The following is a 132,921-nucleotide window of genomic DNA, read 5'->3' as shown; positions in this document are numbered from 1 at the left end:
ATACCTCTCCAATACCTTATGGTGCTGATTGTAGGCAGTCTATGACTTGGAAGCTTAACAGGAAGGCAGGGATCACTGCTGCCCATAGACAGTGAATTTTGTGTTGGATTTAAGATCTTGGTCTTCAAAGGCTCTTTCCCTCAAATGGCCATGATCTGCAATGGCGCACTGAAGGTAATGATGAATTTCAACACTGCCATCTGCCTTCATTGAGATGTGGCTCCTGAGATATGGAAACAGGCTACATCATGGACCCTTATGGAGGGCGGTGTTGCAGAGCAGGGGCAGGTTGGTAGAGGACATAGAACATAGAACGGTACAGGACCTTTGGCCCAAGATGTTGTGCTGACATTTTATCCTGCTCTAAGATCTATCTAACCCTTCCCCCCCTTCCCTCCCACATAGCCCTCCATTTTTCTATAATTCATGTGGCTATCTAAGAGTCTCTTAAATGTCCCTAATGTATCTGCTCCCACAACCTCTGCCGGCAGTGTGCTCCACGCACCCACCACTCTCTGTGTAAAAAACTTACCTCTGACATCCCCCTTATTCCTTCCTCCAATCACCTTAAAATTATGTCCCCTCGTGTTAGCCATTGTCGCCCTGGGAAAAAGTCTCTGCCTGTCCACTCGATCTATGCCTCATCATCTTGTACACCTCTATCAAGTCACCGCTCATCCTCCTTCTCTCCAAAAAGAAAAGCCCTAGCTCACTCAACCTATCCATATAAGACATGTTCTCCAATCCAGGCAGCATTCTGTTAAATCTGCTCTGCACCCTCTCTAAAGCTTCCACATCCTTCCTCTAATGAGGTGACCAGAACTGAACACAATACTCCAAGTGTGGTCTAACCAGAGTTCTATAGAGCTGCAACATCACCTTGCAGCTCTTGAACTCAATACCCCAACTAATGAAGGCCAACACACCATACACCTTCTTAACAACCCTATCGACCTGCGCAGCAACCCTGAGGGATATATAGATGTGGACCCCAAGTTTCCTCTGTTCCTCCACACTGTTAGCAGTCCTGCCATTAACCTTATATTCTGCCTTCAAATTTGATCTTCCAAGGTGTATCACTTCACACTTTTCCAGGGTGAACTTGCAGATGTTAGGTTTAAGGTCCATTCCTCATATGCTTCAGTGAAGGAGTTGAAATTAACACAGTACAGGCCTTGTTATTTGACTGCATCATTAATGCAATCTGATTTACAGTCTAGTATTATTGTGAGAAGCCAGTATTTACCTGACAATTTAGTTTTTCCATAAAAGACACTGTACAAATACAAGTTATTCCAGACTGAGGTGGGTGAGATCCACCTCAGTGGCCCAGTTACATTTCAACAGTGGGAAGGTAAGAAATAGGACAGGTGTAAGCCATCCATCATTCACTAAGATCTACTACCTCAGCTCCGTTTTCCAGTAACATCACCATATCCCTTAATCCAATTAATGTCCAGAAATCTATCAATCTCTGTTTTGAATGCAGCCACATTCAACCTACATTGTGCAGGTTCATGTCCCACAAGCAGTCTCACTAGAACTATGCATTCCTCAATCTCTTTTTTATTATTTCTAGAGGACAGTTTCATTGACATTGTTTTTGAAATGGCATTAATCTAAACATTGGTTATCACAGTATGCAGTGAGATTGCAGGCTGGTCTCATGGAGCACAACAACTCTACACAGATCTTTCTGAAAACTGAACATTCAAATGTGCTGTTATTTTTGGAGATGCTGCAAAGGATACTTTAACCTTTGAAAGGTTATAATAATAAACAAGGCCCAGCTTTATTTGAGTGGGTTTTCTTCTAACAATAATGCATTCCTCAGTAATCCTCCATAACAAATAAACATATTTCCTGTAGCTCAAACAGTAGCTTCCTACTTCATTTATACAACAAGTTGGTGGGTGGTCACTGAATTTTCCAGAGATCACAGGCACTTCCTGTCCAGTTCTGAGCAGCATTGTATTCTGGCACATTGGTGCGACATGGTGATTAAAATCATTGTAGCTTCCTTATGCCGTGAATAGGTACAAAATCAGTAGTGGCACGGTAGTGTAGCGGTTAGCGTAATACTATTACCGTGCCAGCAACCTGGGTTCAATTCCGTCCATTTCTGTAAGAAGTTTGTACATTCTCCCCGTGATTGCATGGGTTTCCTCTGGGAGCTCCAGTTTCTTCCCACATTCCAAAGACGTACGGATTAGGAAGTTGTGGGCATGCTATGTTGGCATTGGAAGCGTGGCGACACTTGCGGGCTGCCCCCCAGAACACTCTACACAAAAGAGGGATTTCACTGTGTGTTTCAATGTACATGTGACTAATAAAGATATCTTATCTTATCAAAGATAATTAAAGTCCATTTCTCCCTCTGTCAGTGAGAAACTTAAAGTGATTATCTACTGAGAAACAAGTGGAACAGAGAAACTTATTTGGTTAAGAAACAACCAAGTAAGTAAAACTATTGTGGATTCTATAACATCAGATTAAAGGTGAAAATTACTTCAGGACCCATCTTTAGGAAGTGTCTTTGTTCTCTATGATGCTGCAGGAAATCAGCAGGCCAGGCAGCATCCGTGGAGAAAAGCAGGCAATCAACACTTCGGGTCAGGACCTGAGGAAGGATCCTGATCCGAAGCATTGACCGCCTTCTTTTCTCCACAGATGCTGCCTGGCCTGCTGAGTTCTTCCAGTATCGTAGTGTTTTTCATCTAGATTCCAGCATCTGCAGTTCTTTGTTTCTCTTTGTTCTGTATGTTAAGGAAGCCATTATGTGTGGATTAATGCTTTTTTGTTAAATTGTGAACAGAAAAAAATGGTACTAAGATGCTGATGGATTTTTTTCCCAATCTGTTTTCAATCATTGGTTACTTAATTTACTCCCACAGTCCCTAAAGTGTACTTATCCTGTATTAGTGAATTTAACGAAAATTAGTTCACATAAAAATCATGCCGCCAATGAAATTCCTGAAGAACTGTTCTGTACTCTCTCTCGTCTGACATTCACAGAAAAGGATGGTGGAAGGGAAAACCTCATCACCTTGCTTTAAGAAATGAATTTTATGATTGTGAATAGTAATTGCCTCTCATGTATATTTAAAAATGTGATGTATTTTAACAAAATTGATCTATTTTCTAAAAAAAATGTTAATGATATTTTAACTGGGTTCCAATATCTTTATTCAACACTCTGCATCATCTTTAAAGTATTAACTAGTGCTTTATCTTTCCTGGCTTGTTTTCTTGGAGAATGCTTTGGCTGCTCATCCAGTTTGATGACTGGTGGCCAAGGATCTTCTTAAACTGGCACCTGATATCAGGCAGCGGCAGGAGCAGGGAGCTCAGATCACGGAGACTGCTGGATCTTTGTCAGCAGATCTCTTTGTAGTCAGCTGTCACCTCACTGCGAAACCCAGGACACTGCAAAACTCCATCTAGTTTTCCCTTTTGCTCTCCTCTTCCAGACAATTAAGTTTGGTGTAGTTTTATTTTTTTAACGACTTCTGCTAATTTGTTTGCATACTTTTGTCTCCACCAGCTTTTCTCTATTAAATGGTCGACTGATAATCTGTGTTGGAGTGCTGGGTCCTTTAATGACCAGATCATGCTGGATCTGGGCCGCACCTTACGTTGACACTACACCTGATCCCAGCAGCTGCACAAACCCTTTGCAGCAATGTATGAGAAAAATTCATTCTACAGCCATCTCACAGGAGAGAGCAAGCTGAGAGTAATGACTAGGACCTCGTTGAAAGTGATGGTGGCTCCCAGCTGACAAAGGCATTTTCACTGTCATTGAATGTTTCTGAAAATCAGAAACAAATAAAGACAGTCTAAATGGAATTAAGTAATTGAAAATAAGTAGCATGTATAAGTAATTACAGGGTAGGTATATTACTGTAAGAATCTGTCCTCTGTACGCATTGAAAACATGTTATAAAAGTGAAATAAAGATAAGTAAACAGAAAATTTAGTCTGTATTTATCTTTCTACAAATGAGAACACAACTTGTACACCAGCTGTGGTGGGGTAAGGTTGCAGAGCTGGGATGTAGGCTCATCTGACCCCTCAGCTCAGTACAGTTCGGAACCAGGATTGGCCTCGGACGTGACTCCAGAAGGAGGTCAGGATCTGACCATGACAGTGTCTCCAACATCCCCATGACAGAAGACACAGTCACTGAACATCAGAGGGCCGATTGCCTCCCATTGAGCTGGATCCAACCTATTATTTATCTGTACCTATATCTTTTGTTGAACGTCGTATCACTTTGTTCTACTGCTATTAAATCACCTGCTCCACCTCCCTTTCTTTCTCTATCATTTGAATCTTCTCTATCATATATATGCTCAGCAATATTTATTCTCCAGGCCCAATAGTTCTGCAACTATATTGGTATTGGTATTGGTTTATTATTGTCACTTGCACCGAGGTACAGTGAAAAACTTGTCTTGCGTACTGATCGTACAGGTTAATTCATTACACAGTGCAGTTACATTGAGTTAGTACAGAGTCTATTAATGTAGTACAGGTAAAAGCAATAACAGTACAGAGTAAAGTATCACAGCTACAAAGAAAGTGCAGTGCAATAAGGTGCAAGGTCACAACGAGGTAGATCGTGAGGTAATCGATATCTCAGTAATCTCCACTCTGTCTGGTTCTCCACAATAGATTTAACCTCCAGTTCCTTGGTTTTATTCGAGACACAGTTTGTCTTGCTTTTCAATCAGTTTAACACAGATCAAATTTGACCCAGCCCGCACAACACATCGATCTTCCAAAGGATCTTTGCAGATGCACATGTATTTTGCTACCGCATGGCTCACAATACCTTCAACTCCTTAGTGTCGTGGCTGTGTTACAAGGGAAAAGCAGTCGGCAGCAGTGACCAGACCTCAGGCAGCACAACCTAAGCCCCTGCCCTGATGACCTCCTGACAGCTTGTCCTGTCTGACAATTTTTTTCACTGTCTCTACATGGCTCGAGTGATTTAGAATGACCTGAAATACATTCAAGTAATCTTAAAACATTGAGAATTGTTTTAAAAGAAAATAAATAAAAAATATGCATTAACTTGTGAGGTTAGCGTAGAATAGGCAAATGTGTTGGGGCATGCCAAGGTTAAGAAAGAAGCGGTGTTGGAGCTACTGAAAAGAATTAGGATAGATAAGTCCCTGGGGTCAGACAGGATATACCCCAGGTTACTATGGGAAGTGAGGGAAGAGATTGCTGGAGGATTTTTGAGTCCTCCCTGGCCACAAGAGTGGTACTGGATGATTGGAGGATGGCAAACATTGTTCCATTGTTCAAGAAAGGTAAAAGGGATAATCCTGGGAATTATGGACCAGTGAGTCTTACATCAGTGGTGGGCAATCTATTGGAGAGTATTCTTATGGACAGGATTTATGAGCATTTGGAGAAGCATAGTCTTAGTAGGGATAGTCAACATGGCTTTGTGAAGGGCAGGTCATGCCTCACAAGGCTAATAGAACTTTTTGAGGAAGTGACAAGACGAATTGATGAAGGTAGTGCGGTGGATGTGGTGTATATGGATTTTAGCAAGGCATTTGACAAGGTTCCCCGTGGTAGGCTCATCCAGAAAGTCATGAGACATGGGATCCGTGGAAAATTGGCTGTGTGGATTCGGAATTGGCTTGCCCACATAAGGCAGAGGATGGTTTTAGAAGGAGAGTATTGGAGCTGGAGGTCGGTGACCAGTGGTGTTCTGTAGGGATCTGTTCTGGGACCCCCGGTCTTAGTGATTTTTATGTGAGTTGGATGAGGAAGTGGATGGTGAAGAAGGTTGTCATAGGTTGCAACAGGATTTAGACAGGATGCAGAATGGCAAAGTGGCAGGTCGATTTCAATCCAGAGAAGTGTGAACTGATACACTTTGGAAGAACTAACTTGAAGGCAGAGTACATGGTTCATGGCAGGATTCTTTGCAGTGTGGAGGAACAGAGAGATCTTGGGGTCCATGTACATAGATCCCTCAAAGCTGCTGCACAAGTGGATAGGGTGGTTAAGAAGGCATATGGTGTGCTGGCCTTCATTAGCCGTCTACTTTGTCTATGCCTTTCATAATCTTATACACCTCTATCAAGTTTCCTCTCATCCTCCGTTGCTCCCAGAAGAAAAGCCCTAACTTGCTCAACCTCTCCTCATGAGACATGCTGTCCCATCCAGGCAGCATCCAGGTAAATCTCCCTCTGCAACCTCTCCAAAGCATCCACAAACTTCCTATAATGTGGTGACCAGAACTGAACACAATACTTCAAGTGCAGTCTAACCAGAGTCTTATAGAGCTGCCACATTAACTCCTGGCTGCCAGGAACAGTGGTTGAGGCAGGCACATAAGTAACACTTAAAAGCCATGGATAGGAGGGGTTTAGAGGGCTATGGGGTTAGCTTGCTGGGCAACATAGTAAGCATGGATGAGTTGGGACAAAGGGCCTTTTTCCATGCTGTGTGACTCTATGACTCTATGATTCTAAAATGAATCGAAAACGAGAGACAAGTAAAATCATGTACCCTCAGAGTTAACAGTGAAGTGGAAATCTGTACAATTTCTTGAAGGACTACTTCTTCACAAGGAGGGTGGTACGTACATGGAACGAGCTGCTCGAGAAAGTTCTTGAGTAAGATACAATAATAGCATTTAACAGATGCTTAGACAGGTATGTGGATAGGAAAGGTTTAGAGGGATATGGATCAAATGTGGGCGACTGGGATTAGCTTGGATGGGTAATTTAGCATGGATGAGTTGGGCTGGTTTCTGTGCTGGATTGCTATGACTCTATGACTCTAAATAAAACAATCAATTAAAGCCTATTTTAAAGATCTTCAGGCACATTTAATAATTGTGTAATATTCTGACAACTTCTTGCGGACTTTGCACTACTCAAAGTTGCAGCTGAATGGAGTGAAAATGTAATGTCAATGTAATGTTTGGAATTAACACTTTAAAACTAATGAGTCTGTGTATTAAACTTAAAATCCTATTCGTGTTTTTGGGCCAGTGAGATAAAATCAACCAAGCCAACTTAACTATTTTAATGCTCTTTAATCTGATAGCAGAGAAATTTTGTCCACATTTATGCCTGTGATTTGCGAATGTCAAACTCCCACGATATGTGGGTAAGATTAAGAATGAATTGTGAGATTCTATGTAGTGTGGAGTCACAAAGGAGAGATAGGTACATGCTTTTGAAAAGAAGGGGAAAAGATCCAATTAAAGAGTTACTTCAGGCTGTTTCTGATTCAGTACAATTTATTAAAGTGTCTGGCCATCCATTTCATAGGGGAATGTTGCATAGTGCTGGACAAATTTTATAAATAATTTAGCGCATAGGGCATGAAACAAAAATGTAATTGTATTGAAATAATCCAGAATAATGTGAATATAATTGCAAGTCTTAACCATGAACAATGAGAGTACAGAGCACTGTTGCAGAAAACATAATCTCAGTTTATGTCTGTTAATTAATAAGGGTGCTAATGATGTTCTGGTTTAAGTATGGTATTCTAGTAATTGACAAATACTGTAGCTGTCAACTCATATTGCCCCCAAATGGAATTCTTCAAAAGTGAACTAGACAAAAGACCAACAAGGGAACCCTGTGATGCAAGCTTTCCTGACACAGTATCTTAGATATAGATGGAAGGCCATCGCAGTGAATTTTCAGTGGAACTTCTCTTTGTTTTACTTTATGCCTTGAAGTAACCAACAGTAGATGCAGAAAATCTGAAACAAAAACCAGTAAGTGACAGAAACACTGAGCTGATTGGGCAACATCTGTGGAAAGAAAAATGGGGTTAATCACTACTCTGAACAACTAGAAGAGTGAGCGAACAAGTTTCTTTGTAAACTGCAATGATGGGGAGAGGTGGAGAGAACCGAAGGGATGTCTGTGAAAGGATGGAGACCATAATTGTTGATGTAACATGATCAGTTTTGGTGTCACCTAGTCAGTAGATGAATGAAGGCATTTAGAGAGCGAAAAGGAACAAAAGAACACATTGAAACTGTAGCATTGACTTGGGTTTTCTCCCTCCACAGTTACCACCTGACCTGCTGGGTGTTTCCAGCATTTCTTTTGTTTCTGCTTTCCAGCATCTGCTGTGCTCAGCATCTCATGGTCCAACTATGTTGAACAATCTGCAATGTCATGGTCAGAAGCATCCTTCACAACACAGGAGACAGGTGAAACATCTGCACATGGTGTTACTTGGTGTTTATATGTCCAGGGTCTATGCATAGCTTGATGGAGCCACACACAAAGGTAACTTCAGTTTGAGCGCTACATTGGGTATATTTTACTCTCTTTCTCTAGACACTAGTTCATTATATCTCTGAGAGTACAATCCATTATCAGCCTCCAGATAAAATGGAAGATGTCTTGGGTGTCTGCCACCACACAAGAGCTGGATGTAGGTCACACCTGTGCCACCTACAGCAACTCCAAGAGCACCTTATACCTGAATATTGGGTTCTTTTCTACAATGGAGATGGAGCGCAGTTGTCAGGATCCTCTCTGCTGCTTCACCTTGGCTGTATGCTTTAACCAGTTCTTGGTGCAAGTCCTGACTCTGCTGAACTATATTCCCAGGTGAAGGGAACAAAGAATCAGTTACCAAAGAACAGACCCTTGCTTCTACTGCATTCCGCTGGTCCCCAAGGCCAGTTTGAACTGGTTGCAGATGCTCATCAGTTTGTGGACTGACAGTGGGCTGAGCTGAAGATGGTGACATCATCCATGTACAGGAAGGTTTGGACCTGAGTTCCTCTGTTACCTGAGCTCATCAGCCCTGTTATCTCTACATCCATCCTGATGAATTCAGCATGGGGCTCAATACAACACAAAAATATGAGAGAGGAAAGAGAGCAGCCTTGCTAAACGAGACTTAATTGGGAAGAATTCCATTTCCCACCCATTGCTACTTATGTCTGTGTAAAGCAGTAATATCCAATAGCACATTCCCTCCCCAAAACCCAATTTAGAGAGCACATGCATCATGTATATGTGAGATACTGATATGTAATCCACTTTAAGCAGTGAGATGGATCACCAATTTCCGATCTGTTTTGCTACCGAAGACTGCTGGACCTCCTTCTCAACGTTCCCATGTCCTCACTACTCAATCATCACACCCACCCTTTCCTGAATATGTGCTCTCCTCTGCAGTGTAATTGTGTACTAGGTAAAACTATCCAGTGATGTTTCCACTCCATTATGTTTCCAAGCATCTCTAGCACACAATCCAGTTCAATAACTTTATATCACCTCCTGTGGGAACCACGTTTTTGTTGGCAAGTTCTGGTAACATCAGGTCTCACATTCTGGTATGATTAAATTAATTTGTGTTGAGAAAATATAAACATTGCTACTTGCTACACAATTATTTATAGACTCATTTGAAAGATTGGATCAAATCTACTGGAGACTTTCACCAATTAAGGGACACAAGCCATGATTTTCCACTGGTAAGGGATTCATTGCTCGGTCTGCCAGTATGGATACTGCTCACACTGAAAAAGCAACGATAGATGCCTCTGGGGAAGAGATAAGGCAAATGAAGCTTAGTCATTTAGCTGACCTGACATTTTGTCAACTGCCTGTATCCTTCCTTGGAACCACATACTAATTGTTTAAGAAGAAGGCTCAAGTCCAAGGGGGTGGAGAATCAAAATCCTGAAGACAGGCTCTTTTTATGGATATCATTCAATGAAAACCAATACTGTCACTACAAGCATCGCTGAAGGAAACTTCAACCCCTTGGTGCATAAGTGTGAGGGCATTAATTTCCACAATCTCACTAATAGCAGTGACTATGACATATATGTCTGGAACTTATCTCTAAAGTGACAGTCAGGAGTAGTATTTTTTTCTGCCTCATTGGAAGGCAGAGGCGTATATGCGACAGAGATTGAAGCTGTCTCGTGCTCGGATACTCCATCACTCGGGAGTATTCCTGACCCTTCCTGCTGAATGAGCCAAAGATCCACAGCTGGATGAGCCACCTGACACCAGCAATGGTGCTACCACAGGAAAGCCTTAGGCACGCATTCACAAAGTAAAAAATAAACATTGTGCTGGCTAGAATACCAGAACAGATGCATGTACCAGACTTAAGAAAAATTCACAGCTATGGGTTGCATGTACACAAACTCTATTACATATATTTCTCATAATGGAGTGGAACAATAAGCATGTAGGGGACAGACAACCTTCAGTTGTAACATGCATGTCCAAAAATGTTGGGTTATTTTGATGAGTGAGTATGTGCGACCAGCTGTCAGTTGGACTGGACTTGACACTGCTTGCCTTGACATGTGAGATTTACTTAACCAGCATTTTTGTAATCAGTTTTTCCTGAAACTGCACTTTGTACAGCACTGACTCCTGAAGGTCACTGGTGGTGACTTCCAGATGACAAACTTCAGCATTACTGAACTGTTTCTGGGACAGACCAAGGATTTATATCCTTTGTACAATAGTGGACAACAGGCCTGCGTCACTCTAAAATACAGAACCAGCTATGTTATACTTTTAATAACAACCTTAATTTATTACCAACATTAGGGTTAACATCAGCAATCCATTCCAGATAATCCATGCAGTTAAGGTGTACTTGCAACATCCAGTTAATGATATTGCTCAGATGGGCCATATCTGGGATTAAATAAGACCCATATTAATGATCACTCAACTGCTAAATTTCATTGTCTGTCAAAGGATTGTATTATCTGTTGACCGCAAACACAATGTACATGTCCATCATCATCTTATTTCAGGAGTACCCTACTGTAAGAATCTGTGTTAAGTGGAGGTAAAAGCAAAGAATAAAAGAAGCCACCATTTAAAGGACAGCTCCTGGCTTCACTTATTCCCACTATCTCTACGCACCTTTGGTGGCAACATTTGGAGACACAAGAGACTGCAGATGCTGGAAATCTGGAGCAACACAAAAAGCGCTGGAGGAAGTCGGCGGGTCAGTCAGCATCTATAGCGGGAAATGGATAGTCGATGTTTCGGGTCGAGACCCTTCATCAGGAAGAAAGAGGGGAGATAGCCAATATAAAATGGTGGGGGGAAGGGGTGGAGCAAGAGCTGGCAGGTGATGGGTGGATTCAGGTGAGGGGCAGGTGATAGGCAGGTGAGGGATATTTTGATCGTGACCTCTTTGAAAGTTGTCAAGTGGTCTGATATCTGGTAGCCTTCTTCCCCCATGCGAGTTCTAGCTTCTGTTATACCTGCATGCACTGAAAACAATGAGTGAGGTCTACTTCAATCAATTTTCCCACTACAGAAATAAATTACAAAGGCTGCTTGTAATATGTTAACTGCAACAGTTATATTGGGAAATTCAAAAAGCCTTTCACACCTCATTAAAGTGAAATTGCTTGAATTCCTTAAACAACTGTATTTAGCATTTTAAAAGCTCTCCTTATATCAGCTGAGGGGCTGGGTGCCTTAGTCCTAGAATGTGAATACTTAGGTTAAGAGTGTAGTAAAGCAATGTCCTGGTGATAGTATTACACAGGTGAACATTCAAGTAGCAAGATTTCAGTCTTTCAAAGCAGTATGTACTGCTCTTCATCAAGCTTGTGATGAATCCCACATGAATGGTAAATTAGTCATTAATACCGTTTTCTTTGCAATTTTACTGTATGTCACTTAAAGTGAGCAAAGTATTAACTTCAAAATGGCTCACTGCATTGTACCACCAGGCTCAAGGGCAATTTCTATCCCACAGTGATAAGACTAATGAACAGTTCTCTTATATGATGAGATGGACTCTTGACCTCACAATCTACCTTGTTATGACCTTGCACATTATTGTCTACCCGCAATGGACTTCCCTGTAGCTGTGACACTTTGTATTCTGCTATTGTTTTACCCTGTACTACCTCAATGCACTGTGTAATAAATTGATCTGTACGAAAGGAATCCAAGACATTGGTTGAAACACCGAAGACAAGTCCAGAAGATGAGTACAGTAGATTTTCTGCAATGATGAAGATCTGTCTTTGCATGCATTGATATTGGTATTGGTATTGGTTTATTATTGTCACTTGTACCAAGGTACAGTGAAAAACTTGTCTTGCATACCGATCATACAGATCAATTCATTACACAGTGCATTGAGGTAGTACAGGGTAATACAATAACAGAATACAGAGTAAAGTGTCACAGCTACAGGGAAGTGCATTGCAGGTAGACAATAAGGTGCAAGGTCATAACAAGGTAGATTGTGAGGTCAAGAGTCCATCTCATCGTATAAGCTCGATGCCATTCAATTGTCTTATCACAGTGGGACAGAAGCTGTCCTTGAGCCTAGTGGTACATGCCCTCAGGCTCCTGTATCTTCTGCCTGATGGGAAAGAGAAGAGAGAATGACTCAGGCGGGTGGGGTCTTTGATTATGCTGGCTGCTTCACCAAGGCAGCGAGAAGTATAGACAGAGTCCATGGAGGGGAGGCTGGTTTCCATGATGTGCTGGTCTGTATCCACAACTCTCTGCAGTTTCTTGTGGTCCTGGGCAGAGCAGTTGCCATACCAAGCCGTGATGCATCCAGATAGGATGCTTTCAATAGTGCATTGATAAAAGTTGGTGAGTGTCAAAGGGGACATGCCGAATTTCTTTAGCCTCCTGAGGAAGCAGAGGCGCTGGTGAGCTTTCTTGGCCGTGGCATCTACGTGGTTGGACCAGGACAGAAATGAATATGCAGTAGGTAGGATTTTTTTGGAAGATTGTTTGCATAAAGTATTTTGTAAATGTTACTGTGTCAAAAGTTGCAATCATAATTTATAGATGGAGCATGTAATCTATGCTAGTTGAAGTAGTGCAAAGTACAGCAGGCTATAATAAACTTGTAAATCTTAGAATTCTATACATTTCCAGCTGGAAAGTGCATTACTTTCTTCCTTCTGCCCTACAGGATTTTGTGATTCCAAGTTGCAGTTTACAGAGGTATCTATACAGATGTTGGAAATACATTCTGGAGTCATTGGGTAATTTGTACAGCCTCAAGTCAGTGCATTCCCTTGGTATTTTATAGAAATACAGGCTGACATTATGTGCTCAGTCTTCTGCGTGATCTGACAATATTTTTGGCACAAGTAAGTTTCCTGACCATTTTCTTTAAGTTATCCAGTTTATAGGTTATCAGTTACCATTGCTTTATTCTTTTCCGATGCAAATGTTTCTGTCGTTTCTTATAAGTCACGTGTTCTTCCTGGGCACTTGTCTCCCTTTTACACTCCTCCACCTACCTACCTACACCCATCTCACCCGGACTCATCTATCACCTGCCAGCTCGTGCTCCTCCCCCTCCCCTACCCTTTTATTCTGGATTCTGCCCTCTTCCTTACCAGTCCTGATGGAGGGTCTCACCCTGAAACATCGACTGTTTATTTCCCTCCATGGATGCTGCCTGATCTGCTGAGTTCCTCCAGCACTTTTTGTGTACTGCTCCAGACTCCAGCATCTGCAGTCTCTCTTGTGTCTCCGTTTTGCTGCTCCACTGTGAAGTCTCTTCCAGGAATTCCGACCCTGAAGAAGTTATCCTCCTCTCTTCAACAGGAGTTCTGTGAGACCCTCTCTCATTGCTCTCCCTCTGTGATCTCTGCTGCTCTCCAGCTTTTCAACCAAGTGCTCACCCAGACTTGATTCCACAGCCACACGTCCTTCTTGGTGCTTGTCTCCCTTTTAACCCACCCCCTCCTCCACCTACCTATCTTCCCGGTCTCACCAGGACTCACATCACCTGCCAGCTCATGCTCCTCCCCCTCCCCCGACCTTCTTATTCTGGCTTCTGCCCTCTTCCTTTCCAATCCTGATGATGGGTCTTGACCCGAAATGTCAACCGTTCATTTCCCTCCATAGATGCTGCCTGACCTGCTGAGTTCCTCCAGCATTTTGCATTTTGTTCCTCCAGATTTCCAACATCTACAGTCTCTCTTGTGTCTCTTATAAGTCATTGTTATGTTCATCAAATTTCTCCCTCAATAACATCAGAAGTAGGAGCAGGAGAAGGCCATCTGGCCCATCAAGCCTGCTCCGCCATTCAATAAGATCATGGCTGATGTCTTCTAAGAAAATTAACTTGCAATTCTAGGGAAAGATTGGCTTCTTCTCTAAAAACTCTGAAACAAAGTAATTGGACAGGCTGTTGTAATTCAGTTTGGTCCAAATGTATACCCGAACCAGAGACATGCACTTTTCATCCAGTAGTCCCAGAGTGTGATTTTCATGCACATAGTGTATGTCACTGTGCAACTACATGGCATGATTTTTGGATCTTGCATGCACTCTTGCACATTAGCTACCTCATTTCAGGAGTTGCACATGAAACTCAAACTAACCTGCCAGTGTTCTACCTTAAAAAACAAACTGCTGGAGGGACTCAGTGGGTCAAGCAGCATTTGTGGGGGGAGATCCTACATCAGTCCAATATATCACATGCAAATGCTCAAAGATCTTATCCATTATGAAATCTGAGCTAGATCGATTTCTTTTCTGCACTGGAATGCCCAAACCAATGCAAAGGTCAGCCACTTTAAAGAGTAGACTTCCTTTCAAGAGTTAAGGCTTGCTTTCCAGTTCATAGCCCATGTTGTTTGTTTGTCATGTACCCATGCAGCAACAACATCAAACGTGCATCACATGTTGACTGACCTCACTGCTGTTTGTTCAATAGCATTCGTTAGTCCATGATTCCCACTCACAGAAACTTAAGCACTGGGGAGTTCTGATCACATTCAGCCATCAATTTCACACCTTAATTCAATAGTGTAGTCAGTAACAATCTAGACCTACTGTATATACAGTTACTGAATTTCTAGGTCAGTAAACCTTCACTTTGTATACTTCCTGAAATCCATTAACTCCTATCCAGAGGTTTAACTTCAATAGAACCAAAAGACAGATGAAAGTTCAATATCCTATAGACTGATGACATAGACTATCTTATGCTTTACTATCTTACATGAACTAAGCCTTTGATTTTCAGTCAATTAGATCTAATGCATTCATTTCCAGCCCTTTTGATTTCCACAATAACCTTTGTTGTGGCATGTTATCAAATGACTTCTGGAAATCTAAGCATAGTTCATCCATAGGCTTCCCTTTTATCAACTGCACATTTTACTCCTTCAAAGACCGCCAATAAAGTGATCGAATTTGACTTCCCTTTCACAAATCCATGTTGACTTTGCCTAATTACCTTGAATTTTTCTAAGTGGCCAGTTGAAACATGATTAATAATAGCTCATAACATTTTCCCCCATGACAGAAGCTATATTAATTGCCCTGCAGTTTCCTGCTTTTTGATTCACCTTTTTTGACGAATTGAGTTACATTCAGTATTTTCCAGTCTATTGGAACCTTGTCCCAACCTGGAGAACTTTGGAAAATTTCATCCAACTCAGCAACCATTTCTTTCAAAACCCTGGGAACAAGTGCAGTAGGACCCAGGAAATTGTCAGCCTGCAGGAAGCTCCAACAATTTACTCAGTGTCACTTCTCTGGTGTTCATAATTTTCCTGAGTTCCTCCTGATTTACCACTGTTTCTGGGATGTTAATTACATCCCCTAAGGTGAAGACTGATGCAAAATACCTGCCGAGTTCATCTGCCTTCTCCTTGTTTTTCATTATTAATTCTCCAGACTTACTTTCGGTAGGATCAACACTCACTTTGCTGACTTTTTTTTTGAAAAGCTATAAGAAATCTGTACTTCTGGCTAGCCTTATCACATATTCTTTTTCCTTCTTTATGTTAATCCTTTAGTCAATTATTTTATGTGTGACTCTGCTTCCAATTGAGATGTTGGCTTACAACCCGTACATTTGTATCAAATATTGGCCAGTTTTCATATGATAGAACATCATTACACTTTTTCTGCTTCTTCAACTTGCTGTTGCTCAGCAAACTATTCAATTGTTTCAACTGTCACTGAAGGGAAACTCAGAAAGATGAGAGAGTTTGCCAGTAATGTTCACCTCCCAAAAATGAAACAAAAATCAAAAAATGATTTATTTCCAATTGTCTGTTACTTCATTTAATTAACATTATTGAATTTTTTGCCATGTTGTGACTCAAGCTATTTATATGGATATTTTTTGCATGGACATTTATGATGTGATGAGAAATATAGTAGACAAAATTATAAAGCCTGATTGATGCTAGCATTGCAACTGAACACTATTATCAGGCCATATAACAGACCAGACCAAATTGATGAAAATCGAAGACTTGTTTATGGGAAATTTACTGAGAAACAAAATTTTTTAAAAAAGCAAGATTTGCTAAAATGCTGGCATTAGAACTTCAGTGCTAGAAGCTATTTTGTTTCCATTGGTGAATGGTGAATTGAAAAACAGAAGTATATTCTTATCACGGACAAGGTCCCCAAAGCAGCTAAGAAAATTAAGTAAAACAGAAAATAGTCTATATGATTGCTCTATAGCACGTTAAATCTTCATCCATCTTCGGTGCTATTAAAGTTGGCCCCCCAGATTGAAGGCAATGGATTCCAAGGAGTACACAAAATGGATGCTCCATTGGTAGGGAGGTAACATATTTGGAGCAACAAAAATTCTGCTGAAGGAACTCAGTGGGTCGGGCAGCATCTGTAGGGGGAAGTGAATTGTTGATGTTTCATTTTGAGACCCTGCATCAGGACTGGTGCAGGGTATCAACCCAAAATTTTGATAATTTGATAATGAAATTCAGCATGTCCCCTTTGATACTCACCAACTTTTATCAATGCACCATTGAAAGCATCCTGTCTGGATGAATCACAGCTTGGTATGGCAACTGCTCTGCCCAGGACCACAAGAAACTGCAGGGAGTTGTGGATACAGCCCAGCACATCACGGAAACCAGCCTCCCTTCCATAGTCTCTGTCTATACTTCTCAGTGCCTTGGTGAAGCAGCCAACATAATCAAAGACCCCACCCACCCGGGTAATTCTCTCTTTTCCCCTCTCCCGTCAGGCAGAAGATACAGGAGCCTGAGGGCACGTACCACCAGGCTCAAGGACAGCTTCTAACCCGCTGTTATATGACAATTGAATGGTTCCCTTATACGATGAGATGGACTCTTGACCTCACAATCTACCTTGTTATGACCTTGCACTGCACTTCCTCTGTAGTTGTGACACTTTACTCTGTATTCTGTTATTGTTTTAAACCTGTACTACCTCAATGCACTGTGTAATGAATTGATCTGTACTAACAGTATGCAAGACAAGTTTTTCACTGTACCTCAGAACAAGTGACAATACCAATACCAATACCAATAAACCAATACCAATACCAATAATTCCTCTCCTCCCACAGATGCTGCTCAACCTGCTGAGTTCGTCCAGCACATTGTTTGTTGTTCCAGATTCCAGCACCTGCAGTCTCTTGTGTCTCCAGAGAACATATTTGCAATGATAGAAGAATGGCCAGCTAACCAGAAAAAAGAGCCAGCATAAATGGTTTTCTAGTCAGGAAGATGTAACAAGTAGTGTACCATAGGGATTGGTGTGTGAAGGGATCTCAACTTTTTACAATTTACAATGCTTGGATGAAGGAACTGAGGACATGATTGCCAACTTTGTTGTTGATACAAAGATAGGTAGGAAAGTAAGTTGTGAAAAGGACATAACAAGATTCCTAGAGAACATACGTAAGTTAAGAGAGTGGACAAAAATCTAGCAAATGGAGTATATAACATGGGTAAATGTGAAATTGTCCATTTTGACAGGAAAAATAAAAAAAGAAGCATATTACATAAATGGTGAGAGATTGCAGAGTTCTGAGGTGCAATGGGATCTGTGTGCTTGAATGCACAGTTCACAAAAGGCTAGTGTGCAGGGAGAGCAAGTAATTAAGAAAGCTAACTGGATGTTATAGTTTATTGCTAGAGGAAATGAATACAGAAGTATGGATGGTAAGCTTTGTTTGCATAGGATATTATAAGACCATATCTGGAATAATATGTACAGTATTGGTCTGTTTATTTAAGGAAGGATGTTAATCTGATGGAAACAATTCATAGTAGGTTAACAATTTTAATACTTGGAATGGGTAGGTACTCTCATGAGGCCAAAGCAAGTGAATCCTAGGACATTGTGGGAAGCTAGGGAAGGAATTGCAGGGTCCCGTTGCAGAGATATTTATATCATCGATAGCCATGGGTGAGGTGCTGGAAAACTGGAGGTTGGCTAATGTTGTGCTTGTATTTAAGAAAGGTTGCAAGGAAAAGCCTGGGAACTACAGACTGGTGAGCCTAACATCAGTGGTGGGTAAGTTGCTGGAGGGGATTCTAAAAGACAGGACCTACATGCATTTGGAAAGGGATAGCATGGCTTTGTGTGTGGGAAATGGTGTCTTAGGAATTTGGTTGAGTTTTTTTGAAGAGGTGACCTAGATGAGGGAAGTGCAGTCGCGGTTGTCTACTTTAGCAAGGTCTTTACAAAGTGTTGCGTGGTAGGCTAGTCCGCTAAGTTACATCACTGGGATCCAGGGCAAGCTAGCCAATTGGATACAAAATTGGCTTGATGGTAGGAGACAGAGGGTTGTTTTCAGACTGGAGTCCTGAGACCAGCAGTGCACCGTAGGGTTTGGTGTTGGTTCCACTGTTGTTTGTCATTTATATTAATGGTTTGGAGGATAATGTAGGTGGTGTAGTTTGTAAGTTTGCGGATGACACTAACATTGGTGGTATAGTGGGCAGTAAAGAAGATTATCTAACATTACAACAGGATCTTGAACAACTGGGCCAGTGGGCTGATGAATGGCAGATGGAGTTCAATTAAGATAAATGCAAGGTGTTACAAACCAGGGCAGGACTTACGCAGTAAATGGTAGGGCCCTGGTGAGTGTTTTGGAACAGAGAGACCTAGCAGTGCAGGTACATAGTTTCTTGAAAATGCCAGCACAGGTAGAAAGGGTCATGAAGAAGACATCTTCCACGCTTGCCTTCTTTGGTCAGAATATTGAGTACAGGAGTTGTGACATCATGTTACAGCTGTACAAGATGCTGGTAAGGCCACACTTGGAGTACTCTGTACAGTTCTGATTGCACTGCTACAGAAAAGATGCCATTAAATTGGAGAGAGTGGAAAAAAGATCGACGAAGATGTTAATGAGACTTGGAGGACTTGGGTTATAAGGAGATACTGGATAGGCTAGGACTTTCTTCCATGGAGTGTAGGAGGCTGAGGGATGGCCTTATAGAGAATTATAAAATCATGAGGGGTGTTGTGACTGCTGAACTGAGTCACCTGAGAGAAACTGAAGCTGGTGATATAGAAGTCTTTATTCATCACGACAAGCAAGCATTCTCTTGGAGACCATCTCGGTAGAGTCTCCCTAACTCAAAGTACATCACGCTTTTATACTCTTAAGGACAAAGGCAACAGCAGGTGGTTTAATACAATTTCAATAGCTACAATGGCATAATTTACTTCAATATTTTAAGTCTGATTATGCTTCCATTGAGTTACCTTGGGAGACACCTTTGCATGTTCAAACTGGGGCAAAGTAATTCACATGGATGGTCTAAAAGCTTCTGAGGACAGAGAACCAGACACCCAAAACTAATGTTGTGAGGGTTGACTCTATGATAACACAAATATTTGAACTATTGATAGATCAAGTATGCCTGTGACCATGCTTGATGTGCAAAGTGACAATATCAGTCTGGTCTGCAAGTTTCCTTGAACTCAGTCACAATGGTGCAAAATAACTTAGCCAGTGTGATCTGTTTTACATACCCCCATTGTCTTACATTTGGCTGATGCACACAAGAATGTCTCATGGTCACTTCACTTTGCAAACCATATCTCTTGAGCAGCCAGCCCCCTACTATGGGCCAGTAGCCTGTGCTCTGTAGACAGTGCTGTTTATTTATAAAGCTGCCCTTTAGTTTTAAACTGCTTTCAATTTACATTAACAACTGGTTTGGTTCTCATTTGAATTAATATCTGCTATATTCACATAATTCCGTAACTCCTGAATCCCTTACAAGGGGCATAGATAAATTGAATAGCCACGGTCTTTTTCCCAGGGTAGGGGAGTCCAAAACTAAAGGGCGTAAGTTTAAAGTGAGAGGGGAAAGATTTAGAAGGGACCTGAGGGGCAACCTTTTCACACAGAGCATGGTGAGTGTATGGAACGAACTGCCGGAGGAAGTGGTAGAGGTGAATACAACTACAATATTTAAAAAGGCATTTGGACAGTTACATGGATAGGAAAGGTTCAGAGGGATATGGGCCAGATGCCCATATCTGTTAGGAACCTCAGTTAGGGACCTTGGTCGGCATTGATGTGTTTGGCCAAAAGGCCTGTTTCTGTGCTGTACAGTTCTATGACTATGACTCTATGAGGAAAGATTGGATAGAATAGGCCTATACCCTTTAGACTTCAACAGAGTGAAAGGGGGTGATTGAAACATATATCCTGAGGGGTATTGACAGGGTGGATGTGGAGAAGATGCTTTCCCTTCTGGGACAATCTAGAACTAAGGGTTCACCTTAAAAAAAAACAAAGGGTAGCACATTTAAGGCAAGGATGAAGCATTTTATTTTTCTCTCTCAGAGGGCTGTGAGTCTTTGGAACTCTCCTCCTCAAAGGGTGGTGGAAGCAGAGTCTTTGAGGTGGATAGACACTTGATAAGCAAGGGATGAAAGACTACTGCAGGTCGATGGGATTGCGGAGTGGAGGTTGCAATCAGATCAGCCGTAACCTCATTAGATTGTGGAGCTGGCTTGTAGAGATGAGTGGTCGATTCCTGCTTCTAATTCATATGTTCATACAATTGTATAGCTTCCTTTACCAAAGGAATTAATGAATGGATAGGCAATTGTAGCAAGACCAGTAGGAAGAGTGGCTAACTGTACTTAGTTTAATGGGGCTGGATGGCAGTAGAGACAGTTGTACAGGCAGCTGTACTGTAAGGGGATTTTGTGCCCAACAATTGACAAAAGTGCAGTATCCAAGCATGCTGTGGGAAAACCAACGCTTGCTGAATAACGTCATCAAGCCATGCAGCGCAGAAACATCCCTCCAGTCTGTCGTGACCTACACTAATCCATTTACCCAGGTCAGGTCCATAGCCTTCTATGCCTTGGCAATTTAGGTACTTGTCTACATACTTCTTAAATGCCATGAGAGTATTTACCCCCAGCACCTCTTTGGGCAGCGTATTCCAGACTCCAACCACCTTCTGTATGAAAGAAATACCCTCTCAAATCCCCTCTAAATCTCTTACCTCTCACCTTAAACCCATGCCCTCCTGCCTTAGACAGCCCACCACGGGAAAAAGATTTTTATTATTTACCCTTACATCCCTCATAATTTTATATACCGCTAGCAGGTCACTCCTCAGTCTCCTCCACTTCAGCGGAAACAAACCCAGCCTGTCCAGTCTCTCCTCATAACTGAAATGATCCAATCTGGGCAACATCCTAGTGCATCTCCTCTGTACCCTTTCCAACACAATCACATCCTTCCTATAATGTGGAGACCAGAACTGCACACACTACTCCAGGTCTGGCGTAACCAATGATTTTTTAAAATTGTAACATGATGTCCCATCTCTTATATTCTATGCCCTGACAAATGAAGGCAAGCTTCTTCACCACGTTATCCACTAGTGCTGCCACTTTCAGGGATCTATGGACCTGTACCTCTAGGTCCCTCTACTTATCAACAGTCATTAGGGCCTTGTTATTTACTTTGTACGTCCTATCCTTGTTTGCCTTCCCAAAATGCATCACCTCATATTTGTCAGGATTAAATTCCACATACTATTTCTCCACCCAACTTTCCATCCGATCTATTTCATGTTGTAGCCTTAGACAACCTTGTGAAAAACATGACCTAGCCACAGGGACAGATTGAATATACTTTGGAGATGTTAGCCTGTGAGAGGATGCTGACATTGGTTTGCTTATCTTGACAATAGATTTGGAGGGCTTTGTAAAAGAATTATTAGAGGTATCTTTCCAGTGCTTTGAGGCGCCACTCATAAATACAGTAAAACTTGGATAATCGTCTACCCAACTATTTGGAAAAACTGATGGTTTGACACTTGGCTGATCATGTGATGTTGGCCGGATTCCCTTCTGACTCTCCGGGGCCCTGCTTCCTGTGCTTCCTTCCAACTCTCCAAGGCTCAGGTTACCATGTTCGCTTCCGGCTCTCCAATCCATTTCAAAGGAGATCCACAGGCTAATTGACTAGGCCTATCACTAACCTATTAAATCTATATTCTTCCCAACACCTATGTTTTCTCAATATTAGGCATGTCCCGTTTGACCCTCACCAATTTTTATCGATGCAGCATAGAAAGCATCCTATCTAGATGCATCACGGCTTGGTAAGGCAATTGCTCTGCCCATGACTGCAAGAAACTGCAGAGAGCTGTGGACACAAATCAGCACATCACGGAGACCAGCATCCCCTCCATAGACTCTATACTTCTCAATGCCTTGGTAAGGCAGCCAGCATAATCAAAGGCCCCACCTACCCGGGACATTCTCTCTTCTCCCCTTTCCCATCGGGCAAAAGATACCAAAGCCTGAAAGCATGTACTGTCAGGTTCAAGGACAGCTTCTATCCCACTGTTATAAGACTATCCCTAAGATAAGACAAGATAAGATAAGATATCTTTATTAGTCACACGTACATCGAAACACACAGTGAAATACATCTTTTGCATAGAGTGTTCTCGGGGCAGCCTGCAAATGTCACCATGCTTCCAGCGCCAACATAGCATGCCCACAAACTTCCTAACCCATACATCTTTTTTGGAACGTGGGAGGAAACCGGAGCACCCAGAGGAAACCCATGCAGACACAGGGAGAACATACAAACTCCTTACAGACAGCAGCCGGAATTGAACCCAGCTCGCTGGCGGTGTAATGATGTTACCCTAACCACTAAACTAGGATAAGATGGACTCTTGACCTCACAATCTGCCTTATTATGACCTTGCTCCTTATTGTCTACCTGCACTTTCTCTGTAGCTGTGACACTTTATTCTGCATTTTGTTATTGTTTTACATTGTACTACCTCAATGCACTGTGTAATGAATTGATCTGCATGAACAGTATGCAAGATAAGTTTTTCACTGTAACTCAGTACAAGTGACAATAATAAACCAATTCCAAGTCCAATTCCCATTCCAAACTAAGCTGATCCTTTATAGACATGAAATATCATTTGTAAGCAAACAAGCCTTCAGTACCCTTACTACCTTAAATAAACATTTGATTATTAGCATTTCTAAAAGCACCGGGACAGAATGTCAGACATGGAAGTTCTATTTTTGGAAAGTATTGTCGATGTTAATGTTCTATGGATAGACAAAAACCCCAGATACATAATGTACATAAAGAACATAAGGAGTTTGGAGCAGGAGTAGACCACCTGGTCCTTCAAGCCTGACCCGCCATTCAATATGATCATGGTTGATCTTCCCCAGGCATCATTTCTTTTTCTGTGCCAGTTCCCCAAATTCCTCACTTACCTAAGCTTTTAGAAGTTTATCCACTTTCTCTTTAAATAACTCCAAAGATTGAGTCTCTACAACCCTCCGGGGTAGAGAATTCCAGAGATTCACCAACATCTGTGAGAAGAAATGCCTCCCCCTCTCTGTGTGCACTCACTGAATTACAGTGAGTTGTTGTTGTAGAAAGTGAGGAAGGTGGAGAATTCTAGAGATACACTACCACTCTCCATTGGTAGAGGACCTTTGATTTTTTTTCAGAAGTTAATCCTTAAGGCTTATTCTCAGGTATGATCCAGTTAATGAGTCAATGATGACATGGAACTTGTTCTCTGAAAGTGTGCATCCGCAAGTGTAGTCTGTGAAGTGCAGTTTGAAGACTGAAGTTAGAGTGACCTTGGAGATAACATAAGTTGGGTGGGTTTCCCATTTGTTCTGTAGATTCACTCCACTCCAGCAGGAAGCTTGTTAGAGTCAAGGTGCAGCACTGCAACAAATATTTTAAAAAATGTGTCGGGTTGATGATGTAGCCCTGCCTGACACCAGTCTGCCCTGAGATTGGATCTGTTGTGGACTTGGTTAATATCATGGCTTGTATTAGTGTTAGGGTTAGGGTTAGGGTTAGGGCCATCACAGAGCAGACACAAGATGGAGATGTATTCTACAGGCAGCCAACTTTGAGTAAGATTCTCCACAGTCCTTCTTGATTGTTGCAGTTTGTAAATTAATAAGAATGACAGAATGAACGTTAACAAATAGATTTAATACAAAGGTTTACATGTGTTGTAGAAATGTGAAGAATTGGCCTTAACATTTTCCCCAGAAAATGATGGTATTGATCTGTGTTTATTTGGATGCATGAAGTCTATGATCTGGGGAAGCACTATTATTGGTTCATATATATCCATTAACATGGAAATAATTCATCTATAAATCAGAATCTGTGGAGAGAGGAATAGAGTTAATGCCTCTGGTTCATGTGTTATCAGAAATAGGGAAAAATAGAGATAAACTGGTCTCAAGATGCAGAAAAAGTGGATGGAGAGGTTGGGGAATGACAACCAAAGGGAAAGTCTGTGACATGGTAAGAGGCAGGAGGGGGTTCATGGCATAAAGGATAATAGGGCAAGGTAAAAGAGATGGTAACGGGACAAGGAAGGGAAAAAAATGTTGGTCTGGAAAGAGCATAAATGGGATTGAAGAATACATTTTGAAATTACCAGAAGAAACTGTGAGCTAGAAATGTGAAAAGAAAATGCTTAGATATCCTCATTATCTGAAATTGGTTGTAGGGTGCAGTTCCTTAAACTTAACAAGGACACACACAGGAAATAGGAGCAGGAATAGATATCCTGGCCCCACAGATCTAACCCACCATTCAATATGATCTTGGCTGATCTGCCCCAAGCTTCAACTCCCCTTCAGTGTCAGTTGCACATACCCCTCAAAAAAGTATGTACCTCCTCTTTATATCCTTCCAGTGATCCAGCCTCCACAATGTTGTGGAGTCGAGAATTCCAGAGGTTCACCACCCTCTGCGTGAAGTTGTTCCCTTGCACCTTGGTTTTAAATGACTGACCCCATATCTTGAAATCATGTCCAAGACTCTCCCACTAATGGAAACTTCTCAATGCCTACCTTGTCATGCTCCCTTAGGATCTTCTGTTCCAACAAGATCAACTTTCCAAACTCCAAAGACCTAACCTTTTAGCCATTGGTGATAGGACAGCACTTTCCTTCTTGGTATTAATCCAGTGAATCTCTTCTAGACTGTCTCCAATGTGAGTACATCCTTTCTTAAATAAGGGGATCAGAACTGTACACAGTTCTCCAGGTACAGCCATATCAGCACCCTGTAAATTATAACAATATTTCCCTATTTTTAAATTCCAACAGCAATAAAGGCCAATATGCCATTTTGCCAACTTAATTACTTGTTGCACTTCCATTCTAGCTTTTTGTGTTTCATGCACAAGGACACCTAGATCCCTCTGTTCTCCACTCACTTGCAGTCCGCCTTTTGATTCCACCCACTGAAGTGCATGACCTTTCTGTTTCCTACATTAAACTCCATTTGTCAAGTTTTCACCCACTCACTCAGCCTAGCTGATACCTGTTGGGAAGGTCCACATGTCCTCATCGCAGCATGCCCTCCCACTTAGCATCAGCAAACGTGGATACCTTACACTCTGCGCCCTCATCCTCCAAATCATTAATACAGATAGAAAGTAACTGAGGGCAAAGGACTGACCCTTGGGGCACTCCACTAGTTATGTCCGTCCAACCTGAAAAAGACCCAATTATTCTGACTCTTTGTCTTCCACATGATAACCAGTCTTCAATTATATTTACAATTTATATCAATTAACTGGAGGAGGATGCAGAATGTAAGTTTGCCAATAGCATGAAAATAGGTGGGAGGGCATGCTGCGATGAAAATACTTGAACTCTGCAAAAGATAAGATAGGTTAAGTGAGCGGGTGAAAACTTGGCAAATGGAGTTTAATGTGAGAAGGTGTGAGGTCATGCATTTTTTTGAGAGGAATCTAAAGGCAGACAATTATCTAAATGGAGAAAGTTTGCAAATGAATAAAGTACAAAGGTGTCCTTGTAAGTTAGCAGGCAGGTGCAGCAAGTAGTGAGGAGGGCAAATGACATATTGGCCTTTATTGCAAGAGGGTTGGAGTTTAGAAATAGGGAGGTGTTGTTGCAATTGTACAAGGGACTGGCAATGCCACGTCTGCAATACTGTGTACATTTTATTCCCCTTATTGAGAACGTACATAGAACAAAGAACAGTACAGTTCAGGAACAGGCCCTTCAGCCCACAATATCTGTGCCAAACACAAAGCCAAATTAAACTAAATCTCTTGTCATCACATGATCCATATCCTTCCATTCCCTGCATATCCATGTGTCTAACAGCCTCTCTAACGCCACTACTGTATCTGCTTCCACCACTATCCCTGGCAGCCTGTTTCAGGCACTCTCTGCATAAAAAACTTGCCGTGTACATGTCCTTTTGAACTCCCCCCCCCCCCCCCCCCTCACCTTAGATGCATGTTCTCTAGTATTTAACATTTGAGACTGGATATGCTGGCCATACTGTTCACATGCCTGACACCAGACTCCTGACACAGACACTCTATTCACAGCTCTGTCACAAGAGATTACCAGGTCCGCAGAGAAAAAGATTCATGGATATTCTCCAGGCAGATTTAAGAATGTGTAACATCCCCACCAACTCATCAAAATCCCAGGCCCATGACTGCTCAAAATGGTGAAGGGCCATTTGGGACGGCATTTAGGACCATGAGTCCACAGGTGTAAATAACAGAAGGAGCACCTGCTACATGGAGCATCTCCTGCCCACCTCTGGCAGAGTCTGCAGGTTCCTCATTGCCCTTGTCAGTCACGTTAAAACCCATAGTAAATGAAAATAAAGAAAAACTTCTGAAGCTGGAAAAATGAAACAAAATTAGAAAAACCCCGAGAGTCTTTGACCAGAAATAAAGTCATAACGTCACAAAGCCCGGAAACAACCTCTTTAGCCCAACTGGTCCATACTGACCAAGGTTCCTACCTAAGTGAGTCCCATTTGCTCGCATTTGGCCCATATCCCTCTAAACCTTTCCTACCCATGTACCTGTCCAAGTGCCTTTTAAATGTTAATTCATCTTTTCTTTCTGCAGATGCTGACCTGCTGAGTGTTTCCAACATTTACTGTTTTTGTTTAAAACTCAAAGAATTGTAGTGGAAGCAAATTATCCTCAGCTCAGAGGGACTGCCTAAGAGGATTCACTCTGTTTTTACTTATTTACAAACTGCTGAATTTTATGTGTCTTGTGCATTCCAGTGTTGGAAACATTTTCAGACCCATAAGGAGAATGATTCCTCTTAAAAGATAAATGGGACATGCATGATCACACTTTACAGTGTGTGAGCTCAGTGCAGAGTGCTGGAACTGCCAACTTTATTGACAAAAGCCTCTCTTTTTCACAAGCTTAATTCACTTGTTCTTCAACCTCATTACTTATTGAGCATCTAAAATCAGCGTAGAACAAGTCTGCAGAGATCTGCGACAGATGTGTTCATACCTGAGCAATTCCCAGGCGGATGTGGCGGGATGGCCCTCCGATCAGCAGAACGCTGGTCTCTGGACATCTTTGTCACCTGGTTGGAAAACTCATTGCAGCATATTTAATGCTGGTTGTGAACAAAAGAATTGGTACTCTCTGCTGCTGTCATCTGATTGCTCCCTGGGTTGAAGCAGCCTTTTGTAGAAGGTTCCAGCGAGCTGTCCAGGAAAAGCCCTTGGACTAACATACACACCTTTTGTGAGCTCTGGGTGTTGCATGTGCATCAATCTGTTACGCTCCACAGTAGATGTTGTCACACAGTTTACATAATTTGTACTTCTAGAGCCTGAAAGAACAGTGGTGGCATTCACAGATTTCCCACCTCTCCAGCTGGTAATTCCAGTTGAGCCATGCTGCCTCAGTGGGAGAGATTAGCTGCCAGGAGGAAAGCTAGTAAAGAATTTTATTTGATTTACTTTAGCTGAAATGTTTTAATTGAGTGTTTTAAATGTGTGCGTTTCATTTATTTTAACCTTATTTAACTTTGTTGACATTATTTTGATTCTTTGGCAGGTCTTGAGTGATTGTGACAGTCCAAGACACTCACAAAAGTTTGAGTTAAGTAGCAGATTTAACAGAGCAGTGGGGGGATGGGGGTGTGTGTGGGTATGGTGGTGGGGAGTGGGTCAGAACATCACATCACTGCTCTCAGTGCCCATCTTCTCTCTGCAACTGTCTAATTACATCAGGCAACCCTGTAATGGCCTGTACTTCACTGCTGTGCTGAGAGCTGGGCTCCTGGCAATAGATTGCATCCTAGAGCGTACTGGAAGGAAGAACATGGTCCTGGCAGAAGACAAATGGCAAAGTCTCCGTGGATGCATGAGATCCCCTCATACCCTACCATGCAGATCCACCTGCATTGAATATAACACATCAGTAAGCGGACCCCTGGTGAATTATCTGTGAGTGTATAAAATCCCCTTATACTCTACCACATAAGATAAGATATCTTTATTAGTCACATGTACATTGAAGCACACAGTGAAGTGCATTTTTTTGCGTAGAGTGTTCTGGGGGCAGCCCACAAGTGTCGCCACGCTTCCGACACCAACATAGCTTGCCCACAACTTCCTAACCCGTACGTCTTTGGAATGTGGGAGGAAACTGGAGCACCTGGAGGAAACTGGGACAACATACAAACTCCTTACAGACAGTGGCTAGAATTGAACCCTGGTCGCTGGCGCTGTAATAGCATTACGCTAACCGCTACACTTGAACTGTATGTAACACATCAGTAAATGATACCTTGACTCTGGGATATAGATGGTTTCCTACAATACCTATTTATTTCTTGGTGAGTGGCACTTTGCTTAAACAAGTATGACCTCCGCACAAAATATATTTTCCTTAGAAGTCTTCCACTCAACAGGTCTAAGCTCGTTGTGATTTTGAATGCTTTGCATGGCTGCTCAGCACTAATGGTGGCAAGACAGCATTGTAGCTGCAGCAGCTGGGGCTGATGTACATCACAACACGCTGATCAGACAAGAACACAAGAAATAGGGGCAAGAGTAGGCCATCAAAGGCTTGACCTCTGTGTAGGAGCGGAGGGGTAGAACAACGTTAGTGGGTTGAAATGGGTACATGGATAGGAAAAGTGGTATATGGACACAAAAGGTTTAGAGAGATATGGGCCAAATGCAGGCAAATGGGACTAGCATTAAATGGGCATCTCAGTCGGCATGGATGAGTTGGGCTGAAGGGCCTATTTCTGTGCTGTATGACTCTATGACTCTATGGGGGTGGTGGTGCTGGAGAGTATGGGTCATGTGGTGGTTGTGGATGGAATAACGGTCTTTGTAGTTAACCATTCATCTGAGTGAGGAATTGCATTTGTGTGAGTGTGTCTGGACAATTGTGTAAGGCTGCAGTATTTTTTGTGTGCTGTGCAGTTCTCCATTAGTGCTGGAGTTCTGTAATGGTGGTGTGAGCGGGTCTGCTGCCTCACTGGGTGCACGTCCTCCCTCCTGGCATATGCTTCATGCACCCAGTCTTCTCAGACCCTTTCTGAACATCTCTCTACCCCAAAGTGGCCACAAGGAGTCTTGCAGCTGTCTGGCTGCCGTGGGCAGTGTGCCTTTAAGGGCTGATGCATTTCCCTAAGTAAAGTGTGGGTAGCTGTGGTCAGTTGAACCTGGTACCCTCTGAAGCTGTGAAGGTCCTGATGTTAGTGCTTCTTTCTGAATGTGAACCACCCCAACACAGTTTCAAACTTTTTTTGGTCTAATTTTGTGTTTTTTTTTAACAGGGAACCCTATTTAACATTAGCGCAGCACAAAAGGATGTTTCAGTGAAAACAGATGAACAAAAACAGGTGAAATCTAAGTGCATATGCAGGTGAGCTGGATTTCTTCAGGACATAGGGAGGCTGGAAGTTTCAACCCAGTGTGGGATCATGGGCTGTTTTGCGTTTGGAAATTTGAATGCAATGCCATAAGAAATCTTCCCCCTCTCCCTCAATAACAAGAAAGCTGACAGAAGACAATGGCTTGGAACCAGATTGCAGGGCCTTAGATCTGTGGCAAGGGACTCATTCAGGAGCAGAGTTAATTTGGAAATGGATATGGAATTGGTTTATTGTTGTCACATGCACCGAGGTACAGTGAAAAACTTGTTTTGCATACTGTTCGTACAGATCATTTCATTACACAATGCATCGAGGTAGTACAAGGTAAAACAATAACAGAATACAGAATAAAGTGTAACAACTACAGAGAAAGTGCAGTGCAGGTAGACAATAAGGTGCAAGGTCATAAGCAGGTAGATTGTGAGGTCAAGAGTCCATCTTATTGTACTAGGGAACCATTCAATAGCCTTATAGTAGAGGGATAGAAGCTGTCCTTGAACCTGGTGGTACCTGCTTTCAGGCTTTTGTATCTTCTGCCCTATGGGAGAGGGGAGAAGAGAGAATGTCCAGGCTGGGTGGTGTCTTTGATTATGCTGGCTGCTTTACCAAGGCAGTGAGAAGTACAGACAGAGTCTGTGGAGGGGAGGCTGGTTTCCCTGATGTGCTGAGCTGCGCCCACAACTCTCTGCAGCTTCTTGCAGTCAAGGGCAGAGCAGTTTCCATACCAAGCTGTGATGTCTCAGGATCGGATGTTTTCTATGGTGCATCGATAATAAGCTCGCGGTAAGACCCCATGTAGTTTAGTCCAAACTCCAACTAACTACAAATCCTCGTTTCTGCCCAGATTCCACATATCTGGATTCAAATCATATCACAAATAGAGCTCCCCTCAGTTAGAGATTGTTCACCTCACTACAGTAAAGGGTTTTATTTAATTTAATTTGTCACTTAACGAAGATTTCGTTCACTGCAGTGGAGAGTAGGAAACACATTCGGAGACTTTTTCAGACGCAAGTCCGTAAAAACAGGTGATACTTAACAATCTCTCGAGGAGTCAATGGGAAGGAGTTTGTTAAATAAGCATGCTATGTAAAATGGAAACAAATTTCTCTTGAGCACCTGTACTCTTCAATCTGACAGTGATGGCCACTCGATGAATGTATGTTACAGTTTGTCAAAACAGCTGCAGTTTGCCTTTGATTTGCTGCCTCCTGACCGCGAGGAAATTAACCAGCTTCTGATTTCTCACCACCACGGTAATTGGTATCCTCTGCAAAAGTTAAGGATTCACTGTACCTCCGCCATACGAATTTTCGCATAAAGAAGGGAGCTTGAAGGACCTAACCCATTCATTGTAGGGGGAAAGGTGTACACGCGTCACAGGTCGAAAAAAAGGATTTATCATCAGTCTGATCTCTGGTCTTCTATCATTTCGTAAGTCTTATGAAATAAACAGAGGACTTAACGAAGTGACCCGTACACAGAAATCTCCCGAGCAACAGCCGCGAAGCCGTTTAATTGTTGTTTGCCTTTCCCGGGCGGAAACAAACTATTTATTTTTGGATATTTTTTATTCAGTGACTCCAGTTACAAATGGGACCCTCACCAAAATAAATCTGCAAAGCATGAAATGACAACTTGTTCAAAATAAACGCAGGTCTGACTGAATAGTCGAATAAAGTAAATAAATGTCTTAAATGGACAGATATCAATGGACAAGATTAAACGAGCTGCAATGGAACAAACACACATGTATGAATGCTTGCATGCTTCAATGTATATGTATGAATGGATGAACAGCCAAGTGAAATGAATGAATGAATAAAGAAGGCTACAGGCTGGGGAAATGCTGGGCTGTGAGCTGTGAATCGTGCCATGTGACAATGAATCAAAGCCCCGAGCCGCTCCTTCTCTCCACCACCAAGGGGCGGTCTTTCACACGGCTCCGCAGCAAGAACCGCGTCACATGATGAAAGAGGGGCAGCAAACCCGAAAATGCCACAAACTAACATTGTGATGGGGAGACCGAGTGATATAAAAGTCCTGCGTCTGACAGATTAGTAGCTTCAACTAAAAAAAGTTAGCTCGCTCCAGTTTTTCATATAAACATTTTATTTTTAAAAAGTTGAATCATAATGGAAAGAGATGGAGGTTACCTTGGTCAATTTCATTGCTGGTGACCAGTTGTAAATCTGAGCCGGACTGGTTTTGGATTAAATGGTTGACCATTTTCCTCTTTGAATCTGAAATTGCTGTGCCAAGCCAAAATCCAACCAAAATGAATCGGAGCATAAGCCGTTTAAACAGTTCTAGCCCGAGACCCGAGTTGTTCAATTTCGATCGCCCAGCCTGGGTGGCAAACACTCTAGCCGGACTGCTCATATTTACCATTGTGATCGATATCTTGGGAAACCTACTCGTCATTTTGTCAGTTTACAGGAACAAAAAACTGAGGAACGCCGGTGAGTCGGAAAGTCATGCCTTCTTTATTAACGTGTTTCCTATTTTAAGTGTTAAATATTTAAAATGAGTCCTGTATCTTGTTTGATCAAAGCCATGCAGCCAATGTTTAGTTTTTTTTGGGGGGGGGGGGTGGTGGTGTTTGGTTAAACATCGTGTGTTTCCCAGGTCTCTGTCAGGGAAGGGCAGCTATGTTTATATATACTTAAGTACCACCTGTCAGCCCCGGACTATTACTGAAATGTTAGCAGCCAACAGACATCACGGCGGTGGGCGGATCATCCCGCTAACCCACTCGGACACCGGGGTCATGTAGTCTCGGAGTGGAGGCAGGCAGTGATACATTCGGCTCATAGTGCCTGCGCGCCAATTAACCTCACTCCCCTCTAATTCCTCCCTCGCCCTCCCCATCTATTTATCCAAACCCTCGTTGAGAGTTATGAATGAGTCGATTTTCACCACCTTTTCGGGCGGGATATTTCAAATGGTTTCCGTTTCTAAAGTGAACCTTTCCGGTATCTAATTTCATTCCAAATTTCATGTGCGAGGGACTGCTGAATCTGGTCTGTGTGGTGTGTGTGTTCGGGTAGTGAATGCTTCAACATCAGGTTGTAAATCTGAAGCCGTTTTGCCTGTGATTTTGCCCCACAACGACTGTTCCGCTTTTAGAGGCGATGAGATCGATTTTAAAGTTGGTTGCACCTGAGCTTGACTTTGCACCTCCATCAAGGCGCAGTAACTCAGAATTTTAGCGAAACACAATTCATTGCCCATGAAATGATAATTTAGCGAGATTTGTCCTTTCACCGTGTTAACCACAGAACAATACACTGGAGGTGGTGTGTGGGAATTGTGCCGTGCCGCGGTCCGGCTCCAGGGTAAGCATCTGTTGATGTTGAATGTAACAGTTGATTTCAGATTATCCCATTCTGGGACTGAGACGGAAGTGGTTGCATTGATGGACCAGGCAGCAGATATCAATAGCAGAGGGTAGTGTTTATGCCCATACTTCCAGCATCAAGGTGCGTGGCCGCGTTTGAGGGGGTGTGGTGGGATGTCCGAGATGATATTAGTGATGTCCAGGTGCCCTTTCTGTCCAACAATACTTTGGAAGGTTGGGTTTGAATTGATGCTCATATCTCTTCCACTATCCCATCCATCAAACTGTTATAGAGTTACCACGGTCAGCTTTGGATCCAGTTACAAAAAATGCAAAGACCTTTCCCTCCTCGTGTAATCACTTTCATTAGGATAATTTGTGGCGAATCTAAAGAAAATCAGCGCACACGTGCTGTGGCGGTAAAGTTTAATGACCCGTTCCCCTCTGGATCCACAGACTGATAGAGCTACCGTGTTCGCTAAAGGAGCATTGCAATTAGCATGTCTTCCCACAGCCTTGTCATGTTTCTGCGTAGTTATCTATTTCCATAACTGTTCAGTTTTTGTTCATAGATAATGAATGTTGATGGTACTATTTTTACTTTTTCAGTGCAGCTATAAATATTTCTTGAATAAAATTGTTCCCTGTGGTGATGCTAATCTCTAGTGAAGTTTGTGAAGAATTCATTGGTTAAAGAAAAACAATACTGCTGTTAAGGAGCACTCCCTCTGGCATACGTTAGATGACCGTGCCTTGTAAATGCTGGAGTGTGCATCCAATTCTGTCCTTAATTCGTTCTTGGTACAATTAGTATCTAAGTACCCCTGTCAGATGTTAAGCTGTATAGTATATGGACGTGCAATATTTCAGGATTAACCTTGACATTTCAAATTTTATCCAATTATGCTTTTTGGGGGGGGGGGGGGGGGGGAAGAATCTCTGCAAATTATCCAATAAAAAAGTAATCACATGAAGGACACCAGAAGGGGGTAAGAAAACTCTTCAGAGCTTGACCAGGATGAATCAATAAGCTCCTTGGAGGCATCTCCACATATATTAGTATAATTAAAAATTGCATTTCACAATCTTTCCTTCTTCGTAGGTATGAATATATTGATGGACAAAGTATGATGTCAGGAAATTATTCAGCAGCCCCAGAATGATAGTGTATTCTGTTAATCTAATATTTTTGTATTTACCTGGCAAAACAGAAACAGAACTGATGAATTTTCCTGAATCCCTGATATATCTACATATTGCTTGGATCAAGAATGTGGCTTACCACTGCTTTCTCTAAGCAACTTATGAATGAGCAATAAACACAGGCTTTGGAAGTGGAGTCTAAATGTTATAAATTAATAATTTAAAAAAGCAATGTTTTGTGAAATTATAGATTTCCTTTGGAGAAAACTTACAGTAAAGGTAATTGATTGAAAATGAAATTGACAGACATTTTAAAAAGCTACGAATGCATATTTCATCTTTATTTTCCCATGGGTATTTCCAGGTATAAAATAGAAATACAGATACACATTTTTAACAATGCAGGGAATAACAATCCATAGAGTGGACACTAACATTTAATGAGATGTGAGTTTAAAAGGAGCATTTAAAATTTCCCCATGAGTGTGAAAGAAGCATAAGATACAATGAGCAAACAAGTGTTTGGTTTAATCAAAGACCCAGGGAACTGAAAAGTTCCTTTGGGCTTGGTAAGGTAGTAAGTAATCTAATAATATTATTTCAAGTATATTCTATCTCTCGGTTGAGCTTATCTAATAATCAGAGGCATAGCAGAGCACATCATACCCAGGGAATGCCTGTCCTGATGTATTCGGTGTTCTGGACAACTACAAGTGCAGGAAGTGTCAGCGTCTGGAGGAGTTCAAGCTCCAGATGTCATCAGCACAGTCCACCTTTGATGCTGGATGTTTCATGGATAGCACATTTTAGGAGTTGATCCTCCCACAGTTCAAGTGAATGCAGGCAGAGAAGTAATGGGTAACTCCCAGAAGGATAAAAAAGGGCAGGCAGGTAGTGCTGGAGACTCCTGGGGACATTGTAGATTAATTCCTTGACACTAATGGGGAATACAGCATAGTACTGGGTGTGACACAAATGTGCAGGAAGGGAGGAGCAATGTCAAGAGAGTGATGGATATAGGGGTACTACAGTTAGTGGAATAAATCACTGTTTCTGCGATTGCAGAAGTGATTCTAGCATGGTACTTTCCTTCCCCAGTACCATGGTTAAGGATATCACTGAGTGACTACAGAAGATCTTGGAGGGGGGTGGCGAGAAAGGATGAACAACCAGAAATCATGGTACACATCATCACAAATGACCAAAGTAGAAAAAACAAATGTGGCCCTGCAAGTATATATTAAGGAGTTATGAAAGTGATTAAAAATCAGGATCTCAAAGATGGCAATCTCCAGATGACTCGTTGTGCCAAGCACCAGTAAGTTTAGAGATAGGATTGCTGAGGGTAAGGTTTGCTAGTGCAATGGAAGGAGATTTAGGCTAATTTGGCAGGGAAATGGGCATAAGAAAGTAGAACTGAAAAGGAGAAAAAAGCTGCAAACAATAATTGAGAGAGATAAATAGCAGCAGAAGAAGAAACAAAGTTTTCAGACAAGGACAGAACTGACAGAGATTACAAGACAGTATAAGGTAGGTTTACAGTGCATGCACATAAATGTGAGAAACATACTAAACCAGGTTGGTGAGCTGCACATGGAATTAGCCAAATGGGATTGCAATGTTGCAAATAATAGAAACCTGGCTAAAAAATGGAGATGAGAGTTTGTTGGTATTGGTATTGGTACTGGTATTGGTTAATGAGTAGATCTGTAGAGAGGCAGCTTGCAACATGTTGCCACGCTCTGGCGCCATCTTGCTGGATGCAAGTTGTTCAGGAAGGCTAGGGAAGGGGAGAAAGGAGGGGGATTGGCAGTGTGGATTAAGGAGAATGTTGCAGTACTAGAACAAAAGGATGTCCCGGAACAATCAAGGGCAGAATCTATCTGTTTAGAATTAATAAATGAAAGAGATATGATTATAATATTGGACTATTCTATAGGCTGACTACTAGTGGGGTGGCTGGCGAGGAGCAAATTTAGTGAAATTAGCTGAGAAGTGCAAAGGCTACAGAGAAGAGGAGACTTAATTATCCAAACATAAAACTGGGATAGCAATAATATAAGGGCCAAAGAGGGGTAAGTGTTTCTGAAGTGTAGGGCGGCACGGTAGCGTGGCGGTTAGCGTAACGCTATTACAGTGCTAGCGATCGGGGTTCAATTCCTGTTGCTCTCTGTAAGGAGTTTGTACGTTCTCCCCATGACTGCATGGTTTCCTCCAGGTGCTCCGGTTTCCTCCCACATTCCAAAGATGTACAGGTCCGTAGGTTAACATGGGTGTATGTGGGTGGTGCAGGCTTGTTAGGCCAGAAGGGCCTGTTACCATGCTGTATAAATAAAGTTTAAAGTATTCTGGGGAATTTTCTTCAACATTATGTTTCTGGGCCAAGAAGAAAGGCAGCTTTACTGGACTTGGTTCAGGGAAATGTGCCAGATCAATTATACCCAGCATTTCTGTGAAAATATCTAGGAAATGGCGATCATAATACCATAAAGTTTAGAATAGAATTGAGATTCTGCCATAAAGAGGAGGTGTTCAGAGAGATAGTTGCACTATAAAGTGGATAAGTCATCTGGTCCAGATGAAATGCATCCTAGGTTGCTGAGGGAAATAAGGGAGGAAGTTGCAGAGGTCATGGCCATTATCTTCCAAACATCTATAGATTCAGGAGTGCTTCCTCAAGGCTGAAAAATTGCTAATGTTACGTCCTTGTTCAAAAAAAGGTCAAGAGGTAAACCCAATAACTAAAGATCAGCCAATTTAATTGTAGTGGTAGGGAATGTTTTAGAAACGATAATCAAGTGCAGAATTAGCTGTCACTTGGATAAGTGTAGATTAATTGAAGAAGGCCAACAAGAATTGTTAAAGATAAATCATATCTAAATGATCTAACAGAATTTGTTGATGAAATAACAGAGTATCAATAAGGGAACTGTTGTGATGAATATGGCCTTCCAAAAGGCATTTGTTAAGATGCTACATTTTAGGCTTGCCGACAAGATCAAAGGGATACAATACAAATAAAAAATTGGATAAGTTACAAGAAACAGAAAGTGGTCACAAAAATTGTTTATCAGCATGAAGGGAAGTATACAGTGGATTTACCCCAGGGCCAGTTACAAGGATCACTGTCTCTCTTAATATATACTAATGATTTTGACTTGGCCAGACAGGACACAGTATCCAAATTTGTAGATGACTTAAAACAATGAACTGTTATGAGGACAGTAATAGACCTCAAGGAGATATAGACAGGCTGCGGGAATGAGTGGGTAAGTGTCAGATTCAATGCTGAGAAAAGTGAAGTGTTACATTTTTGTGGAAGCATGAGAAGATCCAATATAAACTAGAGGGCACAATTCTAAAATGGGTACAAAAACAGAGAGATTTGGGGGTATATGTGCATGATTCATTGATTACGGTGAGGCAGGTTGAGAAAGTGGTAAAAAAGCATAAAGGAATTTGGGTTTAAGAGCAAGGAAGTCATGATGAAACTTTATAAAACATTGGTTCATCCACTACTGGATTATTGAGTGAAGGTCTGAGCACCACAGTTTAGCAAAGATGTGAAGGTTTGAAAAAGGCACAGCAAAGATTTACCAATATGATTCTAGAGATAAGGAAATGAATTGGAGAAGCTGGGGCTTTGTCTCCTTGGAATAGAAAAGGTTGCAAAGAGATGTATTTAAAATAATCAGCAGTATGGACAGAGAGAAAATATGTTCACATTGAAGGAGGAGTCAAGAACTAAGGGAGACAGAATGGAGATGGATGGCAAAAGAATCAAAAATGACATGAAGAAAGTATTATTTTATGCAGTGAATTTTAGGATTTGGAATGTCTTACTTGGGGTACTAGTGGAGGCAAATTTAAGTGTAGCATTTAAAGGGAGTTTGCTAAGTAAGGAATTTGCAGGGCTCTGGGAGAGGATGTTATTGGGTAGATTACTCTTATATAGAGCTGATATGGACTTGGTGGCTTGAATAGCCTCCTTCCATGTTTTAATCATCTGTGATTCTGTACTTAGGGTACAATAAGTACCATTTCCTTTGTAATTCCACACCACTTGCTCAATCACTCATAATATTCAGTCCAGTAGTTTGAACACTTCACATAAATCACCTCTCAAAGTACAAACATCTTGAAAGTAATGTGGCAACAGGAACAAGGACAGGAAGAAACATTGTAAGAAGCGTGGCAAGGCAAGGAATTGTGAATTATATGTAGAACATAAGCAGGCACTTCAGTGAAGCTGAAATAAAATGCATCCTGTGAGGATATAACAGAAGGTCAAGGAATTTTTTTGATCCATGTTCTTTGCACTGTCTCGAGATTTCTAGCTTCTAAGATGCTCTTTATATTATAACATTATAATAACAAACACCTTGTTCCAGAAGGCTAATAACCAATACTTATTTTGAAATTACCTTTCACTGAATTAGTACATCTTGGTTACTTCAGATTTTATAGAACTAAGTGTCTTCTCTTTCAGATGGATTGGTGAAAAAGGTTCCAATTTCCCGGCTGTTTTCACTTGTTTTCCAAGTTGGTTAACATTTGCCATGTCACATGAGTGACTCAAAGTAAAAGAAGAGACTTTTAATTTTGTATCTTCATCTTTTGATGAATCGGCTTAAATTTCAACAATCAGTATAATTGTTTTAGTTATTCCTGGCAACAGGATGGGCAGATGGGATTTTAAATAAGCAAAGGATAAAAAGTATCTGTAAGTCTTCCTGCAGAGCAGCTTCTTACTATGTTGTGCTTTTTCAAGTAATTAATTGATAAAAACCCCTCAGAAATGAATGTGACCCTTTTAGAGAGTAAAAAATAAAACATATTTGTACCATAAGGTTATTCAACACAGGAACATATTAAGGGCAGTAGGACTAAACTCATTGAAGATCTCATTCTTTAGTTATTGCAAATATGAATATTGATACTGATCTACATCTAAGAAACTTGCATCTTTAAAATAATATTTATTCTTCAGATGTCTTTAGGTTTCAGTTAATAGGATTAAGGTGGGATGTGGTCAAGCACTTTAGTTGTGTTTAGTTGTGTTTACTAACGTAATAACATTGTAATAATACTACATAGCTGCCATGCAATTAATGGTTTCATAGCTGTTAAAATCATAGTTCCATCTGTACCCTGGTCATTAGGTGAGAGCACATTTATGACATGTTTAGACACAGGCAAATAACTCTTCTTGACAAGTGACTATGTTTTAATGTTAGCAGATCACGAAAGGCAGTGTTAGTTTCTTTTCCGTAATTTTAAGAGGCTCACTACTAAGCTAAGAAAGTATCCAGGAAATCCAACAGATGCAGTGAGATCTCTGAATTTAATTTCATGGTTTTTATGTATTGATGTGCAGCCAAAATTACTTGCAGCTCCAAAATAATGGTGTAACTGTAGTCAAATAACAGATTTAATATACAAAATTCAGTGTTGTCTTTGGAAAAATTCATAAAAGAATAAAGAGGTTAATATAAGCAGCCAGTGTAAAATAAACAATGTAAGATCAAATTCCTGATTGCTTTGCAGACTTTCTTTAACAATGCAGTCAATGGCATTTCAAAAAAGTTTGTTAAATGTAAATCTTGTTAATTAACACATTTAACAGATTGTTTTGCTATAATTATAGAACCTTATTTTTGAAAACAAGTTCAGTTTAACTTTCCTTTCTTGCACATATTGCATTGACAATCAAAATAACAGTTCTAATTCCGTTTATTTTACAAAATCAAATTCATCCAAAATGTATCAGTGTTTATATCGAGCAGTTTGTTAAACAGAAGTGTAACTGTAATGGTTCACACTTTTCCTTTCTGCTTTCTTTGACATATTGTACTGAGAAGAAGAATTTCAAAGAATATTTCATGTTCTTAATTTTTATGTTTTTTATTCACTAAACCGATTAGCTGGCTTTCATTGTCATTCCCTAATTTCTTTTGAACCGAGTGATTTGCTGGGCCAGAAGGCAGTTAAGCAGCATCCACATTGTTGGATAAGGTTGTCAGGTCTCCTTAATAATTTACTATTTTCACAGTCATCATTGTAGGCGTTAGTTCTGCATTCCACATTTAATGAATTCCCAACATCCTGTGGTGGGATATAAACCCATGTCTCTGGATTATTATTCCAGGATTCTGCATTAATATTTCCATTAATTTCACACACAGTATGGTTTATGTCAATCACTTTTCTGAACTGTTGGGAGGTGACATAATTTGGTGAAGATATTAAACAAAGACTCCATCTACTTTGTCAGTAGGGTGTAAAAGAGTCATAGCACTATTTTAATGAATAACGGGAGTTCTTTTCAGTGTCCTCTCCAATATTTAACCCCCCCAACAACATTATTAAAAATAAATAGGATAACAGGTTATTATCTCCCTGCTGTTTGTGGGACTTTGCTGTGTGAAATTTTGGTTCTATGTTCCTACATTGCCACATCAAAAAGCATTTCTTCAGTTATAGAACACCTTAGAATATCTTGAGAATATGAAAACTAAAATGAAATCCATTTTTTCCCTTTTAGTACGTATTCTCTCACTGTGCCTGTTATAATCCACGAAATCAAATATGATGTGTTGCAGTACATTAAAATGGTATGTTCTAATGCATTAACAATGGTTTAAAAACTCCTTAGAGTAAGGCACCTTGTTTTTTTGTAGTTGTAAAATAGTTTATAGATTAGATTCCTTCAGACCGACCTGTTGTGTATGTGCATCAGATGTAAATTTTAGCTATGTCTTATTCAACACATCTTTTGAAATCTTATGTAAACATTATGTACACAATATATATCAATATAATTTTTGAACAAATTAGATCTGGTGAACAAGACATAGCAAAAATGTTGTTACCCATCCACATTTATTCTTGGACACGTGCTGATTGGATAATGAAGTCAAGTATTTATTTTGTACTTTGCTTTCCAACATAATTTCCACTGATTTCACTATATTAGGCACTTTTGGTACTTCCATCCAAGGATGAACATCTACCAAATAAGAGATGAACTTTGGAATATTTAATTCAATGTAGAGAGCAAATTAAGAAGCATGTTTATGAGAGAGAGACTGAAAGAGATAGAAAGAAATATAGGAAGAAATTGTATGGTCTTAACTTATTTAAATTCATCTACAATAATAGTTAAACCACATTTGTAATCTTTAATCAAAGTAACTTGACAGTACTAAAGATAAAAAGGTTAAAAATATCACTTATACCAGATGAACCAGATCCTAACATTTACTGACTTAATAAGTGGATAATTAGTGGGTCAGTACTGTAACTCAATGCTGTTACATGGATTACAATGACAAGACTATTAGAGGGGCTCAGTTATACCATAGCCTGTTCAGATGAAAGGTCTGAAACTTTAGATTTTACACATTCGACTGTGTGCGCATGGATTTCCATAGTTGCCCCCCAAAAAAATGATGACCACAGATGTTCGCAAGTTGTTCCTATTGTAAAATTTAGTTCCATTTTGGTCATTTATTAGGATATTCAAAGCTTTATAATAGTTTGTTATATCTTAACATTTCAAATGAGTTGGATGTATACTCCAGTAATTATGTATGTAATGGGGATATAATTTATTGTCAGTGTTCATTTGGTTATTTCTTTGTATTCAACCATACCACACATGATTAGATTGCCACTGCCTTGACAACTAGTGTCTTTAATATATATTTCTTTGCATCCACAAACTCTAATGGAAATGTGTTAGTCATTTTTCCTTTATATTATCCTTTCATCATGTCATTTAGAATTGTGAAAGGGCTGGATGGCTTGGAATTTGTCACATGCGTTCAGGAAATTTTTCTAAGTCGATATGTAGAGGTTCCAACGAGAGAGAATGCAATACTTGATCTCCTATTAGGGAACCAGACAGGTCAGGTGACAGAAGTATGTGTAGGTGAGCATTTTGGGTCCAGCGACCACAATGTCATTAGTTTCAAGTTAATTATGGATAAGGACAGGTCTGGTCCTTGGGTTAAGGTTCTAAATTGGAGAAAGGCCAATTTTGTGGAAATGAGAAAGGATCTAGGAAGAGTGGATTGGGATAAGTTGTTTTCTGGCAAGGATGTGCTCAGTAAGTGGAAGGCCTTCAAAGGCAAAATTTTGAGAGTGCAGAGTTTGCATGTTCCTGCCAGGATTAAAGGCAAAGTTAACAAGCATAGGGAACCTTGGTTTTCAAGGGATATTGGCGATCTGGTTAAGAAAAAGAGAGAGGTGTATAGCAGGTATAGGCAACTAGGAACAAATGAGGTACTTGAAGAGTATACGAAAAAGTAAGAAAAATACTAAAAAGGAAATCAGGAAGGCAAAAAGAAGACATGAGGTTGCTTTGGCAGATAATGTGAAGGTAAACCCAAAGGGTTTCTACAAGTATATGAAGAGTAGAAGGATAGTAAGGGACAAAATTGGTGCCCTAGAAGATCAGAGTGGTCGTCTATGTGTGGAGCCTCAGGAGATGAGGGAGATCTTAAACAGTTTTTTTGCATCAGTATTTACTCAGAAAACTGGCATAGTGGATATGGAAGGAAGGGAAACGGGCAATAATGTCATGGAACATATAGAGATTAAAGAGGAGGAGGTGCTTGCTGCTTTACAGCGAATAAAGGTAGATAAATCCCCTGGGCCTGATAAGATATTTCCTCGGACATTGAGAGAGACTAGTGTAGAAATTGCAGGGGCCCTGGCAGATATATTTAAAATGTCCTTAGCTACGGGTGCGGTGCTGGAGGACTGGAGGGTAGCTCATGTAGTTCCGTTGTTTAAAAAAGGATCTAAAAGTAAACCAGGTAATTACAGGCCAGTGAGCCTGACATCAGTAGTGGGTAAATTATTGGAAGGTGTTCTGAGAGATCGGATATACAAGTATTTGGATAGCCAAGGGCTGATTAGGGATAGTCAGCATGGCTTTGTGCATGGTAGGTCGTGTTTAACAAATCTTGTAGAGTTTTTCGAGGAGGTTACCAAGATAGTAGATGAAGGAAAGGCTGTGGATGTTGTCTACATGGACTTTAGTAAGGCCTTTGACAAGGTCCCACATGGGAGGTTAGTTCAGAAGGTTCAGACACTAGGTATCCATGGAAAGGTTGTAAACTGGATTCGAAATTGGTTGTGTGGGAGAAGACAGAGATTGGTAGTGGATGATTGTTTCTCAGACTGGAGGCCTGTGACTAGTGGTGTGCCTCAGGGACCTGTGCTGGGTCCATTGTTGTTTGTTGTCTATATCAATAATCTAGATGATAATGTGGTAAATTGGATCAGCAAGTTTGCTGATGACACTAAGATTGGAGGTGTAGTGGACAGCAAGGAAGGCTTTCAAAAGCTTGCAGAGGGATTCTGAACCAACTGGAAGAATGGTCCAGAAAATGGCAGATGGAATTAATTCAGACAAGTGTGAGGTGTTGCATTTTGGAAGGACAAATCAAGGTAGGACATACACAGTAAATGGTAGGGCACTGAGGAGTGCAGAGGAACAAAGGGATCTGCTAGTTCAGATACATAATTCCCTGAAAGTGGCGTCGCAGATAGACAGGGTTGTAAAGAAGGCTTTTGGCATCCTGGCATTCTTAAATCAAAGTATTGAGTATAGGAGTTGGGATGTTATGGTGAGGTTGTATAAGACATTGGTGAGGCCAAATTTGGAGTATTGTGTACAGTCCTGTTCACCTAACTATAGGAAGGATATTTGTAAGATTGAAAGAGTGCAGAGCAGTTCTAGAATGTTTCTGGGTCTTCAGGAGTTGAGTTACAGGGAAAGACTGAACAGGTTAGGACTTCATTCCTTGGAGCGCAGAAGAATGAGGAGAGATTTGATAGATGTTTACAAAATTATGAAGGGTATAGACAGAGTTAATGCGAGTAGGCTCTTTCCACCTAGATTAGGAGAGATAAGTACAAGAGGACATGGCTTTAGGGTGAAAGGGGAAAAGTTTAGGGGGAACATTAGGGGGAACTTCTTCACTCAAAGAGTGGTGGGAGTATGGAATGGGCTGCCATCTGATGTAGTAAATGTGGGCTCAGTCTTGAGTTTTAAGAATAAATTGGATAGATACATGGACGGGAGAGGTCTGGAGGGTTATGGACTAGGTGCAGGTAAATGGGATTAGCGGAATACCGTTTCGGCACAGACTAGAAGGGCCGAATGGCCTGTTTCCTGTGCTGTAATGTTCTATGGTTCTAATCACAAAAACTGATCACTTTGTTAAACTTGATGCAGTAAATTCAATCTAACATGAAACAAGACCAATTTTATTCAGTCCTTGACTTTGTGTACATACTTCCTGCAGGTTCCTTTCGATGGAAGTACCGAAGTCTCTATAACAAAGAGAGTTCCAAAGAAATGTCAATGACCCTGATCCATTGACTCTTACTCTCTTCACAGGTGTTGCCTGACCTGTTGGGAATTCACTGCATTTTCTGTTTTTATTTTACATTTTCAGCATCCACCGTACTTTGCTTTTGTAAAGTATGTTGCCAATTTACCAACTGGAAAGTGCTAGGAATGGGAGATCTGTTATATTACCAGATTTGTGTTGGTCTATGAGAGTACTAAAATAAGAGTTTTCATTTCTCTAACTCTCAACACTGATCATGTTGCAATTCATGAGAAATTTTAGAACATAGAACAGTACAGCACAGGAACAGGCCCTTTGGCCCACAATGTTGTGCCAAACCAATTACATTAGTAATAAAATGCCCAGCTAGACTAATCCCTTCTGCCTACACAATGTCCCTATCCTACCGTTTCCCTCACATTCATGTGCCTATCTAATAGCTTCTTGAATGCCCTTGTCGTATTTGCCTCCACCACCACCCCAGGCAGCGCATTCCGGGCACCCACCACTCTCTGTGCAAAATACTTGCTCCGCACATCTCCTTTGAACTTTCCCCTATCACCTTAAGTACATGCCCTCTGGTATTAGACATTTCAATCCTCAGGAGAAGACACTGGCTGTTTACTCTATCTATGCCTCTCATAATCTTATAAACCTCTGTCATATCTCCCTCAGTCTTTGCCACTCCAGAGAAAACAACCCAAGTTTGTCCAACCTATCCTCATAGCACATGCTCTCTAATCCAGGCAGCATCTTGGTAAACCTCATCTGCACCCTCTCCAAAGCCTTGACATCCTTCCTATAATGGGATGACCAGAACTGAATGTAATACTCCAGATGCGGCCTTACTAAAGTTTTATAAAGCTGCAGCATAACTTCCTGACTTTTGAATTCAATGCCTCAACTAATGAAGGCAAGCATGCCATATGCCTTCTTTACCACCCTATCAACCTGTGTAGCTACTTCCAGGGAGCTATGAACTTGTACCCCAAGATCCCTCTGTTCATCAACAATGTCTTGCTATTAACAGTGTACTGTCTCTTTGCATTTGATCTCCCAAGGTGCAATACTTCATATTTGGCCAGGTTGAACTCCATCTGCCATTTCTCCGCCCATATCTGCAACTGATCTGTATCCCGCTGTACCCTTTGCCAGTCTTCTACGCTATCCACAACACCACCAATCTTCGTATCATCTGCAGACTTACTAACCCACCTGTGCACATTCTCATCCAGGTCATTTATATACATCACAAACAGCAGAAATCCCAGTACAGATCCCTGAGGAACGCCACTAGTCACAGAATAAGTCCCATCGACCACTACCCTCTATTATCTATGGGCAAGCCAGTTCTGAATCCAAATGGCCAATTGAATCCCATGGATCCCATGCACCTTAATCTTCTGGGTGAGCCTCCCATGAGGGACCTTGTCAAATGCCTAACTAAAATCCATGTAGACAACATCCACAGCTCTACCTTCATCAATCACCCTCGAACTCATCAAAAAACTCAATCAAGTTAGTAAGACACGACTTGCCCTGCACAAAGCCATGCTGACTGTCCCTAATAAGGCTATGGTTTTACAAATGCTCATAAATCCTATCCCTAAGTATCCTCTACAGTGACTTCCCTGCCACTGATGTGAGACTCACCAGTCTATAGTTACCAAGATAATCCCTGTCTCCCTTCCTGAATAATGGAACAGCATTAGCTACTCGCCGGTCCTCTGGGACCTCACCTGTGGCTAGAGAGGACACGAAGATATTGGTCAATATATTTCTATTCTCTGTGTATTAAAGATATTTAAAGACTGCTACACTCCATCACAGCTTTGGCAGAAGGCAGAGTGGCCACCTCAGTTTTGCTTTCAGTTGAAGCCTGACAGGAGTGCTACACTACAATTGGTCCTGAGCAGCAGCATGAAGCCATCACATCTGAAGCAAGAGACATTTACTTGGACTCAAAAGTGAAAAAGAACAGCCTTCTAACAGCCGGACAGCAACTGCACAGAGAACCCCAAAACCTAGTGCTAGAACATCAAATGCACCAGTGTGTAAAATTTTAGGGGCATGAGTTTCACTTAATGTATCATTTCATGTTGCTTTGTTATGAACAATTCTCAATTACCAGCATTTTTCAAGTGCGTTCTCCTTTAGGGCAAATCCTTCATTGTGCAGAGATAAGTTACACCAGTGTGTGGCAGATGCTGTCATTGCTGCAGACTCTACCAAGTCTTGCCTAGAATGGTTGCAAGTGTCATGTACGTCAGGCCAATGTGATTGAACAAACCCTCATTGCCACTAAACTGAATGATGCTTTCTCCATAAATAATACTCCCCAGGGACCACAATTGTGAACTAATTTGACTAACTCCTTTGCTGCTATATTATTCTTGCCCTGATTGTGATCTCCTTTGTGAAGTTCATTACGTTCTCCAGTTCTAATCCCCTGGATGCTCTGCTCTTGCAGTATTTATCGTGGCCTCTTACCATGGTACTCCTACAAGGGGTAAGGAATATGAAGCAGGTTGCAGAATGAGATAAGGCATTTGCTCTATGTTGCCTTTTCTCTCAGAGCGCCTTTTATACAGGAGGCTGAAAGCGACAGGAATAGGGAAAGATCATTGCTTCTGAAAGAATGTTTAATGCTGCATTGACCAGATCTATGTGTTGTAGGCTGAGTGAAACATGGAACTTCTACTTTTGAGCCTTCATCAGTTATGCCCTATTGAGTACCTTGAAATGGTCAATTGCTGCAATGGCTTAAAATGAATCTCAATAACGGTCTCATGAGGAATTTTACATGGTTGAATGATTATGAACTTCATTTCCTTAACGTTAGCCCCTCAAGGCATCTTTGTCCATTTAATGACAATCCAAAAAATATATTTTATTATATGTATTCCTGTCTGCTGCTGTGGTTGAAACATTGACTGGTTATCATTGATATTGAGCAGCAGTCCGAGCTATTCAAAGTCTTTTGACTAACCAGAGTGGAGCTGAAATGAGAAAGGTGGCAGTCAGAGTCCTGCAACTAGTTGCTACTCGTTAGGGAAGGCAGGGATCTTGTGGAAAGCCATTTAAGTTAAAGGACCAGAGAATCATTCATTGATGTGTTATATTCTGTATTGATGGAGCGCACAGCAAAATGCCAAGGAATTTCTATTTTTTTCTGGGATACTCTGATTACCTGTGTATGCTGCTGATAGGATGATTTAGCAGGTTCCTTATGAAAATCGCTGCTCTCTGAGCGAGTCCCCTGTAGCCCTTGTGGACATTGCCTCCCTCCTCCACTTTGCGGGGAGGTGAGTCTGTGGATGTTCTGCTGGGCCTTGTTCTGATGGTATCCCTCATCATTCTGCTCCTGAGGTCCAGGCTGTGCTATGTAACCCTCGGGCTCAGGGTCTGCATGTTGTTCTTGCTTGGCACTGGCTGCTGTCAGTGATTGGCTGGATATTGCCACATGCAGCAAACATTGGTGAAGTCTCCTCACCAGCCAGGCATGCACTGAAGGGCACCTCCAGATTTATGCAGGTAATGGAGTCTTATTTTAAGATGACTAATGACATTTTCTAACATGGTTGGTGTGCTTGGTCTCATTGTATTTGCCCTTGGCAGCTGTGGTGAATTGGTGTAAGACAAGGAAGTCAAAGCCAGGATCCATCCCTTCAAACTGTGCTGGCTGGTGAAAAATGTCTACCAGTGCGGACTTCTTGAGAATGAAGGGGTCATGTCTTTGTTCCTGGCCACAACCCACCCTGCATAGCCAGCTCCTATAGCAAGTCCACATCATTTCCAGTAATGCAGTGAGCCAGCAATGTCATTACTGAGGTGTTCATAGAAGGAGTATCTCAGCAGCTAAGTGTTGGAGAAAATAGTTGTTAGTTGTAACATGCTGTGCATACTTTGGAAGGTATTTGAGCAGATGTGGGTGAGTGAATTGCTGTGAGCATCCACAGATATTGTGAAGCTCCCCCATCAGTCTCCAGATATCAGTAGATTGTGCTTTTAAATAGTGAGAGAAGCAACAGGCTAGAATAATGTGCTCAGTACAGTACGGCATGGTAGTGTAGTGGTTAGTGTAATGCTATTACAGCGCCAGCGACCTGGGTTCGATTCCGGCCGCTGTCTGTAAGGAGTTTGTACGTTCTCCCCGTATCTGCGTGGGTTTCCCTACAGGTGCTCTAGTTTCCTCCCACATTCCAAAGACGTACGGGTTAGGAAATTGTGGGCACGCTATGTTGGCGCCAGAAGCATGGCGACACTTGCGGGCTGCCCCCAGAGCACTCTACACAAAAGATGCATTTCACTGTGTGTTTCGATGTACATGTGACTAATGAAGAAATCTTATAAAAGGTGTAAGCATATTTGGTGACAGTCATAGTGGGGAATATAGACTCCAGTTTATGATGTATATGGCAAGGGTGTGCTGACTCGTGATATCACGCCAGAAACAGGTCAGGTGCACTCACGTGGATCAAAGTGGAAGTGTCTGGTACAATTTTGAGATCGGTATGATTTAAATGGAAATGATTCCCAGTATTTACTCTGGGTGAAATTGAATTTTGTACCACTAAAAAGTAAAAAAAAAATGGATATGCAATCCAATATTTTGACTAATGTATTAATTATAATTTTAAGTCTCCTGTTCAAGGCTGCTTAAAATTTTTCCAAACAGCAGGACACCAGAGCAAATATGTCACAAGGCTCTGAAATATATGACCGCCTTTTTTGATTGAAGTTTGTTAAACATTAAAAACAATGATTTAAGGCAGATAGCTGAAAGCAAGGGAAGTAAAAATATTTGGAAACAGAATAACACTTGCAGTCAGGTTATTGGATGGGGGATAAGCATCAACCACTAATCATGATGGTGTGTTCAAATGATTTGTTTCCATGTTGCAATTTCTCTGTAATCCCTTTAATCTGCCTTCCCCGTAACCTTAGAAAAACATCCTGTAGAATATTAGTATCCCATTTCCTACACTAGTCTTCCTGAGCTAGTTAGTACTGTACTAGACTTCATGTCAGAAAAAAAAGTGCATTCACATTTCACTTTGGACTCCAGCAGACATTCAGCTCATTGAAGTCAAGCTACGTCTAGGTCCCAGCTACACATGACCAGTATTTCTGCTTGCTTTTCCACGCAATCTTTCCCTACTTCCACATAAATTATTATGATAAGGTATTTTATAGAAGCAACTCATTTTAATATTAAGCATGCTTAAACATTAGTGAGAGCAGCCTTGTATGGAAGTTATCCTGATCTCCTGAAATTCCAAAGGATCATGAGAATCCCAGCAGTAATTCTTCTGAATCAGAACCCAAATCTTCAGTTTTTTGCAACATCATTTTAAAAGCTAATTTATTTTTAATAAAAAGTATACCACCATACACTTATTGACCTTGAATTTTGCCAGTCAGTCTTCTTATTGCTATCCCATCATGGACCTCTTTGGTCCTATTTTTTTGAGCCCTATTTGAGTATCACGTGGAACTTAGATACCCCATGCCACTAGTGTATATCTTCAATTAACTTCAATGTCTTTGGTGTTTACAGGCGGCCTTCTATTCTCCAGGACAACAACCCCTCACTATAATCTCAAAATTCATGCAATAAAATCATGTCATTTTCCTTACTGTGTGCCAAACCTAATCATTGTTCCTAACACACTATATCTCCTGCAGATGTTTTCAAGATGTTATTCCGTAATACTTAAATCTGTGCAGAATCAGGAAGTTGGAAGGAGAAGTATATGTAATTTAAAAAATGTAATATTCTGTTCAACATGGAACTGAGTAAAGGTATTTTAGGATAAAATTGTTATGAAATTTACTTCTATGTGTATGGCCAGGGCAAAGCTGCTTGATTCTATTATAGCCCATGATGTCTGATTACATAAAATGAACATTCTGAAAATGACTTGGGGAATGAAAGCTTATAAGGAAAAGTTGGTTAGGATATCTTCCTTTCACTTCTGGCTCTTGGGAGTAAGTGCAGGCTGGAAGGACTAGATAAAATATTTTCTTGCAATGGTAGAAATTCACAAAATTAATCCAGTCCTAAAATATGTCCACAGCATGAACTGTTAAGCTCCAGTAGATAACTTGACATTTATTGGCAATAATTGGGCAAAAAAACAGATTGAAAAGGTTGTTGGTGTGAGAACTGTTTAAGGAAATACCCCAGGGAAGGCACACAAAAATTATATTTGTGCAAGGCAGTGAATTCTGAGTTTCTGCACTCATTTGGAGACCATGGCAGTATCCTGAAGTGATGCACTGTGACTTGAGCCCACTACTGCTGCAGTACAAAATCCTTTATTCTGGAAACAAAAGTAGACAATCTTGAAAATGATTGTCAGTTCAGACAGCATCTGTGGAGGCAACAGGCAATGTATCAGTCGGTGCCCTGCTTCAAAACTAAAAGAAAAATAATCTTAAGATACAAACAGCATCTCAGAGGTAGGACATTTTTTAAAGGTAGAACATTTTCCTTCACGGAAAAAGACAAACAAAAGGCAAGTAAAGAACAGAATGTTCATAACATGCTTGAGTACGGTATTAAAGAACAGACTATGAGCCAACAGTACGCATAGAGAGAAGAAAAGTTATGGACCAGAATGTTCAAACAACTTAAGTATTTGGAAATAATTAAGTTGAAGGGGAGTGTAAAAGCTGGACAAAGCAGAGGAGGAACCCCAAAGGGGAAAAGAGGGCTTGACTGCAACAAGCAGGTTAATACATCATCAAGGTGTTCCAATGCAAGTTCCCCCATTCCAAGCACCAACCCAGCCCATCCCTGGAAATGTCAGTACACCCATTCCACATTTCAAAACCTACTTCTGGAGAGAAAGTAGGATCTTTGATTCAGGCCAGTTAGTCATTAGTGCTAGAGGGCACCAAAATGTTCCAGTAGAAAGTTAAGGGACTGTTTCTGAAGCTTGAATTGCACACCATTGATTAACAGTGAAGGCCAAACGTGGGCAGATCAGATTCAGAGTGGGACAGGGAATCAAAATGTCTGAAGCTCAGTAGCATATTTGCAGATAGAAAAGAGCTGCTCCATAATACAGTCACCTGATCTGTGCTTGACCTCCCCATTAAAAAGGACATCACCCCAAGGGTTGTGGATTCTGTACGGTACATTAGAGAAAGAGTGTTTGTAGCTGTAGAAGAATCACACTTCTTGTGCTCACATCAGAAAATGCTAGAGGGTAGAGACTAGATAGGAGGGTTGATAGAAGGCTGAATCATCTTAAAATTAAGGTTGCTTTGGAAACCTGATGAGGGAGGGGAAAATATATTTGGTGCCTGGTGGGATGGAAAATATTGGGAAGACAAACCTTATCAAGATTCTGAGTGGGAAAGTATGAGGGAGGAAGCATGGGACATGGGAGTGACTCAGTTGAGGGCCTTGTCTGCTATAAAGCTGTGAATTCCTGACTCCAGGAACAATGAGGACACTTTGAAAGCTGTGGTGCAGATGATGTTTTTTTTAATTTATTTATGAGATGCAGACATTGCTGGTAAGACCAGCATTTCTTGCCCATCCCTAGCTGTTCGTAGTCAAGTGATGAACTTTCTTCTTGAACCACTGCATTCTTTTGGTTCGGCAGTTCCAGGATTGACAACAGCGCCAATGAAGGAACAGTAATATATTTTGATATCAGTATGGTAACTTAGAGGGTAACCTGCAGGTGGTGGTATCCTATGTGCCTGCTGTCCTCCTCGGTGGTAGAGATCATGGCTTGGGATGTGCAGTCAGAATAAGTAAGGGGAGTAACTAGAGTGTATTTTGCAGATAGCATCTGCAATGGAGCTGTGCCACTCTTGAAGGCTAGAGGCCCTCTGTACTATTGTGCAGGGAATCTTTCACTGAAGGAAGGGAGAAATACTTTGGAAGTGCTAGTGCAGGTATTGGTATCCTCAGAGCTTCCATGGGGGAAATGTTAGAAAGATGAATTTAACTAAAAAGAACAAAAATTTGCATATCTATGATACCTTTCATTACCTTAGGTTATTTCAATGCAATATACAGCCAATGAAGATATTTTGAAGTGTAATTACTGTTGCAACGGAAAACCAATAGCCACATTGCACAATGCAGATTCCTGTAAAGGCTCTGATGGTAATGAACAGTTAAAATATCTGTGTGATGTTGAATGAGGAATAAATATTTGCCAGACACTGTGGATAGCTCTCCTGGTCTTCTTTGAATTAGTGCCATGGGATCACTTGCATCCACCTGAGAAAGCGGACAGATTAAGGTCACAAATGAAAGACACCATTTCCATTAATGCATTCGGTCAATGCTGTACTCTGTCAGTCTAGGTCTTTATGCTCCAGTCTCTCGTCTGGGGCTTGAATTCACAACCTTTGGTCCCAGGGGCACACAGAACCATCGCTAACACAACATGACATTATGCCATCTAGTAATTCATCAACAATGCTCATAATTGCTCATCTTGTCTGTCGTTTCTCTAGTTTCCTACTCATGCAGCAGGTAGCACCTCTCAAGGCATAATTGTTCATGTATTTGTGTTTAAGCACTGAAGGTAAATTTCCATGTGGATTTTTCTGCTTATCTATTGTAATTTAAGGAAATGAGCTAAAAGCTCCCATCATATTTAATCCAGTTAGCTAGGGTTTTTGCTATTTTGTCAAGGGTACAGAAGGTATCCTTGTGGAAATTAATGTCACATTCTTCCTTTCCATCAATATCCCTGCCTCCACTGAATGCAGTGCTTCTTGTTACTGGACATCAGACACCCTTCTGGTCTCCTGCCCAATTGATTGTTAGTCGCATTACAGCATGCGTTAACAAGTACAGCCTTAGCAGCCAGAGCCGATCCCATTCTCACAACTTTCATGCATGTGAATATTTACAGTGAGATGGAAAATGTAGTGACTTTTCCCTCTCTAGCTCAAGACACTTGAAATGAATTGTAGCAGTTCTACACTGTCCCAGCTAGCATTCAGTTCCTGCAGAGATGGAATATCAAATCTGGCAGATGTCTGTGGCTCAGCTAGTTTCTAGGGTAATTTATTGTATGCTTGAGGCACTGCATTGTAAGTTTTTGAGTTGAGGGTATCTCCCAGAAGGTTGCTCAGTAGCGCTTAATGGTTTGGTTTCATTGATTATTGTTGTAAGCACCATCTAGCTGAAACTAGGTAGGGCAGGAAACAAAATAACATGAGGCAACTACTCTTTGTCATTCCTCTATTTGACAGACAGGCAGGATACACACACGTGGGAAGATCAATCCTACTTTATGCAGATCTTCATGCATCTGGATTTCTTCACAACTAAATTATGTCATTATTTATCACATCTAGATCATTTTAATTTAGAGTAATTTTAATTTTCATATTCCTGGAGTATTTCAGTAGCAGGCATTTATGCTTAAAACAAGCTCCCTCTGGATATTTTAGAATGCATTCTATTATTCTTCTTGAAAAGAATATAGTTTTGTGACTGCTTACTCGAGAATAATTATTCTATGTTTTATTCAGGAAGACTTGATGGTGAAATATTGCAGTTTTACGAAGATGTCTCAACCTATCTTGCACTAAATTAACAGAGATGAAGTATTAAAATATCTATGGGATGCTGTGTCTCTTTGACAGGATAAATATTTTCTAAGTGATGCTATTCTTTCACAAATATAACTTAAGTACACTATTTAAAAGGCTAAAGAGAGATCTTGGAATTCTTTTAGTTCAAAACCAAAAGGTACCAAAGGTGATTCATGAGGCTGATCCTCAGTAAGTGGAAACTGAGCTATTATGTAAATGTCATTTTTGAAATAATGTGAGAAGGAGGAGCAAGAACTTGCTTAACAGCCTCTCAAGCTCACTCCACCAATCATATCATAATTGATCACAATATTGGCCTCCTCCACTTCCTCTATAATCCCCCTAAACCTTGATTTTCCTACAGTCCAAAAGTGAATCTATCTAAGACTTAAATCTGGAGTAAGTTGAGAGTAATGACCTTATAGGGGTACATAACTAATCAAAGGAATAGTAAATCGGGACCATTCTGGCAGTGGGCTCCAACATGTAAGGGAGAAATTTACTACCAATGTCAAGAAGATACTTCACACAAAATGATTAGCATTGTGGAATAGAAGTGGAAAGTTAGGAATCCTCTAAAACAATGAAATGAGGGCTGGGATGAGGTTTGGTAAGTATTATTGAGTAAATTAATTAAGAGGTTCAGTATTTGCATAATGCCTTCTCATTTGTATCTGTCACTGCCAAAATTGACCTTTCAGGAATATAGTAACTGAGCAGCAAGAGCAACATGCTGAAAACAAAAAAAAACTATGGATGCAAGAGATTTGAAATAAACACAAAAAGTGCTGGAAACGCTTAGTAGGCCAGGCAGCATCTGTGGAAAGAGAAATAGTTAATATTTCAGGTTGAAGAAACCATCAAAATGGGGAAGGAGAGATAAATAAAGATAGTTTTAAGTTACAGAGAAGGTGGTGGCAGGGATGGATAGGATACAGAGAATATCTGTGATAGGATCAGATAAGGGTTGCCATTGGATGAGTTGTAGCGACTGTCTGGTCAATGGGTTAATAGTCGGCAGTTAGGGAGTGATAAAACAGATAAAACAGTGTAACGTAGCTAATTGCAGGGCTCTGGGATGTCAATACGCATGTCAAAACTGAGTCAATATCAGAGATGGCTGACTTATAACCGAAATGGGCAGTTCTGATATAGACGAGTTACCTGAACTTGGAGAATTCAATATTGAGTCCAGAGGGCTGCATTGTGGCCAGAGAGTAGATGAGCTGCCATTACCAAGCTTCTGTCGGACCCTGTTGTAACAGTGCAGGAGGCCACAGACAGTTCAGTGTGGGAGTGGGATGGTGAATCAAATTTGCAGGCAACTGGAAGCTCAGGTTTGCGGCTGTGGATTGAATGCAGGTTCCCTACAAAGTGGTTCATAAGACCATAAGATATAGCAGCAGAATGAGGCAATTCAGCCCATCAAGTCTGCTCCACCATTCAATCATGGCTGATTTTTTTTTATTAAACCTGTTTCTCCCCATAACCCTTATTCCCCTTACCAATCAAGAACCTATCAATCTCTGTCTTAAATATACCCAATGACTTGGCATCCACAGCCCACCGTGGCAAGATATTCCACAGATTTACCACCCTCTGGATGGAGAAATTCCTCGTCATCTCTGTTCCAAAGGGATGCCCCTATATCCTGAAGCTATGTCTCTGATCCTAGACTCCAGCACTAATGAAAATTGAGACAGTGACTACAACTCCCTGAACTTTACCCTTGCCTTGGAGAGGGATAGGAGCAGACAGTATTGGAAAGTATTTAATTAGGGGAGGGGGAATTATGATGCTATTAGGCAGGAACTTGGGAGTGTAAATTGGAAACAGATGTACTCAGGGAAGTGCAGAATAGAAATGTGGAGGTTGTTTAGAGGTCACTTGCAGAGGGTTCTGGATAGGTTTGTCCCTTTAGGTTTGTTTGAAGAAAGAAGCTTACTTAAGGTTCAGGAAGCAAAGATCAAACAGGGCTCTAGAGAAGATTAAGAATGGACTTAGGAGAGCTAGAAGGGGCACAAAAAGGCCTTGGCGAGTTGGATTAAGGAAAACCCCAAGGTGTTCTACTCGTATCTGTAGAACAGGAAGATGACTAGAGTGAAGGTAGGATCGATTAGGGATAGAGGAGGCAACTTGCCTGGAGTTGGCTGAGGTAGGGGAGGTCCTTAATGAATACTTTGCTTCAGTATTCACCTGTGATACAGAACTTGGCATTTGTGAGGACAGTGTAAAACAGGCTGATAAACTAGAATATGTAAATGTTAAGGAAGATGTGTTGGAACTTTTGGAAAACATTAGGATAGATAAGTCCCTGGGACTGGACGGGATATACCCCAGGATACTATGGGACGCGAGGGAAGAGATTTCTGAGCCCTTGGCAAGGATCTTTGAGTCAACACTGGCCACAGGAGGCATACCAGATGATTGGAGGGTGGCAAATGTTATTCCTTTGTTCAAGAAAGGGAGTAAGGATAACTCTGGGAATTATAGACCAGTGAGTCTTATTTCAGTGGTGGGCAAATTATTGGAAAAGATTCTTAGGGACAGGATTAATAAGCATTTGGAGAAGCATAGTCTGGTTAGGGACAGTCAGCATGGCTTTGTGAGGGGCAGGTCATGCCTCATGACCCCGATTGAATTCTTTGAGGATGTGACAAAAGACATTGATGAGGATAGAGCAGTGGATGTGGTATATATGGACTTTAGTAAGGTGTTCGATAAGGTTCCCCATGATAGGCCCATTCAGAAAATTGGGAGGCATGGGATCCAGGGAAACTTGGCTGTGTGGATTCAGAATTGGTTCACCCATAGAAGACAGAGGGCGGTTGTAGATGGAGCGTATTCTCACTGGAGATCGGTGACCGGTGGTGTTCTGCAGGGATCTGTTCTGGGACCTCTGTTCTTTGTGATTTTTATAAATGACTTGGATGAGGAAGTGGAGGGATGGGTTAGTAAGTTTGCAGATGACATGAAGGTTGCTGTAGGTTACAACAGGACATTGATAGGCTTCAGAGCTGGGATGAGAAGTGGCAGATGAAGTTCATCCTGGAAAAGTGTGAAGTGATTCACTTTGGAAGGTCAAATTTGAAGGCAGAATACGGGGTTAATGTCAGGATTCTTACCAGTGTGGAGGAACAGAGGGATCTTGGGGTCCAAGTCCGTAGATCCCTCAAAATTACCATGCAAATTGATAGGGTTGTTAAGAAGGTGTATGCCATGCTGGCCTTCATTAGTTGGGTGATTGAGTTCAAGAGCTGTGAGGTAATGTTGCAGCTCTATAAAACTCTGGTTAGACCACACTTAGAATATTGTGTTCAGTTCTGGTCACCTTACTATAGGAAGGATGTGGAAGCTTTAGAAAGGGTGCAGAGGAGATTTACCAGAATGCTACCTGGATTGGAGAGCATGTCTTTTGAGGATAGGTTGAGTGAGCTAGCGTTTTTCCCTTTGGAGCGAAGGAGGATAAGAGGTGACCTGATAGAGGTGTACAAGATGATAAGAGGCATAGGTCAAGTGGACAGCCAGAGACTTTTTCCCAGGGTGGAAATGGCTGAAAACACTCAAGTGATTGGAGAAAAGTACAGGGGGGATACCGGAGGTAAATTTTCTACACAGAGAGTGGTGGGTGCATGGAACACTCTGCCAGGGGTGCTGGTAGAGGCAGATACATTAGGGACATTTAAGACACTCTTAGATAGGCACATGGATGATAGAAAAATGGAGGGGTATGTAGGTGGGAATAGATAGATTGATCTTAGAGTTGGCTAAAAGGTCGGCACAACATCATGGGCCGAAGGGCCTGTAACTGTGCTGCTAATGTTCTATGTTAAAACGTGCTCTCCATGTCCACTCTACCCAGACCTTTCAATATATGGTAGATTTCAATGAGATCCCCCCTTCATCCTTCTGAACTCCATTGAGTTCATTGAATCCTGCTATTAGCAACACATTACGCTTCTCTGTTTCGTCATCCTCCAACTACCACCATTAATCCATTTGACTGGATGATCAGTACAATTCATCCCTATGGCAACCCTGGCCTTACCCTATCATAAATGTTCCTTTTGTCCCCTCCAGCTCTCTCACCAACTTAAAACTATCCCTTTTTTCTTTCTCTTTCCCTGTTCCAGCAAAGATTCTTCAATCTGAAACATGAACGCAGTTTCTCTTTCTGCAGATGCTCCCTGACTTGTTGAGTGTTTCCAACATTTTCTGTCTTTGAGACCAACATGATAATTGTAGGCAACTGTGAGAAGATACCAGGCATCAATTAGGTGGCAGAATCACAATTCTTGCCTAACTGACTCTCTGGCTTATCTGGAAGGTTCAGTTTATAAGTCTCCACAGGGTCATCAGGGGAAGGTAAATGAAAGGAATCTTTTATTTCTGACACTTCACTGAACTGTCTCAACAATAATGTTAATGAATTGAGTTCAATTATCTTACTAGGGAAATATAATGCAGATACAAAGGATTAATGTGAAGAACAGAGAAAAAAGGGACACATTAAAATCTTATATTCCAGGTCATAACTCTCCCTGATCTTCCAAGCTAACAGTTTAATTGGAGTTCAGAGCTTAATCACATTTAGTTAAAAGCAAAAAAGCGTACCTGAGATGTGAGTGGTGTTACAGATTAATCCAGTGTACATTCATCTCTGGAACTGCAGTTTAAATTCTCCAACATTTTTACTTTCAAAGTCGTGTATAATTTTATGCTAAATTGGTTTAATTGTTTGGCTTTAATTGCTTCAAGGTTTGATGCTGATAAACTCTGATTTCCCAAAGAATGTCAGTAGGTTTGTGCCACGTTGTAAAATGACTGTGGAGATTGGTGTCTGGCTGTTTTAATATCTTGTTAATAGGACCTTTCCTCAATTTAGTTACTTAACTTTAATATCATCAACTTCAGTTACTTAACTTTAATATCATCAAACTTATAAAAGTGTGCTTTAGATGCACCCACTACTTAAACTGAGAGGGAATTACAAAATATTCCTCAACTTGAGGTGACAGAGAATAGCACTGGTAGGAATATGGTGGAATTCTTTGCATTTGCCTGGATAAGAGCATTTCCAACAATTGTCTAAGAAAGTGGCCCACTCCTCCCCCATCCTGGACAAAGTAGCCCATTTGATTGATATGCACTCCCTCCAGTACTGCCACATCATGGATACAGTGAGTACTCTTTGATGACTTTCTACAGTGCATAATGCAAAGTTTCTTCAACAGCACTTCTCAACACCATGGCCTTTACTATCTAGAACTACAAAGATTCATTGCAGACCCACGGGAATGTTCAGGAATGGGCACTTCTCCTGGGGATGTACCTTATAGCACATCATTCCTCCAAGGTACACGCTCAGACACTTCTTTATTATGTAGCTAGTGAATTTGTGGAGTACACACATGATGAGTAGCTGGGATTGAATGAACAGCAGCAGCTACTGGTGCCTTGGTTGGTATAGGAGGGAGCTCAGCAGGGGACTTGGCCCAGGAAGATACAGAAGACAGCATCAGGGTCCAGGCATGAGAAAAAGACTGCTCACGTCACCCAAGCAATTGTGTAACATATTGAAAAGCTTGCCAGTAAATTCAAATATCTAGTCTCCAGACTTCTGTCTCCAACATCATAAGATGCATATCCTACTTGGACAAACTGGTATACAGCTGGAAAATTGGTGGACCAAGTAATCAGGGACTCTGAAGGAGCTGCCCCTCTTTTGCTGTCTGGTCTTCCACAGATCAGTGCAAATGCTGAGTCCTAGCTCTGTATGAGCCACATTTGCAGCTCTCTACCATGATGCCAGGCTACTGGCTCTTTTTTAATCTCCCAATTATCAGCCAACATTGTGCCAACAACAGCTCCAATCCCTCAATGCAGCAGCAGAGGACCAATAGTCTGTAATTATGCCTTCACAGGATACAGCACCTAGAGGATGCAGCAGATGAGAACTAGCTACAAGAGAATAAAGCAAGCCTGGTACATTCAGTAAACCTTATAAAAATAAAAGCAGTATATATTGTGCTATTGTATGGGAAATGAATTATTGTCAATTGATATATTTGTTTTTTAGTTGATTAATTTTGAGTAATTCTAGCTGTTTGGTTTACAGTGAAGACTTCATAATAGCTCATGGGTTTACATTCAAGGTATTTCATTGATATAAGAGTCGCTGGAATTGCTGAGCAACGTGCTAATGGCTCACACTTCTGGCTGCAAGGCACTGAGGTAGCCCTTCATGTCTAGAAGCATTTACTAAATTCACTCTCAAGGGGCCTTGACCTAATTCTTGGACCATCCTCCACAGTCCTAGAGTTCCCGGCCAGTGGAAATAGTTTATATTTATCCTGACAGTTCCCTTAATATCTTGAACATTTCAATCAAATCACCCTTACCATTATAAATTCCAGTGACTATAACCCTAGTCTGTGAATTTTCTCCTGATAGAGTAGTGCAGTTACTGGACTAGTATGCAGAGTTCTGGACTGTTCATGCAATGTCATGCAATCCCACCATGTTAGCTGGAGAATTTCAATTCAAGTAATTAAATAAATTTGGAATTAACAAAAATGTTAGTTGCAGCAATCATGAAATGTTGGATTGTTGCTCATTTGGTTCACCAACGTCCTTCAAGGAAAGGAATCTGTCATCCTCACCTGTTCTGGTTTGTTTATGACCTGATCAGGTAAGACTCCCTGCCTTTATTACGTGTGTGTCCAATCTCCGTAGTTACACATTCTGGGCAGGCACGGTAGTGTAGCGGTTAGTGTAACAGTGCCAGTGGCCCGGGCTCAATTCCAGCCGCTGTCTGTAAGGAGTTTGTACGTTCTCCCTGTGACTGCGTGGGTTTCCTCCAGATGCTCCGATTTCCTCCCACATTCCAAAGACGTACAGGTTAGGAAGTTGTGGGCATGCTATGTTGGGGGCAGAAGTATGGCGACACTTGTGGGCTGCCCCCAGGACACTCAATGCAAAAGAAGCATTTCACTCTGTTTCAATGTACATGTGACTAATAAAGATATCTTTTCTATTACTTTGCAGCTGCTACAAGGGAGCCTATGCATTTCTTCTTTCAAAATCCTTTCATATTTCTTAATTCTATCCATGAAGATGCCAGTGATTGCTTTTCTTTCATTATATCCTTCATCATCATTGAAGTGATTTCAGCCTTACTCACTGAAACTTCTCCTTCTCCTCTGCCATTTCCTTTATCTTTCCTGTAGATGCTATTTACTGGTATTAAGAGTTCCCATTCCTGGCTGATTTGTGAGTTGGTTTCAGATGTGTTCGGCATGTTGTAGACTTCACATAGAATTTACACCTACAATTCTGTCAAATTGTACCCTGTACATTATGCTTTAGTTAGCTGCATCCCCAAACTGCTCTTCTGCTCCAATTTATTACTATCACAATTCTTGTTTCTCTCTTCTGGTCTAATCACTCTACCTCTTATAGTATTATAGTAGCTAACTGAAAATTTCAAACTATTAATCTGCTCCCTTCCCTTTGTTTGTTACATAATTATCATAACATCTATAGATGTTTTGCTCTCCAATATTTTAGTTATTCAAAGATTTCAACACTTCATTCATTTTTTTGATTATTTTCTTGACTTGTCCATGACACTTTAATGACACTTGCACCTCCAAGTCTCAGCTTTCCACCATTTAGAAAGTACTCTGCTTTATGTATTTTAGTCAAAATTATTATTCATTATTACTTTATCTACTTGATTTTCCTATCTCCCTTTTCCCCACCTGAACACTTTGAAATGTTGATTGACTATTCGGTCACTTAAAGTACCCACGCACACTGGTCTATCCAACAGTTGCCTGTGATAACCATGTGCTTGTTGTAGTCAGGGTGAAGAATTTATATTTCAGAATGATTAGAACAGCACTTTCTATGCCATCGGTTCACAATGGAAAATGAACTTCTGACAGGTTAATTGAAATCTTGTTGTTATAAACTGTATATGATTTCCTCAACTGGAAACTCCTGAATCATTCCCAATGAAACAGCAATTGAACATTCTGCTTGAGTTCTTCTATCTAGATCATAACCGAGAAATTACTTCGTCTGCACAAGTGGATGAATAGTTTACCCTTTAACTAACATTGCCTTATTTATTATTTCAAGTTAGTGTTAATCCATCTCAAATAGCTGCTAAGGAATGTCACACTATGATTTACATAATTGTTCATTAATATCACTGAGCACATATATAAACAAAATTGCAGATCTTCTTTATATCATAAGTGACAACAGTAAAAACCTTTCCATTTCTTTTAACTGCTGATTGAATGTTAAACCATTAAGGCAGATATAGGGGGAAATATGACCTCTGATGAATCAAAAATGAGGGAACTGAATAAAATGGGAGCTAGGATATTTCAATGGGAAATCAAGAAGTGTTTTGTCACCTAAACAGTAGTAGAGATCTATAATTATTTCTTCCAATAGGTTGCGGTTGATGGGAAAGCTTTCAAGACTTATATTGATACATTTCTATTGATCAAGGGTTCTATGGTGCTAACACGGATAAATGTCGAAGTACAGATCAGTCACAATCTGATTGAAAGCTGGCTTGAGGGGCTGAATGGCTTACACTGTTCCTGTCTTTGGTGGATCCTAGCTAAATGCAGAAAGCTGTTAAATAGAGCATAAGAAGTCAGTCTCCCAGTGTAGGCTACGTCATCTATATTTTTAAAGCACTTAGAAATCTTAGCAAATTGTAAAACAGCTGTCAGTAGGCCAAAGCACTTTCCCTAATGGCACTGAGAAAGCTGCTTTTGATGCAGCAAAAAGATAGTGCTCCCACGATAGACCCTTAACTTTTCTCTAATGGTGCAAGGAATCTCGGGATCAAACAAGAAAACTTTAAGTAGAAGCACAAGACTATAATTTCACTGTCTTGGTCAATTAGAAGGATAATGATAAAGGAAAAGGACAGTAGAATCGTGAAAGAGAACAAATGGAGGTAGGGGCATAATTGGATGAATGACTGTTACGGAGAGGTTGGACAAACTTGGGTTGTTTTCTCTGTGACGTTAGAGGCTGAGGGGAAAACTTATAGAGGTTCATAAACTTATGACAGGCATAGATAGGGTAGATGGAGTCTTTTTCCCAGGGTAGAAATGTCAAATACAAAAGGACGTAGCTTTGAGAGTGGGAAAGTTTAAAGGAGATGTGCAGGGTAAGTTTTTTTTACACTGATAATGGTAAGGGCCTGGAACACTCTGCCAGGGGTGGTGGTGGAAGCAAAGTTGATAGTGGTGTTTAAGAAGCATATAGACAGGCACACGATTATTCAGGGAATGGAGGGATATGGATCATGTGCAGGCAGATAGGTTTAGTTTAATTTGGTGTCATGCTCGGCACAGACAGTGTGGACCAAAGGACCTGTCCCTGTGCTGTACTGTTCCATCTTCCAGATTTTACTGAACTACTAATCTAAAGGTCTTGATTAATAACCCGGGGAAATTACTTTAGTAGTTTGAGCATTTGTGAATTGGTTTAAATATTTTTGAAGTATACGGTGGAAGTGACTATGAATCTCTGGGATTATTGCAGAACCCCAGTTATTTGCTCATGTTTTCCACTTAAGGAAAACTACCCTTGAGTGACCAACAAACAATCAGCTGGAGGAACTCAGCGGGTCAAGCAGCATCTGTGGGAGGAAAGGAATTGTTGACAGTTCGGTTCAAAACCCTGCATCAGGACTGAGAGTGGAGAGACGAGATGGCCGGTATAGCGAGGAGAAGGGGAGTGGCAAGAATGGATTCCGAGGCAGATGGAACAAGGTTAACTTTTCCAATTTTAGGTTATTCTCCCCTCTGGTGGGTTGTTACCCCTCCCCCTCCCCTTTTCTCCCCCTCGCTCTCTTTTTCCGATAATCCTCTGGTCCTCCCATTTTTGGCCTCATTCCTTCAACCCCCACAGCCACCTATCACCTATCTTCATCCCCCTCCCCCTTCTGGTTCAATCCATCCACTACACAGACATTTCACTACCACCTCCACCCCCACCCCACCATCTGCCGTTCATCTCTCCCCTAATCGTTCCCATTATCACCCCTTTTACTTACTGAGTCCAGCTCTGGTAGCCCTTCTCCAGCAGCTGTCCCCAATCTTCACACCCCTCCTCCCACCTCTCTCCATCTACCTCTCAATATTTTTGTTCTGTCTCTTAGTCTGCCTCCATCTATCATTCACCTGCCACTGTCTCCCGACTCCACCCCCGCTCACCCTCCCTATATGGCGCAACCTGCCTGTCATCCTACACCCCTCCTCAGTCCACGAATCGCCTTGGACTCCTTTCTCGCCACTCCCCTTCTCCTCTTTATGCCAGCCATCTCGCCTCTCCACTCTTGAGTCCTGATGCAGGGTTTCAACCAGAAACGTTGACAATTCCTTTCCTCCCACAGATGCTGCTCGACCTGCTGAGTTCCTTCAGTGGATTGTTTGTTGCTCCAATTCCAGTCTCTTAAGTGATCTGTTTGGAGGGTAACTACAATCTGACAACAATGTAGTTGAATCGTAATTGTACTCTGAAGTAACCTTGCAAGCCAGTCAAACCTTGGGCAGCTAGTGGTAGGGAATAAATGCCAAACTTGGCAGAGAGTATTTAAAAAGCAGCAGCTCCTCTATATCAGGACAGGACAGGACAGGACAGAAATCTCTCAAAATGTAAATTTGAAAAGCAGCAACTCTTAGCGGGAAAGGACGGCAAACTTGTCCCTTGGGGACTAAAATAAAACTGTGCCATTTTCATCTGTTAATTTTAAATGAGTGGAGTGACACCACACATAAGACTGTACACAATATAAATACCTGATCTCAGGAGAAGAATGAATTAGACGAATCACAGAAATTTACAGAACTAACATGCTGGGGCTGGCCAACAAAGAACCTTTCAAATGTAAATAAAAATCGAAAATGTTGGAAACACTCATTTATTGCCCATCTCTAAATGTGCTGAAGAATCTGGTGGTGTACTACTTTCTTGAACCGTCGCATTCTTTCTGGCGAAGGTCATGGAGTCATGGAATTATACAGCATGGAAACAGGCCCTTCGGCCCAATGATGATGATGGTGCCTACCTGAACTAGACCCATTTGTCTGCATTTGGCCCTTACCCCTCTAAATCTTTTCTCTCCCTTTACTTGTATAAATGTATTTTAAGTCTCATAATTGTACCCATATCTATCACCTCCTTTGGCAACTCCTTCCATATACCTACAACCATCTGTGTGAAAAGCCTTCCCCTCAGGTCACCTTTAAATCTTTCTCCTCTCACCTTAAACCTATGCCCTCTCGTTTTAGACTGCCCTACCCCGGGAAAAAGACAATCCAAGTTATCTATGCCTCTCATGACTTTATAAACCTCTATAAGGTCACTCCTCAGCCTCCTTCACTCCAGGGAAAACAGTCCCAGCCTACCAGTCTCTCCTTATAACTTAAACCCTCCAGGCCCAGCAACATCCTTTTGAATCTTTTCTGCACCCTCTCCAGCTTAATCATATCCTTCCTGTACTCTGACCTCACGATCTACCTTGTTGTGACCTTGCACCTTATTGCACTGCACTTTTTCTGTAGCTGTGACACTTTACTCTGTACCGTTATTGTTTTTACCTGTACTACCTCAATGCACTCTGTACAAATCAAATGTAACTGCACTGTGTAATGAATTGACCTGTACGATCAGTATGCAAGACAAGTTTTTCACTGTACCTCGGTACAAGTGACAATAATAAACCAATACCAATACCTATAAGTATGCTGAGCAGAACAGCACACTATAGATGTGGCACACGAGGTGTTGCAGTCTCACCAACATCTTGTACAGCTGCACGAGTACTCCCATGGTGCAGCTGGGGAGAGAGTTCCAAGATTTAGTCCCAGTGACAATAAAGGACTGGCGATATATTTGACAAAGGGTGTTTGAACCTGTAGCATTGACTGTTTCATAGATGCTGCCTGACCTGCTGAGTGTCTCCAGCACATTTTTATTTTTATTTCAGATTTCCAGCATCTGCATTTTTTAAAATGTTCTTATTAAATTAAAACTCTCCTTAGCCCCCAGTCCCTTTGCAGAGAGAATAATAATTTTAAATCTGCCCATTACAGGAAGGCTGTGATTGCACTAGAGAGAAAACAAAGGGGATTTGCAAAGATATTATCAGGACTCGAGAATTTTGGTTCTGACAAAATATTAGAAAGGCAAGGGGTGTTTTATTTGGACTATAGACGTTAGGGTAAGGTTTAATTAAGGAATATAAATTTATGAGTGCCTGGATAAAGTGATTAGCCTTTTGCAGTTAGGCTGATAACTAGGGAGCACAGATTAAATTTCATTAGCAAAACAATTACTAGGAACTTGAAATAAATATTTCACTGGGAGGATGGTCGGAGTGTTGGAACTCATTGCCCAAAAGAATGGTAGAGACAGAAACACTTCCTGTAATTGAAAGGTACTTGGATATGCATTTGAAGTACTGTAAATTGCAAGGCAATGGAATGAGAGCTGGGGTGCACAAGGCTGGATAGTTCATTATTAGCTGACACAGACATACAAAGCTGAATGTTCACCTGCTGTAGTGTGAATGTCAATGATTCTTCTCTGGCTGTACGTTGGTATTGATCATTTAGGGGGTGCCTTTAACAATGGTCTGCAATAGGCAATGTCAGTGTAGGTACCTGGCGTTTGTCAGGCTTATTTCTTCATTCTATCGAAGTCACCAGAAAAGGGAAAAACAGTCAGACAAGTTATGGGTAATCAATTCAATATCGACCATTTTGCTCACTCACCCAATGTAATAGTCACATGTTTGAATCCATCAGAATTCTTTGATCTCTTTTTAATTTTACCTCTAAGTATGTCAACAGCCTTTGTGGGATATATATGCAGCCAGTACTTATTGCCCATTGTAATTAGTGGAAGGATGTAGTGGTGTGCTACTTTCTTGAACTGCTGTAGCCCTTCCGGTGAAGGGACTTCCATGGTGCTGCCATGGAGGATGTTCCAGGATTTTGACCAGTAACAATGAAGGGACTGGTGATATCTTTCCATGTAAGGATGGAGTGTGACTGGGAAGGGAATTGGAGGTAGCGGTGGGAACACCACACATGGTGTGGATGGGAGATTCTATTGAACTGGCATATCGATAATTAAATCAGTGCAAGTTGTAACTGGTACACACGTAGAGTGCCAGTGGTGGAGAAAATGAATGTTTTTGGATAGGGTGCTAGTTAAATTGGCTGCTTTGTTCTGGATGATGTCTAGCTTCCTGAATGCTGTTGTGGAAACAAGAATGGTTCCTGTATACCCCACTCACACAACCCCCACAACTTCCCTTGCCCGCTGCTCCCCACACCATCTCCATTCTGAGTCGCTCAGTTTAACAAGTATTCATTGCCTTTTATTCTTTGGATAAATTATTTGCAATTCCTATGTTTTGTCATTCCTCTCTAGAATTTCAAACTTTTCTAGCAGGACTCTTAAAAAATGCTTTTAGGCAATCTTAATCCATTTTTGTAAATAAGAGTTAAAAGTTTGTGTAGGCAGAATTCTTTCAATTTAAATCAAACTGAATAGTGTTTGACCAGATTTTCTTTGTACAAATAGCTCAATTTATTTCTGATAACTGGCTGCATTAATTTATTCAATGTCGAAGTAGGATCGAAGATGTGGTGACACTAATTTATATTCTCCTGGTTTTCAAAACTTCCATTCATCTTCTCCTCATCCTCAGCTGACCTATCTACTACTGTCTCTGTCAGACATTGCCTTCTTGCAGGACTTCCTTTGCTGTTATTTTTGGTCTTGTACAGCAGGTATATCCTTATACTTCCCTGGCACAATCTAACATTCATATTTCGTTTTCAGTTTCCACTCATTGGCAGCTTTGACCTTCTTCACCTCCCTATCAATTTGTAATTGAAAAGCATGGATTAGTGATGGATATTCATTACAAGCTCACAGATTTCTACAGCTATCTTGACGACACGTCCTCCCATCCTGCTTCCTGTAAGGACTCCATTCTCTTCTCCCAGTTTCTTAATTTTTTTAAAAATTTTATTTACAGCGTGGTAACAGGCCCTTCTGGCCCAACTGGTCCGTGCCGCCCATTTTAAACCCAATTAAACTACCCGTACGTCTTTGCAATGTGGGAGGAAACCGGAGAACTCGGAGGAAACCTACGCAGACACGGGAGAACATACAAACTCCTTACAGACAGTGACGGGAATCGAACCCCGATCGCTGGCGCTGTAATAGCGTCGCGCTAACCGCTATGCTACCGTGCCGGTATATGGTATACAGTATATGCTGGTCAATGGTTCCATCATTATCTGTTCTGGTGACAGCTTCCACACCAGTGCTTCTGAGTTCTCTTCTCCTTTCCTTAGCCGTAACTTTCCCTCCACCAGGGCTGACAGGGCTCTGAATGGCATCTGTCCCTTTCACTGTACTTCTGCTCACAGTTCTACTCTGCCAAGCCAGAACAAGAACAAGGTTCCACTGATCCTCACCATCCACCTCACCAGTCTCCACATTCAATGGATCATCTGTAATTTTCTCCAGCTCCAATATGATGCCACCATCACATATATCTTCCCCTCCCGTTTCTGCATTCCACCCATGGTTCATTGGTTCACTTTTCTGCTTCCACTAAAATCCACTCCAGTTCTCAACACCCTTCCCATGTGATAAAAGGAGATGCAGCATCTCTCCTTTTACTTCTTCCCACCATCCATGGACCCAGACAACCCTCCCAGGTGAAGCAGTAATTCTCCTTCGTCTTCCAATACAGTGTCTGTCCTCGGCCCTCTCCATTGCCACGGTGAGGCTAAGCACAAACTAGGAGAACAACACCCAATGTTCCGATTGGGTAGCTGACAACCCAATGGTGTAGACATTGAGTTTTCCAATTTCAGGTAAACCAGACCCCCTCCCCCAGTGTTTCTTTCCCACTCCCACCAGTCCACCCAAATTCTCTGTTCACAATTTCCATCCCTCCCCCAACTCATTACCAAGACTCATTACCCTCCTTCACTTGGCTCCATCTTCCCATCAACCATATACATATCCACCTGGGTTTCTTCTCCCCTGACCTACCCCTCCCCCATCTGGTACCGTCTGCCCATCATCCCTCCCTTATCTGTTTCCACTTATCACCTACCAGCCTCTGTCCCAACACCTCCCTCCCCCTCCCCATCTGCCCATCATTTCCCCCATTGTTCCCTCCCCCCACCCCCCAATCTGGTTCCACCTATTGCATGTCTCATCCATCCCTCTCACCTCATTATAATGGCTATCTCCCCCTGCACTCAGTCCTGATGCAGGGTCCGCACCATCCCTTTGCTGCCACAGGTGCTGCCTGACTCACTGACTTCCTCCAGCAGTTTATTTTTTGCTCCAATTCAGTGAATCTAATGCATTCATGCTCATGATTTGGTCTCCTCTGCATTTGAGAAACTAAACCCAAATTGGATGAAGTCTTCACAAAACATCTTCCTTCTGTCCACTCGCTGGTCATTTATATTCTTCATCCCATTATCTCTCTAACCTTTCTGCCTCTGCCCTCTGACACTGTTCCAGCAAAAATAAACCTAAGGCGAAGGAACATCATCTCAACTGATAAATGGGCACATTACAGCCCTCATGACTCCACGTTGAATTCAACAATTTCAGATAAAGCAGCTTTTCCAGTATGTATCAGAACTGGCCAGTTCTGACAATAGATGATCAACTATTTTTCTCTCTCTACAGGTGCTGCTTTAACTGCTGAATATTTCCAGCATTCACTTATACTTTGGATGTCCAGCAATTGCACTGTTTTGTATTCCACTCTTCCAGGATTGTTTTCCATTTTCTCTCATCTGTTCTTAGTCATTTCCATCTGTTTACATCTCCTTCAAACAGATCAGTCGTGATTAACAAATCTACACACCCTCTCTCATCTGATGACATCACCACATGTAGCATTCAGTCTCTCTTAGTTCCAATCTGTCACAGATTTTCCCTTTGTTTTCTCCAACATCCCTTCCCTGCATCTCCTCCCCCCAGCCTCTGCTGCAACTCAAAACATCACCCTAATTCTAGTGAAAAGTCATCAACCTGAAATGTTAGCTCTGTTTCACTCTCCACAGGTGCTGCCTAACCTGTTGAGTAATCCCAGCATTTTCTGTTTTTGTTGCTAATTAATTAACTAGACTTTTCCTATAAGTATTGGTCAATTTCTTCCTAGCTGTCTTCCTTGGGGCTGACATTAGTCCATTTCCATTATCTTGGTACCTTCAATCTTTAGTAATCTCCTTCTGTTGCTGATAAGCATCACTTATCTTTTTGTTTTGAAGGATTTATAGAAGTCACGAACCACTTAATTTGAGATTAAACTGTTAATCATCTTCAGTTTATACTTACTCAGTCATTGCTCTTGAGTCCTAGATATCCTGCTGATACAGCATTTTACATTTAATGGTGTTCCACATGATTAATTTATTGTGCAAGAATGTCTTCGGATTTCTGTTGAGGCCCTCTTCCCTGTACTTTCTTGAAACATTCATCACTGCCAGATTTGTTTAATAGAAGAAACTGGTTTACAGGAGGACTATCATCAGCAGTTTTGAAATCCTCATCTCACCAAGTGCAACTCTCCCTCCTAACTCTTTGTTTTAACTCTATCTCTTCACAATCTGAAATAACAGGAGTCATTCTAACTCCCAAAAACAGGACTGCAGTTGGGTGAGGTGTAAACCTTTTAAAAAAAATTCCAACTGCTTTCACCCATCTACTTCCAGGCTTAATGGAGGTGGGTCAGTGGAGGGGCTAGTCACCCCTGCAGTGATTGGCTATTTAAATACTATGATGAAACTGCATTCCTCATCTTGAGCCTGTCTTCCAGGAAGAACCCTGGTGGGCTGGGATTCCTGGGTCTACCCCTTGTGGAAAGATGAACACCTTAAAGGAAATACATGGGCCAGAGGAGCAAGGGTGCTTTACCCTAGCTCCCAAATGTTCCTTGGCATCAGACCTTCCCCTCACAACACCACCAAACCCCCCCCCCCTCACATTATCATACTGTTATCGTATCAATCTCCTCTCTCTGGGATCTAGGATCAGACTCCCTCTTCAGGATTGAACTGCCGCAACCTACAATCCAAGGCACCTTAGCTCTGCTCTCACTTATGTTCCCTGCTCAACAGCAAAGGAATTCTCTTAAAGATAAAGCATCACAATAATTGCCTTCCTACATTTCACCAGCACCACTACTGCCCTTCGCATGAGGGCAACACAACCAAGTCATTGTGAGGTATTAATTCTACTAGTTCTTACTTCTTATTTCTTACCTACCATACAAAATTAAGGAAAATCAATGTGAGAAATTAATTCCTTACATTACACATATCCAGTGTCAGTAAGAAGCACTCACAGTCCGGGCCTGGTGTGGGTCTTGCATACAGGCACAGTAGAGTAGAGTTTGGAATAATGTTTTACAGTGCCAGTGATCTGGGTTCAAATCCTGCCACTGTCTGTAAGGAGTTTGTACGTTCTCCCTGTGTCTGTGTGGGTTTCCTCCTAGTGCTCTGGTTTCCTCCCACATTCCAAAGACGTACAGGTTAGGAAGTTGTGGGCATGCTATGTTGGTGCCGGAAGCGTGGTGACACTTGCGGGCTGCCCCCCAGAACCCAATGCGAAAAGATGTATTTCACCAGTGGGAGAATATCGAACAAGGGGACATAGTGACATATAAGAGGGTGGTCATTTAAAACTGAGGTTTGTAGGAACTTCTTTTTGCAGAAGATGGTAAATCTCTGGAATACTCTACCCTGAAGAATTGTGAACGCTAGATCATTGAGTGTATTTAAAGAGGAAGTAGATAAATTTCTGAAAGACCAACGAATTGAGGACAACTGGTAATTGGCACAGAAGAGGAGATGAAGTCTGGGGCAGATCAGCTATGGTCATATTGAATACAGATCAGGCTTGAGGGGCCGAGTGGCCTATTTCTGCTCCTATTTTCTTATATTCTTATGTATGGTAGCCATTACTAAGACTTGGCTGGAAATTGGTCAGGACTAGGAGCTAAATAACTTGGGTCTATAACATTAACGAGGAAGGAAGGAAGGGAAAATGATAGAGGTAATGATAAAATGGCATCATTGTTGAGGGAGGTAAAAAAAAAGAGACAAGCAGACAATAAATATGTAAATATAGAATTAAAAAATAGGAAAAGATTTAAGACAGCAGCAGAAGTTGTGCATGGGCTTCTGTAGCAGCTATAAGGTGCAAAAATGCAAAAGCACGGAGCAAAGATAAATCTACCTAGAAATTCTTCCTCTATTGATAGCATTGAAAGCTCCATACAGTTGTATTAGTGCATTGTACAGTGCTTCTAATGTTCATTCTATTGAAGTCAATGGGCTGGATTACACTGACCCTGGCCTCCCATGTTAGCCCCACTGTCACACTAAAGTTGTGTGACTCCATGGCCATAAGTGTACAGCTGGCGTGCTACTGTGGCCCTTCCATGAAGCTCAGCAGGCAGCAAGTGGCAATGAGGATGCATTGCAGCAGAAGTAAAGACCGCATCCACCTAGTGCTGACCTTCTGACAGCTCTTGCTGTTCCAGGCCTTTTCACTGTTTCTAAATGTCTCTGATTATCAGCGACATTGAAAAGCAATTGATGAGGAAGTAAATAGTTAAAAATAACAATTAATTTTAAAAAATATTTTTGAATGATAAATTTGCATAGAAGCACATGAAACTGCTGTACATTAATTGAGAAACATAAATATATAGTGGAATTAAGGAAAATAAGCAAAATAAGCTGAATGCTGGTGATGTTAGTCAAATGGATGTGGCTGCACTTATTGTACCAGTCTTGACTGGGGTAAAGCTGAAGGGTCTGACATGAAGCGTATCCAGCCTCTCAGCTCAGCAACTTAGGGAACATCCCTGGACTCAGTGGTGAGATCCAGAACAGAGCCAGAGATCAGCTGCATCATCCGACCTCCAGCGAGCTCCTGAAACCTGTGCTGCAATGCGCAGGCATGGACTTCTGGAATGCGCTGCCACAGGATCTGCAGCTTGCTGGTTGTTTCCCATGGCCATTATTAGCAAGCTTTCAGAATGTTCCAGACCAATGGAATGGATTGCAGAGGAGAGGAGATCTCACTGACGCATCTGCATAGGATCTTTATTGCTAACATTCAGAGCTGAATTTGTGGAGAAATAGCTTAATGGGGGATTTGACTTCGATGTAGACCAGGTTAAGAAGACAAACTCATGGCATAAGTCTTTTGAGGACTTTCAAGATTCTGTCTGCAACAAAAAGATGTGCAGTATACTTAGTGATGAGAGATGATCCATATCCAGTTAACTGGCTAAGAGTGTTTGAATATTTCTACAATAATAACCAAACTCTGATGATGTTCAGCATATTATTTGAAAGGGAGAAGCTCAGAATAATTGCTGAGATAATGGATTTAGAAAAGACTGACTTCAATAGGATGGGGTGCCCTGGTCAGGAAAGAGGTGAAATTATTTCCTCTGAGAGGATAATGAGTATTTCTAATTCTGCTTTCAGAAGATGATGGAAATATTTGGCTCTGGAAATGTTGCTCCTTGGAGAACAGGAACTAGGAGTGTGATACCCTGGAATACTCTTAGTGGACTAGGTTTTCAGGAAAGGAACCCTTCTTCTCGTCCCTGTTGAATCCTCTGGCCAGTCTACCCTCCCTTGGGGCCCTCTCCTGTTCTTGGTCAAATAGTGGGACCATCGGTGAACCTATCACGACACTGGTATTAAATCAAGGTGTGCTCCATAATCCATTAGCCAGTTGCTGCCATACTTCTATGGCCATGCATCCAAAATCACCTGCATCTGACTCCTCAAGGCAGGTACAATGATTCATTTACTGCAGGTACATTGCTTTGAAGTTTGCAGGGAAATGTCAGCAATCTTTCTTTTTCAATCTTATTATTAAATTTCTAATTAATTCAAATTAATATACATAACATTAATAATTATACACATGGTGCGAAGAGATTGGGATAACAATAATAGCAGTTAATATTTATACTCACGAGGAGTAAGATATATAATCTGGACCTCCTGCTCTCTTGCTGAGTGAGCATGATACAAAAAAGAAATTGAAAAGGAATTTGATTATATGAAAAGAAAACCCCCAAATCAAAAAAAAAGTATAACAATAAACAAAAGCAAACCAAAAACTTCAAAAAAAAACTGGACTGATATTTCTACAGTTAAAAAAAAACGTTATTATGTCGTTAGCTCCGCTTCTCTATGTTCAAAGGTTATTGAAAGGGATTTGAAAAAGGTCTGCTTATATCATATGGAAATATTGAATAAATGGACTCCAAACTTCCTCAAATTTAAGCAAAGGATCAACAGGACCACTCCTAATTTTTTCTAAATTTATACATGTTATAGTTTGAGAAAACCATTGAAATGTGGTAGGAGGTATAGGGTCCTTCCATTTAAATAGAATGGATCTCTTGGTAAGCAATCTCTAAGACTTAGCAACAACAGGAATCCTTGTGAAAAGAGTCTAAACATTACATACGGTTGTTAGTCATTCCCAACTGTACTCCAACACTGGATTCCTCATGAGATCCAGTGATGGAGCATGAGGCTGTAGTAATTCACAAACACCTACAGTGGGGAATCCACACAAACAACTTGCACCAAGGTTCGAGTGCATTACCATTCATTTCAACCATGAGATTAATTTAAATTTGAATTCTTTTTAATAGTCTCAATTGTTTTTCGTAGTTTAGTTTTAGTTGTTATTAAATGTTTCTGAAAAATTAAGGGTTTGAAGGGGTCATGGCTAGTTGGCTGTCAAAGATACTATTCAGCTTTTTGCAGGCATCACTTGCTTTGCCCCCCACAATGTTGGGGAAGAAGGTGTCAATGTAAGTGCCTGAAGGTAAGGAATCAAGTCTGCTTCAGGCAACTTCAGCTTGAGAACCTTCTTCAGTGATTAATGGGTCTGCAAATCCCTGCAGATTCAAGGCCTGTATATAGTCCCTGCAATTTTTCCTAGCAGAAATACGCGACAGAATTTCACTGGGAGGGTGCAAAAGAAGCAGTGCATGGTAATTCACACCAATCATAGACACTACCTACAGGTAAATGCCAGTAAAGTTTTGGGAAGCTGTGCAAGGATGCTAGTTTCACTGGGTTTGTGCACTGCATGGCCCAATATGGATATTTTCAGTTGCAAAGCACTTAAAACACAAGCACTAAATGGAATTTCTAACCCATTAAGCTTTCATCTTCTATTATTGTCAATTGTAATTTCTAACAGTTTAATATTTGAAATGCACAGAATATTGATCAACAACTGAAAGAGAAAAATGATTGACGTTTGGGTTAAAATCCCTGTTAGAACTTGGCTCTAAGATTTTAACCTAAGGAGAGTACTTCCTGGCACCTGATGAGTATTTAACCCTGAATCAATATCAATAAAAATATTATCTGGGCATTATCACTTTGCTATGTGTGGAACCTTCTGTCTGCAAATTGCCTGCTGTGTTTTCAAGAATATAACAGTGATTACAGTTTAAAATAAATGGACTTCATTGGCTGTAAAGTACATTGGGATACAAAATAATTTTCCCATTCATTTGTGTTTGATGATGTAAAATCAGTCACAGGTAATTTTTAAAAGAAATTTTCATCAAATTAGCGTTGATTCATTGATTTAATATAAAAGCAAAATACAGTGAATGCTAGTGAAATAAAAACACAGGACGGTGCAAATTCTCGGCATCTGGGGAGCGGGTCAGAAGTTTCGGTGTGATGACCTTTTATAAGAATTGGTTAACTGTTTCTTTCTCTGTAGATGCTATCTGACATACAGCATATTTTCAACATTTTTGTATTTTATTTAGTTAATTAATTTGTGAAATTCTAACTATGTTTATAATTGTCAGACAAATAAATATGTATACCTATACATAAATCTCTTTGTTTGTTTAAACAGGAAATATATTTGTTGTCAGCCTGGCCATTGCAGATCTTGTAGTGGCAATTTATCCATACCCCATGGTCTTAACATCAATATTTCATAATGGCTGGAACCTGGGCTACCTGCATTGCCAAATCAGTGGTTTCCTGATGGGCTTAAGTGTGATTGGATCAATTTTTAACATCACCGGCATTGCCATCAATCGATATTGCTACATCTGTCACAGTCTGAAGTACGACAAACTCTACAGTGATAAGAATTCTCTGTGCTTTGTAATCCTCATCTGGGCCCTGACGTTTATAGCCATCGTCCCAAATCTGTTTGTGGAATCTTTACAATATGACCCAAGAGTCTACTCCTGCACTTTTGTGCAATCTGTGAGCTCTGCCTACACAGTGTCAGTGGTGTTTTTTCACTTCATTCTTCCCATCTCCATTGTCACCTTCTGCTACCTGAGAATATGGGTCCTCGTCATCCAGGTTAGAAGACGGGTGAAGCCGGACATGAGACCCAAGCTGAAGCCTCATGATTTGCGAAATTTTGTGACAATGTTTGTGGTCTTTGTGCTCTTTGCTGTCTGTTGGGCACCGCTTAATATTATTGGTCTTGCAGTCGCTGTGAATCCAGATACAATTGCCCCAAGAATTCCAGAATGGCTATTTGTGGCCAGTTACTTCATGGCATATTTCAACAGCTGCCTTAACGCGATCATCTATGGACTTTTGAACCAGAATTTCAGGAGAGAGTACAAGAGGATTATTATCTCAGTGTGCACGGCAAGGATTTTCTTCCTTGAGAGTTCTAATGATGCTCCTGACAGAATTAAAAGTAAACCTTCTCCTTTAATGACAAACAATAATCAAGTAAAGGTAGATTCAGTCTGAATGGTTTTTGCATTCACTCCATGTGCCAGTCAATGAAGCTAAAAAGAAAAGCACATTATATAGAGTCGATGGAACATATAAAATATATATTCAAAGTTGTTATGCTTAGGTTTGCATTTATCAAACATGTTACTTTAAAGTATGAAGTAAAATAATTCATTTATACAGAAAACTAATACTCAAGAAAAAATATTCATTTGATTATAGTCATATTCATGCAGAAATATATAAGGAGAAAAAGATTATTTTTAATAATTGACAAATCCTTAAAAAGTCTTAGCCTACATGTAATAGAAATGAAAAAAGGATATTTGACAGCTAAATATAAATGTTTCAGGCTAACTATACTTAACTTAATCTTTAAACGTCTGTAAATCCAAGTTGCATTATAGGGCTTGTGAGATTGGACACAAATATGGTGAGCATAGATTTGTATTTTGACTACATAGTTTTATAAAATTAAAATTTACGAAGAGGCTTAAAATGTATTTGAAAATTTGAATACTTAAATTGTTGTAAATGGTAGAGAGCTAAAAGTATAACGACAAAAACAAACTTAGACCTTTATTTTTAAAGAAATTCACACAGTGGTTTCGTTTTTAGAGAGTCAGCAGAGATTATTTTAAAGCATTTACTAATTTTAATTTCTCCTGGGCTGAGAAAAAGAGAATCATATTTTACTGGCAAAATATTTGGTATCTTTAAAACAAACATGAAAAGGCAAATTGCTTAGCACTAGCATGTAGGGTGAACTATACATTAACTTGGTTAGGATGCATGCTCTCCTTATATACAGAGATACATTTAATTTTACCAACAGTGCTTTTATGGTGTTTGGTATGATAGCTTTGATTTCAGTGTAATGACATGTGAAGTTCTACAGTTTGCAGAGTGCAATTGATTTTGAAAATCAAGAGTCTATGAATGTGAATGGTTTACAGACCAACTTATCCCATATATCGCAATTGAGGTAAAGCATTTAACTTGGACGTTAATTATATGGATAATTGAATGATTGGCAGAATTGTGACTGTTGTGCCGATTAGAACTTTGCCTTTTATGTGTCAATTGTCCTGACGATATCACTTGAATATAACTTTGTTCAATTATATTTTACCAGTACTTGTGGTACCTGTCTTGTAAATAATTACTTCAAATGATTTTCCAACTAATTTGCTTTTAGCAGATTCCATGTTCTCTATTTAATTGGAAACGTGCAGGGGAAAAATTCAATGGAGCTTTCTCTGAAGTCCATCACATTGAAAGGTGCCAGCCCTATCCCATATTGCAGGAATGGATTCATCAGCAGGTGTGGAATGATAACCAGGACCTTGAAGGCGCATCTGAAGCCACACTATTAGATAATTTACCTTTTTATAGTTATAGTTATTTACCATTGTAAGTTGTCCCTGAGTGTTTTCCAGTCAGAAGAGAAACATGCATTCATAGATCTTCAGTTTCAATAGGAACCAAAACTCTAGCAGTGTAAAGTGATCCACTTCATGTTGGATTGGAAACTCATTAGCATTGTCAGGAACTTTTCCTGTGCTAGGAAAAGTTGGTTTCCAGGGGCTAATTTTGCAGTGGTTTGACATGACCTCCAGATATGTCTGTTTAGTATTTGATAATGGCCAAACTTAAAAGCAAGGAGCAGAGTAAAGGTGAAAACTGGTTCCACACAGGTTTGTGTTCCAAAGTCACCCGGACAGACTGAGGTCTGCGCTGGGCCTGAACAATATTTTTTCTTCCAATTATGAATTTAAAAAGTGATTCAGCCATGCTTTGGACTGAAAGCCCCATGCTTTATAACCAGTATCATGCATCCACAGAATGAATTACGGGACATTTATCACATCTTATTTTTACAACCCTAATGTTCTTCATTTAAAATGATCAATAGAAATAATGCTGTTGCAGAAAACATAAAATTCCATTGTAATAAAATCAGATAAAGCTGAAAATACTATGCACAACAGGCAGCATCTGTAGAAAGAAAAACAGAGTTTAGGGGTATGAGTTGATTGAGGGTGATTTATTATGATGAAGGGATGTTGAGCAGAAACACTATCCACAGTTGGTGCCAACCATCTCAGTATAACTAGCCTTTTGTGATTTTGTTTCAGAATTCCAGCATCCCCAGTGATTTATTTGCATTTTAAATAAAACTACACAAATGGTTTACGTACTTTCAAGTTATTTACCCATTGAAATTAGATAATAGTAAATGTAATATTCCATTGCCTTAATGACGTGCTTCACACTGACTTTTTTTGTTAAAGAGCTTATAATAAAGTGACATCACAAAGACCCACCAGAGGATAGGTAGCGCTGACCAATTTCCTTCATCGGAGAAAAAAACAGTCCTGGCCAGACTTGGTTCCCTTCATTGGAGGACAGACAGCCTTGACTTTTTTTTTCATCCAAGTGCATTGTGATAATATTGCATTGGTATCTTGTATACCCATGGCACTGATTACTTAACTTCCACTAGGTTGACAAATAGCCAATGATACTTCATAGAATTATATTTAGTGTGCAGAAAAAGCACAGAAAAATTTCTAGAATAAGAGGCTCAGTACACACGGGATTGTGCCTTTTTTAGCCATTCATTTATTGTAAGTGAGATATTCTGACTTGATAATTTAAGAGTAAGGTAGAATTAAAGCCATTATAAACTGTAGACTTCAACTAAGTGGTCAGCCAATCTTTTTCTGTTGTTTTAAATATATGTTGATTAATTCACAAATGAGTTTCTTTTCCAAACACTCAGAACATGTCCATGTTCTTCTTTTGCTTCTTGCAGAAAGGCACTGGCATGGGGATGAGACCATTTTTGCCTCTAATGCTCCCTTATTTGGGGCTAATAACCATAATTTTAATTCAGGTCAAGAGTCATGTGAAGAATAGTCAAAGTGAACAACAAGCTGTTAGACTGCTAGGAGTATAGTTCAATAGATATCAGGTTCCAGCAAGGGAAGTGACATGTTTTTCATCTATATTAAATGGATAAGATGCCTGGGTAGATGGATTGGAAATAAAGCTAAAGAGGTTTCAGCCTGTAAATCCATTTACTCCAACATTTGTTACCTGCTTTAACTTCCTTTGGATTGACAAATGGCTGATAAGACTGTGTTAGAACTATAATTAGTATACTTAAAGAAATATTGAAAACTAAATTGCACAAATGTAACGTGAAGTCTACACTAACCTGTATAGTTTGCATGATTTCCTTACATACAAGGTTGTATTTAATTTAACTGATCATATTTTAGCAGTGTTTGACATGATAGATTTGGCTTTTGTGCAATGAGAAGCAAAGTTCTGCATTATTTGCACAGTGCAATTTATTCTGAAAGTCAAGAGTTCCTGAACATGAATGTCTAACGTATTCTAGGCACAGTGTGCAGAAATGTAGAAATGCCTCAAGGAATATCAGTCCCAAAATCTATTTCGATTTGTGTCCTTTCTGTTGCAATATTTATAAATATGACCTTGATGTTTAAAAGTGAATTTTTTCCCCCATCTGTTAAATTCCAAAGCAGTTCCTACAACATCTTGGCATTTGGCTTTATCTTATTTTTCTAGTTAGGAAGAATAATCTCTTTAGCCACTGGCGCTGCCAATCTAATCAGCCTATACATAAGGACATGAGAAGCAGGAACAGTAGGCCAAACTATCCCTCGAGCCTATTCCGCCATTCAATCAGGTCGTGGATGGTCTTCCTCATCAACTCCACACTCTGACCCATGCTACATCCTTTAAGTCCCTTATTACCTAAAAATGTATCACTCCCAACACAACACTGAATAAACTCAATGACTAAGCACCAACTTGGTTAGGGAATGCCAAAGATTCACACCTTTCTAAATGAAGAAGTTCCTTCTAATTTCAGCCATAAGTCGTCAGAGCATTATTTTGAGGTCATGACCCCTAGTTTTAGGCTCTCCACCAGGGAAAGCCTCTTTTCATTTATCCATATTGCCCTGTAAGAATTTTAATTGTTTCAATAACAACATCCCTTTTTCTTCTAAATTCCTGAGAATACAGATCTATTGATCTCAACACCTCAACATCTCCTCTTAGATCCCAGATCCCAAATCTTAGATCCTCTTTCATCCCAGGAATTAATCAGTTGAGCCTTTGCTGTACCTCCTTTGAATATATCTTTTCCTAAATAAGAAGACCAAAGTTATGCACAGAACACCAGGTGTGGGGTCACCATATAATTTCAATAGGACTTCTTTTTTACGCCAACCTTCTTGAAGTAATGACTAAAATACCATTTACCTTTCTAATTGCTTTCTGCAATTACTTGTAAATGTTCTGTTGTTTGTATGCAAAACTACCCAAATCCCCTTGAATACTGACAATAACTAAACCTTTATCTTTCAAAAAAAACCCCTACATTTTGATTCTTTGTATCAAAGTGGATGATTACACATCTGCCAACTTCTTTTCCAGTCATTTAACCGGTCTCCATTCATTTGCAGTTTCGTTGCACTGAATTGACAGTTTATTTTTCCTTTCAGCTTTGTTTCACAATCGAAATTGAATATATAATATACGCCATCTCTCACCTGTCAGGATATTGATTATAAATAGCTGAGGCTCAAACACTAATCCTTGCAGGATTCTATTAGTTACAACCTGACTTGCCATTAAGGAAAAGTGATGCATTTGTTCTGACTTCTGTTCTTTAACCGATGATCAATCTGTTCTGTTACCCCTGCACTAATCCTGTGATCCCTAATTGTGCAAAAAAAAACCTCCTGCGCAAAAAAAACCTCCTGTGCAGAACCTTGTCTCGTAAAAATCAAAATATATTGAGCTTTTTACACCATCAGTTACACCCTCAACATAAATGAAAATCAAAAAGAAACTGTAGGTGCTGGAAATCTGAAATAGAAACAACAAATAGAGGTATAAGAGACAGCAGATGTTGGAATTTGGAGCAAAATAAATGAACTGCTGGAAGAACTCAGAAGGTCAAGCAGCATCTGTGGAGGCAAAGGGATAGTCAACGTTTCAGGTTGAGGCCCTGCATCAGGACTGTCATGGGCAAATAACCAGCATGTAGAAATGAGAGGGAGGGGTGAGGCAGAGGCTGGTAAGTGATAGGTGGATAGGTGTGTGGGTGATGGGGAGATGGAACCAACTGGAAGAGGGTAAAAAATCTAGGTAACGGGGTTGGAGAATGGAAAAGTTAACAGAAAATGCTGGGATCACTCAGCTGGTCAGGCAGCATCTGTGCAAACAAAGAGCAGAGTTAACATTTCAGGTCCGAGACCCATCATCAGAACTCGGGGGTTCTTGACCTGAAACATTAGCTCTGCCTCCTCTTCCATAGACGTTGTTCACTTGTTGAGTATTTCCAGCATTTTCCATTTTTATTACCCCCTCTAAAAGTCTGGAAAATAGAATATAATGTGGAAAAATTTGAAATTGTTCATCTTGGTATAGGTGGATTGCCTCGTGATTGGTTTAATCTGCTTATGAATAGACTATTTTTGTTTTGGAAGGCAATCTTTCCTCAGTTTCTTGTAGTCATGTTGGTTTCAATCTCTCCTGGGGAATCGGGAAGCTGCTCTACCAAGTTATCTGCCAGTGCAGACTGAGAGAAAGGAAACTATCCGAACCTCTGTGGAGCTGGAATGTGGCCCTGATACAGGAGGTGGTCTGGATTTTTTCCTGTGCAGCAATGGAGAGCATTCATGCTCTTTCTGGATTTTCAAGTGTAAAGACTTTGACTGTTTTTTGGAGCATTCTGTGCACGTCTCTTTAAGAGCCATCACCACCATGTGTGCCTACCAGGGCTCAGCAGGCACACATCCTAAACATATGAAAATGTCTATAAAAATCACGTCAAGGTCCAATCTCATATGGGCATGGGTTCCTGACTGTTTCAGTCTGAAGTATGACCAGTCATTTAAAGGACAGTTTGACAATCCATTACACTGATGTTGTCTGATCCTATTCTCTGTCCTTTTGTAGTCTTTGTTTTCAACTAGATCTCCAGTTCGCATTTAAAGGGTATCGCTTCTACTTCAGTCAACAGATCTAAACCAACACAACTACTCCATGGATCAATAGCCCCCATGAAAAGATATCTCCTAACTCTCCCCCTTCCTCTTCTGTTGATAATAGATTCAAAACCATGGATATAAAATTAGCTCGCTGTACTGTGAAATGGACTCATAGCCATCAGCAGCGCACCTTATTACTGAATGTTCTTTCCATTGCTTTCAGTGGAGAACATAATGAGCTGCCTGGTAAAAGAGGCTTGGCTACTTGCTACCTCACTCCATGCTTTTGGCAAAACACTTAATATTTGGGTTGATGACCTATCGGATAAAAGGCCTGCTGAAAGGTTATCAGACTGAAATGTTACTTTTGGTTGTCTCTCCACGGGTACTGCCTGATCTGTTGTGTATTTCCAGCCTAATTTGTTTTTATCTCGGATTTAAAGCATCTGCAGTTTTTTTCTTGTTTATAATCTGTGTGGCTGTAACGTTCTTTAAGTCTATCTCCTATTTATCATTCAGAAACTACATGCCCCCCCCCACCCCTTCCAAGCCTTTCTTGCTGACTCGACACTAGCCCCTTATCCTTGGCCAATGCTTTGAACCCACAGAAAAAGTGCACTGTCTTTTCAATAAGGCCTGCATCAAATATGTTTACAGAGTCTTTGTATTTTATCATTTTTGCATTTATGTATGCTTGTATCATGAAAAAACCATATTCAGTTTGTGTCCCAGTGAAGTGCCATCATATTGCTGCAGAAGGAGTCTGGAAGCAAATGGAAATACCTTTGCTGTTGGTGCTTCTCCACATACTGATGGACAGTACGTCTTTGGAACTGATGTCACATGAAAAGAATGTCACTGCTGATGAAGGAAAAGTGATGTCCTCCAGCTATATGCAGTAATTTGACTTCTGTACAGTGTCGCAGCACATGCTTCAGAATGCTTGGCAGATGAGTTTATTCTATGAATAAAGCATTGAATTTGAAAATGTACATGAAAATGGAATTGAGTGCTTTTTTTCTGAAAGAAACAGATTGCTGTGTCCTTAAATGCATCCTGACTTTTAATTCTACTGCTCTTATATGGTTGAAGAAATAAATTTCTTTATTTATAACTCTTTTATCAGCAAAGTTATCTTATACAATATGTTCTTATCGCAAAGTATTCCCTTAATGCTATGTAAGAGGCTATAAATGGGAGCTCAGTATTGGAAACACCTATTATATGGGCATTAAAACAGCCATTTTGGGACCAAGAAGGTACCTGATGGGTGTGCGCACACTTGTGCCACAAAATACACCCCATACCACTTTGGTGAATCCCCTTTCCCCACATATGAAGCAGATGTTAGTCTATTTGCAGTGGCAAAGAATGTAGCTAGCACCTGCTTCTCATTTATGCTGTGGCTTTGGTTTGTAGTGAAGTTGGCAGCAATACGCTAAAAGCATCCACCATTCCAATCCATCCTCACCCAAACCCTGCCAGCCATCTTCTTCATTTACCTGAAAGAAGACAGAGGATATGTGGCATCCTTTGGCACTATATCACTGTCAGGAAAGGTGAGTATCGAGAATAGAGCTTCTGAGCAACATCCTTTAAAATCCACAAGAGGGACTGTCCCGGCAGACCTATTGTCTCCGCATGGTCTTGCACCACGGAACTCGTATCCTTGTACCTGGACACTATCCTGTCCCCTCTGGTCCAATCCCTTCCCACCTACATCCGTGGCACATCACACGCTCTCCAACTCTTCCATAGCTTTAAGTTCTCTGGCACGCATAATCTCATCTTCACCATGGACGTCCAGTCCATATATACCTCCATTCCCCATCATGATGGCCGCTCACCCTCTGCTTCTTTCTTGACCAGAGACAGAACCAGTCCCCTTCCACTCACATTCTCTTCCGCCTGGCTGAACTTGTCCTCACCCGAAACAACTTCACTTTCGATTCCTCTCACTTTCTACAGACGAAAGGTGTAGTTATGGGCACTCGCATGGGCCCCAGCTATGCCTGCCTCTTCATTAGCTACTTTGAACAGTCTCTGTCCAAAGCTACTCTGGCCCAATTCCTCAACTCATTCTCCACTATATCGACGACTGCATTGGTGCCACCTCTTTCACCCATGCTGAACTTGACAGTTTCATAAATTTCACCACAAATTTTCACCCTGCTCTCCAATTCACTTGGACTATCTCTGACACCCCTCTCTCCTTCTCCTCGATCTTTCCATCTCCATCTCAGGAGATTCCTTATCCACCAACATCTTCTACAAATCCACTGATGCCCACAGCTACCCAGATTACAGCTCCTCCCACCCTGTCTCTTGCAAGGAGGTGATCCCTTTTTCTCAATTTCTCAGCCTCTGCTGCATCTGCTCCCATGAAGAGATTTTCCATTCCAGGACATCAGGAATATCCAACTTCTTTACTAACCGTGGCTTCCCTCTTACTGTGGTCGAGAGAGCTCGCACCCATATCCCTGCCATTTCCTGCACTTCTGCTCTCACCCCCACCCCTCCCAGACCCAACAGGGATAGGGTCCCCTTGTCCTCACATTCCATCCCAACACATCATACTCCACCACTTCCACCATCTCCAATGGGACCCCACTACCAAGTATACCTTCCCCTCCCCACCCCTTTCTGCCTTTTGCAGGGACCACTCCCTCCGCGACTCCCTAGTTCACTCCTACCTGCCAACCCATCCCGTTCCCACTCCAGGAACTTTCCATTGCCCCTGCCATAGGTGCAACACCTGTCCCTACACCACCTCCATCACCTTCATCCAGGGACCCAAACAGTCCTTTTAGGTAAGACAGAGATCCACCTGCACCTCCCTTAATATCATCTACTGCATTTGGTGCTCCAAGTGTGGCCTCCTCAACATTGGTGAGACCAAACGCAGACTAGGTGACCAGTTCACAGAACACCTGCGCTCCGTCCATAACTGCGATTTGCATCTCCCCATTGCCAGTCACTTCAACTCCCCCTCCCACTCTATCACTGATATGTCAGTCCTCAGCCTCCTCCACTGTCAAAATTCCAAATGCAAACTGGAAGAATATCACCTCATTTTCCATCTGGGAACCTTGCAGCTTATCGGCATGAACATTGAATTCTCCCATTTTAAGTAATCCTGGCCTCCCTCCCCCCCACCCCTACACCCACCCCAACCATGTCTCTTCTTTTCTTCCCTTTCCTAGCCTATCTCTTTTTTTTATATCCCCCTTTTTTCTCCTTACCTTTGACCCATTCCCCAGTGGATCTGCTCTCCCCTCCTCCCCTGCACCTGCCTATCACTATCTCTTGCCTGCATCCACCTATCAACCACCTTGTGCCCACCCTGCCTTCCTTCTTTTGTCCACTTATCACTGCTCTGCTTTTCCCTCCTATATATTGGGTTTCCCCTTTTCCTATCTTCAGTACTGAAGAAGGGTCCTGACCCAAAATGTTGACCGCCTGCTTTTCTCCATGGATGCTGCCTGGCCTGCTGAGTTTCTCCACCATCATTGTGTTTTTCATCTAGATTCCAGAATTTGCAGTCCTTTATTTCTCATCCTTTATTGGTGAAATATACTCAACTAACAGCAGAGGCTAATAAAATATCAAACTTATACCATGTGGTACACATAGTTTTTGCAGGTGCATTCAGTTTCAATATATACACTCAGTCCTGATTCTCTGTGAAGGATAGGGCCATGGACCTCCCATTGATAACAAAACAAAACAGAGATACTATTAAGTCAACAAACAGAATGCTGAAAGAACCCAACAGGTCAAGCAGCATCTGTGGAGGCTGCTCGGTGATAGCTGAAGAAGTAGCTTTGCCGCTCATCTCCTTTGAACGTACTCACTTCCACTTTGCATGCCCTCTAGTATTTCGATATTTTGACTCTGGGAGATAGATACCAGCTATGCTTCTCATAAATTTATAAACTTCTATCAGGCCTCCCTTCAGCCTCCGCCACTCCAGAGAAAACAACTCAAGTTTGTCCAACCTCTCCTCAGAGCACATGCCGTCCAGGTAAACCTCTTCTGCACCCTCTCCAAACCTCCACATCCTTCCAATAATGGGGTGACCAGAACTGAATACAATACTCCAAATGCGGCCTAACCAGAGTTTTATAAACCTGCAACATTAGTTCCTGACTCTTGGAATCAATCCCTCGATGAATAAAGGCAAGCATGCCATATGCCTTTCTTTACTGCCCTATCAACCTGTGCAGCCACTTTCAGGGAGCTATGAACTTGGACCCCCAAGATCCCTCTGTACATTAATGCCGTTAAGGGTCCTGCTATTAACTGTTCTGTCCCTTTATATTTTATATCCCAAAGTGCAACACCTCACACCTGGCCAGATTAATCTCCATCTGCCATTTCTCTGCCCATATATGCAACTGATCTACATCCCACTGTATCCTTTGACAATCTTCTACACTATCCACAACACCACCAATCTTTGTATTGTCTGCAAATTTACTAACCCACCCATCCACGTTTTCATCCCAGTCATCAGATCAGTTGTGATCTTGGGGCAGGTTCGAAGTGTGAAATGTTCTACTTCTGTTCCGAACACGTACATACATAAGCAGTTCTTTGCAACACACTGTCTTTCAGTGTGACTCCGTCCAATGGATTCCAATGTTTGCAGGTGCATGCTTTTGGCCCATAAAGAATAGGCAACTAGACCCATTTGTTTCCACTGGTAACCCAACAATCTAACTCTCCCTTAACCTGGGAAATCCCTTCTGCACAGCTGCCCCACACCCAACTTAATCTACCTCAAATAAGAGTGCTTGAGATAATCTTGTTACACATCCTGTGCTGTAAAGATCGGTTTGCAGCAGTATCAATGTGGGTACTGAGTGTACTGATCCTGGTGTCATCAATTAATGAGACTACTAAACTACTGAAAATAACCACAGCGCAGTAAATCCCATTTAACATTCCACCACCTTGGTCTCTGATTCCAATGCATGGAAGCTACCCCAACAACACTTTTCTTTCTCCTTGCCCCTTCCACTTAATGCCAACAGGAACAACTGTCCTCACCAGCAGTGGCCTGCATTCTCCTGCAATGTTACTATTCAGTGATTAAAAGGATTGGAAGTCGCACCTTTTAGCCGGTGTCTCTAGCCAGGACTCATACTCACTAACTTTTTTTTTCCTGGTCCCTGGTTGCACATGCTAAACATGTAACTCTGAAGGATCTGAATTAAAATGTCCCTTAAAGCTTTTAACAATATCCTCGTGAGAGACCTGTGATTCTTGAGACTAATGAACTGATGAATTCACATGCATTTTTTACATCTCTGTCTCTACTACTGGTAATCGTGCTGCCTTCCTCTTCTCATGTATGGCTGAGTTGCCCTGTTATGTGATTTTCACCAGGACCTCAACAATATCGTTTGCTCTCAGAGCATCTCCGCCCATTTATCATACAGAGCAACTGGTTGTGACTTCTCGTACTCTTCCGTGTCACCTACATATCCTCCTTGTCCATCACCAATGCCCTGTCCTCTTTTATCTCAGTCTTGATTACTGCATTGCTACTTCCCCAACAGGAACATCCCAGACTCATTGCCAATGTACTGTTTGTAAGTTCTTCTCAGAAGGGCAAGTAAAAAGGATACACCTTTGAATAAACATCCTTTATTAGGGCAAACAGCACTCAACCGACAGCAGTGGTTGACACAACAATGTATCAAAATCCATACCATATGGTATGCATAATGGTTAAGTGTACATAATATATATGATGCAGCATGATCATCCAACTCTCAGGAGCAGGAGCCTAATTAAATGCCACAGTAACTTACCTTGTCTATTAATTGTGAAAGTTATGGCTTAGTTTTGGGCTTGTGTGTGCAGAAAGGAGGCATGCATACCTGAGACACAGGAGACATAGATGTCTACAATTTTTAATCTTATAGAAGCTTCTAGACACAGGAGACATAGATATCTGCAATTTTTAATTTTATAGAAGTTTCTTTTGTACCTCCTGATGCAAACATCTAGGGATTCCTGTCTGCTGGATTCCCATGCTGCCCTTAAACCCAACTGATCGCTCATCTCTTCATCATTTAGCTAACCAAGGACCATTTCCCTGCGTTTCTAATGCCAGATAGACTTCTCTCCATGAATATCTGGTTAAACACATTGGTGTTGTCTTCATTACTCCTGAGAGGCTGGAAGTCAGTGCTACAACATCACACTGAAGTCTCGGTAGTCAAATTCTCCTAGGGTGGGCCAAAAGGTTCTCTTGCCTCAAAACCAGCTCCCATTCTAGGTTTAAACCAAACATGAGCTGCTTCAGTCTAAAATATCTTAGTTCAAAACAAAGTACAGGCATAACATATCTACAATCTTCAGAAAAATAGATAAATTTTGAGTGAAACATGACTGATAAATATAAGACATTTAGCATTCTTGATATTGCCCTTTTGAAACAAGAACTCATTGTAATTTACTGAAGAGTGTTCTTAGTTGTGCAGCCAATAAATTTCAATTGATTTGGGTTTTCTTTTGCATCATTACTAAGATAAGCTTCACATTATAAAACAGCTTTAAAGCTGGAAGAATTGGATGATAAGTAGAGCAGGTGGATAGCTTTCAACAGAGAGGCTTTTAATTTTTGAATTTCAAATTTGTTCTTCGTACTATGTAGAGTCCTGTAGATATTTTCCATGCTGAGATGTTGACAAAGGGCTTTAAGGGCAAAGATTGTTAGGAATGCCAACTATTTCACATCATAACCATATATATGGCAAAACATAGTTTTCTCTTCATTGCACTGAGCCATTGCTCCACAGGCTAGCGTATGATCAACCATACATTTTAGTAGCTAAAAGGCACATATACGTGAGGGAAGTCAGTTTTTATGGTGTCTTAAAAGAGAGGATAGCGAATCAATGGCTTACTGAGGTGTACTGAGGATGCTGGAAAATTTGAAATAACAAACAAAATGTGTCAGAAATATTCAATATCTGCTAAGGTTAACATTTTAGATCAATGAACCGTCATCAGAAGTCAAAGGTTCATATAATATTTTATACCTGTTCTGCTATTATTTACTTTATGGCCTGTCCAACCTCCTGCAGCTGATGATTTTCCTGGAAAAATAAAGAGTTTTAATTGAATGTATTATAGTTTTTCAAGAATATATGCTTGCACTTGTTTGTGAAAAATATATTAGAGTAACACAAAAGTAATATTATTTTTCTCGACTTCTTGCTATGCTGAATTTAGTTTGTTTAAACCATGGATTAAGCTTGCCTTCTCTTATTCATAAAAAACACTAACCACCAGAGGCTTTTAGCTATTTCTTCTTTTGCAAAGGCTGGACAGTTTTCCTACGAGATATATTTGATGTCATTTAATTGAGGGAAAACTTTTTCAACAATGGGACCTATGTCTAGGTCCTGATATTGTTAAGAAAACCACCAATGTAGTACAAATAGAACCTATGGAACAAAATGTATAGTTACAGTACATAATGCTTGAGAATAAATTAATCTAGTGAATCTGTAAATAATGTACATATCTGGTTAAAACATGTCACTTTTTGAATGTATATGTAATATTACAATAAAATTTTAATATGTTTAATAAATATGTCTCAATATTTTCAGTTTATTTGTGTAATTTATACTCATTCTATCATACACAGAAAAAAGATTTAAAATGGCAAGTCTTTCTGTTTGCCTTTGATAACTGCATATTATGACAAATTTTATTTTTCATACACCAGTTGTTCTACCTTTTATCAATCCACAAAATATTCAGGATAATACAAGCTCACAGAAGCAGAGCAACACACTGGATATTTAAATGTTTTCTTCTAAAGGAAATGACAGGATATCAGGTAAATTGCAGAGGTCATTTGAGGGGCTAGTGGTAGACCAAAGGAGTGGAAATTTTACAAGAACCAGCAGTGATAGACTAATAAAGAGGGGGAAAATTGATTACGAGAGAAAATTAACAAGTAATATTGAAACAAATAGGAAGAGCTTCTATGGACATATAAAAAGGAAGAAAGTAGCTGGTGTATGTGGACCCCAAGAGAGCAATTAATAACAGGAAACAAAGACCTGGTAGATGCTAAATCAGCACTTCGTATCAGTCTTCATGGTTGAGGATTTTCAAAACCCATGGAGTTCCTGGAAGGTACAACCAGATTGGAAAACTGCAAATGTGTCTCCAAAAAGAGCGGAAGTCAAAAAAATGGGTAACTACATGTCTATTAGCTTAACATCTGCTGTTGTCAAGAGGCTGGAGGCAATAATCAAGAAAGAAATAACTAATCATTTACAGCTTAATATAAATAATTTTAAAGCTTAATATAATCAAATCAAGTCAACATGATTTTATGAAAACTTTCAGATTTGACAAATTTGCTACAATTCTTTGAGCATGTAACAGGCAGAGTCAATAGAGGGGAACTTTGGATGTTTTATATTTTGACTTTCAGAAGGCACTCAACAAGAAGTTACTCAAAAAGTCGGTGCACAAAATAAGAGCTTGTAGTATTAGGAAAAAGTGTGATTGAAGATTGGTTATCCTATAGAAGACGGAGTCAGAATAAACAGATATTTTTAGGTCGGATGGATGTAACCAGCAGAGTGTCCAAACCATTGGTTCTTGGTTTTCAATTATTTATGATTTATATTAATGATCTGGAGGAGGGGGTAGAGCGTAAGGTATCCAAGTTGGCAATGATACACAAATAGGTGGAAGGGCAGTTTGTAATGAAAGTATTAGGACTCTGCAACTGGATATAGATTGGTAGAATGAGTGGGTGAAAACTTGGTAAGTAGAGTTTAATTTGAGAAAGTGTGAACTCATGTACTTCAACAAGAGGACTCGAATGTACTATCTACATGGAGAAAGACTGCAGACGAGTAAATTACAGAGGGATCTAGGTGTTCCTATGCATACTTCACAAAATATTAGCAGGCAGATACAATGACAGGTTCAGAATTCAAATGCCATTTTGGACCTTATTGCACGAGGGTTGGAATTTACAATTGAACAAGTACTAGTGAGGTCACACCTGGAATATTGTGCACAATTTTATCCCCTTACTTAAACAAGGATATATTAGCATTAGAGGCAGTGGACGCAATCCAAAAGTGATTCACAAGGCTAATTCCTAGGATGACAGTGCTGTGCTGTCACAAGTGGCTGAAGAAATTATATCTATATTCTTTAGAGTTTGGAAGAATTAGTGGTGATACATGTAAGATGACAGGATAGATGTTGAGATGTTCCCACCTGTGGGAGAATCTTGAACAAGGGGACATTGTTACAAGATTAGCAGCTGGTTATTTAAAACTTCTTGCAGCGGGTGGTGAATCTCTGGAATTGTCTACCCCGGATGGTTGTGGAGACTATGTCATTGAAACTATTTAAACAGATAGGTTTTTGAAGGACCAGGGAATTGTGAGCTATGGGGAATTGACACAGAAGAGGAGATGAGGCCCGACGAAGATCAGCCAGGATTATACTGAATGGCCGGGCAGGCTTGAAAGACCAAGCAGCTTGATTCTGCTCCTGTTTTCTTATGTCCTTATGTAACTTAATGGTGTACTAGTTCAGTAATGAGTTTCTGCCCTTCTGTGTGAGGCCTGATCTACCTACAGCAGACACTTCGAGGAACTGGAAAGATATCATCAATTATTCCCCCTCAAAATCCCCACAAAATCCTTCAAATTCACTGAAATGAAAAGCAAACCGACATCAGCATCCCCTTCCAGCCATCATCCCGGCACTGAGGCCCTAACTATGGTTATTGCTCCACTGTTCTTGTGCCTGATGCTAGACTCTTGAAATAGAAACTCCACTAATCAGGCCCTGTTTTAGCAGGAGTTGACCAGGAAGGCAGAGTAAAATATTCAAGGATTCAAGATTAAAGCCAGTGATGAAAATATGCAACAACCTCATTGACTCCTGGGAATCTCTGACCCATCACTGCACAAAATAGAGAAAGAGCATCCCAGATGGTATTGAGGACCTCGTGGCCATACATTTGGAGCACACAGAAACCCTGCATTAACAGCAGAAGGAGCACACCATCTTACAAACAACACACCCATTTGTTCATAGGACACCTCCCCCCATCTGTGGAAGAGTCTGTAGTTCCCACATTGGCCTCAGCAGTCACTTCAGAACCCACAGAGCCTAAGTGGAAGCAAGTCATCTCCATCCCAATGGACTGCCTAAGAAGGAGAATGCCAGGAACCTGTGTCAAGTTTGATGTTAACAGTTGATGTTTGGAAAAGAATGCAGTTTGATGCATTTTTAATTGTACATAGTTATTGAGACAATTACATTAAAATAACAAGTGTGGTACAGAATTTGAGACCAGATGTATATGAAGCCTGTTTGTAGAAGAGAGTTCTGGGAACTTGTAGTAATTGGATTGGATACTGTAGAGATGTTAAGTTTAACTCATAGGGTAGAATTAATTGTGTGCTGGTTAGATACATAAGGAATAATTTAAAATAAGTAAAAGAAAAACTGTATGTATAATTTAATGTACATAGATAGTTGATATTAACCTGTCACTTTTTTAAAGTAGACAGTATGGGTATGGTGGTAACACAGTGATTAAGTTACTGGGCTAGTAACCCAGAGACCAAAAATCAAATCCCACCACAGCAACTGTGGAATATAAGTACAGTTAATAATGTAGAATTGGGAACAAAAAACAAGTAGTTTTAGTAATGAAGACCATGAAGATTACCAAATTGTCCTAAAAGCTGATTAGATTCACCAATAGCCTTCAGGAGTGGAAATCTGCCATCTACATTGGTAAATTGGCTTATTATTGTCGCAGGTACCAAGGTACAGTGAAAAACTGTTTTGCATGCCATCCATACAGATCATTTCATCAAATCAGTGCATTGAGGCAGTATGAGGAAAAGCAATAACAGAATGTAGAATAAAGTGTTACAGTTACAGAGAAAGTGCAGTGCAGGCAGACAATAAGGTGCAAGGCCATGATGAGGTGGATTGTGAGGTCAAGAGTCCATCTTATCATGGGCACCATTTAGTAGTCTTATAACAGTGGGACAGAAGCTGTTCTTCAGCCTGGTGGTATGTGCTTTCAGGCTTTTATATCTTCTGCCCGATGGGAGGAGGGAGAAGAGAGAATGTCTGGCTGGGGTCTTTGGTTATGTTGGCTGCTTTACTGAGGCAGTGAGAAGTGTAGACAGACTCTATGGAGGAAGGGGTGGTTTTCATGATATGTTGAACTGTGTCCACAACTCTGTGCAGTTTCTTGCGGTCTTGGGCAGAGCAGTTGCCATACCAAGCCATGATGCATCTGGATATTATGCTTTCTACGGTGCATCTATAAAAATTGGTCTTATCTGCTGACCTATATGTGACTCCAGACCCATCCCATTTGGGAAACTTTCAAATAACCTGTGAAGTGGTCCAGTAGACCACTCAGTTGTACCATTGCTAACACGTTCAAAGAGATAAAGAACATAACTGCATGGACCAACTGTCATCGACTTAAGCTCCAAATTCAAACATGACAATGTTGCAAAGTTGCTCCTGCTCAGCCAACTTTGCAATAACTTCTTCATGAACACCTGGGGACTGGTGTTTATATTAGGAGAGCTGTTTCACAGATTGGTCAAGCAACAGACTGATATACTTGCACTTGCGAAAATATACCTCACAGACAATGTGCTAGGCTCTTCTATCATAATCCTGATGACATCTTGTCTCACTGACTGGACAGACCCACCAGAGGTGGAGGCACAGTGTTATACAAGCAGGAAGGAGTAGCCATGGAGCCCTCAACCTTGAATCCAGTCCCCATAAAGTATTCATGGCATCAGGTCAACCATGGGCAACGAAACCTCCTCTTGATCATCAGCTATCGTCTTCTCTCAGCTCATAGAACATAAAACAGTACAGCACAGGAACAGGCCCTTCAGCCCACCATGTCTATGTTGAACATGATGTCAATCTAAACTAATTCCATCTGCCTGCACATGGCCCATATCCCTCTATTCCATGCCAGTTCATGTGTCTGTCTAAATGCCTCTCAAATGTTGCTATTGTATCTGCCTCCACCACTTACACTGGCAGCACATTCCAGATACTTGCGACACATTGTGCAAAAAAAATTGTCTTGCAAATCTCCTTTAAACTTTCCCCCTCTCACCTTAAAGCTATGCCCTCTAGTATCTGATACTTCCACCCTGGGGAAAAAGACTCTGACTATCTACTCTATCTATGCCTCTCATTATTTTATAATAATGAGAAGTGACAGATGGAGCTCAACCCAGATAAGTGCGAAGTGATACACTTCGGGAGATTGAATTTGAAGGCAGAGTACAAAATTAATGGCAGGACTCTTAGCAGCGTGGAGGAAAAGGGATCCTGGGGTCCACATCCAGAGATCTCTCAAGGTTGCCGCACAGGGCGATAGGGTTGTTAAGAAGGCATGTGGTGTGTTGGCCTTCATTAGTCGGGGTATTGAGTTCAAGAGCCGGGAGGTTATGCTGCAGCTCTGTAGAACTCTGGTTAGATCACGCTTGGGAGTACTGTGTTCAGTTCTGGTCGCTTCATTATAGGAAGGATGTGGAAGCTTTAGAGAGGGTGCAAAGGAGATTTACCAGGATGCTGCCTGGATTGGAAAGAATGTCTTATGAGGATAGGTTGAGTGAGCTAGGGCTTTTCTCTTTGGCGAGAAGGAGGATGAGAGGTGACTCGATAGAGGTGTACAAGATGATAAGAGGCATAGATCGAGTGGACAGTCAGAGACTTTTTCCCAGGGCGACAATGGCTAACACGAGGGGACATAATTTTAAGGTGATTGGAGGAAGATATAAGGGAGTTGTCAGGGGTAAGTTTTTTTTTACACGGAGAGTGGTGGGTACATGGAACGCACTGCTGGCAGAAGTTGTGGGGGGAGATACATTAGGGGCACTTAAGAGACTCTTAGATAGACACATGAATGATAGAGAAATGGAGGGTTATGTGGGACGGAAGAGTTAGATAGATCTTAGGGCAGGATAAGATGTCCGCACAACATTGTGGGCTGAAAGGCCTGTACTGTGCTGTAGTGTTTTATGTTCTATGTTCTATATAATCCTATCAGGTCTCCCCTCAGCCTCCGATGCACCAGAGGAAACAATCCAACTTCCAGTACTTCACAAATCCACGAATCAGTGTTCCTCCATGTTGAACAACGCTTGGAAGAATCAAGGAAAGTATCAGGGACACAGTATGTATTCTGGTAGGGGACAACCAGAGCAGCAGAGGGGAGGAGCTAGCAGTTTTTGTTTTAAAGTTGTGTGATTGGCTAAGCGTATGGCAACTCAGCCAATAAAAGGAAGGTAGGGTAAAGCAGAGTGGCCAGACTGTGAGTGGACCAGTGTAGGAATGGGAATCTGAGACTTTGGTGAGGAGACACGGGTGAGTAGCAGGTAAGAACAGGTAAGGTATTTTCATACTTTTTAATTTAAAAGACTCCAAATTACATCTAATTAAAAGGGATGCAGGGTTAGCTGATGTGTTGTAGCTGCATGATGTGGGAGCTGGTGGACCTCATTATGGTTCCTGATGACCACATCTGCAGCAAGTGTTGGTTGCTTGAGGAACTTGGGCTCAAAGTTGATGACTTGGAATCTGAGCTTCAAGCATTGTGATGCATCAGGGAGGGGGAGAGTTACCTGGATGCTGTGTTTCAGGAGGCAGTCGCACCCATTAGATAAACTACTTCAAATCTGGTCTGTGGTCAGGGACAAGAAGGTGTGACTGTGAGTGAAGCAGGTAGGGGGATCTGAGAGGTAGTGTTGAAGGATCCTCAGCCTTTGAGCTTGTCCAACAGGTCTGAGAATCTTGCTCCCTGTGTAGATGAGAGTGGGGGTTGTAGGAAGGATGAGCAACTGAACTATGGTTGAGGGAGCCATTCAAGAGGGAAGAGAGAAGAGAAATGTAGTTGTAATTGAGGATAGTATAGTCAGGAGAATAAACACAACTTTCTGTTGCAAGGATCGAGAGTCCCGAAGGCTGCGTTGCCTGCCTGGTGCCTGGGTTTGGGACATCTCATTTGGCCTGCAGAGGAATTTGGAATTGGAGGGGAAAGATCCAGTTGTTGTGGTCAATGTGGGTACCAATGATGTAGGTAGAACATGGAAAGAGGTTCTGCTGAGGCAACTTGGGCAGCTAGGAACTAAATTAAAAATCAGAACAAAAGAAGTAATAATCTCTGGATTACTAAGTGAGCCGTGTGCAAACTGGCACAAGGTCAGTAAGGTTAGAGAGAAATGTGTGGCTCAAAGATTGGTGTGGAAGAAGTCGGTTTGAATCTGTGAGACATTGGCACCAGTACTGGGTCCTGGTGAATCACATAATTAGGGCTGTAGATAGAGCTGTAAACTAAATAGTGGGGGGGGGGGGGGGGGGGTGCTCAACAGATTGGAAAAGTATGGATAAAGTAAAAAGGAAGGAGATTGCAGTGGAGGTTACTGAACTCTCCACAATAGAGAATAGTACAAAGTTTAGAAAAGGATAAGAATTTAACTTCAGGCAACATGGAGACAAGTTTGAGAAGAAGGGTGGTGAATACAGGACTGAAGGTGTTGTATTTGAATGCACGCAGTATATGAAATAAGGTAGATAAGCTTGTAGTGCAGTTAGAAATTGGCAGGTATGACGTTGTGGGCATCAGTCATGGTTGAATGAATAAGACAGCTGGAAGCTAAACATCCAAGGATACCCACCCTATTAAAAAGACTGCCAGGTGGAAAGAGTGGGTGGGGTTTCTCTTGGTTAAAAAATGAAATCAAATCCTTAGCAAGAAGTGATATAGGGTCAGGAGATGTAGAATCCTTGTAGGTAGAGTTAAGAAACTGCAAGGGTACAAAAAGCCTGTTGGGAGTTGCATACAGGACTCTGAATAGTAGCCTGGATGTAGGGTACAAATTACACCAGGAGATAGAAAAGGCATGTAAAAACGGCAATGTTACTCTGGTCATGGGGATTTCGGTATGCAGGTAGATTTGGAAAATCAAGTTGGCACTGGATCCCAAGAGAAAGAGTTTGTAGAATGCTTACAAGGTGGATTTTTGGAACAACTTATGGTCAAGCCCACTAGGGAAGAGGCAATTCTGGATTTGGTGTTGTGCAATGAACCAGATTTGATTAGGAAGTTTAAGGTAAAGGAGCCCTTAGGAGGCAGTGATCATAATGTGATACAATTCAGCCAGAAATTTGAGAGGGAGAAGCTAAAATCTGATGTATCGGTGTTACAGTTGAGTAAAGATAACTACAGAGGCGTGAGAAAGGAGCTGGCCAAAACTGATGGGAAGGGGACCCTAGCAGGGATGATGGTAGAGCAGCAATAGCAGGTTTTTCTGGATGATTCCGAAGATGCAGGATCTGTTCATTTCAAAGAAGAAACATTCTAAAGGGAGGATGAGGCAACCGTGGCTGACAAGGGAAATCAAAGACAGCATAAAAGCAAAAACAAGAAGAGAGCATACAATATTGCAAAAATTAGTGGAAAGCTAGAGGATTGGGAAGGTTTTAAAAACCAATGGAAGACAATTAAAAATGCAATAAGGGGAGAAAAGTTGAAAGATGAAGGTAAGCTAGCGAACAATGTAAGAGGATACCAAAATTTTTTTCAGATATATGAAGAGTAAAAGAGGCAAGAGTGGACACTGGACCACTGGAAAATGACACTGGAGTGGTAGGAATGGGGAACAAAGAAATGGAGGACAAAATGAGTAAGTATTTTGTCAGTATTCTCTATGGAAGACACAAGCAACATGCTAGAATTTTGAGATTTGGGGGCAGAAGTGAGTGTAGTTCCTATTAATAAGGAGAAAGTGCTTGGAAAGCTGAAAGGTCTGAAGGTGGATAAGTCACCTGAACCAGATGGACTACACCCCAGGATTCTGAAAGAGGTAGCTGAAGAGATTGCGGAGGCATTAGTAGTGATCTTTTTAAGAATCATTAGATTCAGGAATGGTTCTGGAGGACTAGAAAATTGCAAATGTCACTTCATTCTTTAAGAAGAGAGGGAGGCAAAAGACAGGAAATTATAGGTCTATTAGCCTGACTTCAGTAAGAGTCCATTATTAAGGATAAGCTGATCAAATTGATAAATATTTTCAAGAGTTTTATACTTCTTTATATCAATCAGAATTTGCTGAGGATCCTACATCAATGCATGAATTTCTAAGAAATTTGAAGACTCCAAAATTATCACTTAATGAACGTTTAATATTAGATGCACCCATTTCGGAGGAAGAAATAAAGAAAGTAATTTCTTCAATGAATTCAGGTAAAACACCTGGTCCCGATGGGTATACAGTTGAATTTTTAAAATCCTTTTCTGATCTTCTCTCTCCCTGGTTAGGTAAAATTTTTAAAGATGCCCTATCAGTAGGTAAATTACCACAATCCTTTTATGAAGCAACTATCTTTTTAATTCTGAAAAAGGATAAAGATCCTACTGAATGTGCATCTTACAGACCTATTTCTTTATTGAATGTGGATTCCAAAATTTTTTCCAAAATATTGGCTTCTAGACTGGAAAAGGTACTTCTACAAATTATTTCTGATGACCAGACAGGATTTATTAAGAATCTTTATTTGCATTTTAATATTAGGAGGTTAACGAATATTGTACATACCCCCTCATCTATAATCCCAGAATGTTATCTCGTTAGATGCTGAGAAGGCATTTGATAGTTGAATGGGAATATTTATTCAACACACGAGAAATTTAATTTTAGCCCAAATTTTATGTCCGTGATTAAATTAATTTTTCATACACCTATGGCTTCAATACTTACTAATAATCAGAGATCCCCCTTTTTCAGGCTTTTTTGAGGCACTAGACAAGGTTGCCCTTTAAATCCTTTGTTATTTGATATTGCCTTGGAACCCTTGGCAATTGCCTTTCGGGACTCTTCTAACATATTTGCTATTACTCGTGGAAAGGGGATCCATAAGATATCACTATATGCAGACGATCTGTTACAAAACTCTGGTTAGACCACACTTAGAGTACTCGGTCCAGTTCTGGTCACCTCATTATAGGAAGGATGTGGAGGCGTTGGAGAGGGTGCAGAGGAGATTTACCGGGATACTGCCTGGATTAGAGAGTATGGATTGAGGAGAGACTAAAGGAGTTAGGGTTTTACTCATTGGAGAGGAGGAGGATGAGGGGAGACATGATAGAGGAATACAAAATATTAAGAGGAATAGATAGTGGACAGCCAGCGCCTCTTTCCCAGGGCACCAATGCTCAATACAAGAGGACATGGCTTTAAGGTAATGGGTGGGAAGTTCATGGGAGATGTCAGAGGGAGGTTTTTCACCCAGAGAGTGGTTGGTGCATGGAATGCTCTGCCTGGGGTGGTGGTGGAGGCAGGTACATTGGTCAAGTTCAAGAGATTGTTAAATAAGCATATTGAGGAATTTAAAATAGAGGGATATGTGGGAGGAAGGGGTTAGATAGTCTTCGGTGTGGTTTCAAGGTCGGCACAACATGGTGGGCCGAAGGGCCTGTATTGTACTGTATTGTTCTATGGTTCTATATCTCTAACCCGGAGAAATCTAATCCCTGCAGCATTATCACTGTTTGCTCAGTTTAGTGTTTTCTCTGGTTATGGATTAAATCTTACTAAGAGTGAACTTTTTCCATTAAGTATGCAAGTCCCAATTTATAAGCAATTACCATTTAGATTAGTGACGGATTATTTTATGTATCTGGGTGTTAAAATTACCAAGAAGTATAAGGACTTATTCAAAGTTAACTTTTTACCTTTAATTGATCATGTTAAACAATTGTTTACTAAATGGTCCCCATTGTCTCTATCATTGATTGGCTGAATTAACGTGGTTAAGATGAATATTTTACCAAAATTTTTGTATTTACTTCAGGTGGTTCCAACTTTCATCTCAAAATCCTTTTTCGATTCTATTGATTCTAAAATTCTTTCACATATATGGCAGAATAAAAACCCAAGATTAAGTAAGAGATATTTACAAAAATTAAAGGATGGTGGTATGGCTTTGCCTAACTTTAGATTTTATTATTGGGCAATTAATATTAGATACATAATTTTCTGGGCACAAGATTTAGATGTAATTCAATGTCCTCGATGGGTATATCTTGAGTATGAATTAGTGCAAGGATTTTCATTAGCTTCTATTTTAGGAGCCTCAATCCCTTTTGCACTTACTAAATTGAGTAAACAAATGATTAACCCAATAGTTAAACATACAATACGAATATGGTCTCAATTTCGTAAATTTTTTGGATTGAATAAATTCATTTTATCAAGTCTTATCCAATCTAATTTTTTCATTCAACCATCTAGAATTGACTTAGCTTTTCCTTTATGGAAAATGAAAGGAATAACATGCTTTTGTGATTTATTCATTGATAACTGTTTTATGTCTTTTGAACAGTTGTCTAATAAATGCAATTTGCCTAGATCACATTTTTTTCAATATTTACAGATTAGAAACTTCTTAAAAGTCACTTTACTTTTTCCGATACTATACTAAACCGAAATTACAGGAGAAGTCTTGGGTTTTAATCCTTACCAGAAGGGCTTGATAGCAGTAATTTATGATCTGATTATGAAAATACATTGAGACGCTTGATAAAATTAAGAATGAAAGGGAAAGAGAACTCCAGGTACTCTTACCTACAGAGACATGGAAGAAAATTCTCCAATTAGTTAATACATCTTCAATGTGTGCTAGACACTCATTGATATAGCTTAAGGTGGTCCACAGGACCAATATGTCGAAGGACAAGTTAGCCCGCTTTTATCGCCATATAAATCCTATATGTGACTGATGTAATTCGGAGGTGGCTTTCCTGACACATATGTTTTGGTCCTGTCCTCATTTGGAAAAATACTGGAAAGACATTTTTAATATTATTTCAACTGTATTGAATATTGATCTAAACCCCATCCTATTACTGCAATTTTTGGGTTACCAATGATGGATTCTGGCCATTTATCCGCTTCTGCTTGTTGTATGATTGTTTTTGTTACATTAATGGCCAAGAGATCCATTCTATTTAAATGGAAGAACCCTATACCCCCTTCTACATTTCAATGCTTTTCTCAAACTATAACATGTTGAAACTTAGAAAAAATTAGGAGTGGTACTGTTGATCTTTCACTTAAATTTGAGGAAGTTTGGAGTCCATTTATTCAATATTTCCATATGATATGAGCAGACCTTTTTCGAATCCCCTTCAATAACCTTTGAATATAGAGGAGCGGAGCTGACGACATAATAATGTGTTTTTTTAATCGAAGAAATATCAGTCCAGTTTTTTCCTTTGAAGTTTTTGGTTTGCTTTTGTCTATTGTTATACTTTTTTTTGATTTGGGTTTTCTTTTCATTACTGAAAGACATAAATGCCTGAGTGGGTATGTCCGTAACAGCAGTCTGCATTTCCCATTGCCAGTCACTTCAACTCCCCCTCCCACACAATAACTGATGTCAGTCCTCTGCCTTCTCCACTGCCAGGAGAATTCAAAGTGCAAACTGGAGGAACAACACCTCATTCTGTCTTGGAACCTTGCACCCTAACGGTATGAGCATTGAATTCTCCCACTTTAAGTAACCCCCACCCCCCTCCCCACAACAGCCACCCCCCCCCCCCCATGCTGCTTCTCTTCTTCCCTTTCCTTACTCCTTTTTTTCTACCTTTTTTCCTTTCTCTCCTTATTTTTGACCCATCCCCTGGTGGATCTGCTCTCCCTTCCTCCCATGCACCTGCCCTACACCTACCCCAACCATGCCTCTTCTTTTCTTCCCCTTCCTAGCCTATCTCTTTTTCTCTATCCCCCCTTTTTCCTCCTTACCTTTGACCCATCCCTCGGTGGATCTGCTCTCCCCTCCTCCCCTGCACCTGCCTATCACTATCTCTTACCTGCATCTACCTATCACAACCCTGTGCCCACCCCACCTCCCCTCTTTTGTCCACCTATCACTGCTCTGCTTTTCCCTTGGGCTTCCCCTTTTCCTATCTTCAGTACTGAAGAAGGGTCCTGACCTGAAATGTTGACCGCCTGCTTTTCTCCACGGATGCTGCCTGGCCTGCTGAGTTCCTCCAGCATCATCGTGTTTTTCATCTAGATTCCAGCATCTGCAGTCCTTTATTTCTCTGAGTCTGCAGCAAGTAGTGAGTGAACAAACACAAGGGATAAACTTGTACCTTGTCCTTCCAAGTCCACCTGTGACAGTCAGATGCATCTGACAATGATGGCTTTGGAATGAGCTGCCAGAGGATGTTGTCAAGGCAGGAACAGAATCAACATTTAAGAGGTAATTAGACAACTACTTAAATGGGCAGGGCATGGAGGGATGTGGAATTAATGCAGGTAAGTGGGATTAGTATTGATAGACATGATGGTCCACATAGACATGGTGGCTAAAGGGTCTGTTTCTATGCTGTACAGCTCCATAACTATGACTAATATCTAAAAATAATGAGATACCAGCTTGGTGAAACTGCAGCACAGCACTACATGTGCACTAACCAATGAAAACAGAATGTCATAGACAGAGCAAAGTGATCTCACAACCAGTGGGTCAGAATGAAGCTCTCCAGTCTTGCCACATCTAGTTGTGAATGCTGGTGGACTATTAAACAGCCAATGAGGAGGAGGCCCCAATGATGTCCCATCCTCAGTGATAGCACAGCCCAGCTTGTAAGTGAAAAAGAAAAGGCTGAAGTGTTTGCAACCACTATCAGAAGTGTCAAATAGATGATCTGTCTCGACTTCCTCCTGAGATCCCCACCATCAACAAAACCAGTCTCCAGCCAATTTGATTCACTCTACATGATATCAAGAAGTGGCTACAGCAAAAGCTATGGGACCAGATAACATCCCAGCTGCAGTACACTAGTAACTTGCTTCGTGTTCAGTGTGTATTCCCAGGAATGAGATTGTGAATGGAATAAACACTTAAAGGGATCATTGGAAAATTGTATAGAAAGATGTGTTGCTGACAGTCATGCTGTGCTGAGAACGTGGTAAGAAGTGAGTAACAAATCATCCATGACTTGGTGTGGAAAGGTTGCATTGGAGGCCTGATTTTTGGATCTGACAAGTTGAGCAGTGCAATACACCATACCCAATACACAAAGTGCTGGAGGTACTCAGCAGGTCAGGCAGCATCCAGGGAGGGAAATAAACAGTCTATGTTTCAGGCCAAGACCCTTCATCAAGACTGCCAATCAGGTCCTAATGAAGGGTTTCGGCCCAAAACGTCAACTGTTTCCCTCCATAGATGCTGCTTGACCTGCTGAGTTCCTCCAGCACTTTGTGTATTGCTCCAGATTCCAGCATCTGCAGAATTTCTTGCCTCAAGTTGAGCAGTGCAGCTGCTCGACACAGGTGTGGAGCTGTTTCCCCCCTCAGTTGAGTTAGTTACTACTAGAGAAAAATTTTCTAGGCTGGGAAGAGCTGTGCAGCCAAACATAGAGGGGGATCTCAGTTGGAGGTGATGGGAGAGACTGGAGGATCTGCACTGTCATTCAACACATGAAGCAGGTGTTACCAGTCCCCAGCAATGACTCATTACTCACTGCACAGGCCAGGATACAGCCCTGAGCTCCACCTCTCAGTGCTGTACAGCTGCTCCACTCACTCCATCCTGCCCATCACCAGCCCACACAGGCAGCCTCACCACACTGAGACACCAGTGGAGTGCAAGGTTTTGGGTCAGGCATTCAGTCTCCATGACCAAGAGCCCTAGGATGACATTCTGCAGGGTAGCTTGAAGTGGGGTGCCAGTGTACCGAAGACCTGTGCTTCAAACTAGCTGTGCCTCGAGCCATGCTGCTTCAGTAGAGTGACAACAGTGGCATCTACCCAACAAGTGGAAAATTGCCTAGGTAAGTCCTGTTTACAACAGTAGGGCTAATCCACCCCAGATAGTTATCATCCAGTCTACTGTCAATCATCACCAAAATAATGGAAGCGGTTGTTGACTGTGCTATCAAATGGCAGCTAGGAATCCCTGCCCAGTTTGCACTTTTCCAGAATCTCTTTGCTCCATGCCTCATCACAGCTTTAGTCCAAACATATGAGAGAGAGAGAGAGAGAGAGATGCATCTTTTGCGTAGAGTGTTCTGGGGGCAGCCTACAAGTGTCATCACTCTTCTGGGGCCAATGTAGCACACCCACAATTTCCTGACCTGTATGTCTTTGGAATGTGGGAGGAAACCATGTACCAAGAGTTGAATTCCAGAGTGAGAGCCCTTGACATCAAGGCAGTGTTTGACTGAGTGTGGCCCCAAGAAGCCCTGGTGACACGAATGTCAATGGGCATCAAGGAGAAAGCACTCCATTGGTTGGAGTCTTGCACAAAAGGAAGATAGTTGTAGTTGTAAGAGGTCAATCATGCAAACCTGAGACATCACTAGAGGAGCTCTGCAGAGCAGCATCCTGGGATCAACCAGCTTCATTGGTGACCTTGCTGAGATCAGAAGTGGGGATGTTCATTGATGGTTGCACAATGTTCACTTCCATTCACAACTCCACAGCAAAAGAAGCAGCTTGCATGTAGTAAGAACTTGACAACATTTGAGCATGGGCTGATACGTGGCAAGTAACATTTCCACCACAGAAGTTCTAGGCAGTGGACATCTCCAACAAGAAAGACTCTAACCACTTATCCTTGATATTCAATGGCATGAGTCATTCACCTTCAACGTCCTGGGGATCACATTGACTTGGAGCCTTACTGGACTGGCCACATAAATATTGTGGCAATGAGTGCAGGTCAGAGGCTGGATGTCCTGCAAGCAAGTGTCTTGCCTCCTGATACCCCAAGGCCTTTCCATATGGTGCAAGTCAGGAGCAGGATAGAATGCTCTCCACTTGTCTCATATATACAGCACCAACAACTCTCAAGAATCTTGACACCATCCAGGACAAAGCAGCCCACCTAACTGGCACCCCCAGTGGCTGCAGTGCACATCATCCACAAAATGCACCGCCCAGGCTCCCACAAAAGCACCTTCCAACTGGTGACTTCTGCCACTTAGAGGACAAAAAAACAGGTGCAATGGAACACTGCCACCTACAGGTTGCCCTCCACACCATCCTGACTTGCAAATACATCACTGGTCCTTCATTGTTGCTGGATCGCCCTCCACTACAGTACCATTGGAGCATCTTGATCAGAAAGACTGCAGCAGTTCAAGACCATGACACAGCACCACCACCTTCTCAAGGGCAATTAGGGATGAGCAATAAATGATGGCTTTGCCAATGATGCCCAGGTTGCAAAAATGTATTTTAAATTTTATTTCAGAGGGTTAGTGTATCTTCAAGAACTAAATAAGTGTAAAATGTTTGATGTATTGTTATGTGGACTAGTTGTTAATTGGGAGTTGACTTCCTTCAATAGAGGATATTTAGTTCATTGCTCCACTTCTGTTATTTGCCTCAAGGGGCAATACTAAATGGCCTATGGACACGACAGTCACAGGTGAATTCTGATGCGTTAGGACAAAAGCAAAAATGATTGATGTTCCACTATTCTACTGCCATTGCGGCACATTGTTTACAGTAGACTGGAATTTTTAGGCATGCTATATTTCCATAATTGGGAATGTGCCCTTTCTTTACTCTGGTTCCTTTCGGACTGGAACCTCCAACCTCAACAGTGGTTACAGCTGCTACAAAACTTCCATTAATGTAACACCTTCAACAGTTCAGGAACAACTCCAACAAAGTGCATGAGGAAAGTTAAATTTCCTTCTGTATCTATGTACATTTGACAACAAGATCAGGCAAAGTTTATCAAAACTTGGGCTCTTTCCTAGAATATTAAAGAAAAACGCACAATTGATGCTGGCTTGTTGTACATATTAATCTGTGTTAATACCTGCTTTAAAATAGCTCAGAACTTGCCACACTGAAGATTGGAATTAACAGTGCTCATTGTAATACCCATAAGCAACACCCACAAGTGGGATCTGAAAGAGCTCACAAACACTGAATATACAAGATTTCTTTTACAACTGACACTTTGATTTTACCCTTCCTTATAAAAGCTGCTGATCTCTGCATTCTCTCTGCACTGTAATGTGGTGGGATAAAGTTGTCTGGTTCTCTACTTCACATGTCTGTCCACCAATTCATGGATCATTCTGCTAGTAGACATGGTAGTGTTGGTTTACCCAGTGACTGGTGATACAGGATCAACAGTCAGAAAGACTCACAGGATCATGGTATAGAGGGTCCTGCTGTGGCTCCATCTTTAGTCATGGGTAGTAAATGTGTACAAAATCATAATCTCTCAATGGAACCAAGCTTATGCTGATTAGGCCATCTAATTGATATTCCCCCACATGTACAGCACTGGCAACCCAAAGACAAATTTCACCCCCTTGATTATTTTAACCTTCCACCATCCAAATAATGTTCTATGTTAAACTGACCAACACTTATGCTGGGCTGAGTAGTCACAATGTCTTTTCAACCCTGTCATTAGAATGATTCAATCAACCTAATGTGAATTCATTCTTAACCAAGTTTTTTTTAATACAATGATTGAACTATTAAATTAAAAAAAACATAAACACTGTGAACCAGATATTTGCTTGTTGAAGTGGCACTCTGCTTGGACCAGTCTCAGTTTGATACGTGGCCACAAAAATCCAATATTTTACCATGCAGGATGCCCACTCATTGTGTCTGGCCTTGAATGAAGATCTCCATATCACTCATCATGTCAGGGGGGAGGAATCTAAGAGGAAAGACTGAGGGGAAGTTGGAGATGATGGGGAAGGGGGAAGATCAGTAGGGTGGAGAAAAGATCTGCGGTGGATAGGGGAGAAGATTGAAGGCAATAGTGAGAAAATCAGGGAGTGGAAGGTAGCTGCATTGGGAGGGTCGAAAGAAGACAAGGAATGAGCCTGGGAGATGATTGGAGAAGGGCATGATGGAGACCTAATGGATTTGGGGAGGATTTGGTTTCCCATAGTGAAGATTGGTATGGTGTATACTGCAGGGTCATATTCTAAAGGCCATTGGCAATATTGGAAGGGAATGATCACATATGGGTGGGGATGCAGTGCGTGAGGATAGTGTGGCTGTGACCTTTTGTTTAAAATGTTAAGAGAAAATCAAGACCAAACCCAGACAGTAATACAGAAAGCAAGTTTAATCCTTTAGCTAAGATCTGTTTCTGCAGTCAAGGGCTGTATCAATACGAAAAAGCATCTACTCGGTCAAATACTTCCCAATTTTATAAATGTGTTTGCCTGGCAGGCTCTGTGCTGAAATGTATATACTCACAAAGGACTGCTCTATAATTTATAGAAGTGTGTCATGCACAAAGTACCAGATCATGTTTATCACTGGGTTTCTGGTAAAATTCTATAATTTAAAAGTTTTTCACCAAACTATAAAATGTCTAGGTCAATGTTCCTTATATTTATCATATATTCGGATCACCTCACATGCCACCTGGAAGTCCATTGGTCAAGGTTCTCAGTGTGAAGTGGCAGATATACTCCTTGCAAACAGTGCCCAGTTAGCACTCAGTGACAAAGGATATTGCCCAAGGACCTTTCTTAAGCCCCGGATCCCGAGTTCAGATGGAGGTCTGGAAGCCTCGGTAATTGTCGTAACTTGATGGAGAACCAGGTCGTATTTAAAATCAGCAATTAACTAAATCTGGAATAAAATTACAGTCTGAGATTATTGCTAAAGATCACCTGGTTCTCAAATGTCCCTCAGGGAAGGAAGCTTGTTGTCCTCACTCAATCTGCCCTACATCAGTAGGTCACTGATGTGATTGACCCTTAACAGTCCTCTGAAATGCCCCAACAAGCCACTCTGTTCAAGGGCTAATTAGAAATGAAAAAATTCTTTTTTAGGAATGGGCAATAAATGCTTGGCTTGCCAATGATACCAACTGGAAAAAAAGTATAAATTACTTAAAGCATATAGCTACAATCCTGTGGGCTGGAACTGTTGGCACTCATTGTCAATGTCATCTATCCCCAGTGGCACGACAGATGTTTCTGGCAGGCTTGATGTCATGGTCACCCAGCAGTCTGTGCCTCATGATGCAAATTTCACTGGGAAAGCATGTAGATCGTGGTTTGTGAAATGCATCATTTCCTTTGCTGTGCTGCGGTGCACTACTCAGTGTGGTTCTGAGACCCAACTAACTATGAAAGACATTCTTGAAAGGTGGTGGGGTCAGGTTAATGAAACATGCAATGATGTTAGCCAAGAGTCAGGTGAATGAGCCAAATCCTCCTCATTCCTTAACTCCTTGTTACCCAGTTTAATGAGGCTAATCTCAACCAGTACTTTCTATTTACAAACCGAAGCTTAATCCCACACACTTGATTAACGTGGGAACACTGACAATGACTCTTCTAATGGATTTGCAGATGAGCTAACCCATTTTAAATACCTTAACAAAAATTGTTTACCTCCAACTGTGACTCTAGGAATTTATCCTTTCAACCACACTGCCTGGATACATTTTCTGGGTTCCTGTCATTAACAAATTTACTGTTGCAGAGTTTTAAAGTGGTTGCAAACCTTTGTATTCTTTGGAGTTTAAAAGAATGATGGGTGAACTTATTGAAATAAATAAGACCTTAAGGGGGGATGACAGGTTAGATGTTGAGATGTTTTCACCAGCGGGAGTGTCTTGAATGAGGGAACATAGTTTCAGGATTGGAAGCTGTTCATTTAAGACCAAGGTACATAGAAATATCTCCTCTCTAGAGGATGGTGAATTGCTGGAACTTTCTATCTCAGAGGGTTGTGGAAGTTAGCTCATTAGAGGTATTTCAAATGAAGGTAGGCAGTTTTTTGAAAGGTTGAGGAATCAAGGACTATGGAGAACCGAAATAGAAGAAGAGTAGAGGCCCAAGATTAGCCATGATCATATTGAATGGCAGGACATGCTTGAGGGGCCAATTGGTTTACTCCTGCTTTGACTTTCTTGTGTTCTTTAGCCTGGTTCACCCTGTACCAATTCATCCTATGATGGGGAAGGTCAAGGACTGTTGGTTTGAAGTGCCCCCAGAACTGATGACAGAGCTATAATGGGAGAGGGGAGATTACCTCACCTTTATGTAGTATTGGTATTGGTTTATTATTGTCACTTGCACCAAGGTACAGTGAAAAACTTGTCTTGCATACTGTTTGTACAGATCAATTCATTACACAGTGCATTGAGGTAGTACAGGGTAAAAACAGTGACAGAATACAGAGTAAAGTGTCACAGCTACAGGGAAGTGCATTGCAGGTAGACAATAAGGTGCAAGGTCAAACAAGGTAGATTGTGAGGTCAAGAGTCCATCTCATCATATAAGGGAACTGTTCAATAGTCTTATCACCGTGGGATAGAAGCTGTCCTTGAGCCTGGTGGTTGTGCCCTCAGGCTCCTGTATCTTCTGCCTGATGGGAAAGGGAGAATGATCTGGGTGGGTGGGGTCTTTGGTTATGCTGACTGCTTCACCAAGGCAGTGAGAGGTAAAGGCAGAGTCCATGGAGGGGAGGTTGGTTTCCATGATGTGCTGGGCTGTGTCCGCAACTCTCTGCAGTTTCTTACGGTCCCGGCCAGACCACAAGACCACAAGACAAGGGAGCAGAGGCAGGCCATTTGGCCCATCAAGTCTGCTCCAGGGAAAGGAAAATAGAAATGAGAAATGGGGAATGGGGGAAGAAGAAAAAAAAACTATTCTAATCCCAATTTCCAGCCTTATCCCCATATCCCTTGATATCCTGACTATTTAGATATAGATATCAGAGCAGTGCCTTACCCATTACAAAGCCCTTTACAGCTATTGAAATCATTTTGGCATAATCCGTGTTATCAAAGCAGCCAATGTGCATATGTCAATCTTTAAAACTACTTTAAAACTACTACCCCTTACCTTAAATCTATGGTCTCTTTTTCAATACCCCTACCATGGGAAAAAGATATTGACCTTAACTATGCCTCTCATAAACTTATATACTTCTATCAGTTCACCCCTCAGCCTCCTTTGCTCCAGGGAAAACAAACCCAACCCATCCAATCTCTCTCCATAATTGAAGTCCTCCAATCCAGGCAACATGCTGGTGAATCTCCTCTGCACCCTGTCCTGCGCAAACACATCCTTCCTATAGTGTGGCAACAAAAACTCCCAAGTGTGGCCTAACCAGTGTTTTGTAAAGTCGCAACATATCGTCCCCACTCTAATGTTTAATGCCCCAATCTATGAAGGCAAGCATGCCATATACCTTTTACATTACCTTATCCATCTTCATTGCCACTTTCCTGGTATCCTTTTTTATGGAAGGATATTAATATGTTTGAAGCAGTTCAGAGAAGATTTAATAGAAAATTATCTGCAAGGGGCAGCTTGTCTTATGAGGAAAGGGTGAACAGGCGAGGCTTGTATTTGTTGGAGTTTAGAAGAGTGAGATGGTTTAAAACATAAAAGATCCTGGGGGATCTTTACAAGTGGGTAAAGAGAGGATGCGGAGAACCTAGAACTCCGGCTCATTGTTTAAAAATAAAGGCTCACCCTTTTAAGAAAGAGGTGGGGCTAAGGACTATGATAGGTTCTTCTCCAGCTGCAGCAACCAGAGCAGCAGAGGGGAGGAGCTAGCAGTTTTTATTAAAGTTGTGTGATTGTCTAAGTATGTGGCAACTCAGCCAATAAAATGAAGGTAAGGTAAAGTAGAGTGGCCATTGAGACAGTGGGTCAGTGTAGGAGTGGAAATTCTGAGGCTTTGGTGAGGAGGAACAGGTAAGGTTTTTTTTCTAGCAGTTACGTAAAAAAACATCAGATTATAACTAATTAGATAGAGCAGGGATGCAGGATCAGGTGATGTAGCTGCATGATGTGGGAGCTGGTTGACCCCATTGTGGTTCCTAGTGACCACCTCTGCAACAAGTGTTAGTTGCTTGAGGAACTCAGGCTCAAAGTTGATGACCTGGAATCTGAGCTTCAAACACTGGTGCATCAGGGAGGGGGAAGAAATACCTTGATGCTGTGTTTCAGGAGGTAGTCATACCCATTAGATTAACTACTTCAGATTTGGTCTGTGGTCAGGGACAAAAGGGTGTGACTGTGAGTGAGGCAGGTAGGGGGATCTGAGAGGTAGTGCTGGAGGAGCCTCAGCCCTTGAGCTTGTCCAACATGTCTGAGATTCTTGCTCCCTGTGTGGATGAGTGTAGGGGCTGTAGGGAGGATGAGCAACTGAACTGTGGCTCGGGAAGCCATTCAAGAGGGGGCAGAGAAGAGAAATGTAGTTGTGATAAATTCTCTGTTGCAAGGATTGAGAGACCCAAAGGCTGTGTTGCCTGCCTGGTGCCTGGGTTTGGGACATCTCGGCTGACCTGCAGACTAATTTGGAAAGGGAGGGGAAAGATCTAGTTGTTGTGGTCCACGTGGGTACCAATAATGTAGGTAGACCAAGGAAAGAGGTTCTGCTGAGGGAATTTGAGTAGCTAGGGACTAAATTAAAAAGCAGAACAAAAGAAGGTAAAAATCTCAGGATCATTAACTGAGGCATATGCAAATTGGCACAAGGTAATTAAGGTCAGAGTTAAATGTGTGGCTTAAAGATTGGTGTGGGAGAAGTGGGTTTGAATTTGTGGGGCATTGGCACCAGTACTGGGGAAGGATGGAACTGTTCTGATGGGATAGGCTCCACCTGAACCAAGCTGGGACCAGGTAGCAGTGACTAGTATACCGGGGCTTTAAATTAAATAGTAGACAACAGGTTGGTGAAGTATGGACAGAGTGAAAGGGATGGAGATTGCAGTAGAGGTTACTGAAGTCTCCAGAATAAAGAATAGTACAAAGTTTAGAAAAGGATAAGAATTTAATTTCAGGCAACATGGAGGCAAACTTGAGAAGAAGGGTGGTGAATACAGAACTGAAGGTGTTGTATTTGAGTACATGCAGTATATGAGAAAAGGTAGATGAGCTCATAGCATAATTAGAAATTGGCAGATATGTTGTGGGCACCACAGAGTTGTGGTTGAAAGAAGATCACAGCTGGGAGCTAAACATCCAAGTATACACATCCTATGGAAAAACAGGTGGGTGGGCAGAGGGGGTGGGGTGGATCTGTTGGTTTAAAAAAAAGATTTCAAATCCTTAGAAGTGACATAGGATCAGAAGATGTAGAATCCTTGTAGGAAGAGTTAAGAAATTGCAAGGGTAAAAAGACCCTGATGGGAATTGTGTATAGGCATCCAAATAGTAGCCAGGATGTGGGGTACAAATTACAACATGACATAGAAAAGGCATGTTAAAAACAGCAATGTTACTCTGGTCATGGGGCTTTCAGTATGCAGGTAGATTGGGGAAAATCTGGTTGGTACTGGATCCCAAGAGAAGGAATTTGTAGAATATCTACAAGATGGCTTTTTAGAGCAGTTTGTGCTTGAGCCCACTTGGGAAAAGGCAATTCTGGATTTGGTGTTGTGTAATGAACCATATTTGATCAGAAAGTTTAAGGTAAAGAAGCCCTTAGGAGGCAGTGATCATAATGTGATAGAATTCACCCAGCAATCTGAGAGGGAGAAGCTAAAATCTGATGATCAGTGTTACAGTTGAGTAAAGGTAACTACAGAGGCGTGAGAGAGCAGCTGGCCAAAATTGATTGGAAGAGGATCCTAACAGGGATGACAGTAGAGCAGCAATGGTAGGAGTATCTGGGAGTAATTCGGAAGATGCAGGATCTGTTCATCCTAAAAAGGAAGCCTTCTGAAGGGAGGATAAGGCAACAGTGGCTGACAAGGGAAATCAAAGACAGCATAAAAGCAAAAAGAGCATATAATATTGCAAAAATTAGTGGAAAGCTATAGGATTGGGAAGGTTTTAAAAACCAACAGAAGACAATTAAAAAAGCAATAAGGGGAGAAAAGATGAAATATGAAGGTAAGCTAGCGAATAATGTAAGAGGATATCAAAATTTTTTTCAGATATATAAAGAGTGAGAGGCAAGAGTAGACATCGGACCACTGGAAAATGATGCTGGAAAGGTACTCATGGGGAACAAAGGGATGGCGGAAAAACTGAACAAATATTTTGCGTCAGTCTTCTCTGTGGAAGACACCAGCAATGAGCCAGAAATTCAAGAGTCAGGGCAGAAGTGAGCGTAGTTGCTATTACTAAGGAGAAGGTGCTTGGGAAACTGAAAGATCTGAAGGCAGGTAGGTCACCTGGACCAGATGGACTACACCCCAGGGTTCTGAAAGGGATAGCTGAAGAGATTGTGGAGGCATTAGTAGTGATCATTCAAGAATCACTAGAGTAAGGAATGGTTCTGGAGGTCTGAAAAATCACAAATGGCACTCCACTCTTTAAGAACAGAGGGAGCCAAAGGACAGGAAATTGTAGGCCAGTTAACCTGACTTTAGTGGTTAGTAGGATGTTAGTCCATTATAAGGTTTTGGGGTACTTGGAAGCTCATGATAAAATAGTCCAAAGTCTGCATGGTTTCCTTAAAGGGAGATCTTGCCTGACAAATCTGTTGGAATTCTTTGAGGAAATAACAGACAGGATAGACAAAGGAGTCAGTGGATATTGTTTACTTGAATTTTCAGAAGGCCTTTGACAAGGTGCTGCACATGAGGCTGCTGAAATAGGAGCCTGTGGTATTACAGGAAAGGTACTAGCATGGACAGAAAATTGTCTGACTGGCAGAAGGCAAAGAATGAGAATAAAGGGGACCTTTTCTGGTTGGCTGCTAGTGACTAGTGGAGTTCCACAGGGGCTGGTGTTTGGATCTGTTACTTTTCATCTTGTATGTTATTGATCTAGATGATGGAATTGATGGCTTTGTGGCCAAGTTTGTGGGAGAATGGGCAAAGAAGTGCAGATGGAACACAGTGTAGCGAAGTGTACGGTCATGCACTTTGGTAGAAGGAATAAAGGCATAGACTATTTTCTAAATGGGGAGTAAGTTCAGAAATCAGAGGTGCAAAGGGACTTGGGAGTTCTGTGCAGGATTCCCTAAAGGTTAACTTGCAGGTTGAGTTAGTAGTAACGAAGGCAAATAGAATATTAGCATTTGTTTCAAGAGGACTAGAATATAAAAGGAAGGATGTAAGTTTGAGGCTTTAAGGCATTGGTCAGACCATATTTGGAGTATTGAGCAGTTTTGGGCCTCATAATTTAAGGATGTGCTGGCATTGGAGAGGGTCCAGAGGTTTACAAGAATGATCCCAGGAATGAAATGGTTAATGTATGAGAAGCATTTGATGGTTCTGGGCCTGTACTTGCTAGAGTTTAGAAGGATGAGGGGGATCTTATTGAAACCTGAATATTGAAAGACGTAGATAGAGTGGACATGGCGAAGATGTTTCCAGTAGTGGGAGAGTTTAGGACCAGAGGGCACAGCCTCAGAATAGAAGGACATCCCATTAGAACAGATGAGGAGGAATTTCTTTAGCCAGAAGGTGGTGAATCTGTGGAATTCATTGCCACAGATGGCTGTGGAGGCCAAGTCATTAAAGTAGAGATTGATAAGTTCTTGATTAGTAAGGGTGTCAAAGTTTATGGGGAGAAGACAAGTGAATGCGGTTGAGAGGGAAAAATAAATCGGCCATGATCAAATGGTGGAGCAGACTCGATGGGCTGAATGGCCTAATTCTGCTCCTATGTCTTGTGGTCTTATATTTTTGGAGCTCTCCTATTCTAAGGGCAATGGAAGCAGAATGTTTGAATATTTTTGAGGCAGAGTTGGATATGTTTTTGTTAAACAAGGGGGTGAAACATTATTGCATTTCCATCGATATTTCTCTGCAGGGAAATCAGAGCTAAAGCCATGATCTTTTTAAACAGCGGAGCAAGCTAGAGTCCAAGTGACCCACTCCTGCTCCTAACTGGCTGCCACATCTCCTACATTATAACAGTAAATGGTCCTCAGAAAGCATTTCACTGGCTGTTATATTGTTGGATTAAGGCACACCCTGGGCTAGGACTACCAACAGGAGAGGAATATTTGCTGCCCTGTTGATCTTGGATACAAGTTTTCCCATGAAACCAACAAGCTGTGGGAGCAAGTGTGGAATCCCAAGGTGAACTACAACTCCTTAAAGGATGTCATTGTGAAGATGGAAGCACCTAGTGACTGGAGGAGCACTGGAAACTGTGTGCCAGTGTGGTCTCAGACAGGAATCGAGTCCAACCTTGTCTGTATACTGGTGTCTAACTTAAAGGCCCTACCCAATGAGAGCCAAAAGCAAGGACCAGGGATCAGACTGGGCATGGGGCCAAAGATCCAGAAACCTAGCTGGGCGTGGTGTGATCTTCTGGACCCAACTCTAAATCTACATCCATGTCCAATTCTGGACACATGTAATGCATGGGTGGATATGGATCTTTCTATAACACAAGGGGAGTGTCATATGTAGAGGCCTGACACTATAACCCTGGAATACAGTAGAGGTGGATGCAATTGTCTGTCTAACACTAGGCACTGCAGTTCTGCCACTGTATCCCACTGGGGTACAGAATTGGTGGGTACAGATCTGTTAATATATCACTGAGGTGCAATACTGCTCATCACAGGTCTGCCACTGTATTCCACTTGGGTACAGTACTGACAGAAACGGGACTGTTGCTATTTAACACTGGGATACAGTACTAGCAGGCATGGCTCTTACATCATAACAATCAGTTACAGATGGCACAGATCTGTTGCTCTATAACATGGTATGTGTCACTGAAGTACAGTACAGGTCTATTTCTGGCACTAGCTGTAACTTTAAACAGTCAGTACAAGTACATGTTCTGTAAAATTCTGTGAATTACTTTTGCTGTCATTAGCCTCCCTCCCAGATTTGACTCGATGGGGTGAAGCTCATGTACATGAAGCATTTCCAGACAAAGCTAATGTTGCAAAATGTAATGGCCATTAAGGGTGGGCATGGAGGAACTGTTCAGCTTCCTGACTTGGGGGTGGGAAATGTTTGTTGTCTGAGAGGAAGGAAGTGTGAAGTTTAAAATAAACACTGCACCTTTATGTATGTTTTCAGACTGATCTGAACTTTTCCCTTGTGGTTTACCTCAGTGTACTGGTGTTATATTTTGATGACTGCAAGACTATCAAAACTTGTTCAGATTTCAGGAATGGGTATCTGGTAGATCCCATTTTATTTTTTTCTTTTACTTAATAACAATTCACACAATGTCTTTGGTTACTGGTGACAGTTTGTCCCGTTGAGGTATTGCTGCTTCCAGAATCTGTTTATACAATGGGATGTATTGTAGCTCCCCACAAACTTTGCCCACATTAAGCAGTTCCATAATAGGGAATATGAACCTCCAATCTGATGCAGCCCCCTCCAGACCTAGCAGGCTAAGGGCCCCCATTAACCCAATTCACTACTGTCTGTAAATTGTTTGGGAACATCCTGTTTTAAAATGCAGCATATAAATGCATGCAATTTGGATCAACTTTTCCTTGTTGAGATCTATTAACTTCTCTCAATGAACCCAGGTCACATGAACAGTACTAATCAAGTATCCCTTTCATCATGCTATCCTGAACATCTTTTGGCCAAGGGTTGTGTGGGGGTGAATCTGTGGGAGTAGTTTCCTTCCACTGCTCCACTTCCTACTTGAATAATTCTATGGAATCAGTGTGTTCCATTTCTTCTTGTCAATTCCCAATAAGAACTTGTATTTGTAGAGAACCTTTAGCATTGCAAACATTTCCTGAAACTAGATGCCAAGCCATGTAAAATGATACCAGGCAGGTGAGCAAAGCTTGCTCCACTGAAAAGTTTTAAGGAGCATCTAGCAGGGGATGAGGAAAAGAGATGAGGAGTGGGTTTCAGACTCTAGGACTGGTAGCTGAACACATCCTCCAGTGAGATGAGGCAAGAAGCTGGAATTGGAGATGCAGATATCTTGTGGGGTTCTAGGAGGAGGCTGCAGAGAAGAAGGGTAAAGGATGGAGAGATCTAACAGCAAGGAAGAAAGCCAAATGTTGCTTAGCTGGAGAGCAATTAACAAAGGTGTAATGAACTGAACAAAGGCAAGTTAGAATACAAGCAATGGAATTTTGTATCACAAGTATGTGAAGGGTGAATTAGAGCCTGACTAGGAATGTGTTGGAACAGTCAAGGTAATAGATGAAGACGTTAGCAACTAATGAACTGAAGCAAGAACTGTCATAATGGAGGTGGAAATGGGAGGCTTTATCAATGATGTGGATACTTGGTCCTTAGTGCACCTTAAGGTTAAATGTTATGCCAAGGTTGGAAATATTCTAGTTAAAGTTGCTTTGGAGTCAAAGGCAATTGAATGTAATTCATAATATGCACCAAAGACGATGCCTCGTGTTTTGTCTCAGTTTATTAATCACCAAATTCCTTTTTCTTATTGTTTCCATTGAAGCAATGTGCTAAGGAATTGACAAGTGTTGAAACTGCCATGCTCTTTCCGAAACTTCTTTGAATCTTAATTACGAGCTATATCTTCAATTTGGCAAAATCTTTGGCTGAACAATGAGGTCCCAAGTGGGCAGTTCTTGAGTCGTAGAGATTTTAATAATCACTGAGTTGCAGATAATGTTGTCACAAGACCATTGCCATTATCCTCTGATCTAAATACCACTTTCCTTGATTATGTTCATTCAACATGAATACAGGGAGATCTTTATCACCAAGGCAGAGCACACTGCTGCAATAGCTGAGTGTTGATGGTAGGGTGGAAACACTGGGACAGACATTGTATGTTACTATTCTTACAGGGAGTCATAAATTGTCCAGCAGAACTTCTTTTAAATTAGCCACAGCTAAACAAATCTGATAGATAATCCTAGACCCTAATTTATGTATTCATTTGTGTATTAAATTACTTTGCAGCGTGAGGATATCATTGGCATGACCAGCATTTATTGCCCATGCCTATCTCCACATCTGCCACGTTATTGGCATCCTCTCCAAAGCCATCTTTCAGTGATGCTCCAGGTGCAGTCCTGCATACAGGTCAAAGCTATACATTATAAAGCTCAAAGGTTGAGGGTAATATATTGGCATGGACTAAAATGGACAGAATTTACACTGGCCAAGTAACTGATGCATTGCTGACCATTATGCATATGTTGAAGATAATCGACTAGTATCATTTGCAGTTCTATTGGTTATAATGTGCAGGCATCCTAGAAAGATTAGGAATGTTATGGGGAAAACTCAAGTGTTTGCCCTTGTGGGGTGCAACTGCTTCAGTTGGTTGACCTTACCTCTCTCTATCCACACCCCTCCCCACTGTGCCCAACATTCCTGAACTATTGGACTCAGATGTCCATCCCACAATGTTTATGGCTGTAGTAACACACTAAGTTACTTCAATAAACCCCTTCCCCTGAAACCTAGTGCTGAGTTTGAGAGCAGAAGTGTCTTGGGAATATGATTGCTTTCAATTTACCCATGATTCTGACATGTATCATCATTACCAGCAGTTCAGTATCATTGAATCACATGCCTACTGCCAATGTGGGAACAGTATTGTCAGAAAGCTTCAAGGGGAAAGCATCACTGTTTTGACAGTGACTAACTGTTGGCAATAAAATAATCCTTGATTGTGTTGGTTGCCATTGCAAAGAACATTAAAGAAATGGCACCTAATGATTATTTTACTGAGGTTGCTAGATCTTCAGGATCAGAAAATAAAAGAGAACAGCAAACCAAATACTTCATTTTAAAAAGGAGTACAATTTCCATCTCATTGAACAAATTGCTAGTGTTGAGGTCTGGGAAACTGCAAAATGCAGGAGCAATCTTGTTGACACCTCATGCCTCAAGCAATCTACCAGTCAACACTATTGCTCTTATAATAAATGTTTTTATTTTAATGAAGAGTGACTACTGATCTATTCTGAACCCAAAAGCACTAAACTCTTTAAATAATATGCCCTGCAATTACAGCTGGACAAATTAAACATTTCATAGAATCATAGAATTATGAATGACAGGAGGTCATTAAGCCTGCCTGGGCCAGCCCTTTGATAGCATTATCCAATTAATGTACCCACTGGTCTTCCCTTGTAGCTCTAAAACAATTTATCTTCAAGTGTTTATCCAATTCTCTTTTGAAAGTTACAAATTATTTTTTTCCATTACGCTTTCAAATATCAGATCACAAGAGCTCAATGTCTAAGAAAAGGTTCCTCGTGTTACGTCTGGTTCTCTTCCCAGTTACTTTATATTTGTACCCTTTGGATATAGAGCCACTGTCAGAAAGTTGCTTGTTTTTGTGTTCTGTCAAGCAATCTGAGGCACCATCCCTTGAATAAAGAAAAGGATCTAGTTCTGGTCATCAGACCAGTGATGATGCAAGTCAGCGCCTGGTATCACAAGATCACAAGACAAGGGAGCAGAAGCAGGCTATTCGGCCCATCTAGTCTGCTCCAAGGAAAGGGAAATAGAAATGAGAAATGGGGAATGGGGGAAGAAGAAGAAAAAAAAACTTCTAATCCCAATTACCGGCCTTATCCCCATATCCCTTGATATCCTGACTATTTAGATATCTATCTATCTCCTCCTTGAACACCCCCACTGATCTGGCCTCCACTGCTGTATGTGGCAAGGAGTACCACAAATTCACCACCCTCTGGCTAAAGAAATTTTTCCTCATCTCTGTTTTGAAACTGTACCCTCTAATTCTAAGATTGTGCCCTCTGGTCCTGGACTGACCCACCAAGGAAAACAGCCTAGCCACATTTACTCTGTCCTTTCCGATCAATATTTTAAATGTCGCTATGAGGTCCCCTCTCATTCTTCTGTACTCTAGTGAGTACAGTCCAAGAGCCGACAAACGCTCCTCATACGTAAGCCCTTTCATTCCTGGAATCATCCTCGTAAATCTCCTGTGAACCCTCTCCAACGTCAACACATCCTTCCTAAGATGTGGGGCCCAAAACTGCGCACAATATTCCAAATGAGGCCTCACTAGTGCCCCGTAGAGCCTCATCAACACTTGCTTACTTTTATACACTATACCTCTCGAAATGAATGCCAACATAGCATTCGCTTTCTTTACCACCGATCTGACCTGGTGGTTAACCTTTAAGGTATCCTGCACGAGTACCCCCAAGTCCCTTTGTACTTCCGTGCTTTGGATTTTCTCTCCTCCTAGATAATAATCTGCCCGCTTATTTCTGCTTCCAAAGTGTACAACTGCACATTTCCCCACATTGAATCTCATCTGCCATTTCCTTGCCCATTCTCCTAAACTGTCTAGGTCCCTCTGCAACCTTCCTATCTCTTCAATACTCCCTACTCCTCCCCCTATCTTGGTGTCATCCGCAAACTTAGCCACGAAACCATTTATTCCATCATCCAAATCGTTAATGTACAAGGTAAAAAGGAGCAGCCCCAACACCGACCCCTGCGGCGCACCACTAGTAACTGGTAACCAACCAGAACAAGATCCTTTTATTTCCACTCTTTGCTTCCTGTCAACCAGCCAATGCTCCACCCATTCTGTTATCCTACCCGCAATTCCATGACCTCTCATCTTATTAATCAGTCTCTTGTGAGGCACCTTATCAAAGGCCTTTTGAAAGTCTAAATACACAACATCTACCGCCTCTCCCTTATCCACCTTACCTGTGATTTCTTCAAAAAGCTCCAATAGGTTGGTCAGGCAGGATCTTCCCTTCACAAACCCATGTTGGCTAGGACCTATCCTGCCCTGCGCCTCTAGGTATTCCGTAACCCCATCTTTGAGGATAGATTCCAATAACTTTCCCACCACTGACGTCAGACTAATAGGTCTGTAATTTCCTTTATGCTGCCTCCCACCTTTCTTATACAACGGAACTACATTTGCGACCCTCCAGTCCTCTGGAACCATGCCGGAATCTATCGATTCCTGGAAAATTATCGCCAATGCCTCTGCTATCTCTAAAGCCACCTCCTTCAGAACCCTGGGGTGCACCTCATCCGGTCCGGGAGACTTATCAGTCTTTAGTCCATTTAGTTTTCCTAGCACCTTCTCCCTAGTAATCTTAACTGAACTCAATTCCATTTCGTGAGACTCCTGACTAACCGGCACATTGCTGATGTCCTCCACGGTGAAGACCGATGCAAAATATTCATTCAATTCCTCTGCCATCTCTCTATCATCCATTATAATAGCTCCTGCACCATTATCAATTGGTCCTATATCAACCCGTGTCTCTCTTTTACACCTTATGTATTTAAAAAAACTCTTAGTATCCTTTCGAATGTTATCCGCCAACTTCCTTTCATAATTCATCTTTTCTTTCCTAATGACCTTCTTAGTTTCTCTCTGCAGGTTTTTAAAAGCTTCCCAGTCTTCTGTTTTCCCACTAATTTTTGCTTCTTTGTACGCCGCCCCTTTTGCTTTTATTTTAGCCTTCACCTCTCGTTATCCACATTTGTGCCTTTTTTCCATTAAAAACCTTTTTTTCTTGGAATATATCTATCCTGCAATTTCCTTATTTCCTGTAGAAATTCCTTCCATTTCTCCTCTGCCGTCCCTCCAGTCAGCTTATTCTTCCAATCAATTAGGGCCAACTCCTCTCTCATACCATTGTAATTTCCTTTGTTCCACTGAAATATCGATACACCAGTTATCAGTTTCTCCTTCTCAAACTTGAAACTGAACTCAATCATATTGTGATCACTGGTTCCCAGTGGTATATCCTGGCAGTTGCCACTTTGGCTTCCTTCCAAGGCAGTCTGCTTAGACAGCTCAGCCATAACAATAAACCAAAGATTAGTTATTGGCTGATGAGAGCTATCCACTCACAACATGGTTCATCACTTTGGTTTGTAGTTCATACAACATATCTACAATGCAAACCAAAGTTGCATTGCAAGACAACTTTATGCAAGGCAGCCATGGTGACCATCTTGGGCTACAACCATATTGGGAATGGAATTGGTTTATTATTATCACATGTACTGAGGTATAGTGAAAAACTTGTCTTGCACACCATTCATACAGATCAATTCATTATACAGTACATTGAGATAGTACAAGGTAAATAGAAAAATAACAATGCAGAATAAAGTGTAACAACTACAGAGAAAGTGCAGGTAGACAATAGGGTGCAAGGTCTTAATGAGGTAAATTGTGAGGTCAAGATATTGCCCAGGAGTTCTTTGTATTGAAATGCTACTAATGAGTGTGTTTGATGATTATCTGCATTTTGGGGAAGCAGATCTTGATATTGGCTCCATATGCCCCTGTAAGCTGAAGGGAAAATGAATGAAGTCTTTTACTCCTTGACTATGGAATCTGGGGTTACCTTCTGAATGCAGTGGTAAGCAGCACACATTACCATGAACTGCAAACCATTGTCAAAAGAAACATTAGAGAGCCGACTCCAGAGAACATGCTGCCTGCCTAAATTCCTCTCCATGCAGTCATAAACACATTTATCCTAGAGTAGCACAATATTGCATCCATTTTTGAGTGTGTTATCACTGTCAGGATGATGACCCCTAATTTTTCAGTTTTTTTTTGTTTTCCACAGCACCTTTGGTCCAGCATGAAATTTCCCCAAATAATGTTAACATTACTGAAACACACAAAATCAAAGTCAAGGTTATTGTCATACGCACAAGTACATGTATGGAACAGGTGCAATGAAAAACTTACTTCCTGCAGTATCACAGGAACATAACATCTGTACTATGAAAGGTCATGGCTGTCATGTGACACCATTGAGCACTGGTCAAAAGCGACACCACTGTCAATCAAGGTCTGGCTCTACCCACCCATTAGCACACACTCTTTAGATACACACCTTTTGTATCTGGCCATGACCTGTTAGACCTTTTGAATTACCTGAACTGGCTCCACACAGCTCTCCAGCACTATAAAGAATGCCACATGTGTGTGGTTCTCCCTCTTTGATTGCGGCAGGAGTCGAAACCATTGCAGTAGGGACCATTGGTAAGAGTGTGCACTTCCACAGGGGTTAGGAGTGTCCTGAGTAGATTCCCGGTAGCGTAGAGCCGATGCTTGTCCAGAGTCAGGGTGTTCAGGCATCGTATTGCGTTTTCCCTGATCATTTGTAACCAGCTTGCCGTGTGTGTGTGTGTGTGTGTGCAACTCACCCCATTGCGATTTCCCCCACATTTCACGATCACCCATGTGCGAGTGTGCATCCATTCCCATTCATTCTGTTCCTGCGTTTGTCTTTGTTACTGTGTCCAGAGTCCTCTACCTTTGAGACCCCAAAAACCTATTCTCACAACAGCATCTGATACACAACGTTCACAAGAAAAACATAAATTAGACATTAATTATATTATACAAGATCTAAAATTCAAATGCATTGTGACTTTCAGCCTCACTTGTCTAAAAATAATCTATAGTTCTCATTTATTTACAGGATAGGTTTGACTCACACCATTTTCTCTAAAACCATACTATTTAAAGGGTCAACAATCAAACTATACTCTTTATCCCCTTTGAGAACTGGGAACCATTGGGACCTCAATCCAACCACTCAAGTATTGCTGATTACTTTGGCAGTGGAAGTCAAGGTCACATGTGTGTTCAGCTTCCTGGTCTCAGGATCATTCCAGAGTGCTACTGTTTATCTCTGCCACACCTCATAGTTTTCTGCTTACTGCTGCATTAGGAAGGTCACCCGGATTCTGTATTCAAATAGAAGAGACTTCATTCATTTTTCCTTCAGCCACAGGGGCATAGAGAGCCAACACTGGGATTTGCTTTCCCCAAATTGCAGACATTCATCAAGCACACTCATTAGTATCATTTCATACAAAACTCCTGGGCAATCTCCTTCCATGAACCTATGGCTGTAGCCCAAGATGGTCACCATGGCTGCCTTGTATAAAGGATATGCCTCTTGCATCTCCATTTCCTGTTCTTTACTAGGTCGCCCATGCCCCTTAGTCCCTGGCAGCACTTTCCAATTCCTCTTCCATCAGTGCAGCATTCATTGTTTAAGCAACAACACTTAGTGAAAGCTGAAAGACTACTTCTTGTATTCTGGTTTGTCCCTTTAAGAACAGCTTGTCAAGGTTGCAGTTGGCATGTTAAATGTTGGCAACTGCAAGAACTTACAATAGATCAAAAGGTTAGTATTATGCTGAAACTGACACAAAGCATTGTACGCAGGAAAACCCAACAACATTGTTCTGGGACCTTTCCAATGAACTCAATTTTGTGGAATTTTCTCAGCCTGATGGTGATCTACATTACTGTTGTAATGTCATTAAAATGTAGCAAAATAAATTCTAACCAGACTGCCTCTCTTCTTTACCACCGTCTACATCAAACCTTCTAGTACGATGTTGGAAATCTTTAGTGTGGCATCATTCCCATTATTCTTTGATGTCCAATACTATTGAAAATGATATCAATATCTCCTGTAATCCCAATCTATCTTCGTATTCAGAGCTCAGGCTGGTTTTAAGTAGAACTAACATGTAACATCATTGGGCTGTGACATGCAGTCAGCCAGTGCTGGGTACATGCTGAAGTCATGATAGTCAAGAAGGTCTTCTCCTTGAAACACACTTGGTGGACCAGGTCTGGTTGTGCATCACAACTTTCTCTAACTATTCTCAATAAATTCTCCCTTTAATTTAAATCCTAATTTAATATTCATGGCAAACTCTGAATTACAACAGGCTTGCCGAATAAGATCCACTCTTGAGGACAGTATCCAAGAATTGTAGCTGCACAAAGTGTTAAAGGACACTTTAAAGGAGAAACCCTCCACTTCATTGTTGTCACCTCCTGATTTATCTGTTACAGTCGTCTCCTGATCAGCCTCCCATTCTACACATACTCTGTAAATTTCCTGTCCGTGCTGATCCATGTTAGCTCACCCTCCTTTAATGCCTTCAGTGGTTGTCGATATAAGCCAGCAGCATAGGTAGACCCATGAAAGGGAGATGTAGAATGTCAGTTTCAGGAAGTAGTGGCGGCTGGAATCAAAGGTGGAGCTGAGAGCTGCTGTCTAAAGGCTCGGCACATAACTACCCATTTTTGCAGAACCCCGTGGTGTCACAAAGCCAGTGCAGGAAGTGAAGCTACTATTTGTATATGAATATTTTATTCAGTCACTTATGAGTGCGTGCAAGAGTGCCCTGTAAAATCTATCAGGATGTAATTCTTCACTCCACTGACTGAGTCATACACAAATACTTGTTTTAATGCCATTCTGCCATCAGCTTGGTAACTCCAGGGACATTGGCCGTAATAGTGAGAGTATTTCTTCTGAATGAATGAAGACTCTCAATGCCTATTTTCAAGTGACTTCCATGCCTGATTTCCACCATGCAGAACATCAGAAATGCTGAGCGAGAGCAGGGAAATCCTTGGAGCAGACAAAGAAGATGATGTTGTTCTTCAGAGTACACTAGGTGCTGTCATTGAATTAGGTTAACTTGTTGATAAGTGGACCGTCAGTCAACTAATGCAGCAAGATAAACTGGAAGCCAAGTCACATCCCAGCGTAAAGAAGATGAAGGCCATTTCAGAAAACAGCAGGCACCTCAATCACACCGCTCACAGGGAAAGCACTTACGAAAAAAAAATATTTGTTTAGTGTTGTGATTTAAAATTGTCTGGCTAATTGACCTGGTAGGGAGGGATTTTCAGTTTAAGCTCTGGTATATATTCCTGATCGAAATTCAAGCTCAGAATTTCTAATTCGGAAAGATCCAGTATCCCTTCTGTCTCTTTGACATAAAACATGAGTGAGTGAAAGAGAAATGGGGGCAGATGGATATCATCAAGACTAGAGAGGGAATTGGTGTTCCAATGTAGAATGAATGCACATTTTCAATAAAAGGGCAACAGGTAATAGTAAACTAAAATCACATTTCTGACGCTTCCAATGGTAATTTATACATGATTTGGTGTGAGAAATAGAGTACTTATATGTATATATCATGGGTTCTCTGATGGCAATCCACTCATAGAAAGGCTGTGGTTGATTAAATTGACAGCTGTACTGGCTTACTTCCAAGTTGGAAATGGGTCAGCATTAAGACAGCCAAACCACCACTATATGGTGGACAATGATATATTAAAAATCAGTCACTAATGTTTGCTGAGAAGAGCAAATATCTGCCATTAGAATAGAACATACCAGGCTGAGAGTAAGCCCACAGCTTGTGAATCCCATTCCCCTAAATTCACCCTCTCTGGATCCGTAGGGCTGTTCTTGCTGTCCAAGATGGTGTTTGAGCCTAGCAGTGATGCTGAGATTAGTAGCAGGACCTCCAGTGTAGTATTTCGGTTACATGAATTGGCAAGATCAGGCTCTGCCCACAGAAGCCTTATAAAAGTCTTTGATGGCAAAGCTCCACCCTCAACTTTGCTGTCTGAAAACGTGGTCAAGATTTTTCAATGTTTCTTAAAATCTTTCACAAGCAAAACCATTTTAAAAACTATCAACACCAAATTAAATCATTACATTTTTCAAAAAGCTATTAAAAGACCAAAATGAATTAAAACATTTCAAAATTTCAGATAATTAGACATATGAAACCAAACTTAAATAATTAAATAAAATATAACTTATCTTATTCTTACTTTTTTTCTCTCTGCAGCCAGCAATTCCCATTCACATGAATGGGCTCACTTGACCCTTCACTTGGTCTAAGCTGCTGTAGGATCCAAGAGCAGGTTCTCTAGCCTAAGTGCAAAGGAATTCCTGTTCACCCTAGGGCACATACAAAGTCAAGCAGCAGAGTGCAGCTGGAAAATTGGAGCTTGACCATGAGTTCGGGACTTCAGCATTTGCACCTGTGTCTTGAAACCTGTCGGCATTTATGTTGATAAATGCCAGATGTTGCATACAGAACTGGAACAAAATCTATGCCAGTTAGTCATTGGTATATTTTGTGTTGGTTACAACAACATTTAGGTTAACATCCAAAAAGTTCCTGTTCATAAAATTGTAACAAGTTTTATTTTGCTACTACATTACGTCTGTGTTTCTGAGTCTTTTAATGGTTATTGATTTCTATCCCATTTTCTACATCCTTTACCATTTGACAGTTGTTGGACCCCAGGACCCCAGTAGGAAATGTACACACTGGCCAATAGTAATAGACTTTTGATGTCTTCACTGGGCTTATGTTGTATGTGATGTGACGGCTTTGACCTTTCGTGACTGAACATTCATTAGTGGTTCATTACGTCTTGTCTTGTACATATTGTGCATCTCAAAGGATATCACCAGTAGTGCTTCCGAATATTGCATGACCAATGCTGATTTACTTGCACATGTGAAGTCCAGGAAAGTGGGCCAAGTGTAAAGCTTTAATAGCTGTGGCTTTTTATTGGGTGTTAAGAGAAATGGACTGAAAGTAATGTTCCTCCTGTTGGTGTTAGATCTATTACAATTTTTCATCTGTTTCTAAACTTTGAGTAATACTCGGTGAAAACTAAACAATTGAACATTTAATTCAATCTATAAATTTTAAACAGCCTTTCACCAGCTGAGCATTTGCTTTAAGGGAACTGTTTAGTAAGAGTACTAGACTAGTTAAAAGACACCACAAAGTAGTCACCACGTTTGGCTCAAGAGTGATTTGTGGATACATATTAGTTCTGCCCTGATTTTTGAAATGAGGAATAGGATCCATTGGAATGAAAATAATACTTTTGGTACAGCTGTTGGTCTTCATAATTATAGAGATTTACACTGAAGTCTGACTGAGTAGTCAGAAATGGGAGCATATCTGAACATAAAAGGGAACAGTGTGAATGGTAGCTGCATTTCAACAGGAGGGTTAATCATTTGTCTATACATCCTGTTAGAGAGAGAATTAGAAACCATTCATGGCATGCACTGCATTGCCTCTGGCAATGAAGGCCACAGAACTTCAAAATTTAACTTCTTCTAAGCTGCTTCTTGTGATTTCATCTGCCTCAGTCAGCTTGTTGCACACAAAATGATCTCGCACCCATGGGTACTTAAACTGGTTCAAGTGAGAGGAGGAAATGGTGATGCTGCGGGAAGCGGGACAACCCCTCCCACTCATTTGTTGCCTTACACTTCCTGCCAGCTCACTACCCTGCTGGACTGTCCTCTTCCTCTGCTCATTGTCGTTTCATCCCACCGCTCACTTCTACTCCTCATGGATCTCCAGGGCAGATCTCCATTGTGCAGTATGATTGTGACACGTGTAGCTAATGATAATGGTTCATGACACTTACCCTGGGCTGTACTGAAGGGCTCTTCTCCGGCAGTTCACAGAGCAGAATCATTGCTTCAGGAAGCCAATGGCTTGGCTCTATTAGTGGCCAAGCTGCAAAAGAATGCTGTGAGTGTGGTGGAATGTGTATTGAGTACTGTGACAGAATAAAAACATTAATGCTACTGTCATAACTCATGCATTTTTGTTTGTGATCTCAAACAACATGAACAAAGAAAATTAAATCCCTTTCCAACTGGAATGAGAGTTGATTCTATATGGGGAGCACGAGGTGTCATGACAATGCAGGTAATGGTGCCCTGCACCTATGGATGTCTAGTAATACAGGAAAATACCAGAGCTATTCTTGCTTGTCATCCTCTATTGTGAAGCAAATAAACTGTTGTTAGAGAAATAAAGGACTGCAGATGCTGGAATCTAGATGAAAAACACGATGATGCTGGAGGAACTCAGCAGGCCAGGCAGCATCTGTGGAGAAAAACAAGAAGTCAACGTTTTGGGTCAGGACCCTTATTTGAAGAAGGACTTCGAAGAATGTGACTAAACACATCGATGAAGGGAGAGTAGTAGATGTAGTGTATATGGATTTCAGCAAGGCAATTGATAAGGTACCCCATGCAGGGCTTATTGAGAAAGTAAGGAGGCATGGGATCCAAGGGGACATTGCAATGTGGATCCAGAACTGGCTGGCTCACGGAAGGCAAAGAGTGGTTGTTGAAGGGTTGTATTCTGCATGGAGGTTGATGACCAGGGGTGTACTTCAGGGATCTGTTCTGGGACCCTTACTCTTTGTGATTTTTATAAATGATATGCATGAGGAAGTGGAGGGATGTGTTAGTAAGTTTGCAGATGACACAAAGGTTGGATGTGTTGTGGATAATATTGAGGGCTGTCAGAGGTTATAGCGGGACATAGATAGGATGCAAATTTGGGCTGAGAAGTGGCAGATGCAGTTCAACCCAGATAAGTGTGAAGTGGTTCATTTCCGTTTTGGTAGGTCAAATATGATGGCAGAATATTGTATAATGTTAGAACTCTTCGCAGTGTGGAGGATCAGAGGGATCTTGGGGTCCGAGTCCATAGGACGCTCAAAGCGGCTACGCAGGTTGACTCTGTGGTTAAGAAGGCATATGGTGTATTGTCCTTCATCAATCGTGGAATTGAATTTAGGAGCCAGGAGGTATTGTTGCAGCTATATAGGACCCTGGTCAGACCCCACTTGGAGTACTGTGCTCAGTTCTGGTTGTCTCACTACAGGAAAGATGTGGAAGCCATAGAGAGGGCGCAGAGGAGATTTACAAGGATGCTGCCTGGAATGTGGAGCATGCCTTATGAAAGCAGGTTGAGGGAACTCTGCCTTTTCTCCTTGGAGGGGACCTGATAGAGGTGTATAAGATGATGAGAGGCATTGATTGTGTGGATAGTCAGAGGCTTTTCCCCAGGGCTGAAATGGTGGCCACAAGAAGACATAGGTTTAAGATGCTGGGGAGTAGGTATAGAGGAGATGTCGGGGAAAGTTTTTTACTCAGAGAGTGGTGAGCGTGTGGAATGGGCTGCTGGCAACAGTGGTGGAGGCGGATACGGTAGGGTCTTTTCAGAGACTGTTGGATAGGTACATGGAGCTGAGAAAAATAGAGGGCTATGGGTAAGCTTAGTAATTTCTAGGGCAGGGACATGTTCGGCACAGCTTTGTGGGCCGAATGGCCTGAATTGTGCTGTAGGTTTTCTATGTTTCTATGCTTTTCAATTATTGTTACTTTAGCATCAGTGCATCAGCAACCTGCTCGATCATCTTATGCACAACAGGCTGACCGAGACTGATGAGAAGCAGCTTTGAAGAGGTTAAGTTTTGAAGCTCTGTGTCCTTCATTGCCTCAGGCAATGCAGTGCGTGCCATGAATGGTTTCCAAATCTCACTACAGCAGGAGGTATGGATAAATTAGTCGCCCTCCTGTTGAAATGCAGCTACCATTCTCACTGTTCCGTTTGAACGTTCAGATATAAGTTCCATTTCTGACTACTCGTGCTGCCCTGTTTGCTGGTGTCCTTTCTCCTTGGCCGCCTTCTCCTTGACCTCCCTGTGCAGCTCCTTAGTCAAGTCAAGTCAGGGCATTGAGTAAAGGAGTTGGGACATCACGTTGCAGTTGTATAAGTTGTTGCTGAGGCTGCACTTGGAATACTGTGTACAGTTTTGGTCACCCTGTTATAGGAAGGACATGGTTAAACTGGAAGGAGTGCAGAAAAGATTAACGAGGATGTTGCCAGGACTAGAGGGCCTGGGTTATGGGGAGAAGTTGGCCAGCCTAGGTCTTTGTTCCTTGGAATGCAGGAGAATGAGGGGTGACCTTATAGAAATGTTTAACATTATGAGAGGCATAGATAAGGTGGACTGTAACAGTCTTTTCCCCAGGGTAGTGGAGTCCAAAACTAGGAGGCATAGATTTAGGGTGAGAGGGGAAAGATTTAAAAGGGACCTGAGGGGGCAACTTTTTCATGCAGAGGGTGGTGAGTATATGGAATGAGCTGCCAGAGGAAGTGGTTGGGACAGGTACAATAATATCATTTACGAAGCACTTGGATAGGTACATGGAGGGGTGGGGCTGAGAGGGACATGGGTCGAACGGTGGAAATTGGGACTGGCTGGGTGGGCACCATGATCGGTATGGACTCGTTGGGCCGAAGAACCTGTATCTGTGCTGTATTGTTTGATGACTCTAAATCAAATCGAGTTAATGATCATGTGCACAAGTATGGTGAGGTACCTGTACTATGAAAAATTTGCTTGCACCAGCATCACAGGCACATAAATTCAGACAACACAGAGAACATAAATTATACATAAATTATACAAGACAGTGAAGAGAAAGACAATGCCAAACAAGACATCAGTGCAAAAAAGAAATAGTTGGAGACAGGTCCATGGTAGTGTCAGAGGTGGTCTGTAGTTTTCCATTGCTGAGGTAGAGGTAGGGTTGTGCAAGTTGGTTCAAGAACCTGATGATTGTAAGAAAGTTGCTGTTCTTGAACCTGCTGGTGTGGGACTTCATTCTTCTGTACTCCTTGCCTGACGGTAACAGCTAAAAGAGGGAATAGCCCGGATGTGGGATTCTTTGATGATAGATGTTGCCTTCTTGAGGCAGTACCTTAAGTAGATGCTTTCAATGGTAGAGGATTGTGCCTGTGACAGACCAGGCTGTGTGCACTACTCTTTGCAGCCTCTTGCATTCCTGTGTGTTAGAATTGCCGTACCAGATCATGATGCAACCAGACAGGATACTTTTGACAGTGCATCTATAGACGTTTGTTGACATGCCCAATCTCTTCGTGCTTCTAAAAAAGTAGAGGCACTGGCGTGCCTTCTTCATG

At 41.3% G+C, this 132,921-nt stretch overlaps 1 protein-coding gene across 1 annotated transcript; it reads left to right on the top strand.

Annotated features, from left to right (window-relative positions):
• The first annotated feature begins 29,296 nt into the window (after positions 1-29,296).
• Positions 29,297-77,489, top strand: LOC127583366 (melatonin receptor type 1A-like). The gene is made up of 3 exons (XM_052039273.1): positions 29,297-29,334; positions 32,325-32,467; positions 76,458-77,489. Exons 1-3 carry the CDS (start codon positions 29,297-29,299, stop codon positions 77,324-77,326), a joined length of 1,050 nt encoding a protein of 349 aa, XP_051895233.1. The 3' UTR covers positions 77,327-77,489.
• The last annotated feature ends 55,432 nt before the right edge of the window (positions 77,490-132,921 follow it).

Source organism: Pristis pectinata, chromosome 2, assembly GCF_009764475.1.
Source record: "Pristis pectinata isolate sPriPec2 chromosome 2, sPriPec2.1.pri, whole genome shotgun sequence".
NCBI lineage: Eukaryota > Metazoa > Chordata > Chondrichthyes > Rhinopristiformes > Pristidae > Pristis > Pristis pectinata.
The sequence above is the reverse complement of the archived record's forward strand: the minus strand, read 5'-3'. Positions and strand labels throughout refer to the sequence as shown.

Bases quoted from the DNA above. Each gene is read 5' to 3' on its own strand.
- LOC127583366 (XM_052039273.1), top strand. From the start codon at position 29,297: ATGCAGGCAAATGGGACTAGCATTAAATGGGCATCTCA. The intron at 29,335-32,324 runs GTCGGCATGGAT...TTCTAGCCCGAG, and splicing joins AGCATTAAATGGGCATCTCA to ACCCGAGTTGTTCAATTTCG. The intron at 32,468-76,457 runs GTGAGTCGGAAA...TTGTTTAAACAG, and splicing joins CAAAAAACTGAGGAACGCCG to GAAATATATTTGTTGTCAGC.